At 53.2% G+C, this 122,413-nt stretch overlaps 9 protein-coding genes and 1 pseudogene across 10 annotated transcripts; 6 read left to right on the top strand and 4 right to left on the bottom strand.

The window, feature by feature from the left end:
- The first annotated feature begins 3,296 nt into the window (after positions 1 to 3,296).
- Positions 3,297 to 21,961, top strand: DNAJC17 (DnaJ heat shock protein family (Hsp40) member C17). Of its 2 annotated transcripts, XM_054275147.1 has the most exons (12): positions 3,297 to 3,382; positions 4,797 to 4,866; positions 5,741 to 5,799; positions 6,534 to 6,621; positions 6,917 to 6,999; positions 7,907 to 8,003; positions 8,365 to 8,414; positions 8,922 to 8,999; positions 9,910 to 9,990; positions 10,872 to 11,000; positions 17,221 to 17,353; positions 21,847 to 21,961. In XM_054275147.1, exons 1-11 carry the CDS (start codon positions 3,305 to 3,307, stop codon positions 17,344 to 17,346), a joined length of 939 nt encoding a protein of 312 aa, XP_054131122.1. In that variant the 5' UTR covers positions 3,297 to 3,304; the 3' UTR covers positions 17,347 to 17,353; positions 21,847 to 21,961. The 2 variants fall into 2 exon arrangements, with proteins under 2 accessions (XP_054131122.1, XP_054131121.1); XM_054275146.1 differs by lacking the exon at positions 21,847 to 21,961 and having other exon boundaries at positions 17,221 to 18,030.
- CUNH15orf62 (chromosome unknown C15orf62 homolog) lies at positions 13,410 to 15,589 on the bottom strand. Its single transcript, XM_054275152.1, has one exon. It carries the CDS (start codon positions 14,935 to 14,937, stop codon positions 14,116 to 14,118), a length of 822 nt encoding a protein of 273 aa, XP_054131127.1. The 5' UTR covers positions 14,938 to 15,589; the 3' UTR covers positions 13,410 to 14,115.
- GCHFR (GTP cyclohydrolase I feedback regulator) lies at positions 18,039 to 23,167 on the bottom strand. The gene is made up of 3 exons (XM_054275168.1): positions 23,075 to 23,167; positions 21,955 to 22,049; positions 18,039 to 18,497 (listed from the first exon to the last, which is right to left on the bottom strand). The coding sequence occupies exons 1-3, from the start codon at positions 23,108 to 23,110 to the stop codon at positions 18,374 to 18,376; spliced, it is 255 nt and encodes an 84-aa protein (XP_054131143.1). The 5' UTR covers positions 23,111 to 23,167; the 3' UTR covers positions 18,039 to 18,373.
- A 2,268-nt stretch (positions 23,168 to 25,435) lies between these two features.
- Positions 25,436 to 46,230, top strand: RMDN3 (regulator of microtubule dynamics 3). Its single transcript, XM_054275127.1, has 12 exons — positions 25,436 to 25,580; positions 26,826 to 27,048; positions 28,218 to 28,361; positions 31,463 to 31,889; positions 32,566 to 32,668; positions 33,458 to 33,518; positions 40,191 to 40,266; positions 41,003 to 41,080; positions 42,288 to 42,386; positions 43,262 to 43,315; positions 44,279 to 44,359; positions 44,880 to 46,230. The coding sequence occupies exons 1-12, from the start codon at positions 25,436 to 25,438 to the stop codon at positions 44,931 to 44,933; spliced, it is 1,545 nt and encodes a 514-aa protein (XP_054131102.1). The 3' UTR covers positions 44,934 to 46,230.
- Positions 46,231 to 51,544: 5,314 nt separating this feature from the next.
- LOC128936204 (collagen alpha-1(I) chain-like) lies at positions 51,545 to 57,747 on the top strand. Its single transcript, XM_054274950.1, has 4 exons — positions 51,545 to 52,343; positions 53,048 to 53,187; positions 54,464 to 55,112; positions 57,401 to 57,747. Exons 1-4 carry the CDS (start codon positions 51,545 to 51,547, stop codon positions 57,745 to 57,747), a joined length of 1,935 nt encoding a protein of 644 aa, XP_054130925.1.
- Positions 57,748 to 59,688: 1,941 nt separating this feature from the next.
- On the top strand, positions 59,689 to 61,670 carry LOC128936318 (cobalamin binding intrinsic factor-like). Its single transcript, XM_054275161.1, has 9 exons — positions 59,689 to 59,776; positions 59,857 to 60,039; positions 60,146 to 60,289; positions 60,363 to 60,506; positions 60,585 to 60,760; positions 60,847 to 61,078; positions 61,188 to 61,329; positions 61,407 to 61,525; positions 61,609 to 61,670. The coding sequence occupies exons 1-9, from the start codon at positions 59,707 to 59,709 to the stop codon at positions 61,668 to 61,670; spliced, it is 1,272 nt and encodes a 423-aa protein (XP_054131136.1). The 5' UTR covers positions 59,689 to 59,706.
- A 944-nt stretch (positions 61,671 to 62,614) lies between these two features.
- Positions 62,615 to 64,594, top strand: LOC128936201 (cobalamin binding intrinsic factor-like; annotated as a pseudogene).
- Positions 64,595 to 68,102: 3,508 nt separating this feature from the next.
- FEN1 (flap structure-specific endonuclease 1) lies at positions 68,103 to 70,947 on the bottom strand. Its single transcript, XM_054275138.1, has 2 exons — positions 70,904 to 70,947; positions 68,103 to 70,065 (listed from the first exon to the last, which is right to left on the bottom strand). The coding sequence occupies exon 2, from the start codon at positions 70,062 to 70,064 to the stop codon at positions 68,904 to 68,906; it is 1,161 nt and encodes a 386-aa protein (XP_054131113.1). The 5' UTR covers position 70,065; positions 70,904 to 70,947; the 3' UTR covers positions 68,103 to 68,903.
- On the top strand, positions 70,085 to 71,707 carry TMEM258 (transmembrane protein 258). Its single transcript, XM_054274946.1, has 4 exons — positions 70,085 to 70,104; positions 70,897 to 71,095; positions 71,188 to 71,297; positions 71,443 to 71,707. Exons 1-4 carry the CDS (start codon positions 70,085 to 70,087, stop codon positions 71,567 to 71,569), a joined length of 456 nt encoding a protein of 151 aa, XP_054130921.1. The 3' UTR covers positions 71,570 to 71,707.
- Positions 71,708 to 72,989: 1,282 nt separating this feature from the next.
- MYRF (myelin regulatory factor) lies at positions 72,990 to 117,510 on the bottom strand. The gene is made up of 28 exons (XM_054275171.1): positions 117,452 to 117,510; positions 99,618 to 99,705; positions 98,528 to 98,854; positions 95,956 to 96,017; positions 93,247 to 93,565; positions 92,723 to 92,895; positions 92,372 to 92,495; positions 87,192 to 87,387; positions 86,505 to 86,581; positions 85,927 to 86,037; positions 85,559 to 85,649; positions 84,495 to 84,695; positions 83,771 to 83,879; positions 83,245 to 83,354; positions 82,630 to 82,790; positions 82,129 to 82,201; positions 81,461 to 81,549; positions 81,067 to 81,135; positions 80,473 to 80,553; positions 79,249 to 79,334; positions 78,934 to 79,140; positions 78,178 to 78,283; positions 78,005 to 78,075; positions 77,831 to 77,918; positions 77,447 to 77,521; positions 77,222 to 77,324; positions 76,542 to 76,616; positions 72,990 to 76,331 (listed from the first exon to the last, which is right to left on the bottom strand). The coding sequence occupies exons 1-28, from the start codon at positions 117,495 to 117,497 to the stop codon at positions 76,245 to 76,247; spliced, it is 3,405 nt and encodes a 1,134-aa protein (XP_054131146.1). The 5' UTR covers positions 117,498 to 117,510; the 3' UTR covers positions 72,990 to 76,244.
- Positions 117,511 to 122,413: the final 4,903 nt, after the last annotated feature.

Below are 122,413 nucleotides of genomic sequence, written 5' to 3'. Positions count from 1 at the left end.
ATAAAACTGAAGGGAATGCAATGGCAAAAGTCAAGTCAGGTTCAACCATGGAAAAGCTGTGAGGGCATGGAGAGGGGAAGAGCCCCTCAGCTCATTCCTTGATCCACAGAGGCACTTAATGATGCTGGCAGAGCTCACAGAAGGAAACTCATGAGGACAACCCAAGGGTGTAGGATGCTCCAAAATATCTGTGGATATATATCTGAGGTGGCAAAAACACAAAAAATAGAAAGGGAGTGCTGGCTCAAGTGGCATTTGTTTATTTGCAGCAAGTCAAGCCCTGGATGTCCAGGATGGGGATCTGGTGGCTCCATCCTGGGAGGTCACCAAAGCCTGCCTTGACACCCTGGGCTGAGTCTGAGTGTGGGAATTCCCATTTTGGGAGGGTGGGCTATGTGTCCCTGCGCCCGGCATGGCGCTGGCTCCTCCCTGAGGAGCCTGGGTTGTCCCACTGGGACCTTGGAGCATGTCCCTGGTCGTCATTCCAGCTCCTCCGCTGCCTCTGACCTGTGGAGTGGTTGCGGGGCGCCCTTCCCTGGGAGGCTCTCCAGGAGTTCTGGCTTCTCCTGTAGGATCTGCCCCGGGTTTGGCTCCTTGTCCCGTGCTGTTGCCTGGAGGAACCCCAGTCTTCCCTCTGATGTCTGTCGCTCCTCCTCAAGGGGTTGTCATGGTTGGGCCTTGGACTGTGTCTGCCATCAGCATCCCAGCTCCTCCAGCGCCTCTGATTTCTGGAGTGCTCGTAGGGCACCGTTCTCCGGGAGCCTGCCGGGGAGTTCTGGTCTCTCCTGTGGGATCTGCCCCGGCTTTGCCTCCCTCTTGTGTGCTGTTGTTCGGAGGAATCAGAGTCTTCCGACTGGTGTGTCTCACTCCTGTCTGAGGGGACATCGTGCTGGGGCCCTGGGGGGTGTCTGTCATCACCATCCCAGCTCCTCCAGCGCCTGTGCCTCGCGGAGTGCTCGGGGGAGCCTGTCTGCGTGTCCTGCTCTCTCCTGGAGGACATGTCCCAGCCACGGGAACGCTCTCTGCCCCTGCTCCACCTGCGCCGGCCCCAGGACCGTTCCTGCTGGCTCCATGACCTGTGGGACCTGCGCCAGGATCGCCGTCCCTGCGAGGAGACCGGGATGGTCCATTCCACCCTCGGAGTCTGTCCCTCTTCAGGTGTGTCCTCCCAAGCCCTCCTCTGGTGCTGCCACCACCTCCTCCTTGGGGAATCGCTGCCTCGGCGGCGCCGGGACTGCCGGCGGCCATCGCGGGGCCACCTCCCGGACCTCCTGGGCCTCCTCTCCGAGGGCCCGAAGGACCAGCTCCGGGCGGACTGGCCGCGCCGTCTGCGCTTCCTGTCGTACACGCGGTCCTGCACCTCATGGTACAGGGCCACGTGCTGGGGGTAGGGGTGGCGCGTGGGCCGCTGGCAGCGCGGGCACGTGGCCTCGCTCAGGCTCCAGTCCCACAGGCACAGCTGGCAGAAGCAGTGCCGGCACGAGCTGGAGCAGGTGGTGTCGATGTGCCGGCACTCCGGGCACGAGGCCTCCTCCTCCTCACGGCTCTCCTCCGGCGGCACAGCCTCGGCGGCCTGGCTGGTGCTGGCGGCCTGGCTGGTGCTGGCAGCCTGGCTGGTGCTGGGCTCCGGAGTGTCCTCCCTCGATGACATCTCGCCCTGCAAGAGGCACAAAATCCATTTACAGGTAGCTCTCCCCGAAACCCCGCGGCTCCTTGGCCCTCCGGGGCTGTCCCACACCTCAACAGCGGGGCCGTGGTGGGGCTGGAATAGCGGTGTTTTCATCCCACAGCTCTCACCATGGGATTGCGGCTCTGGGCCCCCTCTGCTGCTTCTGTGACATGGCCTGTGTCCCGTGGCCGCTGTGACATCACTGATGGTGCTGTCACAAAGGGCCACTGTTGAGGCATGGGACAGCCCCAAAGGGCTGAGGTGCTGTGCTTGGGTTTAGAGACAGGTGTTGGGGGTAAATTTTGTGTCTCGTAGGGCAAGAAGGTGTCACAGGAGTGAGATCCTCAGGGGGAGGCCACAGGAGGTGCCCAAAGTGGCACCACGATGGCCACAGGTGGCCTCAGCATGGCCAGGGCTACAACTCATCAGGAACTGCAGGGTTAGGACAAGGGGAATGGTTCCAAAACGGAAAAGGGGAGATTTAGGTGGAATACTGGGAAGAAATCCTTCCCTGTTCAGTGGTGAGGCCCTGGCACAGGTTGTCCAGAGCAGCTGTGGCTGTCCCATCCCTGGAAACATTGCAGATCTGGCCAGACAGGGCTTGGAGCAGCCTGGGATAGTGGAAGGTGTCCCTGCCCATGGCAGGAGGTGGAACTGGATGATCTTTAAGGTCCCATTGAGCACAAACTACTCCAGGATTCTCATCAAAAAGAAGGAGGTGGCAGTAGAGCAGGGCTTGGAACAACACTGATGATGACTTGGGTCTGCACCCTGAGAGCTGAGGAGGCTCTGCTTGGGTGAGGATCCATGGAGACACACCAGGAACCTTTCAGTTTATTGCACTACTGGCTATGAACAGCTCTCTGAAACAATTCATTTTGCTGCAATCATGGGTACCCAGTTTTCTTCATGATCTCGGGTTGATATCAGGTTTGTTGATATTGTTGGTAAAGTAAGTTAAGTAACCTTCAGCCATGAGGACACAAATCCTATGAGAATAAAGGAGTAAGGGCTGAAAAATTCCGTCTCCTGTGTATGGAAATAATTGGATCGGCTTTCTTCTACAGTGTTCCCTTCTTGTGGGAGGGAAAGGGAGGTATCTTAGATCAATAAGAAAACAATAATTTCCCAAGGAGCTGTGCCTTGGGCTGAGATGGATGTTTTTTGGTGACAACAAAAACAAGTATGGTTTTGGGAACAGGGGGCAGCTGGGCTTGCACCAGCCACCACTGCCACAGGCTTTCAGAGGAAATGGTGGAATGCCATTCCAGGAGGGATTTAGCGCATGGGTGTGGATCCGTCTGTGGCACTTGGGGACACGGTCGGTGGTGACCTTGGGAGACAGCGGGACGCACGTGCTGAGTTTTCCCTCAGGACTCAGTGCCCGCGCACGGCCCCACGGGACTTGTAGTTTTTCTCTGGCTTATCCCCGCTGGCAGCTGCCGCTAAAGAACTACAACACCCAGCATGCCCAGCGTGGCGCTGCACACCCTGGTTGTTCCCGTCCTCTGGAGCCGCGCGATGCATCACGGTGCTTGTAGTCCAACTTTCCTGGACGGCGCGTGGCGCGGCGGAGTGAGGGGACTGCATTTCCCAGCCACCGCGGCGCCAGGAGCGGAACCGGGAAGTGCGAAGATGGCGGTGGATAAGGAGCTGCTGGAGCGGGACCTCTACGGGCTGCTGGGGATCGGCGAGAAGGCGTCCGAGAAGGAGGTGAGGGGCGCGGACAGCTCGGGACTGGCTCCTTCTCTCCCTCCATCCCTTTCCCGGTGTCCTCGGGGGCGGCGGTGCTGCTCTCCAGCGCTGAGCTGAGGGGCTGCTCTAAGCGCTGCTGTGGGACCGGGGCTGGCGAACGGAAAAATCCCGTTTGTGCTGATATTGGCGTTGTGATATCCCGGTTTTACTGGAATTGGCCTCGTTCCCCCAGTTCACCCCTCAGTCCTGCGGGGCGGAACCCGGCTTTGGAGGAGGAGAGAACTGCAGGGTTGGTCTGGGACTTGTTCTCGCTTTGTTTATGTGCTTCCTAACTAGGGAAATTTCCGTGGTGATCCAAAAATCCTATTGTCAGACGTTTGTCCGAGCGCCCAAAAGTCACGTAGTTAATTTTGTAGGGTTTTAATTACACGTTTGCGGTTTTTAATTGAGTTTATTTGGTTAGTCAGTGCTAAACACAGGAAGGAATCTCTGAGAGAGCTGCAGAGGGGCCCGGCCAAGGGCCGGGAATAGCAGGGTAAAAAGGGAATGGCTGCCCAGTGCCAGACAGCGGGGTTGGATGGGACACCGGGGAGGAATTCCTGGCTGAAATGGGAGGTTGGAGATTGGAGCCCGGCGAGGAGACTCCTCTCCCTCAGCTGGACTCTTGTACAGGAGGTGGGACCATCTGCAGGGCTTTTCCTGCGCATTCCCAATCCCGGGAGCTTTGTCCACCAGGTGGGGCCGGGACACAACTTTTCCCACTTGGAATAGCAGGGAATAGTGGGAAAAAGTGCCTTACTTTTTTCCTTCCCCCCATCCCTTTTTTTTTTTCATTTTCACTTTTTTCCCTCCATTTCCCCATTTCTCGTTCTCTTTACCTCTTTTTTTTTTTTTCCCCACTTCTCTTCCTTTCCCCGTTTGTTTTTCTTTCCCTTTTTTGGCTCCCTTTCCCTCTTTTGGGTTCTCTTTCTGGGTTTTTTCCCTTCCTCCATTTTTTTATCATCCTTCCCTTCCCTTCCCTTCCCTTCCCTTCCCTTCCCTTCCCTTCCCTTCCCTTCCCTTCCCTTCCCTTCCCTTCCCCTCTTCAGTTTCCTTCCTCCATATTTTTTTCCTCTCTCCCTTTTCCCCCTCTCCTTTCTTTTTTCTTCTCTCCATTCTTTCTCCTTCTCTCCTTTTTTTTCCTTCTCCCCTTTTTTCCCTCCCCCCCTTTTTTCCCCTCTCCCATTTTTTTAACCTGAAGTTTAACTCCTGCAACGCAAGACACCTGCAAGCCAAAACAACTTCTAAAAGCTCCAGCTCCTTCCAGACACACCCCATCTCCCGAGCCCAGCGGGTTTCCCTTGAGCACAGGGATTATTTTGGGTTTCCAGGTTGCTTTTTTTGGCAGAGCCAAAGCAGTTTCCCCCCAGTGACCCCAGTGTGGCCCCTGCAGGTGAAGACAGCGTTCCGGCAGAAGGCGCTCACCTGCCACCCGGACAAGAACCCCGACAACCCCCGGGCAGGTGAGTTCTTCCTGCTGCTCTTTTCCCTTCTCCAGGCTCCTGGAAGTGCCTCTGCTTCCCTAAGTGCTGAGGGGATGGCTGGGTGGGTGTCCCTGGGGATACACACAGGGCTGGGAGTTGCTCCTGTTGGTGTTAACTTTGCTTTTTAAGGCTGAACGATCCCTGCTGGGTTTAGAAACACCAGCAGTAAGTCAGTGCTGGAGTTACAGCTGCAGCCCTCCATCAAACATTCCCAATCTTTGCTTTGGTGTGTATCTCTCACAGCCCCAAACTTCACCAGCACTCCATAAATCCTTTTATCTGTGGGCAGGGCAAGGGGGAGTTTCAGCTGCCTGCAGCGAGGGATTGCTGTGGATGGAGGTTGTAGAATTAGCAATTACTTTGTATTTTGTGTGTCAAGACTGATAATTCATCTTTATAAAAATATATAAATATAATTTGCCAATGCTTGTAATGGGACAAGAGGAAAGACTTTTAAAGGATAGATGGCTGTAATGCAACAACTTCCAGTACAACATAAGCAGGACTTCTTGTTGAAGGAAAAGGACTGAGAGGGAGAAGGAAATTGTGAGCTCCAGCTAAATCTGACATGGAGATATTGCAGCCCAAAATAAAAATAATCAGTAAGAAAAATTAAGTTTGTTTGTTCCAAGATTTCTCTTAAAATGAAACAATCCCAGTTTTTTGTTTCTTTATTTACTCTTAAATTTGTGTAATACCTTTGAGTTGAGGCTGGAGGTTACCTTACAGAGTTCTTGCAGAGGTGATTTGTGTTCCTTGGAGAGACCTTCCTGCAGGAATTGTCTTTCCTGGTTCTTCCCCAGATCCCTCACCTGGTTTCCCTCATCTTGCCCTTCTTTCTTGTCATTCCCAGCGGAAATTTTCCACCAGCTGTCCCAGGCCTTGGCCGTGCTCACAGATGCAGCAGCCAGGGTAAGGATGCTCCCTGGGCAAGGGTGGGATTTTGGGATGGTGCTGGGAACTGTGATCCGGCCTGTCCTGCTCTCTGCTCTGACGGAGGCTCCATCAATACAAATCTCAGCAGTTATTCTGTTATTCCCCCTGCTTCTTCGTGAGATCAAATCTCAGGTGCCAGGTAGAAGCTTGGAGGAATGTGGTGTTTGGGATTTGCTGCTGGGAGCAGCTCTGCCCTGAGATTCTGCCTTTAATAATGTGCTGGACAGGGGCATATCCCATTTAATAACACCATCCCTGACTGAGGAACACCAAATTCCCATGGCAACATCTGCCATTCCTGTTGAGTCAGGGGCTGACAAATGAGTAATACCTGGATGCAATTCCTGAGGCTCCAAGCTCTGCTGTCTGAGGGACACAGGAGAGCTTGGATCCTTCTGGGGCTGTGGGGAAGTGGCTGAGAACCCACTTCCCAGGCCCTGAAAGAACCTGAAAATGTCCCTGGAAAGAATAAAACCAAAAAATGAGCAAGGAACTCTCTCCAGATTAGCTCAGGAGAGGGAAAAATGTTGATTCCAGGTGATAAAAGCTAAAAACATGAGCTCCTCTTTTCAGGCACTGGCAAAGCTTGTAATCCAAGATGCTTCAGCCCTGCTGACAGGGTTTCAGTCCCTGATGTCACTGCATTCCCTGTTTTCCAGTTTCTCTCCTGGTTTCTGTAGTTTCCCACTGTTGTGCTGCTTCCTTGGCAGGCAGCCTATGACAGGGTGAGGAGGGCAAAGAAGGAGGCTGCAGCAAGGACACAGAAACTCGATGAGAAGAGGAAGAAAGTAAAGCTTGGTGAGCAAATCAAACCCTCACAATCTCCTGAGGTCTCCCCTAGCTGCCTGTTTGCATTTCTCCTTCCACTGGGGTCAATCCATGGGGGATGACTCTGGTTTCTTCATCCCTAGTACAGACCAGTAGACCTGGAATCTCCTCCCACAGCCATAGCTGGGGTGGTCCTGCTGTGGGAATTAGGGGGTGGAGGACTGCTAAGGCTCCTTTGGTGTGTGATCTATCCATCTTCCTCTGGCCAGCAGGGAAAAATTCAAGTTCTCTTTGGATTGTTTGAATTTTGTTTCTTTCTCTGCAGATCTTGAAGCCAGAGAACGGGAAGCCCAGGCCCAGGAGAATGAAGAGGAGGAGATCAGGATAACCAGATCATTAGAAGAAGAAGTAAGGATAAATTCTTAGTTCTCTCTGCTGTTTTTGAGAAGAATTGCTGGAAGTATTTCCATTATGATGAAATCCATGGGATGAGGTTGTCAGGAAAATTAATCCACAAACATCAGAGGTTTATGTCCAAAAAGGAGAGATAGGAGTTTTTTGACTTTATTTGAATAAAGGGAAGAGGCCATGGGGCATTCCCCTGGGGTCTCTCAAATTTTTGGAGGACACAGCCTCCCTTTTAATCCTAATTTCCCAGCTGCATTTCCCTTCTCTCTTTCCCCATTGGCTGAGGTACTTGAGAGGTACAGACTCCCCAATACAACTGATACCAGAGATTTCCCTCTAATGTGCAACCCTCCCTTTCAATTTTTAATTCTTGTGGAATTTAGGGGTTTTTCTTCCCCACTGTTTCTTTCATCTCTCAATGTCTAATTTCATTTATCAGCAAAACTAAAGTTTATTTGTAAATGCAAATATCCTTTTCCATTCATCAATCAGTGGAATCCTTCCCATTGTTTCTTTTATCTCCCAGTGCTAGTTGTATCTACCAGCAGACCCACAGCTGGTTTGTAAAGACAAATCTGCTATTCCTCTCAAGGTGCAAAAAATCTCTGGAGAGCAGTGCATCAACCTTTGGGATTAAAAGGCTCTGTGCATCAGAGAATCCTGGAATGGTTTGAGTGGGAAGGGACCTTAAAGGGACCTTAAAGCCTATCCAGTTCCAGCCCCTGCCATGCTCAGGGGCCCCTTCCACCAAACCAGGCTGCTCCTTTTGGAGCTGCCCAGGGGAACTGGCAGGAGGGGTGTCCCAGGAGATGTGTGTGAGGCTCAGGCTGTCCTTGGAAGTGTCCAGGTGGCCTTGCAGCCCTGGCTGTGTGCCTCAGGTGCCCGTGCTGTGTTCCCTGTGCCGCAGATAATCCGCCTGCGGGAGGAGGGCTCCCGGCAGCTGGAGGAGCAGCAGAGGCTGGTCAGGGAGCAGATCCGCCGGGAGAGGGAGCAGCACAGCCGAGGTGAGCACGGGGAGCACCTGCACGTGGCCTTGGGCTCTTTGGCAGCTCTCCGCCCTGAATTTTTCCAACCTTCTTGCAGGGAAAAATGCCTCAGAACATGTCTCCGGCTTGTGTTTTTGCTGACCTGTTTCTAGCCTTGATCCTGGCAAGTCTGTGATTCCTAAAAGGGAAAAATGATGCCATGGAGTATTCAGTCTGTGCTGCAGTTCCTGTTGCACGAGATTTTTGGGACTGGAATGGTCCAGTGGAAATCCCAAAGTGTTTCATCATATGTATGTTCTCAGGGGAAAAAATGTGCAAAATGCTGAGGAATTTTCACCTATGTCCTTTCCATCTTTTCCATCTTTTTTCTTTTTTTTAGGCAAGCAGGAAAGAAATGGAGCAGAAGGCAAAATAACTCCTAAGCTCAAGGTAAGGCATCCTTAAAAAGCTGTGTTTTGGTGAAAACTGATAGAACATGGTGGATAACAGAAGGGACATTTCAACCCTACTAAGCTGGCACATCTTTTTTTATACTGGGATGTATAAATTCCACTCCATGAAATGTGCATCATCAGGTGAACAACCCCTGTCCTTGCTGTTAGAATTCCTTCCTCAGTCACCTTTTCTTTGTCTGCTCCAGATTTCTGAGCCTGGGATTGAGTTGTCTGTGCTTTAAGCACGGGGAACATCTGCTAATTACCCTGGCAGAGCCATTAGCATCCTTTCAAGTGCAATCTTTTTTTATTCCAGTGAGCAGCGTTTCTCCCTGTTCCCCAAACAGTTTGTTCCCTGTGCTCACTCCCATGCTGAGATCACTGTCTTGGCAGGCCTGGGAGTGTGGCTGGAAATAGCAGACGTGGTGAATGTGCAGGGGGGTGGGAGCTGCTGGCAGCACATCCAAACGGGAAAAATTAACTCCTGCTGTTAATTCCCCAGCTCAGGTGGAAATGCAGGAAGGAAGATGAGACTGGAGGGGGATACTCCAAAGATGTGCTGCTGCAGATCCTGCAAAAGGTCCTGTCTGACACTTCCCTGTGTGTTACTGGGTCTTCCCCTGATCTCAGTGCTGTAAGGATAGTGAATTCTGGGAAGCTACATATCACAGAATCATGGAATGGTTTGGGTGGGAAGGGACCTTAAAAATTATTCAGTTCCACCCCTTGCCACAGGCAGGGACACCTTCCACTATTCCAGGTTGCTCCAAGCCCTCTCCAACCTGGCCTTGGACACTTCCAGGGATGGGGCAGCCAGAGCTCCTCTGGGCACCCTCTGCCAGGGCCTCAGCACCCTCACAGGGAAGGATTTTATCCTAATCTAATCTAAACAGGTAATCTGAACTAAACAGCTGGTTTGAAGCCATTCCCTGTGTCCTGTCACTCCATGCCCGTGTAAGCTGGAGTGGTTAATTTCCTTCCCTGTTCAGCTTTCTTATGCAGTTTTCAGTGCTCATCAGCATGATCGTGGAGTCATTAAGGTTGGAAAAGATCTCTTAAATTATCAAATCCAACCTTTGAACCAAGTTGGATCCTTTGATCCCTGAGCTGGGACTTGTTTCCCAGCAGAACAACTGCAGGCTCTTCCCACTGAATGCCTCCTGCCCATTTATTCTGGCTCTGTGGTTGTGGTGCACTCATCCTTCACATCCCTGCTGTGGCAAGTGCAGAGACAGGCACAGACAGGCCTTTGATCTGATCAATCCCACCCTGGCCTCCTTTCCCTCTGAGCTCAGCAGCCCTCTTGCACTGGGAGCCAAGTGAGTAGCTCCATGCCTTCCCAGATTATTTCCTGGAGGGACAGAAATGGTGACAGCTCAAGCCTCATGTCTGTGAAAACACATGTTTTCTCTTTGTGTTCATTTGAGAACTGAACTTGACATCTCTCCTGGCTCTGTAATTAACTTCCCTTCCTTCCTTTCTTCCCACAGTATGGTGATGTGCTCAATTTGTTGATCTCCAGCAGGAAGACTGGCAGTGCAGTGGTGGAATTTGCCACGGTGAAGGCAGCTGTGAGTGTGCAGAGCCCCTGCTGGCTGTGCTGGGGGTGGCACAGGACAGGTGACAGCCAGGACACTGCCCTGTCATTAAGGCAGTGGAGAAGGGTAATGAGAGTCAAAAGGCACGGAGGGAGTGGCACAGCTGCAGGCACAAACCCAGAGATCAGGCACATAAACAGGTTGTGCATGGAACAGGCTGAGGGAGGAGGCACTGCCTTAAAAATCAGGCACTGAGCACTTACTCAGCTCTCTCTGAAGGTGAAATGCCTTGGAGTTGGGCTTATGTGTTTTGGAGGTGATATCAGGCAGTTGCAGTGAAAAACAACCCAAAATGTCTTGACTCACTGTGAGTTACAATAATTCATGTGGCTGTGGGAGCAGAAGTCATCAGTTATCCTAAATTTCAGTAGTTCCATGAGCTTGGGCTGTATGAGAGTTTCCTTGTTAGCTTTTCTTTCACTCATATCCAAATGATAAAAGCCCCCAGAACTGTGTGTGACCTGTATATCAAAAGTGCTGGCAGGGGTATGGACCAAGGGTAAGGTGCTTCTCATGTAGGGCAGCTGTGAAATCTGAGAGTCATGGAATGGTTTGGGTTGGAAAGATCCTTAAAATCTTACAGAGTGGAACCATAGAATGGTTTGGATTTAAAGGGACCTTAAAAGACCATCCATTTCAAGTCCCCAGTCATGGGCAGGGACACCATTCCACAATCCCAGGCTGCTCCAAGCCCCTTCCAGCTTGGCCTTGGACACTTCCAGAGACAGGTCTTGCTTGTGCCCTGCTTGGCCTTGAGGCCATTCTGAGATGGGAGCATGATTCTTAGGGACTTGTGAGGGGAGGGAGTGGGATCTGAAATTCAGGTGGTGATGGAAGGGTGTTTTCCCTGCCAGGAGATGGCTGTGAAGAATGAAGTTGGCCTGCTAAATAACCCCCTGAAGATTTCCTGGCTGGAGGGCCAGCCCCAGAGCCGCCCCAGCACCGTCCTCCCCGACAGCAGCAGCCAGCCCAGGAGCTCACAGGTAAGGAGATGGAAATCCTGGAACAACCTACATCTCAGAGTGCTGTCAGATAGCAGTTGTTGGGGCCAGCCCTGGCTTTCCCAGCAGCCCTTTCTGTGCTGGATCAGTGGCTTTCTAAAGGACCTCCTGCCTGGGCAGCAGCACACTGGGAGCTGTTTGCATCTTCACACATTCCCTTTCTCCCAAGTGAAGAACAAAGAATGTTCCTTGCTCAGCCCAAAGCCTCCAGTGCCATTCTGATGGGATTTTTGGAATCCTCTGAGTGAGAGCTGCTGAAAGTTCCTTTGGAGAGTCTTGGTTGCTCACTGCATTCCCAGGAGGAGGAAGTTTCAGTGCTGGAAGCAAACCTCTATTCTTAGGGTCTGCAGGAGCAATATCAAGCTAAATACCCTTTTGTGTGTTCACTCCCTAAATATTTTAAGCTTGTGAGATTGTTCAGTGCATTCACTCTCTTCATATTTCATTAAGTATTTTATTTATATTATTTGTAATTATGCATCAAACACCCTGATTGTTACCCTGTCCATGTAGGACCAGGGAGAGTCCTGCAGCCACAGGAGAATCTCCAGAGTGTTAGGAAGGGAACTGGGCCAAAAAGCAGAATCCAAAACATGTTATTTGAGAATTTCTCACTAGCTGAGAGTGAGAACTGGCCCATTCCTACCAAAGGGGGTTGCTGGTGCAGTTGGAGCTTTGGTAGTGGATTCCAGCCTCTGTGGGTTCAGATCCCTGAGTTTGCCTTGGCCTGTTTCCATGCCCAGAGCTTGTTAGTGTGGAAGTGCAGCGTCTGCCTGCGGTGCAGGATTAGTGTGGTGGGGCAGCAGGGAGAGCAGGAAAGCAGCACACACAGTGCTGGTGACTCACCTCTGCCCAGCACAGCTCCTCAATCCCACCTGGCTCTGGGAATGCTGAGGAGCTGCTGCCAGGGACCTGCATCCTGCCCAGGAGCTGCACAGCAGGTGCTTTGCTGTCCTTTCTGCTGCTTTCAGCTGTAAGAGGCTGCACTTTCTGGGACTGAACTGCAGCCTTGCATCTCCTAGCTGCTCTCTTTCCTGTTTTTCCTTGTTCCCACTCCAGACCCTCCCCAAATCCTCCTGCTGCATCCACTGGGATGCTCCTAAAACCTGCAATGTGTTTACAGCTCCTCCTGGCTGATCTGCTTCCAGCTGACTTAGCTTGTGCTCTCCAGTCCAGGAGTGTGCAGAGTGTGCTCCCAGATCCCTGTTCCCTCTGCCTCTTCCCCTCACACCCAGCCTGGCTTCCCAGGCACCAGGCTCCACGTTCTTGCTTCCAGGCTGCACTTACCTCATCCTGATTTAAGCTGCCCTTGCTTCCTATTCACTCCTCCCCTCTGTTTTTGTCTGAATCCACCCCCAGTTTGTTCCCACTCTGTGCAAAAGCAGCTCCTCTGCTGCTCTGCTTCAGGAAACAGCCCAAGCCTGCAGTGTTCTCATGGCAACACGCTCACTACTCATCCTCTGCTCCCTGTCTGGGACAGGCAGCCAGGACCTGAGAGCCAAAATCCACAGGTAAAGGACAGCCAGACCCCAGGCAGGGGGTTTGGGAGCAGTTCCCAGGTGGAAACTGCTCATTTTCCACAGCCTTGTTGTCTCCTACAGCAACAGGTGCACGTTGTGCAGCAGTTCCCGGAGAGCTGCTGCAGCCAAGCAGGCTCCAGTTCCCCTTGGAATTCAAAAGCTGTGGCTTGCACAGTATTACTCCAGGCTATGGAGAGCAGTGGCTGTGTGATGGTTCAAAGCACACAGTGGCTGCAGAGAGCTTGTTTTGCATTCCAACAGCATGCAGTGCACAGTTCTGGGAAGATTTTCCCTGCTCCTGCACTGGAATCTCCCTGCCAGGGCTCCTCAGCCATTCAGCTCCTGCCTGGTGTTCTTGTACCTGTTCTAAGCTCCTTCAGAGGTTTCAGAGGGTTTATTTCATATTATCTGACTTTGGGAGGTGAATCTCACACGGTAAGAGGCAGCTGTGCCTTCCTTGGAGTGTCCCTGCACTTTGCTGTGGCCACTTCCAAAGCTCCTGGTGATCTGGGGCATGGAGGTTTTTTAATTGTTTTTTTAAAAGAGCCCTAATAGTCAAAAAGCTACGAACTGGTAGTTTCTTTTAGCAGTTTGTCCTGGTGCTGCCCAAAATGTTCTCAGCCTGGCAGAGCCTTTCCCACTGTCCAGCTCAGGGTGGGCAACTGTTCCTGTCTTTCCCTGAGCTCTTCTCCAGGGGAAAATCAAGTCCCTGTTCCCTCTGTCCTTCCCTCAGAGCCACACAGGTGTCCCACCCCCATCATAAAACCCTGCAGTGCCAGGGAGGATGGGCCTGGGCCACTCCAGATAGCCTGTGCTCCTGGTGCCTGGGATTTCTGTGGCTTGTTCCCAAGGAAATGAGGCAACCAGACACTTCCAGTCACAGATACATTTATTCTTCTATGTCTGTACAGCTGGGAGCTCAGTGCATGCGTGAGGCAGCAGTGTCAGAGACACCTCTTCTCCTGCCAGGAGGATAAATCCACTGCTGGTGCTGTATCAGGAGCCTACTTGGATGCTTACCTGGCTGGGAGTGCCACCTGCACTGGAGTTAAGGGAAGAGAAACCCACAAAGAGGAAGAGAAAAAACGGAGGAACAGCTTTGAGCTTTCACATCCAAACATGGTGGGAGGAGAAGCCCCAGTTCCCGTCTCTCAGCCCTCAAAGCTTTGGCTTCGGGGTGCAGTGCTGCTGCCTCCTTGCAGGCTGCCTGCTGTTCCACAAGTGATCCATGCCAAATCCCTGTGTGTCCCTGCCCCACAGTGTCACATCCCCAAAATAAGTCTTTCCCAAAAAGTGCCAGTCTTCCCTGAGGATGGGACGCGCAGTCCGGAGTGGGAAATTCCCGGAGTGGAGAGCGGAAAGTTGGCCATGAGGCAGCAGACGGTGCTCTCACCTGAGCACAGAGCTCTGCTCCAGAGGATTCCTTGGCAAGGACAGGCATGCTCTGTGGTGGGTGAGGCGAGGACAACAAAACAGGCCACACACATCAGGCATGTTCCAGTATCCTTCCTCCTGCTGGAACGGGAGGAACTGGCAGCAGCAGTGAGTAACTGGGATGTGATGGACAAAGAATACCTTCAAATGGCGTAATCCCTCGGGTTCTGTTTCCTGAGGGTCTGCAGCACATCCTCAAGGAGAGATAGCCCCAAATCCACTTTGAAGGACAGGAAGGGGTCAGCCAGCTCAGGAAGAGTGATGCTGTTGGGGAGACCTGCCTCTGAGGTGCCGTGGTCCGTAGCCTGATCCTTGTGCGTGGGAGTGCCTTTGTGGTACGGAGCGGCGTCGGAAAAGGAGAGGTCGGAGTGGGAATCTGTGCGGTCAATGATGTTGGGGCAGCTGGAACTGTCCAGGTACAGCCGGGGAGGCTTGGGAGGGGCTTGTGCCTTGGCCAGGTTCTGCTCGCTCTGACAGGACAGGTACTCAGACTTGTCCTTCAGATCCCTCAAGCCTTCCCTCTTCTGGCCGTCCGTGTCCAGAGTGTGGCTGTTCTGGTTCAGGATGATGACTTGGTTGCCCAGCTTTTTGTGCCTCCTGAGGGAGAAGCGCCGGAAGAAGGTGGTGGACTTGAGGGACCCCCTGCGCCAAGTATCCATGGTGAGGAAAGGCAGCGAGGAGCAGGAATGCTGGCTCCTCACAGGCAGGAGCCCAGGGATCAGCAGAGAGCCACGCAACAGGATCGACCTCTTCCTGCCCCGTTCCTGGAGCTGCAAGGAGCACAGAGAGGCTGGTAGTGCAGGAAATGCAAACTCCACGCCGTGGCAAGGAGCACTTGGCTTGTCTGGGATCTGAAGGAGTCTCCCCCTGGAGTGGAGAGGAGCGGCAGGCGGTGTGTGAGCGAGCTCGTTAAACGTGTGCTGCGGCTCCGGGCTGGTGGGGAACAGCAGAGGCACAGTCACCATGAGAACAGATCTAATCTGGCATCTAGAACAGAAGGGCACTCGGGTGCCATGGTAACCAGGCACCTTCTGAGGAGGGGCACCGCCGGAAAAGCGCCGTGGGTGGCTGGGAACGAGACGGTGACTCAGTCCCACCGAAGGAACCCAGGGAATACGGGAGAAGGGGGATGAAGAAAGCGACAGTGCAGGAGACAACGCTGGGAGAACGGAGTGCAGGAGAGACTTACACTCTGTTGGAGCAGCCAGGAGTCCTGGAGCGGAGAGGAGAAGCTGCTGGAGCACTCAGAGACCAGGATGAGGAAGCAAGTCCAGGAAGAGCTCAGCCAGGAGTCCAGGATTTCAGCCAGGTTGGACCCAGAATGCCAAAACTCCCCAGCTCTGCCGCCGCCGTCCCTTCATGTGCCACCCATCGCTGCTTCCCGGGCTGCGGCTCCCTGCGTGGATGTGTTTGTTTTGAGCCAAGCCCTTGCTGAGTCAGCCACGTCAGAAACTGGGTTTCACTCCATTGGTAATTGCCAGGATTGCAGGAAATAGGTGTGTGGAGTGGTGGAGCCTCAGCCCACGCTCAGGCAGTCGGGAGCACGTGCTGGGAGCCCACCTGGATCAGGCTGTTCTTCCTCCCGCCGCTCCGAGGGCTCCTTGTGTCAGCAGAGCTCCCAAGCCAGGCTGCAAATAATTTCCTGGCTGTTTGAAATTATAATCCCAGCGTGAGGTGGGGCTTCAGGTTTGTGTGGGTGATTCATCTGCATAAGTCTCAGGCAGCCTCTTCCATCCAGCCCAGCAAATTCCTGGGGTTGGTGGATGGGACTTGGAAGGATCCTGGCTCAGGGCTGATACCATCGGTGCTTTCTCAGACACTGCTGCTGCCAGTACCCAAAGGTCATTTTGCTCAGGTGGCTCCTAAGACACCAATTAGACTCTTAATTTCCCTCTTGATGTTCCTTATCTGTTGTGGGCTTTCATTGTGTCCTTGCAGCCGGAGGAACCACTTTGCTGGCACAGGATAAGGAATTGCACTCGCCCATATTTCCATGCAGAGACTTATTTAGGCATTCTATTGCCTTTGTATCCCTTCTGCTTCCTAAGAAATCCTTCAATATCTGGAGAAGCTGTGGCTGCCCCATCCCTGGAAGTGTCCAAAACCAGGCTGGAGTAGCCTGGGCTAGTGGAAAGTGTCCCTGCCCATGGCACGAGGTTGGAACCAAATCATGTTTGGAATCCCTTCCCACCCAAACCATTCTGGGATTCCGTGATTCTCTGTGATCACCACTTAACCCACTTCCTAGAAAAAGGAATACTAAGGGTTTTTTTTCCCATTCACCTTCTGTCAAGAAACTCTTATTTCCACCTGAACTGTCAAGGAATGAGCTGGATGTTTCCAAGCCTTGCAGTGCTTTCATACCTCCAAAATAGCACGGCCACCTACTAGTGTGGAATGGCTTTGGAAGCAGCGCCAAAGCACCGGAGCAGCTGTCATCTGCTGCCCACGTTCATTAGGCAGAGTCTGCAATCAACTGCCTTGACGTGACAGTTGCTGCCACACGCAGCAGGGAGGCTCTGGGAGCTTTGGGAAACTCTTCCATTCCTGTGTCAGGTTTGGGAACATCCCTGGTGGTTTTCTTTGTGCAGCTGCTTAGAATCGGGGAATTGTTTGTGGTGGAAAAGACGTCCAAGGTTATTGATTGCAGCTGTTAGAATCATGGAATGGCTTGGGTGGGAAGGGACCTTCAAGTCCATCCCAGGGCAGGGACACCTTCCACTAGCCCAGGTTGTTCCAAGTCCTGTCCAACCTGGCTTGGAACACTTCCAGGGATCCAGGGGCAGCACAGCTTCCCAGCTTCTCTGGGCAACCTTTGCCAAGGCCTCAGCGCTGTCAGACAGTTGGAAGTTAGTCACTTCCATGACTCATCCACAAAGGTTTGATTTTTTTATGGCATTAGCCTTTGTAACAGGTGAAGTGTATGCTGGACTTCGGGCACCAACGTTGTAGGTGCAGAGTGATCTTGTAATCCAAAATAATTCCCCATTCAGCCTCATGGAATGCTGGCTCCATGTGTGTCCTGCTTTCCTTACCAACCACACTCATTGCTGGTTATTTTAAATAATCATTTTAATAACAATTCCTGGTTATTTCCTGTAGCCAGGCAGCTTTCACCCACCTCACCCAATTTCTGTGGGATCAAACCATTTCCTGCCTGGAACGCTGGTGTTGTGAGGGGGATTTGGGGAAGTCTGGGAGTCTGTCCTGCCCCTGATGGGCTGTGTGTCTCTCCTGCTCCCTTCCAGGCGTCGGTGGTGTCGGAGCGGGACTACGAGAGCCTGGTGATGATGAGGATGCGCCAGGCGGCCGAGAGGCAGCAGCTCATCGAGCAGCTCCAGCGGGAAGACGAGGAGGAAAAGTCTCACACTTAGCATGAGAGTATGGATTCTTCCCACCCCTCTGTCCCCTCAGAGCTGTTTCTTTATTTAAGTCAATAAACCTCCTTTTTTCTAAAGGTATTGTGGGAATAGAAACTCCCAGGGATTGCAGACCTTATCCCATTCCAGGTTTGGGGAAGGAATGGCTGCCTGAGGTTCACAGAGTGCAGGTGTTACCCTGTCAGTGTGTGTGCCCAGAGCAGCTGCCCCATCCCATGGGACAAGGTGTGAGAGGTGCCATCAGAACACCAAAGCCTGGAGATTTTAATTCCTGAAAGCTCATTCAGAGGGATTTGGCAACAGCTTTAAACAACCCACAGAAGGACATTGGTCTCTTTGGAGCAATGTTTTATTATGTTTTATTGGTGTTACTCCCATAGCAGGATCCATTCACAGTCCCAAACATTCCAGCAGTGTTGGGATTAGAGCCTGCACCTGGAATAGTCACACAACAACACTTTCTGTGTTATTTTGGGAATCCCATGTTAGGCTTGGATGGCAGTCTGGAATCTGGAATTTCAGTGGTGCTGCTGAGATGGAAGCGGGCCTTGCTGCCAAGGGGAGGGATTCTCAGAGCCCTGGGAGTAGGTTTAGTGGTTCCCTCTTGGATTTCAGGGATGAAATGGGATGGTGTCCATGCTTGCTGTCCCTCCCTAACCCCCTGGCCCAGGAGAAGGCAGGCAAACAGGGCTGTTACTGAGCTTCCTCCAGGGCATGCTGAATACATGATTAAAATGTAAAAAGCTGGAATTTGCCAGACTGCCATCCCACTGAAGGCAGAGCTGGAGCCATCTGTTCCCTCTGCCAGCTTCTGGGCATACCTTCCTCCCTCTGCTCTTGGGAAACGGAACAGGGATGCCAAAATTCCACTGGGTCCAGCTCTGCCTCTGCGCCGTTCCTCCCCTGCCCGAGCACCTGGAGTCTGGGACAGGAAGGAATTAAGGGGGAAAAGTTTGCTGCCAGTCCTATAAGATGATCTCCAGCAGGATGTGGTCCGGGTGGAAGGCAGGGTTCTCCCTGGCTATTCCCTGTGGAGGCACCAGACCAGGGTCTGGCCCACGCCGGTCATGCTGACCACGCGGTAGCCGAGGCTCTCCAGCTTGTCCAGCACCACGCGCGGAGCGTCGTTCACGTAGTACTCGCAGCTGCACCCAGGAGAGATGGGATTGAGGTGAGCTGGGGGGGGAAGAGATGGGGATTTCCTGCTGGAAGTGAGCCTGCCTTGCTCCTGATCCCTCTAAGACCAGCGGCCACACCTGGCACAGGCGTGTGTGACACAGGGCCTTGGTTAACCCCGGGGGAAGGCACAGCCCCAGGTGCCAAACCACAGGAATCCTGTCCAGGAGGGAAGGATCAGGTTGAATGGGAATGTGGCTCAGGGGCTGGTGTCCAGAGCCACATGCTGCTTGGTAACTGGGCTGACACTGTAGCAGAGGGTTCACAGGTAAACACAGTGAGCACGTTTTTAGCATACCTGGGAATTCATGGAGGAGGAGAGGAGAAATGATTCAGGTGTTTCTAAGGAAGGAAATCCCAGTGTTCTACCCATGGCAGAGTATGTCTGTGAGATGGGTGGGTTTGAGAGACTGTTAGAATTTGGGGATTGGAACAAAGTGATGCTTTCAGGCAGGTGGGAAACCTTTGGAAAGCCAGTAGTCATCCATCCTGCATGGATGTGCCAGGCAAGGTGGAGCCCAGGCTCCTCTGTTCCAGCAGTGCCTGGGAGCTGACACTGGGATCCTTGTCCAGCTCTGATTCCCCAGTGGTTTGTGCTGGCTCTGTGCTTGGAGCACATTCCCACATTCCTACCCCTCTATCCCAGAAGCTCCAGGGCTGTGACACTGCTCCCCAGTGAAGGGACCAGGCACAGACTGGGCTGAATTGGCTGGGCACAGCTGAGCTGAGCTGAGCTGGCCAGTGGGACCTTTGGCACTGGATGTGCCAGCCTCTCCTCTGCCATGACTTTGGGATAAGGCCCAGAGCAGCTCAGCTGTAGCTGACTCACAGTGCTGAGTAAGCAGATAATGATGGGCTGCAGGATCACTGGGGATCCTGTTTGGGCACCTGAACAAAGCTTCTCCTGCTTTTCCTACTAATAATGATAAAAAAAAGATCCAAAAGCCTTTCCAAAGCTTCTCCTGCTTGGATTTCAGACCTGTGCTGGAACTGGGAGTTCTTTAAAGCACGAAATAACCTGAGATGTGAGAGATTTTCCAGTTTCTCAAGACAGACTGTATACTTGGCTGTAATTATAGATGTGGTGTAAAGATAATGTGCATTATTATAAGTGTCTTTGAAGTCTGTTCTTTCTCCAGGAGGGTTGCCACATACCCTTCGGATTCGCAGTGGGAGCTAGTAAATATTATTCCCACTATTCAGAGGAAGTAGCAGAGGCAGGGATTTATAGAAACTTAAAAAACTGAGTAGCTGAGCTAAAAGCAGGAGGTAAGAGTTCCCAGGGCTTTATCCCAGCTGTGTGTTGAGGGAAATGAAGATTGCACACCGTGGGTATCAGATCTGCTGCTGTCTCCGTGTGCATCCAGTCGGGATGGAGGGGCTGGGATACCTGCAAAGCCTTTTCTTCCAGGTAAATCCCACCCCACCCCTTGCCCCACCTGGCTGCCCCAAGGGCTCTGACCCTGAGAGAGAGGGCAGGGACCACATCCCTGCTCCCCACACCTTGTGGGCCTTAATGAGGGGCCGTGTGTCTGTGCAGAGCTGTGGAACAGGATCCGTGCACTCCCTCATAACAGGGATTTCAGCTTCACCTGTATATCCCAGTTTCCCAGCAGCTCTGTGCTGCTTGAGGTTTTCCTTCAGGCTCCCTACAAGGTCATGGCTAAAGTTCTGGGGCCCAAGGTGCTGCAGGAAAGGAGTTTGCAGCATCCATAGCCAGGCTCTGCTCATGAAGAAATTGGGAATGGAAAATCCTGCTTGGCCACAGTGCAGATCCTGGAGCTCCCAGCTGTGGTTGGGATTCTGGAGGAGGCAGCTGGGCTGGCACGCGGCTGTGCTCCCGGGGGTGCCAGCAGCCACATTCCAGCCAGGGGACTTCCCCTGTGTGCCTGAGCGGTGGGGAGGGACGTGCTGTGCCGCAGGGATGCCCCGCAGGGATGTGCCGAAGGGACACTGGAGTTCCCAGCTGTGACACAGGCCATGCCAAGGAGCAGGTGGGGCAAGAGCAGCTCAAAACGCTCCGGGCCATGGGGAGGAGTGAAAGGTGGTGAATCCAGCAGGGAGATCCCATAGGAAGCTCACATCCCTTCCCCAAAACAGGCAGAATGTGGTGCTTCTGCTCCTTACAGTGCTGCGGCTCCCCCAGCTGCTGGGGCAGGCACCACAGAGGCTTTTATCTGTCTTTGCCTTCCTTTTCCACCTGAATCCCAGGGATCCTTGCCCAAATCTCTCAGGATCCAGTTCCTTCTGGGAGCCTGTTGTGTTTCTCTGTCTCCCATCCCGTTGCGAAACTCCGGGCTGCGCACGGCGGGTGGCAGCACGACTCTGGCGCTGCTGCCAATCTCTGCCCCACCCACGGGCTTGGGAATAGCAGCACGGAGAGGGATCAGCCCGGCAAACCCCCCAGGAATGCAGCTGGGATGGGGGGGCCCTTCAATAGTTATATTTTATCTCCTTCATATTAACTTTTCCCACCCCACTGAGATTTTTAACGCTGCAGCAGCCGAGGATCCAGCCCTTGGTGTTGACCAGGCTAGTGCTGAGTAGGAGGGTTTTCCCAGCTCCATGGATGGAAGGTGGAGAACATTTAGGACGAGATACACCTTTTGTTTTAATGCCTCCTCCTCCTTCTCCTATTCCTCCTATTCCTCCTCTCCTCCACAGCACATGGGACACAGCAGGAATTGAGCTGCTCCTCTCTGTCAAGTTCTTTTGCATTTGGGGGTTTGTTTTGCTTTGCCATTGTGGTTTTGGTTTTTTGGGGTTTTTTTCCCACCCCAGGGAAAACCAGGAAGTGAGATATCAAGTGAGGAAAAATAAAGAAAAAAAAAAGTGAGCCAAACCATGAGGAAGATGCTGGTCACATCTCCGAGTGGCACTTGGTGAAAGGCTGGGGTCAAACTCGGCGTGGCCAGAGGTGGGGACATGGAGAAGTGTCAGATATCCACAGCTTGGGAACATGCCAGTGGAGGGTTGGAGTCAGGGTGACACAATGGGGAACAGCTCCAACCCCAGGGCTCAGCTGCCCATGGAAAAGATTTGGCAGCTGTTGGGAAGGGCTGGCTCAGGTGAAGCCTTGAGCTGCACTAGAGAGTGGGATGGGATGGGATGGGGTGGATGGACAGACAGACTGCAGCTGGGAGGGATGGGATGGACAGAACTGGGTGAGCATTCTGGTGTCTCAGCACCAAGAAAGGCACAGGCAGAGCAAGGCAGAGATGGCACCAAGAGAGAGAAAGGGGGATCAGGTGCTAAAATAGGGTCAGGGAAAAGGAAGGTGAAGAACCAAGTGAAATGTGGCAGCATTTCCGTTAACAGGACACATGGAAGTCCTGGGATTAACTGGACAGCTGGAAGGTGCTGTGGGGGATTCCAGGAGTGAAAATGTTCTGCATTTCTTGGGAAAATAAGGAGAGGAGCACTTACAAGTTGTTGCCCAGCGTGCTCCTCTTTGTGGCCCCCAGGATGCTCATCAGGTGGGGATCCGAGTGCTCGTCACCCACCATGGTGGGCCCAGCCTCCTGTGGGACAGGCACAGAGTGGTGAGTGACACATGATGACACGGCCACCCCCTGTTCCCTCAGTCCCAGCCACTGGCAGGAAGGTGCAGCTGCTCACCCAGGAGGTTCCAGCCTCGGCTCAATGCCAAGTTTCACACTGGAAATGTTTGTTTTGCCCCTTTGGTAAAGAGCAGAGCTTCCAAAGTCTCTGAGGACAGACTGAGCCCTGCTGCTCCAGGCTGTTCCCTCCAGTGCCATAACTCGTGTGTCCCTTCCTGTACCTCATCCATAATCACTCAATCAACTTGTACAATCCCAAATGCCACTGCCAGCAGATGCTTTGGTGCTGCAGCATCTCCACACGTCCCCATTCCCAATCCACTGCAGTGTCCATCACAACTCCCTCCCTTTGCTCATTTGCTGTTTTCACTGCCCCACTTGTCTCACTGTTTCTCTGCTTCCTGCCTCAAACCACACCAGCAGATCCAGGCTTCTGGATGTCGGGAAAAGGGGAACCCCAGATAAACACAGAGCTGTGGGCTCCTACAGAGTCCTGCAGGATGTGGCTGCTGCTAGAGCAGTAACGTTTGCTTTGTGGCTTTATTCGGCAGGGACAGCAGCGATCCCAGCGGTGCTCCTGGACAGGGATCCCAGCCGCTGCCCCAGCCATGCCCACTCCCTTGGCCGCGTTTTCCACCCTGGAACGGCTCTTTGGGGACGAGGGAAAACCAACTGCGAGGACAAGAGGAGCCGTCTCTTTGGCGTTCCTGGGGTCCTGCCGCAAGTTTCCCAAGTGAGTCGCTGTTTGGGACAGGAGGCTTTGGGGCAGCAAAGCACCGGGGGCTCTCACCGGCTGCTGGGCACAGCCTGGCCGTGCTGGGCTCCCCCAAACCTGCATCACCCCCGACCCCCCAGCAGCAGCCGGGCCAGCCCCTGCCGGGATCGCACCGGTGGCACCGCGGGCTGAGCGGGTCTCACCGCTCGCCCCGGTCGGTCCCTGCTCGCCCCCCGGTATTCCCCACCCCCGGGGTCCCGGCGGGACTCACCAGGCGGATTTGGGTGCTGATGAGCAGGTACGGCATCTCCGCTCCGCCGCTCCCGCCGCCGCTCCGGGGGAACCTGCCCGGGGCCGCCCCCGGTCCCGCCCCGCCACCACCGCCCCCGGGCCCCGGGGGGAAAGGCACCGGAGGGCTCGGGGGGGCGGGAGGCACCCGGGGGGCTCCGGGGGATCCCGAGGGGTCTCGGCGCTGCCGTCCCAACAAAGGGTGGGCAGGAGGTGAAGGGCTGGAAGGGGATGGAGCAGAAGGGAACAGAAGGTGAGCAGGGAGAGGATGGAGCAGGAGATGATGGACTGGGAGACAAAGGACAGGAGATGATGAGCAGGAGATGAGATGCAGGGACGTGGAGGACAGGAGATGATGAGTGGGGAGGCAATGAACCAGGAGATGATGGACAGGGAGATGATGGATAAGGGAGACGAAGAAAACGGAAATTAATAGCAGAGAGATAAAGGACCAGGAAATAACAGAGGAAGGCGAGGACTGGGAATGGTGGAGCAGGAGCCAGGCAGGTGGGCCCTGCAGAGCATTCCCACTCCCACCCCACAGTCTGACCAAACATCCCCCTGAAGCAGAATGTTCAGCATTTCCAACATTTTTTGGGAAAAATCTCTTTTTCTACTGTTATTATCTGAGAACACAGGGGATTTAAATTCCTTCATAATTGGAGAAGTTCCATTTCCTGAGACTGGGACAGGCAGAGGTGCTGCACATCCGTTATTATTGCTGTGTTATTAATTATTAATTGTTGTTGTTGTTATAATTATTATTGCTGTTCATTGTTATTATTGACATTTTCAGTGACATGTTGGTTGGGTTTGGTGACATACAAGAAACCCCACAGGCTGTTGGTCTCCTGTTCCTAAAGCACATCCCACAGATCCAGTATGTCCATCAGGAGTTCCCTGTGGGATACCTCCCCCCACGGGTTAAACATCAGCTTGTTTTCATCATTCCCATCCTCTTCCCCAAGGCTTGGAACACCTGGAATGTTTGCTCATTGCTCTCCTGTCCCAGTGCAAACCTGTTGCCCAATGCACCAAGGGCACGTTTCACCCAGCTGGGTTGGATTTTGACAGAATTCCCATAATCCATGACCCCCCTGGACCTCTGCTGGGCATGTGTGCTCTGTGGTTATGCAGGGAATGATATGGATATAAAATCCAGACCTTTCCAGAAATTAAAAAACTAGCCAGGGTTCTGGCAGCCTGAGCCCAGCTCTGGCTCTGACTCTTATGTGGCTCTTTCCTGGGGGCAAAAGATAGGAAGGAAAAAAGAGGAAATGAGAGCAGAGCTATACATAACATTTTAATATTGAATTTATTGAGGAGATACTGAAATCTGGGAGGCAGCCAGATCTCATCCATCATCCCAAAGCACCTTATCACCCTCTGGCTCCCAGCTGGCTGCTCCCAGCTCTCCTTGCACTGGGCTGGCTCAGAATTGCTCCCAATAATTCAGATAAAGGGAAGCAGAAGGTTCTTTGGCTCTGCCCAAATCCTGCTGTCACCCAAACCCTCAGGAGCAGGGAACACACACAGAGGGGTTTCCCCTCTCCTGACTGGCACCTTTCCCTAAGGAATCCTTTGGCTCTTCCAGAAAAAGGTATTTCTAATTTCAGTGATTCTGGGGTAAAGAAGTTCTTCCTGGGGGATCCCACCAGGAATGGAACCACCCACCATATTTCCTGTAGAAGGGAGAATTCCAATCCCAAAGGCTTGGGATGATTAGTTTGGTCATTCCCATCACCTTGACCTAATCCTAAAATCTGTTATCTCATCCCAAACCCGCTGGCTCTGTGCCCACAATCCCACAGCCAGCCCCATGCCCAGCTCCCTCCCTACAATAACCCTGTCCCGCCCAGCTCCCCAGATTTGGGCACCCCAAATTCCTAATTTTTGGGGCACGTTTGTCCCTCATTGCTGCAAGAAACTGAACCCCAAACCCAGCGGGGTTTCCTGCCGCGTGTGGAAGCACCCGCAGAGCGTGGGGCTGTGTGGGGACACCCGCCCTGTCCCCTGCACCGCCGGGCCGAGGTGCTGTCACCACGGCGGGACAGCTGCCGCGGTGGCAGCAGGTGGCAGCCGGCGGCCTTGAGGGGTTTTTCCCGGGACACTCCGCGGACTGGGGGCCTATGTGAGGGCGGTGACCCCGCTGAGGGCGGCCCCGCTCCGGGGCCCGGTTCGTGCCCCCGCCATGTCCGCCTGTTCCCACACGCGCGCGCCGCCCTGGGCGTGGCCTCGCCGATGACGTCACGCGCCCATACTCCAGCCCTTTCCCTCCCCGCCGTCGCATCTCAGTGACGCCATCGCGGCGCGCCGCGGGCGGTGCCGCGCGGCCGGAGCGGCCATGGCGGTGCCGGTGGTGGAGCCGGCCCGGGCCGGGTCCCGGCTGGGGATGGCGCTGGGGCTGGCGGCGGGCGCCGGCTTCTGCCTCGGCGTGCTCTGGGTCATGCGCCGCCGCTCCAAGGAGGCGGCGGGGCAGCCGCGCCCCGGTACGAGCGGGATGGAGCGGCGGGGGAGCCGGGTCGGGATGCGGGGGAATGGGGTTGGAATAGGGAGGAGTGGGGCTGGAATGGGGTACATGGGATAGGGGGGCACGGAAATGGAATGGGGTTGGAGGAGAGAGGAATGGGGCACATGGGCTAGGAGGGCACGGAGCTGGAATGGAGGAAATGGAATGGGGTTGGAATAGAGAGGAATGGGACTAGAGCTGGGGTGGGAATGGAGGGAATGGGACACATGGGATAGGGAGGTCTGGAGGTGGAGTGGAGGAAATGGAATGGGGTTGGAATAGAGAGGAATGGGGCACATGGGATAGGGTTGGAATAGACAGGAATGGGGTTAGAGCTGGGGTGGGAATGGGGCTGCAATGGGGCACATGGGATAGGGAGGTCTGGAGGTGGAATGGAGGAAATGGAATAGGAAGAGTGGAAAACCCAATTGGAGTTGGAAGAATGGGGTTGAAATGGGGGAGTGGGGTTGTACTGCGGGAAATGGGGTTGGAAGAGGAAGCATGGGGCTGGAGTAGGGGAGAATTGGGATGGGATGGGATGGGATGGGGGAGCAGGGCTGGAATAGGGGGGAGTGGGGCTGGCATAGGAGGAAGTGAGGTTTGGGGTGTTGGGCTGTTAGAAGTGCTGGTTTGGAACCCTGAACTTGCTGGGTTTCATCCACACCTGTGCAAAATTTCAGGAACAGAAAATGAAACTGTGTTTTTACAGTGATCATAGAAAAATGGGATCCTGGAATGGTGTCGGTGGGAAGGGACCTTAAAGTTCATCCAGTCCTACCTCCTGCCTTGGGCAGGGACACCTTCCACTATCCCAGGCTGCTCCAAGCCCCACCCAGCCTGGCCTTGGACACTCCAGGGATGGGGCAGCCACAGCTGCTCTGGGCAACCTGTGCCAGGGCCTCAGCACCCTCACTGGGAAAGATTCCTTCCAATATACCATCTAAATCTCCTCTTTTCTAGTTTGGATTTATTCCCCTTTGTCCTATCACTCCTTTTCCATTTTTCCCTCAGCCTCCCTCAAGGGGCAGTTGGGTCAGCACAGAGCCTTCTCTTTTCCATGCTGAACAATCCCAGCTCTCCCAGCCTTTCCCAGCAGCAGAGCTGCTGATCCCCTTGGTGTCCCTCCCAACACCAAACCCTGTATCCCCTGCCAGCAGAGCTGTGCACATTTCCCTTCCCTGGAATCCTTTCCCTGGGATGTGACCCTGGTCGTGCTGTGCTGCAGGCGAGGCCGTGCCCGTTCCCGTGCCCGTTCCCGTGCCCGGGGCGCTGCTCCCGGTGGGGGATGCAGCCGATGGAGCCGTGCCCAGCCCCCTGCTGCTGAGGCAGGACGAGCTGCTGGAGCGCCTGGACTTCGTGGTGAGGAACGTGGCCGAGCTGAGGAAGGAGGTGGAGGAGCTGCGGAACAGCCTGCAGGACCTGGCGGTGGAGATCGTGGATGAAGTCAGGTACTGCCCCTCTGTGCTGGGAAACAGGCACAGCATGCCTGGGGCTGGGAATGCCTGGGATGGGAGGGACCTCAGAGCCCACCCACCCATGGCAGAGACGCCTTCCTCTAGCCCAGGCTGCTCCAAGCCTGTCCAGCATGGCCTGGATCACTTCCAGGGATGGAACAGCCACAGCTTCCCTGGGAAATCCATTGCAGTGCTGCACCACCCTCACAGGGAAAGATCCAGTCCCTAAATCCAACCTAAATTTCCCCCTCTTCCAATCTGAATCTGTTCTTTCACTCCCTGATGCAGGGGCTGGATGGACATCCCATCTATGGATTCTGTAAGGGTTGTCCATGCAGGAGGATTTGCTTTACCTGCTGATATATTGTATTAGATACATTATATTATATTGTATGTGTCATATAATTATACATTGTATGTATAATATATATTATATAACTATATATCTATTATACAAGATACATTATATAATATATATGTAATAGATACTATACTATATATTATAATACATAATAATATATAATATACTATGACATATAAAATATAATAACTAACATATAATATATAAAATATATAAAACATTGCAATATTTTATGTATTTTATATATAATATATATGATATATAATATATATTATTGTACAATGATACATTAATACATAACACAAAATACATTCTATTATATTATATATAATTTTAATTATATATGATGTGTTATATATGTTATATAATTGTATATTATATAATATATATTATAGAATGCATTATATTAGATACATTGTATACATTATATTAGATACATTGTATATTATAGTTATAATTATATAACTATATATGATATATTATACTATATATAATATATTTATACTATATTATATGGTATAATATGTTATATATAGTATAATATATCATATATAGTTATATAATGATATATAGTATAATATATAATATATATATTGTAAAATAAACAAATAAATATAATATTAATATATATTATACAGAACACACCATCAGCTCCATTTGAGTTTGTATAAACAGGAGTGAACCACCTCGTGAATTCTTTACCTGGAAAGGGAATTGGGTGGAGTCTGCTGGAGAGGAGAAGGGGAATAGCAGATATTTCACTACCAAATATTTATTTCTCTTCCTTTTTCTCTCCCTGCAGGGCCCACCTGGAAGAAACCCAGCGTGTGGGTCGCCGGAGGAAGTTCCCCTTCAGGGAGAGAAGTGACTCCACAGGCTCCAGCTCCATTTATTTCACCACCAGCTCAAGGAATCCCAACACAGATGATGGAGAGAGTGAAGGGGGGTAAGGAGAGCAGTGGGACAGATGTTTTAGGGGATTTGGTGCCACATCTGGGCAGTTTAGAACATAAAGAAGGGAATTTTCTTCTCCTACAGCCTGTTTCAGTTTGCTTTTGTTACAGTAAGTGTGTTACTGCCAGGGCCAGACTGAGAGATCTGAAATGATCCTTTAAGAGAAAGGAAAATAAAGTTTTGAGGGGTTTTAAAGAAACAATTTGATTAAGGAACCTTGCAGAAGGAAGGGAAGTATGAGTCCAGCCTGGATATGGAGTGAGAGAGTTTGGAAATCAAATTTCCAGACAATTTATATTATATTATATTAAAATGATCAAATCATTGGATCAATGAATCCTGAGGTGGAGGGGACCCAGGAGCACCATCCAAGTCCAACTCTTGGCCCTGCACACGACAGAAAATTCTGTGTGGTGTAAGAACGTCATTAAAAATGTCAGTATAGCTGCAGGTTATATACTAAGACAGGTAACAAGTTCTCCTGCACCTGTGACTGCTGATTTTCTGAGGAGTTGCTGCTCCTTTGTGCCTGAATCTGACCACTTCTGTAGCTTTTGGGGTATGGAAGTGTGTCCAGAAACAGCTGGTGCTGCTATATGCATTTTCCCAGAGTATTTGGGATGAAATGTCATTTAAAGAGGGATTTTAGAGCAGTGGAAGCATTTCATTTTTAGAGCAGTGGGGGAATTTGGGCACCCAAATGATCCAGGGGCTGGTGCCAGCTGGCATTTCAGCAGGGATTTTTCTTGCCAGGACAAAGAACAGGGATGTGGTTCTGCCCTAGGCTCATGTTTGTCTCTAATAACTGGAGCTGGTGAGGGTGATATCATTGGGGTTACAGAGCTTCATTCAGCTCAAGTGGGTGTTGGGATGGGAAGGAAATTAGGGAGGGAGTGATTCATGGTGGTGTAATAGGTAACAAGGCTGCAGAACAGATTTTGGAACTGTGGAGTTGGTTCTGAAGGCAGGGCTTGGGTGTTTGGGTAACAGCAGATGCACTGAGTCACCAGGGGAACAATGGTTTGTGTAAACCTGCTGGAAAAGGGGGTTTTGGACACACATCCTAGCCCTGGCTGTCCTCAAATCATAAAAAATTATAAGTTGTGATGGAGGCCAAGAATTTAGAGTTACAGAAAAGGCACCTCCTGAGGGGACAGGGGTGTATTTCACTGCAAAACCTCATTAATTTATTGGGAATCTAGAGGTGGTTGGTGGAGTCCTTATCTATTAATTATCATCTGTAATTAGCTGTAATGACCTGTGTGGGGATTGGTGGCTTAGCAGCTCTCACCTGATTTAAAACTGGAATCTTAGGTAATGCCTCACTTTGGTCCTACACAGGGAGGTGTAAAAATATCAGTCAACCCAGGACCAGCTGCTTGCAGTGTGCGGTGTTGTCTGCTAGGGATGTGAATGTGCTTGAAAAGTAGCATTTTCAAGGCTAGGAAATGTAAATTTTGGAAAAAACCTACTGAAGCTTTGGAGCAGGCAGTGGGAGGAGGAATGAGCCTGTTGCCAGCAGATGGATTTCAGCTGGGTGTTCCTTGCTGAATCCTTTCAGTGGAATTCAGAACAGACAACCCCCAATTTCAGCTTTATTTTGTGAACCACCTGGGCATGAGCAGCTTCTCCAGTTTCAGACACAATTCCCAAAAATCTACCAAGAGTTTTCAGGGAGGTTGCGCTGCCTTATTTCCTTGTGTGGCTTTGGGTTTTGGGCTTCTTCACCTCCTTTTCCCATGGGCTGTTTTCCTTCAGGATTGCCACATTAAAGCATTCCAGAGCTTTCCATCATTGTAAACTCAGGAAAATAGGCTGATAACACCAAAATCCCTTAATCTCCCTGAAAACTTTGGGTTTCCTTGTCTTTTTGAACTGGCAGAGTCTCATAGGGGCTGTCTGGCAGAAAACACGGTTGGTTTTTGAGCTGAAGGGCTGAAATCTTGGCAGCTGCCAGTAAAATGTTGGGGGTTAGGATGGGGAAATCAGGAAATTCAAGGAGTTTGTGTTTAATTAATGAAAATGAGGTGGTCTAGAGAACTAATAATGGCATTGATATTAAGAAATGTAAATAAATGAGGGTTTTAATCTGAGGCAGAGCTGTGCCAGTCACCTACCCTTGTGTTGGTTATCCATTAATTCAGTGTCATCTCCAGCATGGCATCCTTGCTTTGCTGCCTTTGCAGTGTGAGGCTGATGCTTTATTTCTTGCCTTAGAATGTTTCAGGACAACATGGTGGGGTTTTGAAAGTCTGGGTGAGGGTTTGAGGGAGCAGAGAGGGGAATTGCTGAGAATTAGGTTCTCAGGAAGCTTTGATAGCCAAACACGCCTTGTTATCTGTGTGTGGGCAAAGCCCTGTCACTGCCTCCTTCAGATAGGGGCTGTGGTCACTTATCTGTGTCCCCAGACAAAGGCAGGGCCACAGGGCTGTCCCTGGGAGGAGCAATCAGCCAGGACAGAGGGAAGCACAGCTGGAGGTACCCAGTGCCCCCAGAGTGCAGGGAACTCAGATCCTGCAGAACTGCTCAAGTTCTCTTGGGCAGTTACTGACTTAAATCAACAAAGCCCCTGTGTTCAAATGCACATTTAGAAATGACTGGCTGATTTGTGCTTTCAAACAAGACAGATAGTCTTGTTTGAAATGGAATCAGCTCTGTAAGTAGACTCCCTCCTGCTGTGGTACCACTGTGTGACCCTGGTTTAAATTTCAAATTTTAAATTCCCGACTGTAATGCTGGGGGAGCTTAATTTTCTCCATTTTCAGGAGCTCTGATCTGAGCTTTACAGGATCACTGAGGTTAGGAGGAGCTGACAGGCTGTGCAGGGGAGGTGGGGATAGTTAGAATCCTGGAATGGTTTGGGTGGGAAGGGACCTTGAAGCTCATCTAGTGCCACCCCTGCCCTGGGCAGGGACACCTTCCATAGACCAGGTTGCTCAGAACTGACTTGGGACATCCTTCAGCTTTCTGAGGGCGACACGAGAAATGAGGTTGTGTGAGACACTTGGGTTGTGCAGTTTTCTCTGGGATAAGCCAAGATACTCTTCCTCTCCTCTCCTCAAACCGCTTTGGTGATGTTTTCTTCCCCCAAAGTTACACCACGGCCAACGCCGAGTCCGACTACGACCGGGAGTCGGAGCGGGAGAGCGAGGACGAGGTGAGCTGTGACACCGTCAGGACCATGCGCAGGGACTCCCTGGAGCTGCCCCCCGAGGATGACAGCTGTGACATCGTGAAGAGCCTGCACAAGGACTCGCTGGAGCTGCCCCCTGAGCTTGAAAGCCGTGACATCGTGAAGAGGCTGCACAGGGACTCGCTGGAGCTGCCCCCTGGGAGTGACAGCTGTGACACCATCGGGGACTCGGTGGAGCTGCCCCTGGAGGATCAGAGCCCTGTGTCCCCAGAGATGTCGCTGGAGGAGGGGCTGGGGCAGCTCCTGGAGCAGGCTGACCGCCTGCACAGCGGGGATGAGAAGGACAGGAGAGAGGGCTTCCAGCTGCTCCTCAACAACAAGATGGCGGTATAGGTGCCTTGTTGTATTTTCCAGCACCGGGGGAGGGTCAGCTTGGATGGCAGGAGGGGTTTCTTCACTCAGAGTGCAACCTGGAAATGATGCCCACCTTGTCACCCAGCCCAGAACACTGAGTGCCATGTCCAGTCATTCCATAGAAACTTCCAGAGATGGGAACTACCACATTCCCTGGGCAGCCCCTTCCATTGCCTGACCACCCTTTCCAGGAAGAAATTCCTCCTGGTGTCCAACTTTAAATCTGCTCTGTCACAGCTTGAGGCCATTTCCTCTTGTCCTATCCTTTGTTCCTTGGGAGCAGAGCCCAGTTCCCCCTGACTGCCCCTTCCTGTCAGGGAGTTGTGGAGAGGGAAAAGGCCCCTCCTGAGCCTCCTTTTCTGCAGGCTGAGTCCCCCCAGCTCTGTTCCCTTCCCTGGACATGTCCCATCCCCTCCTTCACTGCCTTTCTGACGTGACAAGCCCAGAGCTGTGCACAGCACCAAAGGTGCCCCTGCCGTTCCCAGCACTCTGCAGCGCTGAGTTCTGTACTCACCTCCCTGAGGTTCCACTTCGCTTCCTTTGGAACTGGGGTGTTTTAAGGCTTAGAAGGATGCCTGCATGCCCTGAGCTGTGAGTGCCCTGCTCAGCCCTGGTGCTGACTGCTGTGGGGTGTTTGTGTTCCCTGCAGTACGCGGGGCAGCGCGAGTTCCTGTGGCGCCTGGCGCGGGCGCACTGCGACATGTGGGAGCTGACAGAGGACAAGGACGAGAGGAGGTCCTATGCCACAGGGGGTAAGGAGTTCCTGCTGCCCCAGAGGAGGGCAGGCACTCAGCTGCACAGCCCCTCCAGCTGCCAGCAGGGCTGTGGTTTTATTGGGTTTCCCTAGGATCTGGTGGGAAGCAGCGCTTTAATTTTGTGTTTAAAAATTGAGTTTCTGAAAGAGTTTAAATAGGCTGAGACCTGTTTAGAGCTGGGAAAATTGTTTCTGAAGCCTGTCATCCTTTTTTCTGTGATACTAAAATAAACCATGGATATAAAATAAACAAGCTTTGCTGTAGCACACTGGATTTTCTTGTTGCCAGCGCGTGCAGATATGAAAACAATCACTATTTTTAAATTCTCTTTAATTTCATTCCCTCTCTGTTCTTTACCACCTCAAAGGTGTCTGCAAGATTTTAGGTGAGTCAGAATGGAGAAAAAATAATCTTTATTACAGTTAAGATGTGCAATAAAAGATACTAATGTAAATAATTTTTATCTTATTTATTATGCACATAACTGAACAGAGTTACTTAATACTGTAGCTAATATAATTACTCTTTTCTGGGAATCAGTGGAGCCTTTTAAACATGGAATTTTAAGTTTTATATTGTCCTTTGAGCTATCAATAGGTGCTTAATTTTCAGCTTTTTGAACCTGCCAGGGGATAAAATTTTGTATGGGATGTTTCCAAGCCAAATGCATTATCAAATTGACAAGTATATGACTTATGCTGTTCTGTTACTCTGACAGGCTCAGAGAAAGAAACTGGGAGAGAAAGCAGCTGAATTTCTTACCTCTGACTCCTTTTTTTGTTCCAGGGAAGGAAGAGCTGGAACTTACCTTGCCGAATTGGGATGAAAGCGCTGAGTGCCACCAGTGGTAAGTCACTTTTTACTTCTTGCTTTTAAGAAGCATAGGAAAAGGACCTGGAGGTTTTTGTGAGCTGAGCTGCAGTTAAAAAAAAAAAGAAATACAACCCTCCCCATAAACTTCTTTGCTGTTACTTGCACTGTGCCACACTGGTGGTGTTTTTCCATAAAAAGCCATTTTTAACAGCTTTGCTTGCTTGGTGTAAGGAATGACTTGACAGACAGTAGGTTTGGTTGTGATGGTAGGAATAAATATGGGGTATCTTACAGCAACTTAATTATGAGTTCCTCTCTGAAGAGCTCTGGAGGAAAAGCTCCCAAGTGGAGCTGCTTTTGAGGCAGGAGGGGATGTGTTTGACTCCATCAGCCAGGCCTGGGAGTGTGGGCTTGGTGCTCTGCCAAATTCCCTATTTTCCACTTAATTCTGGAGGAAGGAGATCCATCACTCTCAGCAGACAGGCTTTTAGAGTCTCCTGGAAGTGTTTTCTGGCACTGCTGGCTCTGCTCTGATCTCCCTGCATGGCCCTTGGCTTGGACATGAAGGGACACAGCAGCACGTGGCTCTTTTTTATTTAAACAGAGATATTTAATGTATTTGTGCCATGCTAAGAGAAGAGATGATCTGCAGTTCAGCCAAGCAGTTGTGAACAACATTTCTGCACAGGAGAGGGGGAAGGACCTTGCTGCCTTCAGCAGCCTGGGTGAGCAGGCTGTGCTTCCAGCCCTTGTGGGGGATTTTTACATGTCCTTTATAAAAATTACTCCAAAAGGGAGTTTGAGGAGTGGCACAGGTATTTGGAGATAAGGGAACTGTTTCTGTTTCTTTTCTGGTGAATTCCTCTGTGAATGATGTTTGTCAGCAGTTGCACTGAAGGATTGACAGCACTTAAATTAGAATAAAAGGGATTTTTTTCTTCTTTAATGAAGATTATTGGTAAAAGAGGTTGCTGAGTGTCTTTGCCAAACAAGATCTGTGCTCTTGCTATGAGTAAATTTGCTTGAAGGGTTGTTTTGAACTACTGGCATCTGAATAAGTGCCTTTATCATCTTAAGCTGTATTTCATCTGTTGGTAATGAATTACTGCTCTCAATTAAAGCTTTGATTGGAAGGAGGAATTTGGGAGCAGGAAATTCTCCAGCAGGTCATGGTGCTGGGCTCTTATCTGCTGCCTTAACATCTTTGAATGTATGGGGTTTAGTTGCCGGGGTGAATCTTGAAATTTGTACTTTACAAAGCCAGGTTCTACTCCAGTGTCCAAATATTGACAGTTCTGCCTTGGAATTCCAAGTCTGGGACAATTCCTGGTCCCTCAGACTCCTTTCCCAAACAGGGATAAGGCTCCTTCCTGCACAGCTACATCTTGCTTCCAATTCTCCAGGGCAGCTGGAGGAAGGAAACAGCAGAGCAGCATGTGGGAGGTGTGGGATTTCTTGGGAGTGAATATGTAACTCCCTTCATCAGCACACAAATTACTATTTTCTGCCACGAATAGAACAGGAAATTATTCCCTTCCCAGCTCTGAAGTGGTCACAAGCTGGCTTAATTGCAGTCTTTCTTTATGCTAATTGAATTTACCCTGGGGAGAAAACGCAGCAGAGGTTTTAAAGCTGTTTTGGGGTGGATTTGATGCCCCAGCTCTTGGGGGAAGCGATCAGAGAACATTGTTCACATTTATTTAAATTACAGTTTTGTCCTGTCATGTTTCTCTCTAGTGACTAATTTCCTTGCTGAAGAATCCTTTATTATCTTCTGTCACAGGGGAATAATTTATTATCTCTCACCACCCATGTTGTCTTTCCAATATTCTCATCTCTCTTCCTTGTAGTTTTTCAGACAAGACTGGAGGGATTCAGTGCAGGACTCAAGCTGGGAGAGTGGCATGGCTTTGTGCTGGGGTGATGGTCCTTTGCATTCTTTCTTCTACACACAGCATCTTTCTCTTTCCCACTGCATCCCAAATGGCCACTTTAATGGAAATATTCCCAGTTATTTTGCTGCCTCTCCACACAGGCTGTGTGAAGCCTGATGGTGCAGGAATTCCTGGGCTGAGTTCTTTCTCTGTGTTTATCATTTCATGTTGATTTTCTTCTTTATCACTTGCCTCTTGGAAGTTTGTGGATTCGTTCAGATGAAATTGTGCTGGCTTTTGGTACTGATTCATTGTGTTTTGTGCTTGTTATTTCCTCCTGCTGCCCACACAATTCCCAGTTTCTTGAGGAGCTGAGGAAGACAAGAGGTACTTTGCTTACAGTTGCTATTGCAAGGAAACATTTCTCCTCTCAGTGCCTCGTTGTTGTTCAGTCATCATTGACATTTTAAAGAAACAAAGAAAGAAAATAACTGGGGAAGGGAAGGATTTCTGAAGGGAAGGATTTCTGGAGGGAAGGATTTCTGCTGGGATTCTACAGGATTCTGTACTGCTGGCTACAGCTCCTTTGGGGTTGGAAGGATTTGAGAGCAGGAGGAAAAGTGTTTTCTCAGGAGTGCCAGGGAGAGCAGTAAGTGTGTGGGGCTATGTCTGGCCTGCCTTTGGGACCTGCCCAAGCACAAAGGAGAGGCTTTCATGGCTCTGCCCTGGCCATGGAGTGTGGGACAAAGCTCTGCTTGTGGCTGGTGCTGTTGGCAGCTGGCCGGTGCCAAGGGAGCCATCTCCGGGCACAATGGAGCAGGAGTTTGGTCAGGGCTGCACAGACAAGCCAGCCTTGTCCAGGGGGGCTGATCCAGCCCATGCTGCCCTTGGGATGTTCCCTTGGGAAATGGGTTGGGCATTAAATGCATTTAGTGCCTTAGGAGTAGATCTGTGTGTGGGATTCACAGGGAATGATCTTAGAGCCTCTCTGCTCCTGACTTACCTTGGATTTGGACACCAGAGCCCTTCTCTGCTTTGGTTGTCAAACATCCCTGAGCAGGTGGAGCTTTTATCCATTTAAAGTGATTTCTCCAGGAGTTGATTTCAGCTCTTGAGTAGGACAGAGCAGGTTCCCAAGTCTATTCTTGCTTTTAGGGAGGGAGGGAGGGAGGGATGGATGGATGGATGGATGGATGGATGGATGGATGGATGGATGGATGGATGGAGCATCAGTGGCTGCACAGACCTTTCAGAAATGAATTGAGAAACAACTGTGACCTTTTAGATTTCCCAGCCCATTCCCTGTGGGTGTTTGCAGCACAACTGCAAGCACGGGGCAGCAGCTTTAGGGATCAGGAGAGGAGAGCGAGCTGTGGATTTGCCTTGGCTTCCATTCCTCGCTAAAGGGAATACTGGAAATGCAACCAGAGGGATTTCAGAGAAATCTGAGGAAAATGGTGCAGGTGCTGTGTCAGGAGCTGTAGTTTGTTATTCCAAGGACATCTTGCCCTGGAAATGAATCACTGCCTGCTGAAAGCCCTCGCTGTGGGAGGAATCATAAGCTCCAGCCCTCTTGGGGTTATCCTGTGTGTTATGGAGAAGTGGGATTGGCTTGGATGAGTCTCCAGAATGTGCCCTTTCTTCTGGAGAGTCTGGCAGTGTGGTGGAACATCCTGATCACCAGCCCTTCTCAGTTCTGTGGGTACATCTGGCTGTCCGTGGGCAGATCCTGGATTTTTGAAAAGTCCCAGCATTCCGGATATGCCTGGGGGATGCTTTCATTTAACACCTGGCACTGCTTCAGGATTTCACTCCTGCTGCCTCACTGCCCAGATCTGGCCACTTCTGAGCCAGATTCTGGGTTTATGAGCTGAGCATTTTCTGTTCTGCAGGCAGATGAAAAAGGGAATTTGCTGTCAGTGTGATATGGAGCAGGAGCAACTGTAGGAATAGGTGTTAGGAGATTGTTCAGAATGTGGTGGAGGGAAAGTACCATGGAATTAGAGCTGTCTGAATGCAGCCCCCTGACTTGTCTGTCCTGGAAGGTGAATTCAGCAATGTGAACATCCAGAATCCAGGAGCTCTCCCATATGGGTGTTTGTGGGCTGTAAGGAGAGGGAACATGAGCCTCTCTCAGTTTTTCCTTCCATCTTGTCTCCCCTTGGAAGAGCCAAAGCTTTTTTTCCCAACCTCTTCAGGATCAGCTGGTCATTAATTTCAGGTGGAGTCACTGGGAACTCTGCTGTCTCTCCCAGAGCACTAATTCCCACATAAATTCTTATTTTAATTTTTGGTTGTTGCAGTCTAAATGTCTGCCTGCTGATTCCCTGTCCCCTTACTCAAGTGCAGGGACTCAAATACATCTACCCAGTGCACAGGAAGGTAAAAAGTGGGAATGCTCACAAAATATTGGGAAAACTGTCTTGGAGGTGGTTAAAAGAGCTAAGAGCTGTGTTTGGGCTGGCTGACTGTGGAGGGGAGGTGCTGCTCTGTATTCCATGGCAGACTCCAGCTTCCAGGGAAGTCAGAGTGCAGAACCCAAAAAGTCCTTAAATCCTGGGGATTTAAGCTGGAAGATCAGGATCTCTCAGCTGGGGGTTCCTCCTTCCACAGAGTTTATTTTCTAATAAATGGGGAAATCCTGAGCTGAGATTCCTGTGTATCAGCAGCTTAATGAGGAGTCTGGCTACTAATTAATCAAGGCAAATCCTAAGGAAAGCTCTGGATGGATCTGAGCAGTAATGCATGGGGCACCCAGTGGTTACAGGGGATGAAAATTCCCATCATCATCATTATTTTTATTCTCTCCTGGTGCTGCTGCTCAGCCCCCTTGCACCTCCACAGTGCTCTGGTGATGCTCAGCCCGAGGCATCCCATGGAATGAGCTGGAATCAATGACTCCATCCTGCCAAGCTGAGCAAGCAGGGGAGGGAACAGCAGAAAGCAGAGCCTAAAATCCCACAAGTGCAGAGTTGTGGGTGTGAAAATCCCCCAATGGCCCTGAACCTGGGATCAGCAAAGCTGGGTTGGGAACAATCATCTTTCCTGGGAATACAGTGAAAATCAGATCAGATGTCTCTTCCCATATATATATATTTTAGTTTATTTCATGGCACTGAAATTTAATTTACTGCTGCTTTTATGGCTTTTTCATCAACATTTCACCAGGCTTTTAAAAAAAAACCCTGGAATTTATATTTGACTTGAGACAACTGTGTGATTTATTGTCTAGGAATATTTTATCTCCTGATCTTAGAAAATAAGCTTTTTATTGGCTTGTGTTTCTCAACCCCTGTCATGTTGTGGTTAGGGATGTTTAGTCCAGGCTGGGAAACAAATTGGAGAAGATCCTAAAAACACTTATTCCATGATCTGCACACAACAGAGTGGGGCTGTGGAGCCCCAGCAGCAGGAAAAGATTTTTGTCCCATAACCCACTGATCTGGTAATCCTTTCCATTACCATGAAAAATAAGAATTTGAGAGCTGATCTAGAGCTTTTCCACAAGAAAGTTAACAAATTAAAGGAAGAGATTTAAGGCAAAATGTTAAATTGTTCAGGCATCGTGACTGTGCTGTAAGTTACACACTGGAGATGGAGCAGTGATGTGTGAGGGGATTTGTGGGATTTTGTGACTCTGAGGAAAGTATAATTGGAGATTTAAAGGTCTCCTGGCAGATTCCTGCACATCTGCTGTGGTTAATCATCCCAAAGGATCCTTTGGGATGTCGCTATCTGTGGCAGCACTGGGGTGTGGGTGTAGGAAAGGGGATTTTTATTTGCATCTTTCTGCTTTTCAGCTTTATTTTTTGCAGGAATGAGCCATGTTATTGCTTTGTCTCTCTGTTCCACTTGGTATTTTTTGAACCAACCTCAGAGAAGGGATGGAAATGTTCTTCACTCCCAGAGCCCAGGCAGGGCAGGAGAGGCAAAACTTCCATCTGCAGGTTCTGTCCCACTTGAGAGCTCTCTGAGCTGTTGTTGTTTCTTGGGAAGTGCTGCAGGGAGGGAGGTTTTGAACCGCTGTGGTGCAGGGAGGTGAGGTGGGAGGGTGCAAATCCACAGGGAATGAATTTTGAATTTCACAGCTCATGAAATAACTGCTTTTGCCGGGGCCTTGCTTCTCAGGCTCGCAACTCAGGGTCTCTCACTGGACAAAACTAAATGGCTTTGCACTTTCAACACTGAGCATGTGTCATTCTGTTTCCCAGCTGCAGGATGAGGGTAGGTTTTCCAAGTGTTTCCCTGGAAGTAGAGCCCTGTGTGCTGCAGCTGGGCTGTGTGTAAGGAGGTTGCTGTGTCCTGTAGTTCATTCATTAGAGCTGCTCTTAGTCTGCCTCTTGCTGCAGTAACTTCACTCTGCCCTGCTCTGGGTCCTGGCACAGCTTTCCCTGCTCAGAGAAACAATTCCAGGTGTGGAAGTGTGCTGCTCCTGGTTTTCAGCCATAGAGCAGTGAGTTTGTGTCACACCCAACCCCTCTGGCTGCCTCATCCTTGCACCTCCTTCCTTCCTAGCTGCTACATTTTTGCTGCTTTTGTCTCTTCCCTGTGAGGGATGTGCTGTATTCCTTGTTTTCCCCACTAAGGTGTGAAGCTTCAATGCAGTTCACAAAATCCTGGGATGGTTTGGGCTGAAAGGAACCTTAAAGCTCATCCCATTCCACCCCTGCCATGGGCAGGGACACCTTCCACTATCCCAGGCTGCTCCAAGCTCTGTCCAGCCTGGCTTTGAGCACTTGTAGACCTTCCTTGTGCAGCCATGGACAGCAGGGAAATGTGGATTGAGGGTGGATTCAGCCCCAGCTGGCTCATGCAGGTGTCTCCCCATGCAGGTTTGCCATCCTCTGTGGGCAGGTGTCGGAGCAGGAGAGCATTTCCAAGCGCATCCAGGCTGGATATGTTTTCAAGGTGAGTGGCCAGGAGGTGCTGGGCTCTGTGTGAGTATCAAGCAACACTCATTTCTGCAGCAGGAAATTGGGAAAATTGGCTCCAGTTCTTCTGAGGGAAGCAGTAGATTTCAGGGGTGCCAGGGATGAGGAGGCTGATTCCAGCTATGCCTTTTGGGAGTGACTCTGCAGTTTTACACACTATAATTACAAAAAAAGAAAGTAAAAATCTTGCAAATGAATTTAGGTAAAGGATGAGACTTAGAGCTTGAAACATGTGAATTATTGTATTATTGTCTGCAGTGTGTGCCTGTGAGCAACCTGCACCCTCCCAGGGAGCAGTTGCTGCTCAAAGAGGATTTCATTTGCCTCAGATCCCCTTTTTTTTAATTCCTAGTATTATTACTAGGAATGATGTATGATGCCTTGTAGATATTCCAGGGGAAAAGGATGGACATGGAACAGGCCACAGGTTATTGTTTCCCCATCAGCCTTTGGCTTGATCAGTGAGGTTATGGCAAAGCTCTGGAGCAGGAATAAAATGCAGGGCAGCTTCTTTGTGTGTGTGTGTGCAGAAATTCCTGTCCCTGAGGCTGGAGAAATGCTGCTTTTCCTTGCTCACTGAATCCAGTCTAATTTTACTGTTTGTGACACTTAAATTATGGATTCCTTCCCTTCCTCTTTCTCCACTTGCTCTGGTGGGTATTTCACTTGCTTTTGACAAAAGTGTGACACGTGCTGGTGCTGTTTTCCCACAGGAACACATTGACAAAGCCATTGCCCTGAAGCCACAGGACCCACAGCTCTACTATCTGCTGGGAAGGTGGTGTTACCACGTAAGAGAATTTATTCTCACCCCCTGGGCAGCCTCTGAAGGGTTCAGAGCTCCAACTTGGGTTTTTAGTCACTGCTGGTGGCATGGGAGGGGAAATGGCAAAGGGTGGGTTAGGAAAAGCCCGAGCTGCAAACTCCTTTCCTGTTCCCAGTGCTTTGCTCAGTAAGAACAACCTTCCTTCCATCCTCTGAGCACACAGGGATGTGGTCAAGGCCATCTGAGGAGCTTCTGCTCCCAGTGTTGGTGTGTGAGGTGTTCCATGTGTCCCCCTGCCCCTGCCACACACAGAATTGGAGGCACTGGCAGCATGTGCCAGCTGCTTTATGTTCCTGACAGGGAAAAGCTTGGAGTCAAATGCCAAGCTCTCAATCAGATTTAGAGCCTAAAAAAGGGAATAAAAGTCTGCAGTGACTGTTGCTGTTCCATTTGTGCCATTGGAAAGCACTTTGTTGGGAATGGAGCCACAGTGCAGGGTTTGTAGCTGGGGTAATTGACAGTGGGAATTACAGAGCAGCCCTGAGCTGAACTGCTGGGAGCTCCTGCCTCTTTTCCTGGAAACAGATCCTTCCTTCTTGCTCAGCCTGGAGCTGCTGAAGCTGTGGAATAAAACCACAGGTGGAGAAGTATGGTAGTGCTTCATTTAGTCTACATTGTTGGAATTATGCAGGATTAAACAGGGTATTGTCGGAGGGAGCTGGTGGAGTCCCCGTCCCTGCAGGTGTTCAGGGAATGCCTGGAGGTGGCACTCAGTGCTCTGGGCTGGGTGACAAGGTGGGGATTGTCACAGGTTGGCCTCCATGGGCTGGGAGGGTTTTTCCAACCTAAATGATCCCATGAATATCTGGTGGGAAGGCTTCAGCCTGCCTCTCCCAGGGAATCACAGGGTGGAGGGGAGCAGGTTCCTGTGGAAGGTTTAGGCTGGGAGAAGGGAGAGCATAGGTGGGGACTGGTGTGGCTGCAGTGTGGCAGGCTGGAATTTGGGGCCATCCACGTCCCAGATGTGTGGAACTGCAAAAACTGACCTGGGACAAGGGAAAGCAAATCGGGTTAAATTCTGTGCCTGACTTGGATACTGCACGGGAATATTCCCACACTGCCGAGGGGTTTGGCTTCCTCCCTGCTGCAGGAGCAGCTCCCAGGGACTGGGCAGGCCCTTGTTCCTGTGCTGGTGTTGGGTGGACGGACCAGGTTGTCCTTTGTGTGTGCAGGTTGCCCACCTGGGCTGGCTGGAGAAGAGGACGGTGTCGGCGCTGTTTGAGGCTCCCCTGACAGCCACGGTGCAGGACGCGCTGCAGAACTTCCTGAGGGTAAGGAAAGGTGGCAATGGGCCAGGGAGGGGCAGCACTGACTGCACAGCTCACAGGAACAGCAGCACTGCCCTGCAGAGCTCACAGGAACAGCAGCACTGCCCTGCACAGCTCACAGGAACAGCAGCACTGACTGCACAGCTCACAGGAACAGCAGCACTGACTGCACAGCTCACAGGAACAGCAGCACTGCCCTGCAGAGCTCACAGGAACAGCAGCACTGACTGCACAGCTCACAGGAACAGCAGCACTGACTGCACAGCTCACAGGAACAGCAGCACTGCCCTGCAGAGCTCACAGGAACAGCAGCACTGCCCTGCAGAGCTCACAGGAACAGCAGCACTGACTGCACAGCTCACAGGAACAGCAGCACTGACTGCACAGCTCACAGGGATGGCACTGGGCTGCTTGGATCCCTCCTGATCCTTCCCCAAGCGTGGGATGTGGGTGAAGGAAAGCTGGTGAGAAGTATCCATTCCAGAACAGCCAGACAAAAGAATGGGATGTTGAATATGTCAGAATTGCAGCCCAAAGTGTTGGGAATTGGTTTAGGGGGGTTGGTTTTCCTTCCTAAGGCTGCACAGCAATTCCTTGCTCAGTACTGGATACATCTGGGCTGTGCTTCCAGGGTCTGGGAGCTGGCAGCTCCTCCCTCAGAATATTTTACTTAAAGCCTGGCTGACTTTTCCATTTCAGACTTTTCCAGACAACTGCTTGAAGGTTTCAGGGGCACAGTGCTTTATTAGGATTCTCCTTTCTGCCATCTATTTTTTTTTCCTTTAAAAGCTGCAATGAGCCTGATGTAAGAATTAATTGTGTCCTTGCATATCCTAATGTCTGCTCTTCCCTGTCACACCCTGCCTCTGTTTCTGTAGGTCGAGGAGCTGAGCCCAGGGTTTTCCAAATCAGGAAGAGTTTACATTGCCAAGGTAACCACTCACTTCTTGTTTGTTCAGAGAGTAAGAAATATTTGTATTAAAAATCACCTTTGGCTGTAAAGTGCTGACCAGGTAGAAAATACTCCATGCAGGAACAAAAATTTATAGGATGATAATATTTCCTTTTATCCTTTACATCTTTTTAGGCCAAATCACCTTTTACAGAGGCTTTAAAATTCAGGGGTTTTGCCTTTGAGTCAGCCAATAGAGCATCCTTGGTTTTTAACAGATGAAATTCTTTATAAATAGGAATGGTGACTTGGCAGCTGTGGGCTGGAGGTTTAATCCTTCCCCACCATGACTTCTGTGATGATAAAGCCAGAGAATCATGGGGAGAAGTAAAGGATAAAGGATTTCCCTTTCCCTGTCCAGCATGGGAGTCTTGAGCCCTCTTGCTGAGGGGTTTTTAGCACCCACTTCCTTTTCCTGGGTGAATTTCATGATCTCCGAACACCCCCCAAGACTTTATGGGCACACAAAATCTTCCTGTTCCCAGAGGGATCACTGTGCCTCAGCTGCTGGTCACATGGAGAATATTTCATGCCTATTTTGGGGCCTGAGACTCCTGTAGATAATATTTATTGCATTTTCAACAGGCTGGGGAATGATGTGCTCTCAGGAGAGAGGTTTTGTGGAGAAAATGGTGTGAGGACAAGGGGAAACAGCAGCTGAAAATCAAAGTAGAGCTTTGAAAAGGGTAAAAACCACAGGGGCACCTTAAAATGTCCAAACAAAACCCAATCTCCTTCCCCAAAAAGAAAGAGTGAAATATATTTAGTATTCCAAGATCTGGTGGTGTTTCTGAGGCCTGGTGGCTGAGGGATACTGCAGGAGATGCCAGTGCAAAGGGTGAAGAGGCAGTTTAGCAGTTTGCCACTTTTGAGCAGTTGCCCAGTTCCATTTGCTGTCAGTTTTCTCTATTTAACCCCTCTCCCATGGGAATTCCCTTCCCAGTGCTACAGGGACCTCGGGAACGACTCGGCGGCCGTGCTGTGGATGGACCTCGCCGCGGAGCTGCCAGGGTACACCAAAGAGGTAAAAATGGATTGTGCACCTCTGCTCCACCCTGTGACATCCCAGCTGGGCCACTGCAGCCACAGGGAGGGATGGAGCACCTCTGCCATGAGGGAAGGCTGGGAGAATTGGGCTGAGAGGTTTGTGGTGCTCTAATTGTGGCCTTCCAACAGGAAAGAGGGAGAGAGACAATTTACAAGGGTCTGGAATGACAGGAAAAGGGCGAATGGCCTCAAACTGAAAGAGATTGTGCTTGGATCAGGTATTAGGAGGAAATCCTTCCCTGTGAGGGTGCTGGCACAGGTTGCCCAGGGAAGCTGTGGCTGCCCCATCCCTGGAAGTGTCCAAGGCTTGGAGCAGCCTGGGCTGTGGAAGGTGTCCCTGCCCAGGATCTGGATGGGCTTTGAGGTCCTTTTCAACCCAAACCATTCCAGGACTCCACAATATGCTTAAAAGCTGGTTTGGAGGAAAATAATGGAAATAGTGTTTTGTATTTGTTTTAATTGACTGTACATTTATGAATTTCCTCTTGCATTTCCAGGATGCAGAAAGTGAGAAGGAACTTGAGGAGATGCGCTCAGTTTGTAAGGAATAATTGTGGAAAAACTCATCCCACTGGAGAGACAGTAAAATTCCAAATGGATTTCATCATCCTGACAATTCCAAGTACACTTCATGGATAAGCAACAAGAGCTTACAGGAAAACACCCAGCAGCACATCCAGGAAAACATCTTGGCATTAATGGGATAAAATAGTGATTTATTTTCCTTTGTATTTGTTTGATTTTAGGATCCCTAAAAATGTTACATTCCTGAAAAAAGGGGGGAATGTTTATAGGTAGAGTTTGTGATATAAAAACTTTTGTGATTATATATATGTGTGTCTATATATATATATATATATGGCAGATATATGTGAGATAGATACTTTGTGATATAAATATGTATTATATATTTTTATATGTGTGTGTATAAATATATATAAATATTTATTTATATATATAATATATATATTATATAAATGCACATATATCTTTTATATCACACTCTCTACCTGTCAGAAATCCTTGCTGGTGAGCTCCCAGTTAATTCCTGAGGAAAACTTGAGCCAAATTTTTTTCCAATATATTTGTATTGTCTTTTCCTTAGTAATGAATGGAATCAGTTGTAATAACTGTTTAATGGGTCTTGGGGAGATCAATTTCCAAGTGGGACCAAGGAACTTTTCTGCACAATCCAGACTGGATTTTAAGAGGTGCATTAGTCAAAGAAGTGAGGAATAGGATTTTAAACTTCAGGATTTCTCCCAGTGATGTTTCTGTCTTGTCTTCGTTCACACAAGGCTGAAAACTTCAGTCCCTCCAAACTGTGCTGCTGTGGTTTAAATGGAATGACTGAGTTTGGGAAGTAGTTCTTGAGCAGAGAACTGCCCACAGGGGTGGGAATATCCTGTGGCAAGGATCATGTTTTGCTGTGATGATCTTCTGTCACTGACCAGATGAATTCCCTTTGAATTAATTATCTCCTGGACTAATGAGGCATCGAGGAGGTGAAGCCAAGGACTGACATTCCTCTTGCAGCTCCTGGGGACCAAACAGCAGCAGGGAATTGTGCTGGATGCTGACACAGATGGGGAAGGAAAACCTGTTGTGAAATTCCCCACATATCTGTCAAGGCTTTGTTGGTATCCCTTAAAATTCCAATGGCAGCTACTGAACACTAATTCCTGAATGTCTGTTCCATGCTGGGGTGGTTGTGAGGGGTAAAGTGAGGAGCGTGTGAGTAAAACATTCCTTAAATCACCTTTTTTCCCCTTGCACTGTGGTGGGTTTGTTACTTCCTGGAAATAACGCTGAAGGGGAGAAGTGCAGCAGATCTCCAGCATTCAAACTTTCTGGATGCTGCAGGGCTGGGGGCAGGCACTGGCCAAAGCACAGATGGGGAGCTCTGGGAGGATTGGGAGTACCTGGATGGAGTGATGGGCCTGGATGCAGTTGTGGCCTTTGTCACCTTTGTCCCCGTGCCAGGAATGGTGGCAGCCCCGGGAGCAGCTGGGAGCTGGGGCAGTGTCTGGGGCTGATCCAGGGCAGGGCTGACCCTGGGGGGGTTGGCTCCCCACGCTGAGCTCAGGCAGGGTCAGGGGCACAGATGCTGCATTTTGTGCACCCTGAGAGTTTCTGTCCCCCCGGGCATTTCCTGCCGGGCTGGGGCAGGCAGGGAGCAGAATTAACCCTGCAGCTGCCGTGGCCATTGCTGGCCTTGGTCTCTCTGCTGTGCCATCCCACCGTGGCCATTTGCTGCTGTCACTGCCACTGCCGCCCCCCGGGGCTGTGTCCTCCTGGCAGCCCTTCCCAGCCCCAGCAGGAGCTCCAGTGGTGCCTCTGGGCCTGTTGGGAGGGTTTGCTGGGAATGGGCCTCACCCCTGGGAGGATCCTTTTGTTCCAGAGCAGACTCCAGAGCTTTCGGGCTTCTCAGCTTCAGGGTTGGATTGGAAAAGTCCTGAAAGGAAGAATAACAATGAGGTTTGTGCAAGTGGTGCTCTCAGACCCCACCTGCAGTCTGTGCTCTGTGCTGGAGGTTGTTGTGCACTGGCACTGCAGGGAATGAATGTCCCCTTCCCAGTTCAGCCCAGCAGATCCCAAAGGCTCTTACAGGAATATTTATCCTTTCCTTCCCTGGTGATAATTTAATCTGCACCTGCTGTGAGCCATCCCTTGAGTTCTCCTGGAGAAAACCTCACAGCAGAGGAGTTTGCAAAGAGCCCAGAGCTGTGTTTGGAGCAGAGAGAGCTGAGAGCTGCATCTGCCTGTGCTGCCCCAGCCTGGCAACATCCCCATGGAACAGCCTGGGCAGAGGGGATTGGATGGAGCCAAATCCCTTCATGCCAGAGCTTTTCTCCTGTGCAGATCAGGCATGGGGCAGGCAGCGAACTTTGGAAATCAGCTGATTTCCCCAGAAAGCATCACTCCCTTAGCATGAGTGACAGGACCTGTGCCCACTGCTCAGGAGTCACCCAGCCAAAATCAAGGGCAAAGGTTGGCTTGGGTCTGAGAACTTGAAATATCTTTGAAAGAGAAGAGATCACCTTTTTCTTCTTTTCTTTCTTTCAGATGCTGGAATTGCCCCTGTGGATGTGCACTGAGCTCTCATGCAGGGAACTGCCAGGCCTTAATGGTGGTGAGTTCATGTTCTTCTCACTGGGAATTGGGAATGATTATTAATTAGTAATTGCAGAAATGTTTTCTGAAACCTTTCCCCTTTGCTGGTAGATCTTCTCTCTCTGGCTTTGAATTTACAGAATTCCCTGCTGTCCTTTGCCCTGCCCGAATTCCTTGCAGCTCCTAACAGGGAAAACCTGGGGTAACTCAGAGGGGACAGAGGTGACATTTTTAGCTGAAAACCTGGGACAGTTGAGAGGGGACACAAGAACTGTTTGTGTAGGAAAATGTGAGGATGTCAAGGGGAGCAAGGTGACATTTCTGAGGGAAAAGCTGAGGTGATGTTTAGGGGAGAGAATGCAAATTTCAGAGTAGAAAAGAGCTAATCAATATTGTACAGAAAGGAAAATTTTGGGGGTAAAACTCGATGCAATCTGTAGGGGACAGAATGAATATATTGGAGTAAAAATGAGGTACTCAGTAGTAGACAAGGAAAATTTTGGAGGCAAAACTTGACAAAATATCAGGGATAGAGAATGAACACACTGAGGGAAAAATGAGGTGATGAGTACTGAGCATGTAGGGACAATTTGGGGGCTAAATCTGAGATAATTTCTAGGGGAGAGCATGAACATACTGAGGTAACATGAGGGAATCAGTTGTGGGCAGATAGGGAAATTTCGGGTTAAAAATTATATGGAATAATCTGTAGAGTGAACATTTTGAAGTAAAAATTAGGTACATATGGAAAATTTTGGTGGTAAATCTTGACAAAAGCTACATGATAGAAACTAAATAATACTGAAAGAAAAATGAGGGAATCAGTGGACTGGTAAGGGAATTTTGGGGGGCAAAACTTGAAATAATCTTAAGGTTGAGAATTACTATTTTCAGGTAAAAATGAGGTAAGTTATGGACAGGTAAGGAAAATTTTGGAAATAAAACTGGAGTAATCTCAAGGGAGAGAGTGAACACTGACATAAACTGAGGCAGTCACTGGTGGCAGGCAAGGAAATTTTGGGGGTAAAACTTGGGAAGATCTATAGGGCAGAGAATGAACATCTTGAGGTGGAAATGATCAGTGGTCAACATTAGGTAGAATTTGGGGGCAAACCCTGAGGTAATTATGTAGGAACAATAAATGGTTTTGGGAAAAAAAAAGTTCATTCTGTCCCCTATCTCATTTGGGGATAAGAGACATAACCTGTGTAGTGTTGGTTTTAAAATCCAGTTGGTAAATAGGGGACAAAATGGTTATTTTGTAATAAAATCTGAGTTAATCTGTAGAGGAAACAATGGATATTTTGAGGTGAAAAGGAGGTAATCAGTACTGGGCAGGTAGGGAAAACTGGGGGCTAAAATGTGAATTATCTCTAGGAGAGAGCAGGAACATCCTGAGGTAAACTGAGGGAATTGCTGTGGACAGGTGGGTACATCTGGGGATAAAACTTGAGGGAATCTCCATGGTAGAAAATGAGCATTTTGAGGTAAAAATGAGGTACTCAGTGGTGGAGAGGTAGGGGAAATTTCAGGGGTAAAATCTGAGGTGATCTGTAGCAGAGAGGATGCACTGGATGGGGTAAACTGAGGTAATAATTTATGGACAGGTAGGGAAATTACTGGGGGGTAAAAACTGAAAGCATCTGTAGGGCAAAGAATGAAAACATTGAGGTGGAAATGAGGAAATAGGGAGTGGACAGGTAGGGAAAATAATGGGAATAAAGCTTGTGGTAATCCCCAAATTAGAGAAAGAATGCTTTCCTGTAAAAAGTGAGGAAATCAGAAGGGGACAGATAGGGAAAATCTGGGGGGGAAATCTCAGGTAATCTCCAGGTGAGGGAAGGACTGTTTTGATGTAAACTCAGGACTTGCTGTGTCCTCCTATCCTGGCAGCAGCTGGTAGGGAAGGGAGAAGAGGCCTTGGGCTGGAGAGAGGGGCATGAGAAAGGCCCTGTGGGCAGAGGAACCCCCTGGTGTCACCAGGGCACCCGTGGGGAACAGAAGGGACACTCTGGGAGCAAATGGAGGTGACTGGATTGTCCCTTTGGGGGATGCTGGCGTTTAGATCATCCCACCCATTTGACTGCTGAAATATCCCAGCCCAGGGGCTTTGGCTGACAGGGAAACCCAGATTTGGGGTTCAGCTTTGCTGTTTAGATGAATTAGAGCTATAGCCCTGAATTCCCTGCTGGAATAACCTCCCAGTGCCTCCTGCAGCATGGATATCCATGGATATCCTCATGCAGCATGGATACTCCCACACAGAGCTGCCTATTGAACACCAGCTGTGCCAGGAGCCAGCAGAGGCTCCAGGGAAGCTCAGTGGGATCAGGACAAGGACAGGCTGATATTCCATAGCATTTGCTATTTATCACCCTTTGCTGTTTATTCATCCCCCAGCCCCACCCCTGTCCCCGGGGGCATTGACAGAGTTCCCTGGAATTCCATGGACTCCACCCCTGGGCTCGGGCTCCCGCTGATGTTTTACAGCAGCCCAGGGCAGGAGTGGCCTCTGGGAGTTCTTTTCCCTGAGGAAAGGGATGCACATCCCTGCCTTCAGGGCACCTGCAGCGTGACCCACCTGTGCAAGCTTCCCAGCAGTTCTGCAGTTCCAGCTGGCTCCCTAAAAACTCCAAACTTCATCCAAACAAAACTTCATCTAACTCTAACCTTTTGTTTTAGGGCACCTCCGCGGGCCTTGCTTGGGATGGAATTTCTGTGAGGGGAATTCCCTTGGCTTTCAGGCTGCTGCTGGAGGGTGTCCCCAGGCTGGAAGGGAAGGGACTGGAGTGGCCGGGACACCCCTGGTGGCTGTGTGGGAGGTCCAGGAGGTGGCACCGGGAATTGCTGTCTGAGCTCTCTGCAAACCCGGCGTGCAGCACTCCCGGGCAATGGCAGCTGTTCCTGGGGCTGTTTTTGGGGTGTCAGGGGGCTCTTCCCGGGCTGCAGCAGCTCCGGGGCCCGTTCAGAGCAGCCCCTGGCCCAGGAGCCGCGGGCAGCCCTTGGTCCGTGCCCATCCCAGCGCTGCCCGGGCATCCCAGTGCCCGCCCCGGGCGTGCCTGGCACGCTGCCCGCACGGGCGGGACGCTGAGGCGCAGCTCCCGCCCTGCCCGCACCCAGGACAGGAGGGGCCGGTTCCCTCCCGGGGCTCGGCCTCCTCCCGCCCCGCGTTCCCGGCCGGCCGGGACACACGGAGGGAGCGCCGAGGGACGTTCCTGGCAGGCAGCGGGAGTGCCCGAGGGCTCCGGGCCTGAGAAGCAGCGCCGGGCTCAGCCCCGCCGTGATCTGGGGCTGTGAGCGCTCACCTGCAGGAAACGCCCCTCGGCAGGCGGGAGCAGCCCTGACACTGCAGGAGAGCTTCGGCCTGGGACCAAGGGAGCCCTCAGGACTGGCCTTGCCCGTTTCTCCCTGGAAAGGAACACGGCATCAGCACCTTTACAGCCATCAGGGAAATGCTGGGAAGGGCAGGAAATCAGGATTACTTGGGAGAGTTTTGTGCTGTCACACAACAGTTCACCTGTGTTGTTCCATGATCAGGTGCTGGCTATGGAGCTGTGCCCTATGGACGCTCCAAGGGCTGGTGTGTAAAGCAGCACTGGCAAAGCAATTCCCCTGCTGGCATTTGGCATTCCTGTCTCAGGCAGGACATTGCCATTACCTGAGATTGGCTTGGTTGGAGCAGGGTGCTGAAAATGCCCAGATTGTGGATTCAATCCGCAGCTGAACCCTTCACTTAAGGGTTCAGCCTGGTGCTCCTGGTGTGTCCCTTCCCACTCAGGATGTCTGATGACCTGGAAATAAAGAATAAACAGTTTTCACTAGCTTTTTAAACCCAGAGGTTTTTTGTATTGGAGAGTGCGACCAATAGTGAAAGTGGGGGAAAGGAGGGAGAGCATCAGGTCTCACCTGGCAAGTGTCGGGTGAACGGCCCGAGCAGAACCGAGCCCGGGCAGGGCCCCGTCCCGCACCCGGCACAGTCGGAGCAGGAGCAGCAGTGCCGAGCTCGGCCCCAGTGCCCGGCTCGGAGCGGCTCCTCCGGCCCGCGGCGATGCAGCCCCGCTCGTTCCGCGGGGACGCGGCGGGCGAGAGTCCCGGGGGTGCGGGCACGGGGTCCGGGTCCCGCTCTACGCACGGTGGCCTTGGGGGTACCGGGGCTGAGGGGGCTCCGCATCCCCGCGGGGCCGGGCCGGGAGCGCCCCGGGGGCGCCGCGCTCGCAGCGCCGCTCCGGGCCCGCCAGGGGGCGCCCCGCGGGGCGGCGGCGCGGAGGGAGCAGCGGGGCCTGAGGGGTCCAGGGGCCGGCTCGGGCGGTCCCCGCGCCGCGCCCGATTCCAGCCGCGATCCAGCGCCTGCTCCGGGAATGCGCCGCCCTCCTGCCGGGCCCGGCACCGGCACAGCCCGGGCTCCCCACGGCAGCAGCGGGACCTGCCCGGAGCCGCAGCGAGAGCAGCCCCGCAGCTGCCGCGGTGCAAGCGGGAGCGACGGCACCGAGCTCGGTCCGTGCCTGTCCCGGAGCGGCTCTTCCCACCCACGGCGATCCCGGTCCCGCTCCCAGCCCCAATCCCGCCTCGGTTCTGCGGCCCCGCGACGGAGAAGCGGCTCAGCCCGGGACCCCCAGCAGACACCGGCAGGACCCGGACCCGAATCCCCAGGCCTGGGTCCCATTCCCGGCCCCACCTCAGCGCCTCGAGCCCCACGGAGCACCGGGAGCAGCCTCCGGTCCGGGGCTCCGCATGGCGCTCCAGCGACGGCCCCGCCGCATCCCGCGATGAGCATCCACCGCCCAAAGCGGAGCGGGCGCGGATCCGCCGGGATTTACGGGCGCGGACGGGGCGGGGCCGGCTCAGGTGTGAGGGGCGGGGCCGGCTCAGGTGCGCGGGGCCCCAGCGCGGCTGCGCGGGGCGGGGCCGAGAGGATTTAAACCCCGGGAATCACCACTGGCTCCATTCGCCCCCTCGACGCTCGGAGGGGAAGGTTGCGTCCGCGCGGGCTCCATATCTTTTTATTTGTTTCTTTTCTTTTACGCTAATTTTTACCTCTTTTTCTCAATACCTTCCCTCTCTCCCTCCCTTCCTCCCCTACCCCCTCCCCCCCCCCCCCCCCACGCCTCCCTTCCTCTCCCGCCCTAGCCCTCCCCTCCCTCCCCCCCAAACCGCTCCCTCCCGGGCCGGTCCCCCCTACCCTTCCTATCCCCTGCACACCCCAACCCTGCCCTACCCCTCCTTCCTCCGCGCTTCCTTCCCTCCCCAGCCCGGCTCCCGCCTGTCCCCTCATCCTCCTTCCCTTCCTCCCAATTCCTCCTTCCCCTCTTCCTTCACCCATCCTCCTCCTCCACCTCCCCCTGTTTTCCTTCTTCACCTTGATCCCTCCCGCCTGTGCTCCATCCTCGTCCTCCATCCTGCGCCCGTCCTGTCCCTGCCACCCCACTGCCCCCCTCCCTGCTCCCCTGCACACCCCGAGCCCCCACCTGCCCTCCATCCTTGACCCACCCCGACCACCCCCTCTGTCCCGCTGTTCCCGTCCTCTGTCCCCCTCTCCCTCTTTCCCCCGCAGCCGCGGGGCTCAGGGCGCTGCACAATAAAGCCCAGAGGGCCGGAGCGGCGCCCCCGCTGTCCCTGGAGCCCCCACACGGGGCCGGACCCGCTCGGCGGGACCCCCCATTGCAGTGCAATGCACGGCCCGACAGCGCCGGGGTTCCGGCTGTCCCTACAGCACACTGGGGGGCCCCGGGGGGGGGCTGTTGGGGGGGGGGGGCTGTTGGGGGGTGGGGGGGGTGTTAGGAAGGGCCCCTCCTCCGGAGGGGGTCCGCGGGGGGCGGGGGTAGGGGGGGGTAGGGCCCCCTCCGGAGGAGGGGCCCCGGGGGAGGGGGCGGGGCCGAGGGGGCACTCCCCCTTCAGGCCCCGCCTCCTCTCCCAGGACCCCCTCCTCCGGACGGGGCTCGGCCCGGCCCCCTCCCCGGGACCCCCTCCTGCGGACCGGGGCCCGGGGGGAGGGAGGGGGCGGGTGGGGCTGAACGGGAGGCGCGGTTTGTCTGTCCGGTGATCTCTATTTGTGTTCAGGCTGCAGAGTGGCGTGACTCCCTCTGCTTCCCCCCCCCCGGGGCCCCCCAGTGTGCTGTAGGGACAGCCGGAACCCCGGCGCTGTCGGGCCGTGCACTGCACTGCAATGGGGGGTCCCGCCGAGCGGGTCCGGCCCCGTGTGGGGGCTCCAGGGACAGCGGGGGCGCCGCTCCGGCCCTCTGGGCTTTATTGTGCGGCGCCCCGAGCCCCGCGGCTGCGGGGGAAAGAGGGAGAGGGGGACAGAGGACGGGAACAGGGAGACAGAGGAGGGGAATAGAGGGACAGAGGAGGGGAATAGGAGAAAAGAGGACGGGAATAGGGAGGGATGAGGTGGGGAACGGAGAGGGGCTGGGGAGAAGTGGGGGGAAGGGAAAGGCCGGGTCCGGAGAGAGATGATGGACAGAGGAGCGGTACAGGGGGAAGGGAGGGGGGTCGGGCTGGGCAGAGAGTAGGGAGAGGGGTGAAAGGAACGGGGGGTCGGGGATGGGCAGGGGAACAGCGAGAGAGGGCAGGGGAGGCTGGGGAGCGGGGAGAGGGCAGGGGGGGCTGGGTGGGAGAGGGGGGATGGCGGGGGAAGTAGAAAGAAGCTGGAGAGGTAGAAAAGAGGAGATAAGGGGGAGGAAGAAGGAGGAGGATAAGGGCAGGAGAAAGAGGGGGAAGAAAGGGAGGAATCGCCACCGGGAGAGCCCAGCGCGGCCGCAGCCTCACCGAGCTCCGAGTGAGCAAATGGCGGCGGCGGCGATTTCCGGGCATTAAATCACCTCGGCCCCGCCCCGCGCAGCCGCACTGGGGCCCCGCACACCTGAGCTGGGCTCGTCCCGCACACCTGAGCCGGGCCCGGCCCCGCCCGGGACCGCCCGGGACCGCCCCTGAGCCCGGGACCGCCCCTGAGCCCGGGACCGCCCCTCAGCCCCGGCACCGCCCCTCAGCCCCGGGACCGCCCCTCAGCCCCGGGACCGCCCCTGAGCCCGGGATCGCCCCTGAGCCCCGGGGCCCCGCCCTGCCCGCGATGGCGGCGGTACCGTCGCTGCTGGCCCCTCCCCTCTCACCTGGGCCGGGCCGGGGCTGCGAGCGGCACCGGGACCGGGGCCTCGGCTCCGGGTCCCGCCGGTGTCTCTGGGGCTCCGGGCGGTGCCGCCTCTCCCCCGCCGGGCGGGCTGCGGGTCCCGGCCTCGCAGCACTGAGGGCGCTTGGGGCCGCCGCCGGCACCGGCAGGAGCCGCTCCGGGACGGGCGCTGGGGCCGGGCCCGGTTGGTCCCGGGATGCCGCGCTCAGCCCGACGCGCCGGGCCGGCCCCGCTCGGAGCCCCGAACCCCTCCCGGCCGCCCGCGCCGAGCCCCGAACGCGGCCCCGGGGCTCCGCCGCCAGCCCCGCCCGCGGCGCTCGGCCCCTGCCCCGGAGCTCCGCCGCGGCCGCGGCAGCCCGGCTTTGGGCCGTGCCCGGGGCTCGGAGCCCGGAGACACGGACTGGCCCTGGCCGAAAGAGCCGCCCGGAGCACCAAAACGCGGCCTTTGGCCTTTCGCTCGAGCCCCCGAAATGCAGCACTTCAATCTCTCTTGGTGAAGCCCAAACACTGAGTGACCCCGGTTTCAGGACCTCCCACACACAGGCCATGGTCTCTGCTCCACACCTCTAAAATGCAGAACTTGGTATCGCTGAGATCCCAAATGCTGTCTGATGCACCTTGGCTTCAAGCCCCTCAAACCAGTCCTCAGTGTCTCTTTCTGTACCTGGCCAAATGAGCCCAGTTTTGAGCCCCCAAATCACAGCAGTGGGTGTCTCTCTGTGAGCCCCAAAACTGCCCCAGTCCCTCTGTTTGCACCCCCAGAAGTGCCCCGGGCCAGGGGCAGACCCAGCTGGGCCCCAGCAGCAGCTCCCTCACCCCCAGTGCGATGGGGAAGAGACCAGAGACAAAAATCCAGCTCAGAACAGTTTATTAATGGAAACCAAGACAAATGTAATAATTTAATAGTCATGACAGCACATAACAGTGATAGCAACAAGAGCAGTGATAACAATAGCAATAAAAAGGAGAGAAGCCATTCCACAGCCCCCCTTTAACATTATAAATCCAAAATGTAATCCAGAGCACCACAAACTCCCAGTGTGGGAGATTTCCATATTCCTGTTATTTTCTCTGTGGTCTATCCTGGGGATTTGAGGCACTGGCTGCTCTTCTAGGCAAGGGAACAGCTCCTGTGCTATTCCCAAAAACAGAACCCCTGGAATTAGTGCCCTGGGAGCCCAGTCTGGTCCTTCCAGTCACTGGGGGTCACCCAGAGCGTCTTTACCAGCATCAAATGAAATGACATCCTGGTCCAGTGCATTTCCAGCAGGATTGGACAATCCTGGCCACGGTGACCAGTCCATGGAAGTTGGACCGGTGACAATCCAGGGGGATTTGAAGTTGGATTCTTGCAGATTTCATTGTGCAGAAGCTCCAATTCTTTTTGGCACCTCTTGTTCAAATGTTTTCCTGCTCGAAGAGGTGAATTAGTCTTTTGAATGGCCAGACTGCCAGAGGCAGGGAAAACCAAGCAGCATTCCCTGCACATCTCCATCACTTCCACGTCCACCTGCAGCGAGTGGCTGAAGGACAGGAGCCAGCCCAGGACAGGCTCAGGGATGAGGCTTCCAGCCCACACCATTCCAGTATGATTCCACCATCTCTCCCTGCTTTCATTTTGTGTTGTTTCCTCTCAAATTTAAATTCCCAAATTCAGGTGATTTATTAAATGAACCATTTCAAAATTATTCAGATATATAAGAGGGAGCATCCAACATACAAGAATCATTCTTAAGCATTAATAAAATCATTATTAAATTAGAAGCTTATTCCCTCATCTCTGTCCTTGTTTAGCTTTCCTGCAAATCCTTATGATCCCACAGTTTCTCAGAGATATCAGCTGGGATTACTGGAAGGTTTGCTCTGCTGGAGAGCCAAGGGGAGTTTACAGCATTTGTTCCTCTGCATCTTTGTCCCCTAACCAGATTTCCCCCAGAATGGTGATGTGGGAGAAGTTTGGAATTACTAGAAATGGATCAGCTTCACAGTTTTCCCCCTCTGTTTTTCAACTATTTCAAAATTCTTGGGATTACTCTCAAATATGTCCAGGTAAATTCCTGTGAAAGGATCAATCAGAGGAAAATCGTAATAGAGATTCTCTACCGTAAATATATAATTCTCTCTCTCTATATATAATACATAATATATAATATAGCATATAGCATATAGCATATATAATATAGCATATAGCATATATTATCTAATTCTCGTAAATATATAATTCTCTATTGTAAATAGAGAAAACCACCTCCAGCAGCAGCTGGAATGATCCCATTGCTGCTCTCACCTGGTCTCCAGGTGCTCCTGCCAGAGCTCCCAACAGCTACTGCCATTCCCAAACGGGAGCCATGGAAGACATTCCTGCTGTCCATGAGGGTGAGGAGGCCCTTTGGGATGTTCTTGGCTGTGCAATCAGACCAGAGAGTGTCAATGACCTCGTGCTCCCTCCCAAGCCAAAGCAGCGCCGGATTCCATGGGATGATCAGCACCTTTCCCAATTCCATTCCAGAAACATTCTCCCACTAACCCGGGACTTTCCTTTTTCTGCACCACATCAGGGATGTGTGGCCCAGTGCCCCGGGAAAGGGATGCCTCGGCATTCCCTGGAACACTTCAGCACTCCCTGGGACGCCTCAACATTCCTGAGGTACCCCAGCATTTCCAGGGGTGCCCCGGCATTCCCGAGGTGTCTCAGCATTCCCGGGGTGCCCCAGCATTCCAGGGATGCCCCAGCACTCCCGGGGTGCCCCGGCATTCCCAGGGTGCCCCGGCATTCCCAAGGACGCCGCTCCCCGCGGCTCCCGCGGTGCGGCGCCGTCCCGGGCTGCAGTTCCGGCGCTGCCCACGGGGCGGCAGCACCGGGCGCTCCCGGGGCGGCCGCGCCTCTGACCCGCCCGGAGCCGGCGGGGCCGCGAACGCCGCGGGCAGAACCCCCCGATCCCCTGTGCCACCCTCCAGGGCACAGGATCGCGGCGTTCCTGAGCCAAAAGGGACCCGCGGGGAGCATCGAGACAAATCCTGGCCCCGCACAGGACCCCAAGGATTCCTCGCTGTGCCCAGGAGCCTTGTCCGGAGCCCGGCTCTTCCCCCAGGATCCTGAAAACACAGCGGGGCTGGGACAAGGATGACGATGGGGGAGTTTTATTTATATGTCATTGAAGGATCGTTCCATAGCTCCGTTATGTATCGTTATCGGTAACCCTACAATCTATTCGTCCTTACACCTCGCTTTCACGGCGGCGGCTCCAGTGACCGACGAGGCCCCGCCTGACCCCCGCTCCCCTTCCCGCGGTCACACCAGGTTTCCTTCCCGGCTCCAGCCCTGGATTCCCGTGGCAGTCTCAGGTGTCTCGTTCCATAAAGCAAATTATTCACAGCAACACAGAGCCAGCCCGAGCTGGTCCCTCCGGAGAGCACCGACCACCTCATCCTTACCCCAAACTGTGCGTTCTGGCCCCTGCACATTAATTCAGATTTCACTCCAAAATGTTCATGTTGGCCCCTACAGAATCCGCCCTGGGCCCCGCTCGGCCGAGGCAGCTCCGGTGTCCCCTGCCCGCAGCTCCCGCTGCTGCTGCCGCTGTCCCGCTCCGTGTCCCGGGACGGGGCAGCGATCCCCGCACCGGGAACGCGATCCCTGCACCGGGACAGCGATCCCTACACCAGGACACCCATCCCCGTGCCGGGACAGCGACCCCCCGTTCCTCGCTCGGGGCTGTCTCCGCTCCCCGCTCACTTCCGATCCCGCCGCCCCCGGTGCCCCGGGCCGGCGCCGCCGCTCCCTGGGCTCCGCCATTGCCGCTCCCGGCTCCGCGCCTGCGCTCCCGGGGCTGCCGCGTTTCCTTCCGGGAGCAGCCCCGGCCTCAGCCCCGGATGGAGAAATGCGTTTGTGTTTTCAAACCCTCTAGCTCCGTAACCAGAATTCCTTACCGTCTATATCCTGGCTATAACACAGCAGGCACAGGCTTTTATTTCGGAATCAGTTTTTAAATGCATTAAATTTCTCAGAATATACAAAAATGGGAATATTTGCGGTTTTCAGTATTTTACACACAAACCCTCCATGAATTTTCAGGCCTTTTGGGGCTGTAACCTCCCTTTTTTGGAGGGATCTCACTCGGGCCCCCTCATCCCTCACTCACCCGCTGGAGTCCTCCACCACAATGGGCTGTGCCAAGTGACACCATCAGCCTCCAGACTCCCCCATCCCATAGAAGGCACAGGGAATGTCCCTGAGGATGGTGCCTTGTCCTGGATTGTCCCAGGGGACACTGCAAAGTGCTTGAGGAGGGCAAGCCCCGCTCAGCAACCACCAAACCTCCCATGTGTTATCCGCACCATTACCATTCTGAATCCAAATGCAGTAAACAAAAAGTTCCCTATCCCAGTTACATCCAGCACAGCAGCCAGCACACCCTGTCCCTACTCGTCTCACAGCTGGACACCTCCAGAAGGGTTCTGTGAGGGACAGGGCCAAAACTCCTACTACAATCCCAAAAAAGAACAGGCTCTGCCTTCCCATCACCTCTGAGCCAGGAGACCTAATGGCAGCAGGATAAAAAACCAGTTAGACGGGAATTTCTCTTGTTCTCCTGAGCTACCTGTGCCTGAGGCAGGCACTGTCCTTGAATTGCTTTCCCAGCAGGGCCCAGTATGACCTTCTCCACCAGTTTTCCTGGCACTGAAGTTACATTACCCAGGCTGGAGTTTCCTGGAAAAGTCCAAGCGGGACACAGCTGGAGAATGTCCAGCCAGCAATGGAGCTCCTCAGGCTTCCAGGACCTTGGGTGGAAGATTGAGGTGGTTCCTTCTGGGACGTAGTGGGATGAATCCCATACAACATCGCAGCCTCAGGGATATTGAAGTGGTCCAAGTGGTCCCCAGTGATCGCAAATGGAAAATCACCGCCCTTCCTCCCCCGCTGGACACACAGATAAGCCAGCAGAGCTTGGCAGAGCCAGGGCAGCTGGGGGAGGGCAGGTGACGGGACAAGGACACTGGGAACAGCTAAAAGCGGAGAGGACGCCCAGAGAGCCGAATTCCCGCAGAACTCTGCCACCCTGAGTGGGTCAGCTGGCTCCAGAAGGATGCTTGGCGTGGCTTTGGGCATCGGGGTCCTGCTGGCCCTGCTGGGCTGCACAGCCACCGAGGACTGTGGTGAGTGTCAGCCACCCATGGAGAACCAGGAGACACCACGGATGGGACACGGGATCCCACTGACCTCCCCCTCTTTCCAGTGGCCCCGCAGGATAAGGTCTCCCAGCTGCTCCAGCACATGGAGGAATCTGTAAATTTCGAGGAGCCGGCGAATCCCAGTGTCCTGCTGGCCATGAACCTGGCTGGGGGGGACAGCGACGGCCCCATCCACAAGTGGCTGCTCGAGGAGATCAAGGAGGAGGCAGTGAAGAGAGCCCAGAAAGGTAGGGAGGGAAAGGAGGGAAGGCACCAGCTCCCGGGGGACCAGGTTTCCGCCAGTTCTTGGGGTGCCCAGCCCAGCACAGCCTGGCTGCCCCCTTGTCCCCACAGACATGACCTCGGGACAGGTGGCTCTGCACGTCCTCGCCCTCCAGTCCTCCTGCCAGGATCCCCAGCATGTCCATGCCCTGGAGCAGACCGTCGACCTGATCAGTGTCCTGCAGCAGAAAACAGATGAGGAGACGACCAAACTGGGTTTGTTGGGGCTTGGGGGTCTGGGGCTGTCACTGTCCCCACACCCTGTCATCTTGCCACTCTTTGCTTTCAGAGGCTGAGGGGATTCCCAAAACCACCCTGTACAGCATGGGCCTGGACACCCTGGCCCTGTGCCTGGCTGAGGCGGACGGTGCTCAAAGGCCATCGGTGGCCCTGGCCAAGCAGGTGCTGAACCCCGAGAGACCCATCTCCGTGGGTAAGGAACTCCTCTGCTCCCACATTCCCACTGCTGCGGTCTATCCCGAGCCTTGGCGGTGACTCCAGGACCCCACAGACACCCAGGCCATGGTGGCACTGGCACTGGCCTGCGTCTATGACCACGTGGAGCTCCAAGACGTGCAGGATCTGCTCTGGGAGGCACTTCAGACAGTGAGCAACAGCTTCCTGGATGAGCAGGAGGAGAGGGACGGCATGATCGGGAATATCTACAGCATGGGGCTGGCCCTGCAGGTAGGGGAGGTGCCAGGGGAGTGTGGAATCGCGGCCACCTGGTCCCATTCCCAGATGTGCCATTCCCCATCCCACCCGCTCCACAGGCACTGGAGGCCACAAGGAAGTTCTATGAACCACGGGAGTGGGACTGTGCCCAGGCCTTCTCCAGGGTGTACGCCCACGACTACCAGCAGCCCATGGCCATCGCCCAGGTGCTGCCAGCCCTGGTGGGCAGGTCCTACCTGGATGTGGCTGGCCTGGACTGTGCTGCCACCATGTCCCCAGGCCGACAGCTGCCCCTGCCCCCAGTGCTGGGGACACACGGCATTCCCAGAGGTACGCCGATCCCACCTGGAGTCGCCCAGACTCCGCAGGGATGATGTTCCCACCCTGTGCCCACTGAGGGTGTGCCAGGGGCCCACCCTGCCGCTCTCTCCCTGCACAGCCCTCATCCAGGTGCATTACTGCATCACCAACGAGCTCCAGGGAAAACACTTCCACAACTGCACCTCAGTGGAAGTCCCAAGTGGCTCCACTCTGCTCCTGGTGATGGAGGAGGCAGCAAAGAAGGACCCCCAAACCTTTAGGTGAGAGCCAGGGTGGCTTTGGAGGTGGGGTTTGCCATTTCCCCACCCAGGCCTGAGCCTCCTCAACTCTCCCACAGCTTCCAGACGGAGCAGACATCCTGGGGTCCCTATGTGACCTCCATCCACGGGCTGGCTGGCAGCACGGAGGACAGGACCTACTGGATGTTCCTCAGTGCTGGGAACGCCCTCGAGGAAGGTGGGGAAGGGGGCGAGGGATGGTGCAGGGGAGTTTGTGGTGAGGATCTCCATGTCCCAGCCTCACACATCCCTCTGCTGCAGGGGTTGGCACCTACAAACCACACAATGAGGAGCACATCCAGGCCATCTTCAGCAAATACTGATGCCACCAAGACACCCTGGACCCCTCCATGGAGCAATAAAGTGACATTCCAGCATGTCCCTGTGTGTGTGTGTGTCTCTGGGAGATAACACAGCTCACATCCCTTCTGTCTTCCTTCCTGCTTAATTCCATGAGCTCAGCTCCTTTCCTTCTCCTCCCCAGCACCACACACAAGCACAGCCTCACCCAAACTCCATGGAGTCAATTCCCTCTTGGACATCCATAAAGCCTTTCCCCAGCAGCCACAAGCTTGTTGCTCCAGGCACATTGCTGTGCTTCAGTTCAACCTATTCTGATCCCCACATAAGCTCTCATGGCATGAACCAGATGCAATTATCTCCATTTGATTATTACACCACCAATTAGCACCAGCCTCAGGCCAGCAGTTGCATTTCCCCCCCGGAAATCCGCAGGTGGTGGCCTGGGGTTGCAGCTGATTGTAATCTCGATTCTGTGACTCCATCTCTGGGCAGGAGTCACCAGCACCTCCCAGCTGGGTCCCATTCCCTACTCCCACTGGGCCTTGTCCAGCCAGACCTTCAGCCTGGTCACCTGCTCCCAGCTGGACCCTTCCCACCCAAACCATTGTGTGGTTCCACAGACACTGTCTCCAGAAGAGCTGGGAGGGACGGGATCCAAGTTCTTCCCAACAGCCCAAGAACCAGCATCCACCATCTTCCACAATCTCCAGTACACGTGGTCTTATCCCAGACATCAAACCAGTCAGACTCAACCCATGGTGATGGTGCCACCCTCCATGTCCTTCCGTGACCACACAGATAAGGTGGCATCATGTGGAAGTGCCTCAGGAAGTGAGGGTGGGCAGTGACCACAGGATGGCACCAGGAGCAGATAAAAGCAGAGGGCACAGCTGGAGAGAAGAGTGCCTGCAGGACTCTGCTGCCCTGAGTGGATCAGCTCTCCTGAGGACAGAGGATGCCCAGCATGGCTTACAGCATGGCAGCCCTGTTGGCCCTGGCAAGTGCCACGGTCACGCAGGGCTGCGGTGAGTGTCAGTCCTCATGCAGCGGCACCGCAGACAGACCGGTGACACTGCAGGGGGACGAGTGGATGCTGCACAGGGCTCCTGGTGACCTGCCCTCAGTGGCAGAGGGGTGCAATCACCACCTGGTCCAGAAGCTGCTGCAGCGCATGGAGAAATCTGTCAAGTTTGACGAGGCACCGAACCCCAGCATCCTGCTGGCCATGAACCTGGCTGGAGCCACCGACGGCCATGTCCACAACTGGCTGCTCCAGGAGATAAAGGAGGATGCAGTGGAGAGAGCCCAGACAGGTGGGGAAGGGACAGGAGAACCCAGAGCAGGGGAGGGGGTGCGCCTGATCCCAGCAGATCCCGTACTGCAGGCTCAGCACCGCCAGCTCCCAGGACACCACATCCCATCCCACCACTCTGTCCTCTTGTCCCCACAGACCTGACCTCGGGACAAGTGGCTCTGTACGTCCTCGCCCTCCTCTCCTCCTGCCAGGACCCCCGAAGTGTCCATGCCACGGGGAAGACCATCAACCTGATCCCCATCCTGAAGCAGAAAATGAATGAGGAGATAAGCAAAAACGGTACACAGGGATGTGAGGGAAGGACTGGAGGGACTGGGGGGTGTCACCCTCACTGCACCCCATCAGCTCACCCCTCTTTGCCTTGCAGTGATCACCTGGTACAACGAGAGCCTGGACATCCTGGCCCTGTGCCTGGTGAAGGAATATGACTACAAAGATGCAGTCAAGGCTGTGGCCGAGGAGTTGCTGAACCCTAAGAGCTCCCTTGAAGTGGGTAAGGGAATCCTCCAGCCCCACTGTGCCCCCTCCACTCCCAGAGGTGTCTCTGGGGCGCTGACAGTGACGCTGGCATCCCACAGACACGCGGGCCGTGGCGGTACTGGCGCTGGTGTGCGCCTACAACCACACAGACGAGCAGCACCTGAACCTGATCCATGATGCACTAAAGGCAGTGACCAACCATTTTCTGGATGAGCAAGAAAAGCACAGTGGCATGATTGGGAATATCAGCAGCATGGGTCTGGCCCTGCAGGTATGGACAGGGGCTCTGGGGTCACAGTTCCGCTCCTAGGCTGCTTGTGCTACATTCCACCTCTTCCACAGGCTCTGGAGACCTCGAGTGAGTTTTACGCCCCTCGGAAGTGGGACCGTGCCCAGGCCTTCAGCGTGGTCTGCAACCATGACTACCAACGGCCCATGGCCATAGCCCAGGTGCTGCCTGCCCTGGTGGGCAAGTCGTACCTGAACGCAGGTAGGTGGGGCTGTGCTGCCACCAACGGAATGTCCCCAGCCCAACAGCTGCCCCTGTCTCCAGTGCTGGGGACAACTGCAATTCCAGCCTGGAGCTGACCTCCTGTGGGTGACACTCCTGCCCTGTGCCAGGCGGGGTGTGCCAGGTGCCCACCCTGCCCCTCTCCCCACCCGCAGCTTCCATCACGGTGCAGTTCTCCATCACCAACATGCTGAAGAATTACTTCCACTACTCCACCTCGGTGTGTGTCCCAGGCAACTCCACGCTGCTCCAGGTGATGCAGGTGGCAAGGAATGAGAAACCCGACATCTTTTGGTGAGAGCCAGAGGGTGGGAGAGAAGGGGAGGTGTTTGCATCCCCCCACCCAGCTCTGAGCTCACTCCCTTTGCCAGCAGCTTCAAGACAAAGAAGACATCTTTGGGTCCCTTTGTGACCTCCATCCACGGGCTGGCTGGCAATGAAAACGAAAGGACCTACTGGCAGTTCTTCAGCTGCTGGAGTCCCCTCCAGGAAGGTGAGCACCCAGGGGGGTGTGGGGCACAAGGGGCTGTGCTTGGGGATCTCCATGTCCCAGCCTCACACATCCCTCTGCTGCAGGGGTTGGCACCTACAAACCCAAAAACTGGGAGCACATCCAGGCCACCTTCAGCACCTACTGATGCCACCAAGACACCCTGGACCCCTCCATGGAGCAATAAAGTGACATTCCAGCATGTCCCTGTGTGTGTGTGTGTCTCTGGGAGATAACACAGCTCACATCCCTTCTGTCTTCCTTCCTGCTTAATTCCATGAGCTCAGCTCCTCTCCTTCTCCTCCCCAGCACCACACACAAGCACAGCCTCACCCAAACTCCATGGAGTCAATTCCCTCTTGGACATCCACAAAGCCTTTCCCCAGCAGCCACAGGCTTGTTGCTCCAGGCACATTGCTGTGCTTCAGTTCAACCTATTCTGATCCCCACATAAGCTCTCATGGCATGAACCAGTGGCAATTATCTCCATTTGATTATTACACCACCAATTAGCACCAGCCTCAGGCCAGCAGTTGCATTTCCCCCCCGGAAATCCGCAGGTGGTGGCCTGGGGTTGCAGCTGATTGTAATCTCGATTCTGTGACTCCATCTCTGGGCAGGAGTCACCAGCACCTCCCAGCTGGGTCCCATTCCCTACTCCCACTGGGCCTTGTCCAGCCAGACCTTCAGCCTGGTCACCTGCTCCCAGCTGGACCCTTCCCACCCAAACCATTGTGTGGTTCCACAGACACTGTCTCCAGAAGGAGCTGGGAGGGACGGGATCCAAATTCTTCCCAACAGCCCAAGAACCAGCATCCACCATCTTCCACAATCTCCAGTACACGTGGTCTTATCCCAGACATCAAACCAGTCAGACTCAACCCATGGTGATGGTGCCACCCTCCATGTCCTTCCGTGACCACACAGATAAGCTGGCACCATGTGGCAGTGCCACAGCTGGTGTAGGATATCAGGTGTTCCACTGGAGATGACATTCCTGCCCTGTGCCGCCTGGGATGTCCTGGGTACCCAGTCTGCCCCTCTCTCTCCTGCTAAGTCCCATCTTGATGAAGTTCTCCATCACCAACACGCTTGACAGAAAACACTTACACTGCTCCACCTCAGTGCTTTGGTTGTTTGCTTTTAGTAGGATTCACAGGGATCATTTTCTTTGCAGTGTGTGTCACAGCCCTGCCCTTGGATTGAGGATAGGAATGCTGTGGATAACACAGACATGTTTTGTGGTCACTGAGCTTTTCCTCCTGCAGCACCCTGCAGTGTCCCATGGGACAATCCATGTCCCCAGCTCTGTCAGCCAGGAGGTGAGACCATCATCCTCCTTCTCATCACTGTGTCCTACTTGCCTGAGAATCTTTCCATCTGTTCTGCTCCAGAGGGCCACCAGTGCCCACATGGAGCCCTTGGAAGCACTGGGGTGCCCTGGGGCCGTGAGCGGTGGGGCGAGGCGTGGCTGTGATGTCACACAGGTGTCCCCCCCCCGCAGCACTGTGACATCAGCACGGTGTCTCTACAGGACAAGTGCCACCACCCCTGGCTCCCAGTGCGGCCACGATGGGACACGGATGAAGCCATGAGTTTCCTGCTCCCCTCGCTCGTCCTGCTGGTGGCCGGTACGGCCGTCCTGCTGGCCGCCCGCATTTGGAAGGCGCGGAAGCGCCTCGGGAGCCGGGCCGGGGCGTCGCGGTGCTGCCGAGCGGCCCCGGGGGCTCCCGGTGCCCCCCGGGCTGAGGAGCCCCCTGCGCACGGCCCGGCTGCCCCGCAGAGCCCCCTGTACATCCCCTGCGGCTGCGGCCCCTGCTGCACCCCCTGCGCGACAGCGGCGCGGGAGCTGCAGGACCTGGTGACGCCGCTGTGGCCCGAGGTGTCCTTCCCGCGGGACGCGGAGATGTGGCAGCTGTCGTGGGAGGATCTGGAGCAGCTGCTGGAGCAAGGCCGCCTGCCCTGCTGCGCCTCCTGCAGCTCCTCCAGCTCCTCTGAGAGCCCCCAGGCCTCCAGCAGCCCAACAAGAGCCCAGATCTGCAGGAAAACATCTGCCGCTGGAAAAGGCCCAGTCCTCCGCAGAACCCGACGCTGGCTGAGATCCTCCTCCGTTCCAAGAATGTCCATCCCTCGGAAAGGCTCCTCCATTTCCATGCAGACCCTCTGTGACCTGGGTTGTGCTCCAACTGGAACCTGGCCTGTTCCTGCCAAGCAGCAAGTGGAAGTGTCCTGGAGCCGCCGGTGCCCAATCCATGACTCCCAGGATCCTGCGGCGGAGCCATCGGGGCAGACGCTCCGCACGCTGCTGGACAAGAGGCTCCGGCAGCAAAGGCAGCTGTTCCCATGTCAGGAACAGGACCTGGAGCTGGCTGTGGAGGACGAGGCCAAGGAAGATCTCCTCACCTGGGATATTTATAGCAGAGGTCTCCATCCCTGCCAGAGCCTCCATGAGATCTGCTGGACTCCAGATGGAGGAGCCCACATGGACAGGTCTCCCCGCTGCTTCAGAGCCATGGCTGTCCACAGAACTCGCCAGATACCCACAGCCAGGAAAAGCCTGGAAATACAAGTGGGAGCCCGAGCCATTCCAGCAAAGCATTCCCAGCAGCAAGTGTCCCTGAGCCGCCGGTGCCCGATGCACGGCTCCCAGGGTGCAGCAGTGCCCCAGGAGAGAACCCTGCGGGCAGTGCTGCACAAGAGGCTCCAGCGGGAATGGAAGCGCAAGGGAGTTCTGAGGAGATGGCTGTCACGGATCCAGGATGCAGCTCGTGGCAGCAGCTGGCAAACTCTGTAGCATTCTTCCTGCTGGATAAACTCAGGGTTTCCCAAAAAGCTGTCTGGGAGTTCCCACTGCTCTGCTTTCTACTGGGACAGGGCTCCTTTCTTCCCAGGAGCTGGCACATATTGGGCTTGGAATGAGGGTGGGAATGCTGTGGGTAACACATGGGGCATGGTCCAGCCAGCTGGAAAACTGGGATGAAGAAGTTGAAAATTCATTTAATTAGAACTAAGAGGTGGAAAAGGGGGAAAGGTGGAAAAGTATTCCAGTTTTCCCACGGGGAGACTGCCCACACCTGAGAGCCCCAAATTCCCCGTGCCCTCTTTAATTGGCTCTGCTGGGTCCCTAGCTTCCCACAGCACAGCGTGGAACTGGAATTCATTAATAATAATGTCAGTGTCAGAAGCAGTGGGAATCTTTGTTTGGAATGAGAAATGGAGGAAAAATGGAGTGAAATACCACGAAACACCAGAGAGTGTAGAGAGTGGGTGGTGGAAAAGCAGCTGTTAGAATTGGTAAATTTCCCAGACTTATTTCCAGATATTATTATTTTAAAGTAATTTTTTATCCCTCCACCACAAAACCAGTACTGTACCTATGAAAATATGTGGAGATAAAAAAGAAATACTTAATTTAAAAACTTCCGGGAAAAAAACAATTGTAGATTGAAACATGTAAGAGAATCCACAGCAAGGAAACATAAACCCCAATTTTAGCAAGATTAATGCATAATAAATATTAAAAATTAATTTCCCCAAGAAACAAGCCAGCTTCTTATTGTCCAAACTGGCAAAGAGCAGATTCACGGATTTTGATGTCTATGAAGCACCCAGAGAGCTCAAAACTGGAATTCTTTGTTTGTCTTCAAATGGTTTTTCAGCTGTTACAGAATTCCCTCTAAAACTGGGATTTTCATTTAAAAACATGGCTTAAGCCACTTCTCTGGAGAAAGAGAAACAGTATTTTTGAGTTCAAATTTTATTCTGAAAACAAAACCCATCCCATGGCTCTGACAAGCAAACACTACAGCAAATACAGAATAAAATAAGAAATAAAAGGTTTTAATTCCCATCCGGGGACCTGTAAGTTGTGTACAACATGGAAAAATGCCTCTGGAATTCAGGGACTAAGAGGCTGCAATTCTAGGCTTATGGATATTTTTATTTTTAAGCATTTCTAAGCAAATTTCAGGCTGGGAGAGCTGCAGTCTGGGCTCAGCTTTCCCTGGATTACGCACTAAAAGAGGGCCAGGACCTTGCTGGAATTGAGACCACAACTGGGTTTTGAATAAGGAGAGTGACCATGAAAAGGGAAGGAAAAACCTTAATGAATTCTCTTTAAAGGGAGAATTTTACCTCATTGCTTGAAGCCTCCTTCCCAATTCCAGCTTGCCTTCCACTCCTATCACTCAAGCAAGTTTCTGCTTGCATCTACCTTTTCTGGGATGGATGGGATCAGGCTGAAATCTAACTTCGCCTGGGTCTGCTCTGGAGCTGTTCAGCTTTGGAATTCTGAAATCTGGGAGTGTTTGTGCCCAGAAGCCGTTCCACTCTGCCGGCCTCACCCATCCCTTCCCAGCACTAACACGCAGCACTGACACACAATTGCCCTTACTCTAAAATTTCTCATTAAGCCCTCCAGAAACCCAATCCCAGAGGTCTGTGGGCGCCTGATCCGGTTATTTTGCCTTTTTAGTCTTTGTGGCCGGGGTGCCGTTGGGCTTGGAGTTGCCCTTGGCTTTCTTCTTGGCCCCTCCCTTGGGCTCCGGCTCCTTGCGCTTGGCCGAGGTGATGGAGCCGGTGACCTTGAAGAAGTCGTCGAGCCGGCCCTGGGTGCTCCCCTGGCGGCTCTTGCTCAGCCTCTTGACGCCGTTGCGGACGCGCTCCTCGTTGAACTGCTTCTCCCCGCACATGAACTGCACCAGCTGCTCCTCGTCCGGCTCGCTCCACTTCAGCTCCACGGCCTCGGGATCGATCACGTCGGGCTCCAGGAAGAGCTTCTGTGCCTCCTTGTGCAGCCAGTTCTCGGGCAGGGGGTACTTCTTGGTGTCGAGCTGCTGCACGATCCTCTCGATGGATTTGTGCTCCCGGATGAGCTCCACGGCGCGCTTCGGCCCGATGCCGCGGATGCTGCCGCAGTAGTCGCAGCCCAGCAGGATGCACAGGTCCACAAACTGCTCCCAGGTCAGCTGCAGGTCCTGCAGGATCCGGTTCAGGTGGAACTCCTGGATGGGCAGCTTCTTGGCCTCGCTGGCCGTGAGGTGCCGCATCAGCACGGGGCTGCCGAAGGTGAGGCAATCCATGTCCTCCGTGGCGGCGGCGTACACCTTCCCGGCCTTCACCAGGGCGGCGCAGCTGGCCTCCGCCTCGCCGGGTGCCTCCACGTAGGGGATTCCCATCAGCGTCAGCAGCTTCTTGCACTCCTGCGTGTGCTGCGGGGTCACCTTGACCAGCCTCTTGCTGTACTTCTCGATGTTCTCCTCCTCCCCGGCCTCCTGCGCTTCCTGCAGGTGCTTCTCCGCCTCGGCGCGGCGCTCCGTGCGCTTGGCCAGCTCCCCGGATTTCAGCTGCGGGGGCTTCCCGTCGAACACGTACACGGGCTTGATGCCGTTCTCCACCATGCGGATGGTGCGGTAGAACATTCCCATCAGGTGGCTGGTGGTCTCCCCGTCCTCGTTCTGGAGCACGTCGGCTCCCTGCCGCACGGCGATCAGGAACTGGTAGATGCTCATGGAGGCGTCGATGGCCACTTTCCGGCCAAAGTAGGACTTGATGTCGTTCTCCCGGATGGCCCCGGGAGCCACGTCGGCAATAAGCTTGGCCAAGCCATGAATTCCCATCCTGGGGAAGGGAAAAGGGGATGTTGAGAGCGGGCTCTGCGTGAGGAATGCTGGGCCACCCAAGGAGGGGGAAGCAAAGAGGGCACTGCTTCCCCTGCAAACCATCACTCCAAGGGCTGTGGCCTCTACTGGCAGCTCTTATCCCGAGTCCTGCCTCAGGCCACCCTTATCCCTCACCACTCCCTCTCGGCCCGTCATTACTCCCCTTTCACCCTCTATCCCTCCCATCCCAATCCCCTTCCCCAAAATTCGATTAGCTCTACCATTACAACCATCTAGACCCCATCACCTCCCCATTCTTATCTCCTTATTTCCCAGCTCCCCAGGTCTGCCATCAATCCCTCTTCAATCCGCCTCAGATCTTCCCTTTCCCTCAGCCACCATTACCTCCTCATATCCCCGTTCTCCCTCAGACACTATTCCCCCTCAGAGTTCCCTTTTCCCCTCCGGGCCCCAATTATCCCTCAGCCATTACCCCTCAAAGCCCCCGTTTCCCCTCACATCCCCGTTATCCCTCAGTCATTCCCCCTCAGAGCTCCCGTTTCCCCTCACATCCCTGTTCCCCCTCAGCCATTACCCCTCAGAACCCCCGTTTCCCCTCACATCCCCGTTATCTCTCAGCCATTCCCCCTCAGAGCTCCCGTTTCCCCTCAGATCCCCGTTGTCCCTCAGACGCCATTACCCGTCGGAGCTCCCGTTTCCGCTCAGATCCCCGTTATCCCTCAGCTATTCCCCCTCAGAGCCCCCGTTTCCCCTCAGATCCCCCCGTTATCCCTCAGCCATTCCCCCTCAGAGCCCCCATTTCCCCTCAGATCCCCCCGTTATCTCTCAGCCATTACCCGGCCGCTCGCGCGCCGTTGCTCCCGCGCTCCGCCGCCGAGCCCGCTGGGAGCCGCCGCGGACCAATAGGGAAGCGGCTCGCGCTCGCCGCGCCTCGTTCCCACCCTCACTTCCACTTCCGGCGGCGGAGGGGGGCGGACGTGCGGCGGCGGGAGCGGAGCCGACGTGTCGCAGCAGGGACCGGCGACATGGTGAGGGCGGGGATGGGGAGAACCGGGGGTTGCCACAGGGGGCCCGGCCCGGTGGCGGCTCGGCCCCGCTGAACACCGCCGTGTCCCCGCAGGAGCTGGAGGCGATGAGCAGATACACGAGCCCGGTGAACCCGGCCGTGTTCCCGCACCTCACCGTGGTGCTGCTGGCCATCGGCATGTTCTTCACCGCCTGGTTCTTCGTGTATCCCCGCGGCTGAGCGCAGGGTCCCCTTGCTGTGCCTCCCAATCCCGGATTATCTCCGTGATTCCCGGGGGCAGGGGAGCGGGTGGGGGTCCCCTCGCCTTGCTGTGCCTCTGTTTTATCACCTTAACCCCCGGCCTGGCAGCTACGAGGTGACATCCACCAAGTACACCCGGGACATCTACAAGGAGCTGCTGATCTCGCTGGTGGCATCGCTCTTCATGGGCTTCGGCGTCCTGTTCCTGCTACTCTGGGTCGGGATCTACGTCTGAACCCCCCGGGGGGCGTGGATGGGGGATTCGGGAAAGCTCTTTTTATATTTGTTTTGTATTTCAAGGAGAAAACGCCTGTAGCAGGTGTGGTCTGCGACAGGCAGTGACCCACAGGTGAATAAAGGTGGCTCTGACACACCTGACTGGCGACTGCTGGTTTGTCTATTTTTTTTGTCTTTTTTTTTTTTTTTTTTTTTTTTTTAACCTGGCTTTTCCAAAGGGCTTGGGTAGAATTAGGGGAAGTCTAAGGCTGGAAAAGCCCTCTAGGATCACCCAGTCCAACCACACCTCCAGCACTGCCAAGGCCACCACTAACCCATGTCCCCAAGTGCCACACCCACACAGCATTTAAATCCCTCCAGAGATGGAGACTCCACCTCTGCAGCCTGTTCCAGTGCTCTAAAACCTTTTCCATGAAGGAATTTTTCCTAATGCCCAACCTAAACCTCTCCTGGTGCAGCTTGAGGCTGTTTCCTCTTGTCCTGTCACTTTCTCTGGGAGAAGAGACCAATCCTACCTGGCTGCACACTCCTGGCATGGAGTTGAGCAGAGTGGAAAGGTCCCTCCTGAGCCTCCCTTTCTCCACATTGGCACAAGATCTTTGGGATCTTGGGTACTTTGGGACGTGGCCAGTGTTATCCCGGGTTTCTGTGCTGTGTGTGGTCACAGGTGTTCCACTGCCACCTTGTGTCCTGGCTGTGCAAAATAAACCCTAAATCTGCTTCTAATCCCTCAGCCTTCTTTGCTGTCACATCTCTTCACCCTTTTTTTGGGTGTTCTCATCCCTAACCAGGAGTTTTGTGGTGCTGGATGTGTCCTTCATTAATTCCTGAATTAACTGCCTGGCCTAGAAACAAGGAATTGATTTATATGTCCACAAGAGGCAGGTTGGAATTTTAGCCCAGCTTTCAAACCATTCCACTTCCAAATCACAAATCCAAGCCCTGATTTCCCATTTGGGAAGGAAGATTTCCTTCTGTGGACTTTTGGATGCTTTTGGATCTGAGTCTGCCCTCTGAAGTGAGCAATGTGATGTCAGAGGCAGGTTTCCCTTTTCTTTTTCCTTCCTTTCTTCCTTTTCCCCTCCTTTTTTCTTTTTCCTCCTTTCTTTGTCCTTCTGCTTTCTTTTTCCTTTTCCCTTTGTCCATTTAACCTTTGTTTTCCCTCTTTATTTTCTTCATTTTTCTCCTACTTCCTTCGTTTTCCCTTCCTAATTTCTTTCCCTTTATTCTTTTCTTTTTCCTCCTTCCTTTCTCCTTTTTATTCCCATTCCAAAGAACCTTGACTGGCATATCCAGAAACTTCCACTGATTAAAAACTTGGCATTTTCTCCATCCCGTGGGCAGTTTTACAGCCATTCACCTGAGTTATTCCATCAGAAAGGGAGGAAAACACCAGGAGCCATCCTTGGATACAAAGCAGTATTTATATATTTTATTCATATGGGCACATTTACCTCCAGCATAAAACAAAGTCTAAATAAGCAAAACAAAACAAACAAACAAACAAAAAAATCCGGGGAATCCGGAAACTCAGCCCTCAAATTCAGCAAAATATAAATATAAATCAGGAAGAAAAGAGGGAAACCACGCTTGTTCCCCACAAATAAAAACCAGGAATCAATAATAACCTGCTACAAATGCAACTCTACAAACTGGCTGGCAAAATACAGTGATTAAAGCTGTGGCAGCAACATTAAAACCAACAAAATTAGTGCTTTACGTGGTGTTTTTTTCCTTAATTCTTCCAGTGGTGCCATAGTCTCTATTTACAGGCTTTAAGCTCCAACAGTAGGACAGAAGAGTTGGGAATTTGCTTTTGAAACAACTCCCAAACAGCCTCATTCTCCACCCTCTTGTCTTCCTTCCCGCCAGGAATGTCTCTTTGCCGCTGGATGGGGAGGGATTTCCCCAGGCTGGAGAGGAAAGGCCTGATTGTGAACTCTCTTGGTACTGATTGGGGACAGGGGAGGGGCAGAGATGCATTTTGGGGGGGGAAATCCATGCAGACAGCTGTTTCCAGGGGCCTGGAAGCAATTCCATGACTCCTTCATTTTACAATTCTGAGCCCCTTTGGAGCTCATTGCTGCCTCGCAGGGCAGCAGCTGATGGATGATTTTTACCATGGAATCCTGGAATGGTTCGGGTGGGAAGGGACCTTAAAGCCCATTCAGTCCCACTCCCTGCCGTGGGCAGGGACACCTTCCACTGGTCCAGGCAGCTCCAAACCCATCCAACCTGTCCTGGAACACTTCCAGGGATGGGACATCGAAAACTTCTCTGGGCAACCTGTGCCACTTTTAAGACATAAGGTACTATTGGCACTAAAATCTTCATCCTGAATCCCTGTCCTCTCCTGATGCCAGGGATTGCTGCCAGCTCCATGTGGGTAGGGCTGGCTTTGGCACTCCAGGAATTGCCACATCCCAGTTAAACCACCCGGGCACCATGTCTGAGGCAGCATTTGGGAATATATGTGGGAAAACACTGTTCCTTGGGGCTGTTCCACAAGGAAAAAGGCACTAGAGATGTTTCCAGGCACTTGGTTTGTTGGGAATCTCCTCAAATCCCATGGCTGAGCATCCTGGGGACACCTGAGAGATCCCAACTTCCTCCTGGGCCACCACTGATTGATTCCTTCCCTCAGGAGTGGGGTGGAATGTACTGGAGTGTCTTGGCTGAGGGGGGTGGTGATTGCAGGCTCTGGCCCCCCAAAATTCCCTGTTTCCTCTTCCAGGAGCTTTTATCCCAGCTCAGCATCACTCACCTGAGGGAGGACGTGCCAGCCTGGGCCACTGATTGCCAAGGGAACAACAAACCTGCCAAGGAAGTCACTTCCCAGTTTAAAACCAGGAAAAATCACTCAGGGCAGGTGGAGGGAAAAGCACTCAGCTACATCCAGGTGTTTCCTCCCCAGTTTTAGGGAAAAACAGAGAATCCTGCTGAGCATGGAGCCTCCCTGCTTGTGCATAGGTATTCCCAGGCCTTGGGGTGCCCTGCTGTCCCACTGAGTGTCCCAAAACTGGGTTTTCCAACTGCTTGGGTGCTCGGAATGCCCTGCTCACCCACTATTCCCTGCTTCCCAGGACTCAGTGGATTTTAGTAACTATAATTCAGTGTTTCCAGGCCTTGAAACCTCTCTACAAACAGTTCTTGGGGGCAGGTGCCAAATCCAAGTGACATCACCAGGAATTTCAGGGCTGCTTCGCTGGGATAAGCTCAGGAGGGGGATGATGGGAGACAAAACCAGATGTGCCCAGGAATCACCACTTTACCTGGATAAAACCCATCTTTGTTTTTCCAGAGCAGCTTTAGAGTGTCCCTAGGATCAGCATGTGGCATTCCCCCCTCACTTGTTTCCTCAGGGAAATCCATCTTGGAATACCCTGGAGGTGGCTGAGCCTCCAGGAACACGGACAACTCCTCTGTAGCACGAGGAGCAGGACGGGGAGGGGGAAGCACAGGGAGCCACTTGGCTTTCCCACAGGACACACCTGGCTCAATGGGGCCAGAAGGAAATTCCTGGTTTTTTTACAGCTTAAACCCCACAAGAATTCAGTAGTTTAGCAATTTAAAGACTTGTAACAGTAAAATATCCCAAATCCCCCCAGCACAGCTCTGTGAGGGCAGGGACAGGCTGCAGCTGCTGCCATCCCAACTTTTGGGAGAACACCACCCCTCTCCTGAGGCAGAGATCCTGCCTGGACACAGATCCTGGTGCTCCCAGGGACTTGGCCTTGCTCTGCAGGGCACTCCAGGCTTTGCCAGTGCTGCACATCTGGGCAGAGGTTGGCACTGGCTCCAGAGCCGACCAGGCAGCTCCGCACATGCCGCTTCCAAGCAGACAAAAACGGATCCTACCACACTGAATGTGGGTAAGTCCTGGTCATTTGTCACCCCATCCTGGGGACAAGTGTCCCTAGGTGTGGCATGGCCTCAGCAACAGCTTGAGTGGGGGTTTTATCCATCCAGACCTGGATATCCCACATGGATATGGGATTTAAGAGCACAAAGAAGAGGGGGGATGACGTTGAAGCTGCTCCTTCTCCGGTTGTTCCTAGAGGAACGTGTCCATTGGCAGGTCCGCGAGTCTCTGGGAAGTCCGTGGGAAGTGGCCCTGGGCCAAGCAGAAGGAACAGCAACTCCAGTGTAGAACTTCCAGTAGGTCCAGGCACAGCCATCCTTTCCAGGCCAAACTCCAGCGTTTGGCCCTTGGAAAGGGCTCCAGTGTTGAAGCAATTCCAGTGTTGTGAAGAACTGATGTGGGACATCTGGGAGCACCGGGTGGGGCTCCTGTCCACGGAAGGAGCACCCCTCTGAGATGTGGCAGAGCTGTCCACGCTCAGTCCGGTGTGATGCTTCCAAATCCAGTGTTGGAAGGGGAGGGGGAAGCGATGGAGGACACAAACATCCCCCTAAGGGAAGGACAGGGGTGTGGGATGCTGGGAATCGGTGCGAGGTCCCCCCAGGAGCCACCACAGGGCTGGTGGTGGCTTTTAGGTCCTGTGTGTCCTGAGCTTCAGTGTCTCCAGCCACCACCATTCCAGCTCCGGAGCTTCCGCAGGACACAGGGATGAGGCGGGGCTGGGGGCCAGCGGAGCAGGGAATTCGGGAGGCTCCCAGTGGCACCAGTTCCCCTCCTGTCTCCGAGCAGAGGGCACTGGTGCTGCCGGGACTCACTCACAGAGCCAGTAGAACTGGAAGTAATAGTCAGTGAAGAGGTGCCCCAGCTGCTCCAGGGAAGTGCTGCAGTCGGCTCGGCCCTAGGAACGGGAAAAGCAGCTTAGAGAGAGAGGGGTGCCACTCCAAGGGTGGAATTCTGCCTGGATTATGGGCTGGGGTAGGGACAGATCATCCTCCTACCACCCACAGGACTGTGGGAAACTCCTGGTGCTAAACCTGCATTTCCCACATTCCATAAATCCCCCATTTCTCTCCGTCCACGTGGCCCTGGACAAGCTGCGGGTACTCACCGGCTGCGCCACTCGGAAGTGGTAGGAAAACTCTCGGAAGGACAGCATCACCAGGGGCCAGCGGTGCGAGGTGTCCTGGGGAGGCAAGGGGGACACCTGGTCAGGGATCAGCTTGGGGGATGGCCTCCAGGCTGCATCTGGGAGGAAATCCACAGCCTCCTGCTGTCAAGTGACCCCATGGATGATTCCTGGAGCACAAGTTTCCTGGAGGATCCTTCCTGGGATGAGGAAGGGCTCTGGGAGCTGGAGGGGCTCAGCTGGGAGGAAAGGAGGCTCCAGATGGACCTTCTGGCTCTACTGGAAGTAGGGATGGTCCAGGTGGACCTACTGGAAGTTCTGCATAACTCCCTGACAGGAGAGGGCAGCCAGGTGGGATCAGGCTCTGCTCCCAGGGAACAAAGGACAAGATGAGAGGAAATGGCCTCAAGCTGTGCCAGGAGAGGTTTAAGTTGGGTATTAGGGAAAATTCCTTCATGGGAAGGGCTGCCTTATTCCTTGTGGGAATAAGTTGAGGGGTGGAAGGGGAGCAGCAGTAGAGTCCCCACTCCTGGAGGGATTTAAAAGCCGTGTGGATGTGGCGCCTGGGGACATGGTGGCCTTGGCAGTGCTGAGGGAATGGTTTGACTTTTCCAAGCTCAACGATTCCATGTGTATTTAGTGAGCTGTCCCCTTCTCCCTACCTGTGCATCTCTGGAGTCAGTGGAGCTGTTCCTGCTCACAGCATCCTGGCAGGGATCACTGGAGACAAGGTCACAAAGGGAGATGGACACAGTGGAGGAGGAGCTGGGAAGAGAGAACACCGTGAGAGCCCAGAAGGGGGAACAAGTGTCCCTTTCCCATGGAGACACCGTGGCCACATCAGCCCCTCCAGGGGCTCCCAAAGGACATGATCCATGGGCACTCACTTCATCTCCAGGGTCAGGTTGGTGTTCACGGCTGTCTGCTGGCTCACAGGGATGCGGTAGCTGAAATTCCCACTCCTGGGAACACAAAAAGAACATTAGATGTCACCAGGCTGTGGGAAAGGCAGGACAGGACTCAAAATCCCTGCCAGGCTGAGAACTCAGAGGGGAGAACTTCCCAATGTCCCAAGGACAAGCCCACCACCAAACACAACCCCTGAAGGAAAGCTGGGAGCACCAGCTCCTCTTCCCATGGAGCAGCAAGAAGTGATGGCAGGAAACACCCAAGAAAATCTTGGAAAAACTCCCAGATTTTCCTATTTGCTAAATAGGAATAAATTTCCTAAAGTGCCACCAAGGTGCCACCAGCCAGCCCTTCTGGCTCACCTGCAGGCATCGGCAGCGGCGCAGTACTGGGAATGGATGGCCAGGTTGATCTCCAGGATCCGGATGGACTGCAGCACCGGGCTCGGCCCTGTCAGGGAGAGAACAGGGCGTTTAGGAACAGCAAAGGGTGGAAAATCCTGAGGCTGGAAGGGAAAGAAGGTGGGATCCACGTACCATCCATGCCGGGCTGCTCCGTGCGGGGCCGCTCGCTCACCGGCTGCCGGAGGCTGCGCTGCTGCCGGGAGCTGCTGCGGGAGAGCGAGAGGTTGGAGATGTACTTGGATTTGCCCTGGATGTGGGAGAAGGGGGAGGAGGGGCTGGCATTGGGGCTGCTGAAGCTCTGAGACCTGTCAGGAGTCTTTGGCCACTTGGTGTAGGAGGTGGATTTCCCGGTGATGCCCCTGGATTTGGCTTTGATATTTGTCACCGGCAGGAGGGAGGGCTGGCTTTGGTCTGCGGAAAAACGGGAGAGAAGGTTGTGCTGAGAGGCAGAGAAAGGCTGGGAGCACTGGGATCACCCTGTCCCCATGTCACCTCCTGTTGCTCCCCAAGTTGCCCAGAGAGGCTGTGGCTGCCCCTGGATCCCTGGAAGTGTTCCAAGCCAGGCTGGATAGGACTTGGAGCTACCTGGGATAGTGGGAGGTTCCCTGCCCATGGCAGGGGTGGAACCAGATGGGCTTTAAGGTCCCTTCTGACCCAAAGCATACCAGGAGTCTGTGCTTCCACTCCCTTTGTGCCTGATGGAGCTGATGATGGAGTGAGGAGGGAATGAGGTCAGACCTCAAGGCAGGGCTGCTCAGGTGAGCTGTGCCTGGTGTTGCTTCCCATGACTTTTTGCTGGCAACATGGGAAGCTCCAAATCCTTTTTACTCACACACCCCTGGCAACAGGATCCAAACTGCATCACATGAGCAGAGAAGGACATAAAGGATACATTCAAGGATAAGGATAGAAAGGGTATCAGCTATTAAAGAGCTTCCAAAGGAGTGGAATGAGGATGACAAAAGATCTGGAGGGGAGAAGGAGCTGGAATTGTTCATCCTGGAGGAGACTGAGCAGACCTTCTCACAAGGAACACGAGGAGGACACGAGGTGACACAAACCTTGGAGATGTCCCAGCATTCCTGGGAATCTGGGCTGGCCCTCACCTGTCCGGTTGGTGGCGTGGGCAGGGCTGGTCTCCGAGGGGACAGTGGAGGAGATGGCAGTGGGAGCAATGGAGCAGCACGTGGAAAAACAGGGAGGGCTGAAACAGGCCAGCACACCGCGACCGGGAACACCAAGGGCTACTCCATGTGTCTCATCCAGGACTGCAGGGACAACACAGGGAATAAATAAGTCAAGGGATGGAACAGGAGCAGCACCTGGTGTCCTGCAGCCCTTCCATGAAACCAGAGCCATCCCAATCCATCACCCACCGTGCTCTGGGGGGATCCTGCTGCTGGCCCCATGGGATGTGGCCGTGGATCGCACGATCTGCGTCTTGTCAATGTTCTGGCTTGACCTGGAATGCAGGAAAAGATGCTGGAAACCTCCTGGGTGTGGACAATGGGGTCACTTGTAGGTGGGGAGAACAGCGGCTGCAGCTGGAGGATGGGAAGAGGGACATGGAGTAAGTGGAGATGTGGAAGAGAACAGAGTGATGTGGGAAAGGCAGGAGAAAGGCACACAAGCCACACAAGCCATGAAAATAGCAAGGAGAGCTCAGAAATTCCACAGGGAATGGTGTGGCAGTTCCATGTCTGGCAGGGAAAAACCTCAGCTGATTCAGAGGACACCAGCAACCCTCCTGGAACACGGTGTACGTGGTGGATTTGACTCCCATCAGGAATCTCCTGGGTGGATTTAGGTGCTTGGGAATCAACAGCTTCAAGCTCTCACCACTCCCTAAGCAATGTGCCCCTTATCCCTTGAAGACACACTGTTCCTCACCTTGTTCCTCAGAAACACACACAATCCCCCCACCCCCAAATTCATCCCATGGAATTCCAGGTGTTTCACTGCAGCTAGCCAAGACCTGAGCTGAGGACACCACAGCCATCTCCAGAGGGTAAGGGAGATGGGAAAGGGAGGGAATCTTTCTCCCAGGTCAGCAGAACAAGGAGCACTTCTAGATACCTGTGTCCATGTCTTACCTGTCCCTGAGCATGGTTCCAGGTTTGTGTGGTATTAACAGAGCTTCACTCATTTAGAGGAATTAAAAAAACACTTTGTCATCTCTGAGATTTGTCTAAATAGAGGGATTTTTTTTTCCAGGTGAAAGGAGACTCAATGCCAGTCTTCAAAGAGAATATGGGCACAAGCCTCTGGAGCTTCACCTTCATCCCAGTCTAAGTCTAAGCCTTACCCCTGCAGTTCCTCCAATGCCTTTTCCCTTCTCTTTACACAGCTTTATCTTGCTCCTGCTCTCCCTGCAGGATGCAATTTCTTTATTTAACCTTTAATTAATTGATTTTTCCATCTCCTACTCCTAATTTCCCTTCCCTGACAAGACCCATAACCCTTCCTCCTGCAATCCCACTGGAAGTCTCACATCCCTTTCTCTGTTTCCAGTTTCTCGGCCTTTCATGGTGCAGGAAAAAAAGAGGAATTAAGAGAAGGACAAAGGAATTAAATAATGAAATAATGAAACAGTCACATACCGTGGACACAGAGCGACCGGAATTCCGGGACCCCCTTGCCGAAAGAGGGCCAGGAGACAGGCAGTGGGTACAGCAAAGGAGCTACAGGACAGTGCAGGGAGACAAGGAGAACAGGAAAGTGGGAAGATGACCAGGAGGACAGGGAATGATAGAGGATATGGAAGATCATGGGAAGGAAAAGACAAAAATGGGGAAATCAAAGACGAAGTGGCAGGAAAATGGGTTGGATGAGAGATGTGAGGAGGACAGGAGGGAGAAAAATGGGAGAGGGAAAAGAGAGGGAGAAAAAGAGACTCATTATCAGGTTACACGAGCTCCCAAAGCTGATCCAGCCCTGATGCACCAGGGGGATGAGGCTGTTTTAGCCCAGCTGGAGGCATCCAAGGAACATTCAGCACATCCTAAGAAGAGATTCCCTTTTCCTTCTCTATTCCTCACTTCTTGCTCCAGATAATTCAACCACCATCAGACTGGGGTGTGTGGCTGTGCTTGGCAGGGTCTGTAGCTCTGGAACTGTGCTCAGCAATCCCAGTTTCTGTGCTCCAGCCTCTCCCAGGTGTCCTCATCCCTCCCAGCAATTCCCAAAATACCCACCCATCGATGTCCACGAGATCCTCTTCGCTGCGCAGGCTCAGCACGTAGAGCGTGGACATGGACACCACGCTGGAAAAGAGACAAGGGCAGGGTGAGGAGGAGCAGGGAGCAAGGACAGGGCATGGGATCAATCCACTTCCATGGGATTCCAGGAGAGACGGATGCCCCATCCCTGGAAGTTTTCGCAGCCAGGCTGGAGCAACTTGGGATAGTGTAAGTTCCCAACTCATGGCAGGGGGTTGGAACCAGATAAACTTTAAGGTCTCTTCTGACACAAAGCATTCCAGGATTGTCTGGAAGAGGCCATAGACCCACAGCCCCTCACTGCACACCCCATGGACAGCACAGTCCCAATGGATGAGCTGGATGCAGAAGGCCAGGAGGGGGATCTCACCTGAATGCCATGATGATGACGAGGGCAATGATGGTGCCCTGAAGGAAGCGCTGGCTGATGCAGGCCTGCTCCGGGACAACCGATGGAGACTGCGATGGAAAAAATCCTGGATCAGCTCATTCAGGGTCCCCTGGATCAGCTCAGCTCCCTCACTGCTCTGGTCCTTGCACAGATCTCCCCCAGCCCACCCTGAGCTCTCCTCCTGCCTCCTTGGAAATCCTCAACTCCCCAAGTTTAGAAGTCATTCAATGTCTCCATTAGGAGATAGAAAGGAAGATCATGGGAAAACTGAGGCTGGAAAAGCCCTCTAGGATCATGGAGTCCAGCACCTCCCTCAGCACTGCCAAGGCCACCACTAATCCATGTCCCCAAGTGCCACATCCACATGGTTTTTAAATCCCACCAGCAATGGGGACTCCACCACTGGAGCCCACTCCAGTGCCTGACAGCTCTTTCCATGAAGAAATTTTCCATAATATCCAGCCTAGCCCTCCCCTGGCACAACCTGAGGCTGTTTCCTCTTGGATAAGGCAGGGAGCAGAGCCCAGTCTCCTGGCTCCAAAGTCCTTCCAGGCATTTTTGGACAGTGAGGTTCCCCCTGATCCTCCTTTTCTCCAGGCTGAGCCTTCTCTGCTCCTGGCACTGCTCCTTTGGGATCCACCCCTTACCTTGCTGGCGACTTTGTGGGGTCTCTTTTTGTGGGGCACGCTTCCTGCCCGGCTGAACTGGCTCCCAGTTTGGCTGCAAGGAAAAGGAGGAATGGAGCTGAGCTGGGCAGGGATAGGTTTCCAAACTATTACCAGGAAAAAATGGGATTTTCTGGGAGGGAAAAGATGTTTTTGTGGTGTGACAGTCACAAACCCTTTTGGTGCTTTGCCCCAAAACTGGCATAAGCAGGGTCAGGATGGAGACTTTGGAAGCATGGGAAACTCTTTGCCATGAGAAAGCCACTGACTTTAGGGAAACATGGAGACCATTTCATCCTGGGTGTTGTTGGGCTGGTCCTGTGGGAATTCCAAACCTCCTCAAGCTCAACTCTTTAAATCCACTCCAGGCCAGACAACATCAGCCAACATCCCAGTCCTTCCTCATCTCCCTGTTCCCAATCCGAGCTGCCCCTTGAAACTCCCTGGGATGAAAGGGGACATTCCCTGTGGCTCCATGGGTACCTGAAGGCTCCAGAGCTCACAGTTGACTTCATGCTGTCCAGCCTCTTGAGCTTGGCCAGCTTGTGGCTCCACCTTTCCAGCTCATCGATGCGCGTCTCCAGGTTATCCGTGAGCTTGCACAGCTCCTTCACGGCTCCCACGTTCTCCATGAAGATCCGCTCCTGCCAGGGAATCAGGCCAGCAGGCTGAGGCACACCTGGACCTGGATGATCCATGCCCTCCATGTGTGCTATGGGAGACTGTCCCCTCAATTCCCAGAGCAGCAACCAGGCTGCCACAGGTTGGGAAAGGTCGGGAAACCAGGTGCTCCAGGTTATCCTGACATAAGCACCTTATCTTATCTAGGAAGGGGAGATTAGGACTGGGAGCCTCCCAGCAGGAAGCTGCCAACAAGGAGCCCTTCCCCAGGGAGATGCTGCCAAATTTCACCAGCATCAGGCTGGTTCCTCCCTGCCGGTGTCTGATATCCACCCAGGGCTGCTCCCGACTTCTGGAAGACCAGCCAGGTCTGAAACTCATCTGGGAGCATTTCCCAGGCATCCCACCTTCCCTCTCCCATATCCAGCTCCACCATTCCTTCGAGCCAGCTTCCCCAGCCTCCTGGCTGCCACCAACCTTGTTCACCACCAGGAAGTTCTCCAGGGTTTTCCCATTGGAAAAGACCAGGTCCCCAGTGTCCTTCACAGCTTCGGGCAGAATCTCCTTCACCTCCTGAGCGATGACACCTGTGTGGAGATGGAACAGTGGGGTGGGATGGGATCACCCTGCATCCCCTGGATCCTCATTCCAAGCTGTGCACAGCTCCTTGGAGACCCTCAAGGGCAGAGGATGGTCAGACAAAGCTGCTCCCAAAATTCTATGGATAGGGATCATCATCCCACCATAGTGTACTTGGAGAAATCTTCTCCCTGTGGGAAGTGCCACTTTCTCTCCCACTCACCAAAGAGGGAATTTCATTAGATTCCTTAATTTGGGAGGTTAGAAGGCGCCTCTTGCCCACCCCACACCTGGGGGGCTGCCCTGGCACAGAGCTGGGTCCAGCTCTTGGGAAAGGCAGGGAATTCCTGTGGGACATTCCTGTGTCAGAGGCGTATTCCCATGGGACATTGCCATCTCACAGATGTATTCCCATGGGATGTACCTGTCTCAGAGGTGCTGTCAATGCCCACTGTGGCTGCAAACTCAGGTTTGTAGTTGTAGTGCACCAGCCTCATCCTGGAGATCCGCTTCAGCTGCTCCGTGGTGTCCACCTGGGACAAAACAGGCACATGGAATTCCCAACGGGACATTGCTTCTCAAATCTCCACCACTCTGCCTCCAAGCAGGACAACCCATTATGGCCCATGGGAATTCCTTTGGGAGATAGCCCTGAACCCTGCTCTGAGCAGCCATGAGGACAAACACTGGAGTTAATGTCCAAGACAGGACAAGATCCTTGGATAGGGAAATCTGAGTCTCCTTGCAGAACCAGACACAGGGAAGAGAAGTTCCCAAAAACAGGTGACGGGGTTATATCCAGCTTTTCTGGACAGGCAAATCCAGCTGAGAGGAATTCAGAGCAGAGCCAAACCTCTCACCCAGGCTCTGGCAAGGCCCAGTGTGGTACCTGCCACACTGACCTTTTTTCCACTAATTTTCCACCTTTTTCCCACTGTTCGCTACTTCTGGTTAACACTGGAAGAGTCAATATTCCCTAAGACACTGGACTGGCTGTGCTTGTGACAGAAAAAATCCTAAGGCACTTCCCATTTGCTCTGCAGCCATAGGATCATGGAATATCTCTAGCTGGGAGGGACCCACAAGAATCACTGGAGTTCCTCAGCCTCCTGGTGACCCCAAGCCCACCCTGCTTCCCAGGTTCCCACCTCCTGGATGTCCTCCTTCACTCGGACATCCGAAGGGTGCATCAGGGACCCCATGACCTTCACGTTGCCGTGGACCACCAGGGCCTCATCCGGGCGGTCCGTGTTGATCCCCACGCGGCCGTGGTGGAACACGGTGTCCGGGAGCTGCGCCCGCTGCCACAGCACGTCACTGTCACTCTCAAACTGCCCCGGGTTGGAGGCCTGCGGAGACATGGGACAACAGGGACTGACTGAAAAGCTGGGAGGGGAACGCTGAGAAGCAGAGACGGGGAAGGTTGACTTCTCCTTCTTCTCCTCCTTCTCCTTCTCCTTCTCCTTCTCCTCTCCCTAAAGGAATATCCTTGCTTCCTTCAGCTGTTATCGCAGCTATCAGTGTTCCAGCCACTCAGAACAGCAGGAAACCAAGTGACATGGATGATACTCCTGGGTCCCAAACTCAGAGCATTCCAGGCTGCCTGCAATTCCTTGAAATTCTGCACCGGGCATCCTGGAAGCTGCCTAATCCATCGTGGACTTTTTGTCTGAGGTCCCTGTTTGGGTTTTACTACCTGCTTTCATGTTTTGGAGCTGAGTGCTCCAGCAAAACCCTGGGAGAGCCTGGGAATGGTGCCTTTCTTTTCCTGCTCCCCTGCCTTAGGATATGAAAAAGTGGTGTTCTGGGAGAGTGCCCAATCTTTCTGCATCTTCTTGTTCCTGCTGCAGAGAGTTCCAACAACACTCTTTCCTCATTCAAAATAATTCTATTGCACACTGATCCCATTTGGAGAATGGGATTCCTTCCTGTAACAGGCTCTTGAAACAAGTTTGGAAAGTCTGAAGCCAGAATTCAAGTGTGGACAGGGAAAGCCACAAGCAAGGCAGGAAGAGTTTGGAGGAGGTGGGAAAGGTGGGATATCAAGTTTGGAAAAGACCTCTGATAACATTGAAGCCAACCCAGCACCTCCACCACATTCACCACTAAAGCACAACCCACAACCACACATTTTGCGGATGTGGAATGTGGGAAACAGCCAGGATGATGCAACAAAGGAGTGTGGGGACAGAAAGAGAAAACAGGGATTTACCCGGACGATGATCCGCTCGGAGATGTGGGCTGCCAGCGTGTAGTTCTGGTTCTGGGCGTGTGCCTGCAGGGCCACCACCAGCATGAAGTACCTGCAGAGGGACACTCAGAGCTCAGGGACACATCCTGTGCTGGGAAGAGCCAGATCTCTGTCCCCTCTGGAGCACTGGGCACCACGGTAGGCTCACAGCATCCCCTCTCCTTGTGCTGGGTGTCCCCAACCCCTCCCAGACCAGGGACACCCTTCTGGTGTCCACAATCCAAGCCCTATTCCCACATCCCACTCCAGCCACTCTGCCCAGCCCAGGGACAGGCAGATCCACAGGATTCCCAGGATGTTATGAAGGAGGCCCCTGTGTTCTCCCTCACCTCTGGTCCGGGTTGGGTTTGCCTTTTTTCCTCATGTTGTTGGCCGTGGTCTCGCTGAAGTGCAGCCGCCCCACAGTGACCTTGGTGACCTGCTCTGGGGGGAGGTTCACCCTGGAGGGAAAGGAAAACAAAGCAATGAGTGAGGATGGTGGCTATCTGGGAATGGTGCCTAACTATTCCCACTTCCTTCCTTAGGTGGAGAGTACACAGTTTTCCTGCACCTGGAGGCCTTGAACCCAACAGCACTCTTCCCTCATTCCCAGCTGCACACTGGTCCTATCTTGGGACCTGCCACACATACTTCATGCCCTGAGGAACCAGGTATGGAGAGGCTGGAGCCACAACCTGGAGAGGAGAGCTTTTTTGGGAATGGCCATCTCCTGGCCTGCTCCACAGTCCGTGACGTGGGCACAGAGCAGGGTTGGGAATGCAAAGAGAGGAAATCAGGAGAAAACTGGAGAGTGTGGCACTCACACAGTGGAGTGGGAGACCTCCAACTCCACCATTTCCCCACCTTCTCCTGCTGTTGTTTATTCCCTGGAAGCAGAGGATGCTCATTCCCACAAGGACACACTCACGTGACGGGGTTGAAGGGCCGTTTGCTGCGGTCCGACTGCGACTGCTCGATGTTGATGGACTGGTTCAAGGCCTCGAGCTGGAGAGAAGGATTTGGGAATGTGGCACAGAGCACAGAGACTTTCCCCTTTCCACCTCCTCCCTCCCAGCTCTCTGCCCACCCTTCCATGACAGGGTACATCTGATGCTGAACACCCAGCCTGAGTGTGGGCATTGTCCAAGTGTCAAAAAAGTTGAGGGTGGAAAGATCTTCCCAACGTGCCCACTGGAGTCAAAGGTGAGTGGGAAGCAATCCTGAAGATAGCCAGACTGAGCCCATCTTAGGACTTGTATTTCAATGGCCTCAGGGGATGTTTAAATTGGATATCAGGGAAAACTCCTTCATGGAAAGGGTGGTCAGACATTGAAACAAGCTGCCCAGGGCAGTGGTAGAGTCACCATTCCTAGAGGGATTTAAAAGCTGTGTGGATGTGGCACTTGGGGACATGGATTAGTGGTGGCCTTAGCAGTGCTGGGAGAAGGGCTGGACTCCATGATCCTAGAGGGCTTTTCCAACCTATCCCATTCCATGATTGTGTGACTCCACACATTCCTCTACTACATGAAGAGGTGCTGTTACCTGTCTCCAGCCACCTCCCAATCCCTCTGCTCCCAGCTGGATCCACCATGGTCCCTCAGCTCCCTCTCACCTTCACTCCATGCAGCTTCAGGTAGAAGCACTCCAAGGGTTTCAGGCCCTCAGGGGTCTTCACGTACTTGGGGTCGCCGAGCATTCCGATGTACACGGTGACCTGGAAGTGGTTCTTCTTCTGGCACACGAAGGCGTCGTCCCCCACGGAGAAGTTGAAGCCCTTGTCAGCATCCACGCGGTACGTGAGCATCGGGCTGGGGAGAGGGAGTGGCTGAGAACAGCAATTCCCCACAGAAACTGTGGATATCCCATCCCTGGAAGGGTTCCATGCCAGGATGGATGGGGCTTGGAGCAAGCTGGGCTAGCGGGAGGTGTCCCTGCCCGTGGATCGTCACTGGGTGATCCATAAGGTCCCTTCCAACCCACATCATTCCACAGCTCTTTCCATTCAACTGGGAAGGAATATGGAGATCCCAAGTTCCAAAATCTGGAGCATCCCTTTAACATGGGAGTAGCAGCTCAGACTGACCCACACCTCGTGGCATTCCCAATGTTACCTTCTACCAGCTGTACCCTCCCAAATTCCAGCTGAAATCACAACCACCTGCCCTGGCTGCTGTGGAAAAGCTTCCAGCTCTCCCAGTGGACAGGTCTGGAGGAGGAGAGGGAGGGAGGAGGAGGAGGGGTCCTGGCTGCTCCATGAACACACACCAGCTGGAAAGGTTTAATCTACATCTCCTTAATGGGCTGGTTTCCATGGGAATCAGGGAAATATGTGGCCTTTGCAGTGAGTCCGTTTTCCTCACCATCCACAAAGCCCAGTCCTGGGCTGGTGGGCCCTCGGAAGGGGGGGAAGGAGCTGGCTTCTCATCCCACAGAACACCCAAATCCCATTGTTTTTAATTAAGGAACAGGGGATGAGGTAAAGGGGAGGCTCAGCCCAGCCTTGGATCTCAGGCTTAAAAATTATGGAGTACTTTTCCCCCAAACCAAACCACTTCTGACTTCCACCTCCAGAAGGACTGGAGCAACGGGAGGGGAGGTGGACAGACTGACAGTAAGAAATGTGGCAAAACTCAGGAGACAGGGATTCTTCACTGGTATGCCTCCTTTTTTTATGGAATAAAACCATTCTTCCCATGCAACCACCTGAGGAGTTAATGTGGATGAGAGCTGGGGGTGATTCCAGGTTGCCATGAGTAATTCTGGGATAGCCACGAGGAACCACTCACTCCTTACGCCCCAGGGACTCGGGAATGCTGTGCCCTGCTCCAGACACAAACCAGGCGGTGGGAGCAGAGCACTACCTTAGCCCAGAGGCATGAGAGGAATTCCCCACCCTCCTCCCAGCCTCAGCCCTGGATTCTCCATCTGGATATTCCTGACTGGGACACGCAGCTGAAGCTGACCCAAGCACCCTCATCCCAATGGGACCCAAGTGAAGCCATTACCGTTTTTTTTAATAGCTCCCAAATGTTCACCACTCTTCCCAGTGTTTTTTAACTGGCAAAGCCAAGGAAAGGAAGGGTCTATCTGAACTTCCAAACCATGGATGCTTCCCAAACTGGAAAACTGACAGCTGCTAAATGTGTGCTGACAGAGGTGAGACAGGCAAGCCCCCCCTGCTTGGCCTTCTGGAAATTCCAGGTCTTCCATTATCCCCTTTCAGAGGTTCCTTTTCACTGATTTTTCCCATTTCCCCAATGGCTGTGCTGCTGCATTCCCCAGATTGGGATCCCTGCACTGGATTGATCAGAGGGAAGAAGCTGCTCTCCATGCTGGCTTTTCCAGGACAGGGCAGGGGCCAAAGGGCAAAGTGTCAGGAATAAAAGGTCTGGGGTCAAATGGATTATTTGATCCCGAACATCCCCACTGACAGGGGGGGATTAAGGCAGGACAGAAGGGCAGGATCAGAGGAGGTTTTTCCCAATCCCAGTGAGGGTAAGGGGTTACAAACTCTCCACAGGGAATTGTACTGGGATTTGGCCAAGAGCAGGACGGCAGAGGGATGCTCATGTTCCCCCATTCCTTCCTTCCTTCTGTCCATCCAGGTTTCCCCATATTTAAACCACTCCTAAAACATAATATTGGGAGATCCGTAATCCAAAGAGATTCCCTGATTCCATGCATTCCTTGATTTCTTTTGCTTCCAGGATACAAACTCCAGCTGAGCAGCAGGACACTGTCATCCCTCCCACACAATCCCACCTGTGTGTCCATACTATGTATTCCCTTCAGCTTCCCAGGACACATCCATGATCCATCACCAGCACCACATATCACATATCCCAAAACACATCCAGCAGGTCTGGACCATGACTGGTCTCCATTCCCTTGGTGAGATCCAGGATGTGCAGCACAGCCAGGTTTGGAGCTGTTTATCCTGACACTTCTACCAGCCAAGGGGTGCAACCCCAAAAGCCCAGGATTAGCCCCCAGAGAGCACCAGTTTGCTGGATGGGAAAAGAACAGCACCTTCCCATTTTCCCAGTTGCAAGGCTCTGGCCTCAGCATGGAGCTGTTTCCATGAAGGGCAGCACTATTCCCAGCTGCCTTCCCTCAAACTGGGAGAGGGAGGAGGGAGCTGGAATTTATCTGAGCCCGCTGTCAGGAAGATGAATGGCTCCTTCTCCCAGGAGTAAATTAGGGAATTGCCCGGTTCCAGGCCTCTTTGGCTCTGCTGCTGGAAACCAGCTCATCCCTGGAAATGTTCACTGAGCCTAAAACCACAAAATCAGAGCAAAAGGCCAAAAACATTGTATGCCATCCATAAAATTAATCCAGGGATTTCTGTCTCCTTCAACAACACAGATTCCTTGGCAAAACCTGAGACACGGGCCTGGAATGGAACCTAATCCCTACCCCATCCCCTTATGGAACCTCATTTTTTGTGTGCAAAGGGAGGAAAACGTGGAATAGCATTAATTGTGCTTTTTGCCCTGTAATCACTCCCAAAAATCTGGTAAGAACCTGGACAGCTTCCCATGCTCTCCCTCCTTCACCTCCTCTCTGGACTCTTTTCTTAGGATCAAGAGTAGGAAAAATCAGATAATTCAGATGATTCACATTCCTGAGGCTGTGAAAAGGTTTTGGGCACCTGGATCACAGGGAACTCAAGCAGCACATCGAGACTGGGGACAGCTTCCAGCAGAAACCAGACTGGGAATGGCTGCTCCTTGGAAGCTAAACTGGGGGAATAGTTGTGGATCCTGATGTGGATGCTGCTCGTTTGCTGAGGACACTCAAAAGCAGAAAAGAAGGAGACAATTCCCACCTGTCAAATTTGAGTTAACCAACCTAAAAAATGCCATTATAGGAGCAAGAAAAGATGGACTTTTTTTGTGTGTTTCTCATAGCTTATCCCAAGAAAGTGCTGCACCAGGAGAATGAAGGGATGCTCCATTTAAAAAGAGATGAAGGTCCAGCTTAGACAGGAGCAGGAAGAGTCCCCTGAGGTAACGTGGAGCTAAAAATTAATCAATCAACCTTTAACCCTTAATTCTGCTCAAATCCAGCACCACAACAAAGCCCACGTGGCTTCCTCAAATCCCCATGGAGTCACCTCAGTGGAATTTATTCCTTACACAACAGGATGACGACCTCAATGCCCCAGGAGTGGGTTTGCTCTGGCTTTTACCCTAAATCCTGAAAGCAGGCATTAGGGAAGTGATCCCAAGATCCAGAGGGCAGGGCTGGTTTTGTAGATGTTCTCCAGCAACTCCTCTGTGTCCAGCATAAAATAACGTGGAGTTTGTCTCTGCCAATCCACCTGGGGACAGCAGGGTGCATGGAAAATCTCTGGAACTGGGATAGAAATGCCTGGAAATGGCATGGGATAGGCTGTGATGTGTTTGGGATGGAAAAACATCTTCCCAGAGCAGGAAGCAGTGAGAAGGAAAAGGGAGGCTGAAAAACCAAAGGATAAGAGGTGACGTGTCCAGACAGAGATCAGAGGAGGTGGCAGTGGAATTCCTGCACATGGAACAGGGATTTGGGGACAGGATCCATGGGAGATGCTCGGCTTTCCCCATCCCACCATCCAGAGGGAGCAAACTGGTGCTGGAGAGCAGGGAAAGGTGCAGGATGGCTTTGGAGCTGCTGATACTCTTTTATGGGAATGGCTTGGTAAACCAGAAGGAGTTGTCTTTCCAAATCATCCCTCTCCTGCTGTGGGGTGGGAAAACAGCCACAGAGTCCAAAAGAGACAAACAGCTCCAACAGAGAATTCCCTGCCCTGGCACCACCATGAAAGATGGGATAAAATTCCCCGCCCATTCCCACCATGAAAGATGGGATAAAGACTGGATGAGCAGATTTTGTGGGAAAGCTGGGACTCTGCCCCCACTCTTGGAGTCCTTGGCTCCCATTCCCAGGCAAAGTGTGATCATAGTCCAGGGTTATCCACAGGTACCAGAGCATTCCCTGCTCCATGTCCCCCACAGGACCCCAGCTGGCTGTGTGGAAAGAGGAGGGAGGGAATTGGGAGGGAAGAGAGGGTCCTGGGAGGTTCCTGGAAGCCATCCCACTGCTTGCCAACTCTTTGTCACCTCCCAGGAATGCAGGGAGGATCCAGAGTGGTTTCCTCCTGAGCACTCCTCCTTCCCTGTGTGCTGTCTCCACCCTCTGCTGCCTCAATTCCCAGTCCACCTTCCCACTTCTCTCTTCCCTGTCTTGATCATCCCAGCCTTCCTCTCTGGCCTGTCTGCCACTTCCTAGATCTCCTAAATCCCTTCCCCTCTTTTTCCTTCCTCCTCTGCCCCCTCCACCACTCCCACTCCTCCTCCTCCTCCAGGTCCTTTCCACACTGCTCAAGCTGCCCTGAAGTGGCTCTGGATGACCTCCAGCCTCCCACACTAGGACTTCTCAATCCTAAATTTAAAATCCAGGACCCTGGTAAAGCTAGGGAGGGGGAAAAGATGCTGCTCATCCCAACTTTCCTCAGGACAAGGCCAGATTTGCCAATAAAGCCCTCCATTGTGAGCAAGGTCTGAGTGGCTCTGGAATTGTTACCAAAGCTGCTGAAATGCCTTCTGCTATTCCTTAATTATCCATAAAAGGTGTGAAGGAGCAACATTCCCAGTAGGGAAGGGGCAATGGGGAGCATTGCCTCCACCACAAAGCCCAGCCCAGGCAGATCCTTATCCCATATTTCAAATGGGATGCTGCCAACCCCAATGGCTCACCACTTGCACAAGAAATGTGAATCCCACTTTCCCCAGCGCCGAGGGAATTACTCACAGCTCCTTGTAGTTGGCATCATACAGAGTTGCCCACTTGTTCTGCTGGTGTGGCTGCCACTTGATGGACTGGAAGTTGGGATCCAGGTAGGAGCCGTTCAGGCTGTCATTATCCTGAATCAGGCCTGTGGGGAACAATTAAAATGGATTAAATCCCGATTTTACTCACCGGGCTGAGTATCCAGAGGGGTGGGAGCCCAAGGAAGCGATGGGCACTGCCTCAAGCTTCCCTCCTTCTGCTGGGGCAGCACCAGATCCAGGGAGGATCCCACAGGCTGGCAAACTCTGGCAACCATCCTCCCTCCTCCCACGGCCCTGGCCCAGGGCTGGAATTCAGGGGATAACGGGGTACCTGGAGAGAGCGCTCCCGGCTGGTGCCACGGCGGGGTCTGGACGCGGTCGGGGTTGAGCGGCACCGATCCCATTCCCGGCTCCTGCTTGATCAGCCCGTTGAGCATCTGGGCATTGAGGGTGTTGGGGGGCGACTCAGAGTGTTTCCGCTTCTTGGCGGGATGCACCGGGAGGCTGTGGATACCACGGGAACAATCAGCAGGGAACGGAGGGTCGGGAGGTGACAACCCCACAGCCAGGACAAGTGGGATCTCACATGGAAAACTCAACATTCCCACAGCGCCGTCCCACCTTATCCCACACTCCTGAGTCTGGGTCACCACTTGTGCTGAGCCACATCTTTAATTCCACAGAATCCCAGAATGGTTTGGGTTGGATGAGACCTTAAAGCTCATCCGGTTCCTAACCCTAACCCTAACCTTCCACAGATTTCCCATGTCTGTTCCCACCACCCAACCCCACACTTCAGGCAACACACACACCTCCAGCTCCCGTTCCCTCACCCCCACCATTCCCAGGCCTTACTCGGCTCCATGCTGCTGGAGGAGCTGGTGCAGCATCTGGGATTGCTGGGCATGGTGCAGCTCGGCAGGCGCCATTCCCGGCCCGACGCTGTACGGAGGCATCAGGGGTTCGGCCTTCAGGAACATATCCCGCTGCAGGCCGGGAAAGTGGGAATTGTGCTGCGGCTGGAGGGGGTGAGGGGGCGGCGGGGGCGGCGGAGGGGGACCCTGGAGGTGAGGGGGGGGAGGAGGAGGTGGAGGAGGAGGAGGATGCTCCAGGCGGGAAGGGGGAGTCATGTGACACATATTTTCGGGAGTCATGGTCCGGAGGAGGTGAGGATCTGGAAAGGGAGAAAGAGCCAAAGTCAGGAGTGTCCTTATCCCACTGACCCAGTTATCTTGGATTCTCAGGCTGGATGAGGCTTGGAACAACCTGGGCTAGGGAAAGTGTCCCTGCCCGTGGCAGGGGGTTGGAATGGGATGAGCCTTAAGGCCCTTTTCCACCCAAACCATTCCAAGATTCTATCATTCCATGAGACAGTGAGGGAGAAGAGTCAATGGAATTACCTGAACACCCCCAGCACTTCCAGGGAGGATTTCTGAGGGGGCACTTTAAACATTTTAACTGAAACCAAGAGGAGACTTTGATCCCAGAATTTAAATAGATAAAAAGGGACATTCAAATGCGATTCCACCTTTCTCCTCCTCCATTTGGAATGGGATATTAAAGCCATTCTATAATTAGGGTGGATTTGACTACACCAGCACAAATAGAAATGTTTTGGGTGTGGAGGGACATGCAAATCCATGTCCCTTCCTGCTCTGCTCCTCAAGACCTCAACATTCCAGATCCACTCCCCTCCAGGGGCTGGGACACCTTCCACTATCCCAGGTTGCTCCAACCTATGTCCAATCTGGCCTGGAACACTTCCAGGGATGAGGCAGCCACAGCTTCTCTGGGAAATCCATTCCAGTGCCTCACTGCCCTCACAGGGAAGAATTCCTTCCCAATGTCCCTCTGGTAGTGGGAAGCCATTCTCTCCTGTCCTGACATTCCATGCCCTTGTCCCAAGTCCCTCTCCAGCCTCCTTTTTCTTCACCAGGACAAAGCCCATCTGTTTTTCCAGCCTTTCCCTGATATTTGGATCAACCCGTGCCTTCAGGTGTCCCCACAAAACACCGCAATCCAGGCAGGAATGAGGGACTGACTCCTGGGATGTGAGGAAACCGCGGGGTAGGAAGAGACAGTGACTTTGTTTTAAATGCAAGACAAAGCTTCTTCATGCTCCAATGCGGAAAACCGGCCGGAAAACGCATCCAGGGACTGGCCAAGCCAGGCACAGCCTCTGGGAACACCGAGAGGGACGGCAGGGAAGGATCTGTTGGATCTTTCCAGGCTGAGCTGGATGGACTTTGGCCTCAGAACACCCAGGCAGGGGTTGAGTAATGAGGCCAAAGCGCTTGACCAGGAATGGGAAAACTCCTCCCGTCAGAAGGTTTGGAAAATTGGAATGTGTTTGCACTGGGTCCTCCTGCTGAAGGCTGCCAGGACAGGGCTGCTTTCACCCATCCTGCTCCCTCTAAGGTGTTCTGCTTCCCCCTGGGACCTCCTAGTGCCTTTTCCACACACATGGAACCGGATTCCTCCTTCCAGGCTCATTCCTGGGCCAGACTTTTTTTGGAAGCTGCCTCAGGGACAGCCTAGCCAAGGATAGGCAAGTGATGTGCTTGCCCAAGGCATTCCCAAACCCAGGGAAAATCATCTCCAGGAATGTGATCCCAGCTTTGTGGGTGCCCTCTGGAGCCTCCTCTCCGTCCCAAGTGAGCTCCGAGCACTCCAAAGCTGCCTTCCCCATGGTGAGCAGCCCGGCCTCTTTGTTATATTTAAGGAAGGGCCAGGAGGAATTCCAGGGATTTTTTTTAGCAAGATAAACAGAACTCTTGACCTCTTCCATCAAAAAAAAAAAAAAAAAAAGAGGAGCAGGCGCTGTTCCCGGTGGGGACTGGGCTGGAGCCTGGGGAAGAGGAGGGTGCTCCTGCCGAGGGGGAAGGGAGACCAGGACAACCTTCCCTCCTTCCTTCCCAAGGAGTTTTGCCATGGTAGAACAGTGAAGGTCACCAGAGGGACCAAACAACCCTGGGTGGCTCTCCTGGGGGAGGCCAGGAGTACCCTGCAGACACCCTGGAGGGGTCCCAGCTCCCTGTGCCATTTCAGCGGGAGCGGGAGATCCTCGGGATCAGCTGGAGGGGAGGGAAAGGCTGGGAAGGAACTTACTGGAGAATGGCGGGTTCATGGCTGCCTCCCAGAGCCAGGTTCCATGTCAGGGACGCGCTCCCGCTCCGTGTTCCCGAGGCAGAGGGCAGGACGAGGGGGACGGCGGGCTCCACATCCCACCCTGCCACGCTGTGCCCGAGCCCACGGATCCCCACCACGGATTCAGTGCCCGTGGATTCTGGATTCCCACCACGGAGTCCGTGTCCGTGGACTCCCAGCTCTCCTTCTGTGCCAGTCCCTCTCCCCCTTTCCAGAGCCGGGAGCGGAACAATGGGCGAAAGCTGAGGGATATTTACTAACTGATAATCTCCCCACGTAGTGCAGCCGCCTGTTTTCTCCCAGCTGATAAAGATTGCAGAGCCAACCACTTTCACGGAATAAAAAGGGGGTGGATGCTGGATTTGGGGTTTGGATTAGGATATTTTCCCCCTCCTTTTCCCTTTTTGAAGCACTTACCATTCACCTGCTGAGGGGAGTAGGCTTCCGATCCGGAATCCGGGGGAGAGTCCGGCAAAGTGCTGTGGAGCAATGGGAAAAGAGAAGGGGAAGTCATTTTAATCCAGCTTCCAGCACAACCAAGAGGTCCAGGTGGATTCAAGCACCCTCCAGGATCTGGCAGGGGAATCCCAGGTGTGCCTGCAGCAGATCCCAGACACCCTGAGCGTGTCCATCACTGTCACAGGTTCCACTGGAGCTCGGGAACAGGGACATTCTGTTGAGCTGACAGTGAGAATTCGAGGGAAAAGAAGCCAAACAAATGTATCTGCTTCCCAGGGAAAGGTGTGCTTCCCGTGGAAATGTCAGTCAGTGATCAAGTGGAATGCACAGAGGTCTCTCCCCATCCCGGGAAGCTGTTCCAGGCCAGGATAGAAAAGTCTTGGACCAGCCTAGGATGGTGGAACATGTCCCTGCCCATGGCAAGTGCTGGGACTGAATGGGCTTTACAGTCCCTTCACATCCAAACAATTCCATGATTCTATGAAATGAGAGGCTCTGGGAAGCCCATGGAATGGATTTTGCCTGTACAAACCTGAGCAACACCACAGCTCCTGCTGTATTCCCCTGGATATATTCCAACATCACCAGGAGCAGGATTTGGCCCTGATTGTGAAATACAATCAAAAAAAAAAGTGGGAGCTCTCAGCTGCCTTTTCCAGCACATCCATGGCTAGGGATGGCAGGATCAGGTCATGTGTGGTGGCACGGCAGGGACAGGGAGGAGGACCATGGCACATTCCCATTCTCCATGGGAATTCTTTTCCATTCACCCATCCTATCCCATCAGCTTTATGGATGTGAAATAACCTCAGAGAAATCCCAGAGTTCCTTGGATGAAAGCCAGCTGAAAGGCAAATGAATTTTGGGAAAGGGAGAAAAAGCACAGGACACACTGCTCCAACTCTGCTCCTGACAGCACCCACAATTCCAGCTGGGAACCAGGATGCAGGATCTTCCAGGAGCAGAGAAGCTCAAGGCCCATTGATTGGATTTTCCACGGGAAGTTGCACACAGCAGGGGCTGAAGAGGGCTGAGGTAAGGTGATCCCAAAAAACCCCTTGCCATGCTTCCCTCATCCTCCACCTTCCCTTGGAGCACCTTTCCATCACTCCCTTCCCAGCCTTATTTCCAGGCTCCTTGCCATGTGGGATCTGAGTTCATTCTGTATTTCCTATGGATTTATCAGGATTTATGCACCAGCAGGCCAAGTCTTGGCCAGTAACAAAAGGGAACAGCACAATTCAAGGAATCCAGGAGGCTGGAAAAAGCGGACACTGCAGAATTCCCACTGGGAGGTAGTGGCTGTGCCCAGTCCAAGGGAAGGGTTTGTTGGTATCCACCACATTGTCCCTGAGCACAGGATGGGATGCTTGGGCCAGGAAGTGGGCTCCATTATCCTTATGTGTCCCTTCCAGGATATTCCATGATTCTTCACTGGGAAAAGCCTGGCACAAGGGGGAAGAGTCATTCTGGGATGCTGAGGGAATGCTGCCATCAAAGCTGATCCAGTTCAGCTACATCCAAACGAGGTCTCCACCTCTGACAGCAAGGTGTGATCCTTACTCATGACATCCTGCAGAATTCCAGATGCATCCAGAAGAAAAGGACATAACAAGGCAGCACTTCATGCTGTTGATTCCCCCTAAGCTCCAGATATTCTTTTGGAATCACTGCAAGGGAAAACCCCCTGGTCTGGGAATAAAAGAAAGGCAGATTTTTTTCTTTCAGCTTCTGGGGATCTCTTTCCAAGTTCATCCAAAGGGTGAAAGTTGTTGACTGAATGCTCCCAAATTTGGGAATCCCCATGTTGTGCTTGCTGGCAACACTAGAGGGCACAAGGCAGAGGGAGAAGAGCCATCCTGGCCTCACTGTCCTTACATCCACAATCCATCCTATGGGAGAAGGCTGTCCAGAGCCATTACCACCTAAAGATCCAGGCTGGAGCACAGCACAGCACCTTGGGATGTTACTGATCCCCTCCTTCCATCCTGGAGAGCAGGAACCACATCCTTTCTCCTCTTGGGAATAACTCTCCAGCTGGGTCCATCAGCAATCTCAGAACCCGCCCTTCATCTTCCCCAGAGCTTGTTGAACAGGACACATCCACTCAGATCCATCTTCTCCTCTGGAGCAGAGCATCTACAACATCAGGCCTTGAGAAGAACATCTCCCTGCCCAGTGTAGTGAATTATCCTCTGGAATAGTCATGGCAACATCCCAGAGGCTGAGTTCCATCCCAGAGACTGAATTTTGTCTTGTTACAGTTTATTCTGTGTCTCTTCTTCCTTAAAAATGCTCCAATGTTCTCCCACCTGCAGATGTCCAGCAGAGGTATCCAGTACTCTACAATGGCATGGGGGATGGTCCCAAAAAACCTTCTGGGAAGCTCCAGGAGCTCCACTCGCCCAAAACCAAGCACTTACCACAGAGCCACGCTGCCACAGCTCCATGGGACCCTGCAGGTGCCACCAGCCTGGAGGATCCTCCATCCCAGCGCCCACCCTTATCCCGCCACCCCATTCCCACTCACCCAGGTGCGTAGGAGGCCTTGGGCTCTGACTTGATGGGAGGCACCACGCTGCTCAGGCAGTGGCCAGGCAGGAAGCCCTTGGGCACCACCATGCCGTTGTTGTTGTTGCAGTTGAGGTGCGCTCCGTAGGCGGCTCCGCAGGGAGCGGCCAGGAGGGGCCCATGGCGGATGGGGAGCTGGCTGCCGGCCGCAGGGAGGTGGAGGGCAGCGCTGGGAGAGGGATTGCTCACGCTGCCGATGGAGCTGCCGGGAGGTGCCGGGATGCCGGCGGAGCTGGAGGGCTGGGGGTGCGTGTAGCTGGCGGGAGCAGGGATCTCAGGGAAGCAGCTGAGGGAGAAAACGGGACAATGTCAGGGCAACAAGACAGTGAGACTGATGGAAGAGTCCAAAATCCACCCAGGAAGTTCTGAAGTGCCCAGGACAGCAGCCTCAAGGTTTGTGTAGCCAGCAGGATGTGCTCACTGTGCTCCAGCTTTGCAGACCAGCCATGCCAAAGATTCCCACTCTGCTCCCAGATTCCCTTGGTCTCCAGGTCTGCTCCATCCTCCTTCCCAAAGTTGGGGTACACAGGGAGATCCTTCCCTTCTGCAAACTCGCACAGTCCTGGGGATTTAATCTGAGCTCCCAGTGCTCTGATTAAGGAAAAGTGTTTATGGTGCCCTTGTAGGGGATAAAGAGAGGGGAAAAAAAAAAGACTGGGAAAACTTGAAGGTTAGAAGCCAGGAAGAGACAGGAGAAAGAGATGTGAATGATAAAGGAGCAAAGAGAAATCCAGGAAGACTATGGAGAGGCAGAGGTGATTCCCAAATGATTCCTCAAATTTCAGGGCTGGAAACTGCTCAACAGGTTTCCAGAGAAGCTGTGGCTGCCCCATCCCTGAGAGTGTTCCACAACAGGGTGGGCAGGGCTTGGAGTAACCTGGAATATTGGAAGGTGTCCTGTCCATGGCAGGGGTGGAACGGGATGGGCTTCAAGGTCCCCTCTGACCCAAAGGTTCCTTCCCACCCAAACCATTCCAGGCTTCTGTGATTTCTCCATGGAAAAATCACAAGGAACACTGTTCCTGCTGCAGAGCAAGGGAAGCACTTACATCTCTGGAGAGTCTTCCTTGCTGATGTACTCTTCCAGGATGCTGGTGTCGATGTTGGATGGTTCCAGAGCTCCATTAATGTCGTGGCCTGGAGGGGAGAGGAGGTGGAAACGTGAGCCAGGAGAAGGACAGGAAAGGGCCTTGGAAACACCACCAGACCCTTACACAGTCAAGGAACTGATCTGAGAATTGTGGAATAATGGAATGGGTTGGAAGGGACCTTAAAGATCATCTCATCCCAACCCCCTGCCATGGGCAGGGATGACTCACTAGATCAGCAGATCCCTGGGGACTGCCAGCTGTCCATACCCACTGCATCCCAGTGTAAAGCCTCATCCCAGGAGATAGGGCACGTGGGACAAGCCAGGGCAGGGACACGGACACATGCTGGGAACCAGATCCTTTGGGATCCCTTCCAACTCAGGACATTCTATGATTCCCTTTGAACCCTTTGCAGAACACTGGAATTCTCCACCACAACCTGGATCAACCCCTGACCTTCCTCCCTCTCCTCTACCCCATGGGCAGGCTGTGGATTTCCCTGTCCTTTCTCCAGAGGGCTCCTCCTCCCCTCCCTGCCCTGTTCCAGGGAAGCTGGGCAGGGTTTGTTGACAGAAAATCCTTCCTTTATCTGTCTCTCCCAGGTGGGAGTCCGGAGGCCGCTGGGGCCAGAGCCAGACTGCTGTGCCAAAGGCACTGCCAAGAAAGTGGAAGAGAAGATCCAACTCCCCCTGCTCTGATAAGGAACTCAGTGAAAGACCATCCTGAAAGACCCCACGTGAAAGCCCAGGAGAAGCCCCTGCCCGCCCGGATCCCCCAGCTTCCCGGGAAAGGTCACTTGCTGATCCACAAAGGCCAGCCCAGGGGGCTCCAGCCCACCCCGGCCAATTGCAGCTCTCCCTCTGCAAATCCCTTTCATACCAAGACAGGCAAATCGGCAGAAATAAATCCAGCTAGGAATTCTGCCAAGCGGACAGGGTGTGTGTGGATACAGGGAGCTCTGCCTTAGAAACCTTGGCTGGAGGGGGGGAAAATCCCGGGGAACCGTTCGTTTTTGGGACATTTCTGTGGCAGAGCCCAGGGACCTGGGGACAGGGTGAGGGTGTTGCATGTGAACACAGGAGCAGGATGTGAACATCTGGAGCAGGGACACATGATGCTGCTTCCAGGTGAGCACTGAGGCGAGGAAAGAGCAGGCAGAGCCTCCGGGAACTCCATCATATCCCATATGGAGTTGCAGATCCCAAGGGAGCACAGGGTTTGCTTCTGTCCCTCCACTGTGGCAGCCACATCCTATCCTGAAGTTCCTGGGATGTGGTAGCTCCACCCTCTTGTCCTCAGAGTTATGGGAGATCACTGATGGCCATCCATGTGTCCCTTGCTCATCCCTAAGGATCTCTGCCATAGCCCACCCCCAACACTTCACCACAAACACATCTCCCAAGGCGCCTCTTCAAGCCCTCACTCTCATCCCGTAACATCCCCAAAATCTCCTGCCAGGGATGAGCACTCCAGGAGGGTGGGAATCCTCCCTGTGCTCAGCTGCCTCCCTCTTAGCCAAAAAACCCCCAGGCTATAAATCACAGCATGCCTGTGGCAAACACCCACCCCAAAGGCCATCAGGAAACTTGTCCTCATCCCAAGTTTCGACACTGGGATCCACGATCAAAGCAGCAAAAAGAGCACTTGGCCAATTTTTGTGACTCAGCCTGTCCAAGAAAAGTTCAACAGGTTTCCCTCATACCTCCAAACTCCAGGGGCTCCTCTGTGGTGGAAGAGGAGACCAGGAACCCTCCAGGATGTGAGGGATGAGAAGCCCTCTATAGACAGCAGGATGCTGCGCTTCCCAATTTTCTGAGGGTGCTGAGGCCCTGGAACAGGGTGCCCAGAGAAGCTGTGGCTGCCCCATCCCTGGAAGTGCTCCAGGCCAGGCTGGATGGGACTTGGAGCAGCCTGGGACACTGGCAGGTGTCCCTGCCCATGCCAAGAGGGTACTGGACGAGCTTCACAGTCCTTCCAACTCAAACCATTCCAGGATTCCTTTGCTTCCTCAAAGTCACCTTGGGGAGGTGAGATAAGCCCGCTGACGTGAGAGGTGCGTCAGGGCTGGGGGGCAGATGGGGCTGCCCACCAGAAATCAAGGACCTTCCTCTGCTCCAGGACAGTGGGATTTGCACAAATCCAGGGACATCAGGGCAGGGACGAGGAATGTCCCACCGCCCAGAGCTTCCATGCAGTCGGGCTCTGACCAAAGCCAGCTTAGGTGATTAATTAAAAGCTAATACTGCTCCATAGTCACGAGATCCCAAGGGGACAGGCATTCCCTCCCCCTCCCAAGTGGGGATTAGAGGGAAGCCACCGAGGAGGGAAGCTCAACACCCACATGGCTCTGCACGGGACAGGCTCCCACATCTCATTCCAGCAAAGAAAGATGGAGAAGCAAAGGAAAGCACTGAACCCACCCATCCCAAACCTGCCAGGTCCCTACATCCCATCCTCCTCCTGTCCCTGGCATTGCCACCCTGCTCTCCCACCATGTCACCGCTCCACTTTCCAACCCTTCTCTGGGACAAAAGCCATGGCAATCCCCAAAAACGCCAACCTCTGCCTGAAGAACAAGAAATTAAACCCTCAGCACCCTCCTCGTGAGCGGAGCCGGGCAGGCTGAGGCCCCCGGACGTGTGAGAATGTCAGGAATCCCAATGTTTGGACTGGTTTTCTCTGCCTTCCCCAAACCTCCAAACACGCTCCACATCCCAACAGAGGTGCTTCCCACCCCCCTGCCACCTCCTCCCTGCCCCAACCGGCTCGTCCCTCCTGGTGGCACCTTCCCAGCTCCTTGTCCCAGTTTTGGGTGCTCCCAGAGATGGGCACGGGGCCATAGGGCTTGGAAAGAGTTAACAGAGCCTGGCCTCTGTGAACTGTCATATTTACAGGTCTGAGGGATTTAACTCGGAATTTTCCTGGAGTGATAGGCTGAGAAGTTTATGGAATTTCTATTTATAACAGTCCCCCCCTCCCTCTTCAATTCCTCCTCTGTTGCCTGTCTTCAAATCACCCCTAATCCTGCCTGGGTCACCTGGGGGTGGGAGGAAGGGAGAGAGCTGGAGAACTTCATCCCAGGATGCGCTAACATGAACCAGATGTGGGAAGCTGGAGATGACGACGAGGTCAGCACTCTGCAGGGGCTGGGGAACATCAGCCAGGGGTGGGGAGACACTGGGGAGGAGGAGGAGGAGAAGGAATAGGAGAAGAGGCTCTGCCAAGCCCAGCGCTTCCCAGTGCCATTGTACCAGAGAATTTTCAGGGATAACTGAGGTGCGGAACAGCCTGGGAGGTGATAAAATACCCAAAATGGTGCATGGTGGAATAGGATCTGGAAACCCCAGGAGCTTCTGGTTCCATGTGGTCCCTCTCCCAATGGAGCATCTAGATAGGTGGGAGAGATGGATGGGCAGGACACAGAGCACAAAGCTCCAGCAGGAATGACCTGGGATGCCACAGCAGTGCCGGAGCTTGGCGAGGCACAGAGCCCCGGCACACCCCGGGCTCATCACGCCTGTGTCGGCGCACCAGGGCTGGGTTGTGCAATCCTGGGGCCAGGCTGCAGCATCGGCACATTCCCGGGGCCCCGCGCCGCTCCTCACCCCCTTCTCCCTCCTGCCGTGTTTATCCTTCGGCCCGGGAGGATTGGCTGCTGGCCTGGCCCCGAGCACCAGGAATCTGCGCCGTGGCAAACAAACCAAACACCGCCTAAGCCCGGGCAGCCGCGCGGCCAGCGCTTGGCTTCGGAGCTTCTTCCCATCCTGGACGGCTCTGCCACGCAGGGAGGAGCTGCTCCAGCTGGGAATAGCATCCCTCCCACACCTGCCACCTCAGCAAACCCAGAGACTTGGGATGCATGCCTGGACTAAGCTGCTTCCATAAGGAACAGCAGGATGACGTCCCTATTGCCACACGTGCCCAACCCTGGGCTGCTTTCATCCCTTCTGGTGACCCTGGAGGAGCCCCTGGCTCCCTCTGGATCCCAGCCCAGCATTCCTGCTTAAGTAATGCTCTTTATTACCTGACTGGGATGATAACCAGCCCCCAAAGGGGGCTCCTGTAACCGGAGCAGGACACGGAGCCAGTGCTCCCACAGCTCCCCAAAGACCACCCCAGAGCAAAGTCCTGGCTGTCCAAGGCATTTCCAGGGGATCCCAGGCCTTATCTCTGATCCACAGCCCCTCCTCATCCCATTACTGTCATCCTTTGCTCCCCCCAGGAATATCATCCTTCAGCAGTTTCCTTTGGATTAGGATACCTTTGGGATGTATCCCTACACATCCCAACCCAGCCCATGTCTCTTTCCATCACAGAAGGTGGGACTGTCCCAGGCAATGCTGAGGATCATCCACCCTCCATGTCCCATACTGGGGACATTCCCCAGCCAGCCCATTCCCAAGGACAGCCCTGCCCTTCCACAGCAAAGGGGCAGCTCCTGCATCCCCTGCTCACACCAGACCAAAAAACACAAGGTCCAAATTCCAACTAATTCCACACCAAAAACACAGCCAAGGATGAGCTCTGGGATCTGTGGGATAAGATCCCAAGGAAAACACCAAACTGAGAGATAAGGATTTGGGGGTTTGTGAGAATTTGGTTGTCATGGAATTTAAATGAACTAATCAACAGAGCAATGGATACGAGCTGGGAACAAACACATCCCACCAAACCTTCTGCATAGAGAGGCCAGGATTGTTCCCAGTACCTGACTCCCTCCTTCCTGTGAACTTTTGGTGAGCTCCCAGCCAATATCCCAAATTCAACCCCTCTGCATTCCTAGAGAAACTATCCCATGCCAGACAGGGCAGGGTGCAGGGAAAGCAGTGATCAGGGATAGGGATACAGGACAGTGGGATTTAGCCAAATCCGCAGGCTGAGGGAGAAAAGAGATTTACAGGAAAGACTCAGGAGCAACAAGCTGGGTAACAGTGAGCCAGCTCCAGAGGCAAGAATAATTAACTGGCCTGGTGGGAAGTATAAGCAAATCCATGGCAGGGGGTTGGAACTGGATGATCTTTCAGCTGCTTTCCAACCCAAACCATTCCAGGATTCCCCGAATACCCAGTGTCCAGAGGCAGCAGCATCTCCCTGTTCCCTGGAAAGCTCTCTCTGCTCCTACATAACCCCATAACTCCTTAGCTTACATCCACAGATTAATATACTTGAAAAAAAGCACTTTTGGATGAGGTGGACATGGCCCTGGGAAACACCCCAGACTCAGGGATAAGGAGTTTACACCCTCCATTCCCCATTCCCAAGAGGAGAAAGTGCTGGTAAGAGACATCCCAAGGCACAGGAAGCGTGAGGAGCCAGAGGAAATGATCCTGCAGGCCATGGGCACGTTCCTTGGGAAACTGCAGGAAGAGGAGGCAGAAAGGATGATCCTCCCTCCCAAACTTCCCTGAACCCTCCTTCTGAGCACCTTCTCTCCTCCAACCCTCCTGGAATTTCCCCTCATCTCCCCACACCAAAGCTGTCCTCCCTCCTGCATCCCTTTCTCCTGGCAGCTCCCCACCCTTGTCCTGGCCTTTCCCCCGCCCTTGCCAGCTGTGAACCTTGGCATGGATGGAGCCATTGTCCTGGGAGAACGGGGGCCGAGGAGGAGGAGGGGAAGGTGTGAGGAGGGACACAGAGGCGCGTTTGTCCCTGTCCCCGCGGCCGTCAATGCCGCGCTTGTCCATTCATGCTCTCCGAGGGCAGGAACAGCGGCTCCATTTGGGAGGCTCCAAGGTGCCTGCCCAGGGGGGCACATTGCCCTGTTTGTTTGGAGACAACGCCTTTATCTCCCTTCCCAGGATGAGGGTGTTGGAGCAGGGACAACAGGACTGCAGGAGGACACTTCATCTGGCTCTGCGAGGCTGGGGCCTCATCCCTGGGGACAACAGGGATGGGGAACAGCTCCTGAGGATCCCTGCTGCTGAGGTGCCTCACCTGACCTTGTTTTATCCAGACTGCAGCTTTGGGGGACAGGAGGGACATTTTCCATAGGATAACATGATGTGGATGAGCTCCTGGACACTGCCGTGGTGGTGAAGGTCCATATCCCACACCATGCCCTCAGAGAGAATTATTGCCAGAATGGATAAAAAATTAAAAATATAATTAGAAGCTACGTACCAGTACCAAGGAGAGACTTGATCCACCTGCCCAGAGCTTTCCCATGTTGGCAATGACCAGGAGAGGGAACACTCAGGGAACCACAAGGAGCTGACAAAGTTGATGGCAGATTCTGAGCTGTGATCCTGCTGCTCTCCTAGCTCCAAGCAAAGAACCCAGGGATGCAGTCCCTGGACACTGACCTTGCTGCAGGGCAACACTGTGGCTCTGGAAAGGCTCTCAGGGAATCTGCAGAGCCAGAATGAGCCATGATCAGCCCAACTCTAAGACATCCACACCACACACAGAGGGAACTCGGGATAACTCAGGATTTGGAGAGGTGCTGCCTCTCCTGGAAACCCCTGCAGCACAAAACAATCCTTAGGGAGGGAGATTAAGAACAGAACAGCACCAGGATACAGGAGCAGAGGCAGCCAAGCATCGCTGGGAACACCGTGTCCAGATCAAACACATCATTCCCTCCCTTCCAACTGGGAGGCACCAAGGTCTGTCCAGGCTGGACAATCTCCAGAGGAGGCTGGGAGGAAAAAGCAGACCCATTTATCTAGATGGGACGTTTTCCAGGGCTTGGGAAGGGCCACCCCAAGATTTGTGCAACCACCACGGATCTTTCACAAGAAGGAGCGTTGGGTCACCAGGGTTTTCCTGCTGCTGACACAGCTGGGACGTCTGCTCCGGAATTGTCTCCCAAGAAAATCATCACAAGGGCTGTCAAAACCCTTCCCCAGCCACGTGGCACAAAGCTCCCAAGGAGGATCCCCCCTTTTCCCAGGATCTAGCATGACCAATAGAAGTGAGACAGGTCCAGGGCTGTCATTTCTGTCTCCATGGTCCCATGGCAGGGGGTGGAATTGGATGGTCTTTAAGGTCCCTTCCAAACCAAACCATTCCAGGATTCTACACAAGTGAACTCACTACTGAAACCCCAAAATTCCCTAGGGATTACTGCCATGCTGGCTATTCCCACACCCACTTTTCACAGGGAACTGAGGTTTCTTTTTTTTTTAAAAAAAACCCCTTGTTTGCCTTTTCTGACCAACTCTGAGCCATTCCTGGAACATATTTCCTGCTCCAGGGATTTAGCAAACACTTCCCAGACAATACAGCCGAGATACCAAACATGCTGCTTGGATCCCGTCCATCCCATGAGCTCCCTGGGTGTTCCCAGGATCACTTCAAAGTGCTGGGCTGGCTGGAGAGCCCCAAATCCAGAGGGAAGGCTCCTGGCATGATGCTTGAAGATGTTCCATGGGGAGGAGAGGACCAGGAGGTCACTTGGGAATGGGTGGGAATGAGCTGTGTCCAAATTAAATACCAGGCACAAGGATTTCCCAGGCAGAGACCCCCAGGAAGGGACCGGGGTCAAAAACATTCCAGAGGGACCTTCTTGGTCTCCACAACTCCCTGAGAGGAGCCAGGTGGGGGTCAGGCTCTGCTCCCAAGGAACGTGCGACAGGACAAAAGGAAATGGCTTCAAATGGCACCAGGGGAGGTTTAGGTTAGATATTAGGGAAAATTCCCTCATGGAAAGGGTTGTAAAGCATTGGAACAGGCTCCAGTGGTGGAGTTCCCATCCCTGGAGGGATTTAAAATCTGTGTGGATGTGGCACTTGGGGATGTGGGATAGTGGTGGCCTTGGTAGTGCACCACCAGGGGAATGGTTGGACTGAATGATCCTAGAAGGCTTTTCCAACCTAAATGGCTCCACGATTCCATGATCTCTGCTCACATGGGCTGAAAGAAACTCCCAAGATTCCAGGCCTCTTGTTTCTGTTCAATTACGTCTGCAAGGAATTATATGGATACAAGAAAGGAAGAGGAGGCAAAGTCCTTTTCTCCTGGCAAAACAGGGATGGTGACCTCAATCTCATGGATAAACTCTCTGTGGCAGTGGGGAAAAACCTCCAGAGCTAATCCCTGCTGCAACACAACTGGCACTGAGGGAAAAACACCTTAACGACATGAGAATGGGGAATGGTTCGACTCCGTGATCCTGCAGGGTTTTCCAACTTAAGCCTGACCGTTTACGGGTTGGAAATCCTGTAAAAATCCCTCTCAGTGATCATTCTTGACCTGTTGCATCCACAGCTGCCCACTGGATGTCCAGAGCCACATTAGGTGTGCTTAAAAACCAGGAAGTAGGAAAGGTCCCTACCTTGACATTCCACAGCCCATCCTGCTCGACTGGGTTGAGTTTGTCCAGCTCCTCTTTCCGAGAACACCAGCACAACTTCCAGCATCCAAACTCCTCATCCCGGGCTGTGACAGCTGTTCCCAGCCTGCAGGCCCTCACAGGGCTGTTCCCTGTATCCCTCCAGCTCCTCAACACCATGAGGTGAATTTTGGAATATTTATCAGCCAGTATGTGTTGGGTTGGAAGGGACCTTAAGGATCATCCAGTGCCACCTTTTCCATGGACAGGGACGCTTCCCACTCATCCAGGTTACTCCAAGCCCTGTCCAATCCAGGCTTGGCCTTCCCTACAGATCAACCTCTCCATTCCAATACCCCTTCCCAAAACCTGAATTAAAACAAGACAGAACAGAGGGGACATGGACAGGTAGGATTTCCCCTTGCCCAGAACTCCTGGGATTTTGGGATAGATGGGATCTCATCTGGGAAAACCCCATGTCTGTTCAGGAGAGGGGCACTGACCGCATTATCAGCAAGCAGCCAACTGTAAAAAGGTTTGATGGCCCTTATAAAACTCCAATTTCCAACTTTTCCTTTACTTAAGCAGGTGTTTCATTCCCAATAAAGTCAAAGCATCCTTTTTAATGCTTCCACGAATCAATGTCCATAAACCCTGGCTAGTCATAACACAGGAGATAAGCCAAGATCCAGCAGGCTGATAAGATGTTTGCTTTCCTGTTTATGTGGATTTTGAGAAATCGGCATTCAGGATTAAAAGTCATAAATTATGCAGATGCCCCAACCTCTGGAAGTGTTCAAGGCCAGGTTAGATGAGGCTTGGAGCAACCTGGGATAGTGGAAGGTGTCCCTGCCCATGAAACAAGATGGGATTGAAGGTCCCTTCCAAACTAAACCATTCCAGGATTCTATAAATCAATGAATGAAACATCCAGTTCTTTGGATATCACACCTGAGTCTTCCAAAAATCCTGTTCCATGTGCACCCCACAACCTCTGCACTGTCTCCTTCCCTAAACTACTTGGGCAGGAAAACCAGAACAATTGTCACTCCATAGCAAAGTTTGGGTGATACCGAAGACTCCATGGAAAAAAAAAAAACCAGGGAAAATCAAATCAACCCCAGCAAAAATCCCTTTAATGCCTGGCTTTTACACCCAGGCTGGATCCAAGCACTCCAAGGCTGCTTAAAACTCTATCCTTGGCTTTTCCAGCCAGTTCTCCTCCCCACCACCACAAAACCCAGGGAAATATACAAGTGTTCACACTTGGGAACATTTGTGGACAGGGAATTCCCCAAGAATTCTGTCCACTCCATTTGCAGCCAGGCCTGGCCACTCTCCCCAACTTTCCCTCTCTCTGTTTGGAGTAGAGGGAAAGCTCTAAAAGCAGCCAAAGTTCAGTGAGATAAGTGGTGGATCCTGAGTGTCATGTTACATTTTCCCTTGGGAAGGGAAGGAGGCCTTTCCTTCAAATGTGCCTTGAACACACCCCAGGTGCCACTGGAAGCCAGCCTGGAGTGTGGGATCCTGGGCTGGCCACATCATCCACCAAATCAGGGAGAAAATGCCATGGATGGGGGTGGAACTGGATGATCTTTAATGCCCCTTCAAACCCAAAGCATTCCACGATTACATGTCCTGCTGTGCAGGAAGAACAGGGAGAAGGAACGGTCTGTTGGATAAGCAAGGGCATGCCAAGCATGGCAGTCAGTTGGAATAAAAGGATATATCCATGAAAATAAAAGTGAGAGCCACCGGATAGCCAAGTGTGGTACTCAACCATAGAATCCTGGAGTAGTTTGGGTTGGATGGGACCTTTATCTTATCCAAGTTCCATTCCCTGCCATGGGCAGGGACACCTTGCACTGGCCCAGGGTGCTCCAAGCCCTGTCCAACCTGGCCTTGGGCACTTCCAGGGATCAATCCACCCTCCACTTCTCAGAGTTCCCACGTACCCTCCACAGAAGCAGAACACCTCTCTGGCTCTCTGCCACTCTCTGTCCATCCCTAGTCCTGGTATCCCTCTGAAATGCCCCATGTTGATGGCTGTCCCTCCTGAATGACGCTGGAGCACAGGATGGGCACCCAGAACGTGCCGGCTCAGCCCCAAAAGCCACGAGACTGTTCCTGTTTGTGTCTCCAGCCACAGCTGCTCCCTTGTCCTCTGGCACGGCACACGCTGGTTAATCATTCCTCAGGCACATTCAGTGTCCCGGGATTCTTATCGGAGAGTGCAAAGTCCAGTCAGCAACAGCACTGGGAAGAGGCAGGAGGGTTCCCCGGCAAGGGCGGCAAAGCTGTGCCAGAGCAACGCCATCCTCAGGCTGGGATACACCAGAGGGACCCAAGGCATGGGATGGGAAGTGCCCATGGGTTCACCTGCACCTTCCCAGCACAGCTCCCAGCTCCAGATCATGGAGTCCTGGCATGGCTTGAGTTGGAAGCAACTGTAAGGATAATCCACTCTCTGCCATGGGCAGGGAACCTTCCACTACCTCAGGTTGCTCCAAGCCCCATCCAACCTGGCCTTGGATACTTCCAGGGATGGGGCAGCCAAAGCTTCTCTGGGCATCCTGTTCCACCACCCTCACCACCAGATCACTCCAGCCATTTCCACCAGGAGGAATCCACAAGGCCCTTATCCAGAAGAAGGAAAGCAGAGCAGGATCCCATCTCTCTTCCTTGAAATAACCATGCCCGGGAGCCATGTAATTCCCTCTTTCTGGCAGCTGGGATGACTTTGACTCTGGGATGACTCCTGACTGTCCTGGAAGGGCTCTCCCTGATAAGGGTGAGGAAGCAGAGGGAAACCTGTCCGTCTGGCATCCCACAGCTCCTCCTTGACCAGGATTCCTTTCCCATCTCCCTGCACGCAGCAGCCCTTCCACGCCCCATCCCACGCACGGGCTCAGCCAGATCTCTGTGTCACCGTTTCCATGCTGGTCACACCTCCAGCATGACTCCTTCCAACCTGCCCCAAGTGCCACCTCTTCCTGAAGCTTCTCCCTGTCTGTGCCCGGGCATTGCTCCCAGGGCAGCAGCCTATGGAAGGGGCATTACCCAGGACACGGGCAAAGTTCCTCCTCATGGAGCCTCGTGCTGACATCACCTTTCCAAACGCCAGCCTGCACTTTATCAGGCTTTACAGATCCACCCTCTCATGAACAGCTCTCTGGCCTTACTCCATCTGGATGTCTCTTACCCATTTCCCAGGATTAAGGAGTTTTGAAGGCCAGGAAAAAGGAGGTTTGGGGAAATGGGAGGGAGAAACACCAACAAAACCATCACAAGACCATGCCAGCAGTGGTGGCGTTTGGCACCAGCCTTCCCTGAGGAGTGGACGAGGACAAGTCCTTTGGCTGAAGAGACTCCAGGAATCTCCTATTGGGATGGACGTGTCAGCTTTCCCCCAGTGTCCAGGAATGCCACCTGGGTGTGGTGATGAGCTCAAGGGAATGTTTTTGTCTCTTCCCTGCTCTGCTCAGACCCTGGGATGAGCAGCATCCTCATGTCAACCTGCTCCTGTTGAGGGCTGACCAAGCAGGGCAGGCAGGGAAGCTTCAAACCGAGGGAAGAGAGAGGAGAACCAGGGAACAATCCCATTGGGAAGAGAGATAGAGAGGCAGAGGGGAGAGCAAGGCAAGCCACAGACGGGCTGGGGGGTCCATGCTGTTACCTGCTCGGATCCAGCGCATCCTGAGCATGCTGAGAGCCGACGTCAAGCTCCCGCCGTATCCCTGCTCTGTCCCTGTGTCATTATTCCCTGAGCTCAGCTCCTCCAGCTCCCGGGGCTGCTGCTGCCTGCTGGTTTTTCTATTCCCTCCGGGAAGAGTGGGAGGGCCGGGGAGGCAGCCGGGCGGCCGCTGCTCCGCGCTGGGATTTGGGACGGCCAGGGGATTACCCGCAGGGACGGTCATGTGTTAGTGCTGTACCAGCTGCCCCGCGCCCACTCCGGCACGGGCTGGCTCCCGGCTCCCAAAGAACTCCGGGCAAAGCCTCTTACCTTCCCCAGCGCCAGCCAGGCCCCGCAGTGACTGTCACCTCATCCCCCACCGCTCCTCCCGCAGCCAGGAGCTGCCCCCGGGCTGGGATCACGCTGGGCTTTTCCAAGGTGTTCTCCCCCTGCCACAGCAGCTCCGTGTGGGAAATGCTCTCTCCAGCATCAAGCCTCGGGGATGGATTTGGGGGCAGGCAGAGAGTGACAAGCAGGAAGCCCCAAAAGAGCCATTTTTTTAAGGCATTCCATGAAAAGGGATGTTCTGATCCGTGCAGTTAAATTTCTATGTCAATCCCAGGAAACTAAAACACAGGACACCAGGACAGATCCCCCAGGTTCCACTGTCCTCCTGCCCTTTCTGCTCCTAATTTTCCTCAAAGCAACAGGAAGACTTGGAAGCAGTCCCTGAATTCTCATGGATGTGCTGGTTTACACCAGCAGGAGTCTGACCAGCGAATTCCTTCTCCACTCATTCCCACCACCACCAAATCCCCCTTATAGCCCAACATGGGCGGACAAGGGGCAATCCCAGCTGTCCTGGGGTCACCTCACTGCCTCAGCTCCAGTATTCTGTATTCCTTTATCCAAGGAAAACAGGGAAATGTTCCAGACCGCTTTCTGCAGGGCGACACTTCCTCCTCACAGGCACCAAGTGCTCCACAATCAAAATCACCAGGAGTGTCACCAACACCGGGAACATGGGAACAGGCTGTCCAGAGAAGTTGTGAATGACAGAGGGAGGGTTTAGATGGGATATTGGGAATAAATCCTTCCCTGGGAGGGTGGTGAGGCCCTGGAATGGATTTCCCAGAGAAGTTGTGGTTGCCCTATCCTTGGAATGTCCAAGACCAGGTAGGCTGGGGCTTGGAGCAACCTGGAATAGTGGAAGGTGTCCCTGCCCTGTGGGATCCTTAAGGTCTCTTCCCACCCAAACCATTACAGAATTCCATGATCACACATATCCAAACATTCCCACAGGCAAAACCATCCACTCCTGGTCACTCCGAGCTCAGAGATTCCTGTGCACACACAGCCCAGCAACCCCTGCACGGACACACGGCTGCTCCACAGACAACATTCCCAGTGTTCCAGCCACTTGTGCTCCATGAATACCCATGGAGCTGCTGGACAACCTTCATGGAAACCTTCCCCTTCTGCAGAACCAGCTCTTGTCTTTCCCAGCTCCACCTTGACCCCAAACCTGCTCAACCCTCAGTGCTCACTCTCCTTTCTCTGCTCCTTTCCCAAATTCCCGCTTCCCAGCCCCCGCCGGCCCCGCTGCTCCGAACATCCTTCCCGCTGTACATTCTTCCCTGAGCCCTTATCTCATAAATTAGCCGGGAGAGGGATCCCAAATAGCTGAGCCGTGGTGTAAGCGTTTCCCTGAGGCAGGGGCGGGCGGGAGCAAGGGAAAGGTTGGGAGCAGGATGCCAGCCAAGGGTCAGACGCTGTCAACTCCCTCCTTCTCCTTTGAATCCAAACACAAACGCTCCAGGAACACTCCCAAACCCATGGAAATCTCCTTTCCCTCCCCTGCCAGAACCCCCCAGCATCCCACGCTCGCTGCTCCAGGATTTTTGCCTGCAGGATGGTCCTGGGCACCTCCAAACACATGGATCAGCTGTGCTAACACAGACCACGGAGTTTGGGAAGATTCCTGAGTGGGAAGGGATGATCCATGAGGATCATCCAAGTCCAACTCCTGGCCCTGCATAGGACAACCTCAAAAATTCCACCATGCGCCTGAGGACAACAACAATCTTCCCAACACAGGAGAAGCCCACCTTGAGGACACCCAATATGGAAAGTCAGGATTGCATTCCCAGCACCTTCATCCCAGGAAAGCCTGAAGTTATTCCCAATGCATCTTTTCCCTCAGGAACTTTTCCCTAGTCCATCTCAAATACCAGAGCAAAGCCTGGGATCCTTCCCATCACTTTTCTGCTTTTCCATCCTCACCCGCCTGAGATCTCACCCTCAAAGAGCAGACAGCCACATTCCAGGGAAATGAGGATATCTGGGAAAACAAGGATACCCAGGGAAACATGGATATCCATGGAAGTAAATATATCCAATGCATCTTTTCCCTCAGGAACTTTTCCCTAGTCCATCTCAAATACCAGAGCAAAGCCTGGGATCCTTCCCATCACTTTTCTGCTTTTCACCTCACCCGCCTGAGATCTCACCCTCAAAGAGCAGACAGCCACATTCCAGGGAAATGAGGATATCTGGGAAAACAAGGATACCCAGGGAAACATGGATATCCATGGAAGTAAATATATCCAATGCATCTTTTCCCTCAGGAACTTTTCCCTAGTCCATCTCAAATACCAGAGCAAAGCCTGGGATCCTTCCCATCACTTTTCTGCTTTTCCATCCTCACCCGCCTGAGATCTCACCCTCAAAGAGCAGACAGCCACATTCCAGGAAAACAAGGATATCTAGGGACACAAGGATACCCAGGAAAACAAAGGGTACCCAGGAAAACAAAGACATCCATGGAAATAAATATATCCAGGAAAACAAGGATGCCTAGGAAACAAAAGTACACAAGGAAATAAGGATATCTAGGAAAACAAGGATACCCAGGAAAACAAAGGATACCCAGGAAAACAAAGGATACCCAGGAAAGCAAAGGATACCCAGGGAAACTAGAATAGCCAAGGAAATAAGGAAATCCTGCCCGAGCAAACACCAAGGAAAACTTAGGAAAATCCAGGTCCATCTCTCACAGCCAAGAAAACCAGAGGCACCATCCAAACCTGAGATTTTGGGAACATTTGCTTTCCAAAACAAGCCTCGCTCTGCAGATGGGACCAGGCAAATTCCAGGATTTGGAATGACCACAGGCACCAGTTCTTCCCCAGCTCCACCAGCACAGCCCCCACTCCCAAACATCTCCATGAGGAGCCTGGTTAATCCTTGTCTGACACTGGGAAATACCAAGAGCTCAGGGATTCTGCCCTAATTTTCTGGGATTGCTTACAGCAGGCTCAGATCCTGGGAAAATCAGAGTCAAGAAGAGCAATGAGAATTCCCAAGTTATTCCAGGTTTCTCAGCCTGCAGGAAGAAATCTCCTCAGGGGTGAGATGACCCATAAGAAGAAGAAAATATTTCACTTCAAGCAAAAAATGGGTTGGAAAATGATTTCCTGATGATGGGAATTCAGTGATAAATTTTAAAGGAGTGATGGGATAATTAATTTATTCCTGTAAATTATTAAATTCTAACACATCTATTGTTTACCACATCCAAAAACCATTAATTCCTCAGGAGGGCCAGATTCCAGAGTAAATCCAACTCCATGATTTAGGGCCCTGACCTTCACTCCCAAAAAACCAGAGGATCACTCTGGCCTCAGAATTCCTCGGAGCACAACAATTAAACCTGGCACAAGAGGGAAAAACTGAGCAGCAATTCCTGGTGGCAAAACTTTCTTCTCTTCCCTTCTCTCCCTCCAGCTCCGTGTCGGAACAGATGCTCTGGAATAACAGCGGGAAAGGGATCAAGCTGCCCAAACAAAGTCGTGCTCCATGGAATATTTGGCTCAGAAAGGTTTTAAGAAGGATTTTATAGCTGAGGGTAAGAAATATCCTTCAGGCACAGTTCCCTTGATCCTGGATTCTTACAGGGACAGGATGGTTTTGATTGAAGAAAAAAAGAAAGAAGGAGAAGGAGATTAAAAAAGGGAAGGAGGAGGAAAATGGGAGAAAGTAGGAGGGAAAAGGGGGAGAAAAGGAAGAAAAAAGAAAGGAGGAAAATAGAGAGGAAGAATCCCAGGATGGCTGAGGTTATCAGGGATCTCTTGGAGTCATCTTGCTCGAGCAGGATCACCCCCAGCATCCAGAAAGAACAGGAAAACAAAAGAAAGAAATCTCTGTGTTGTAATAAAGATGCTCTGGGGAAAGGGAGAAATTCCATGTCTCCAGCTGAAGAGACAGAGAGCTGGTCCATAAATAACATTGGGATGCTGAGCCAGAGCTCTGCAGGATTCCCAGGAGCTGCTCAGCACCCCCAGGATGGGAAGTGGGAGAGGAGGATTTAGGAGTTTGGCCCAAGTGAAATCCTAAAACCAAAGGAAGCCCCAGAAGGCTGCAGGGAACGTGGGCTGGGAGCGGCCGGTAAGAGCCCTCATGGTGAGGCTTCCCATTCTTGGTAATCCTGGGGCTCCTGGGAATCTGGGATCATGGCTGGAACTACCAGGGGGGTGCTTCTTCCTTTGAAGAAGAGATGCCTTACGGAGAGGTCACATGGATGCCAGGAGAGGGGGAAGCAAGGAGGAAGCAGCTTGAGCTTCCACTCGCTCCCAAGAGCATCTTCTGTTCCCACTTTCCAGGATAAATCCTTCTACCAGCCAAAGAATCCACAGGGACACCACTGTCCTGCCCCAGCTGCCTCTGGAGGCTCACTGCACAACCCCACTGCTCCAAAGGGGATCCCAGCTCCAGAGCTGACCCATGGATCGGGATACACCCCAGGACCTGCTGGGGCAATGGAGCCTCGCCAGGATGGGCACATTATTCCCTCCATGTGCCAGGGGCTCATCCCAAAGGACACAGCCCGTGGCAACCAAACCTGGGCCTGGCAAGCGACCCACTGGAAAACAAGGGAGGGAAACAAAGCAGCGAGGGGGAAAGAGAAGGAACCAGCCAGTCCACAAGGAAGAGCGGAGCGTGCCAACAAGAGCAGAGCAGGGAAGGGAACACGGAGCCGAGGCAGGAACAACAATGGGATCAGGCTCCCAACACATCCCAGTTCAGCCATGAGCAACCACATTTCATCCAACAGAGGCCAAGTTCTCTTCCCAACCACTTTTCCACCCTGGTGGGAAGGAGAGCGATCCACAGCCATGCGGTGGCCACAAGGATCCAGAAAAGGTCTGGGATCCATAGGCCAGAGCCACTGCCACAAGACTGCTCCAAGGATAGTGAGAGACATTCCAAGGTCCTTGCTGGGCTGGCAGTGGGAATCTAAGGCATGGCACAACACAATTCCCAGAATATCCAGCTTGGCACCCACAGTGTGCACCGGAGGATGCACAGCTGCCCCTGGATAGGGATCTGTGCCATTCCAGGATGGTGTGGAGCCAGGCTGGGAGAGCTGGGATTGTTTAACCTGGAGAAGGGAAAGCTCCAGAGAGACCTCATAGCCCCTTCCAGCGCCTAAAGGGACTTCAGGAGAGCTGCAGAGGGACTTTGACAGAGGGTCTGGAGTGACAGGACAAGGGGGAATGGCTTCCCACCGCCAGAGAACAGGGTTAGACGAGATGTTGGGAAGGAATTCCTCCCTGTGAGGGTGCCGAGGCCCCTGGACGGGTTTCCCAGGGAAGCCGTGGCTGCCCCATCCCTGGCAGTGCCCAAGGCCAGGCTGGACAAGGCTGGGAGCACCCTGGGCTAGGGAAGGTGTCCGTGCCCAGGGCAGGGGCTGGCACTGGATGAGCCTGAGGCTCCCTTCCCTCCCAGCCCATTCCACGGCCGATCCCGGGCCGGGCCGGCCCTGTGGGGCGGCGCTGCCCCCGTTACCTTCAAAGAAGCGCTGCAGAGCCTCCGTCTCGTCCACCACCTCCATGGCTGGGCCATGCACGGGCCGGCCCCGGCTCAGTCCCTGCGGCTGCAGGGGGGCATCGCCCCGGCCCGGGCGGCCCCGCCGCGACCCCCGAGCCCCGTGCGGGCCCCGCTCTCAGCGCCGGGCTCCCGCTGCCCAGCGCGGCCGCCCGATGCCCATCGGCGTCCGCCGAGCGCTGCCCCGGACTCCTCGGGCTGCCGCGGCCGCTCCTCCCTCCTTGCCCGCTTCCCTCCCTCCCTCTCTCCCCCCGTGCCGGCCCTTCCCCGCCCGCTGCTCCTCCTCCGCCCCGCGCCGCGATCGGGGCACCCCCGCCGAGAGGCTCCGGCGACGCCGCCGAGTCGGGAGGTTGCCGAAAGTCACCTAAAAACGCTCGCCAGGCACCGGGAGGGACCTGCGGACTGAAAAATCCGCTCAGAATGCGCTAAAAAGCGGCCACGAGCCGCCAAGAAACAGCCCCAAGTCACAAGGCACTAAAGTCCCAAGAGCAGCCATCGAAACTCAGCCACTAAAGCCCCCCAAATCGGCTACTACAGCCCCCAAACCCAGTCACTTAAGCCCCAAAACCCAGCTACTAAAGCCCCGAAACCCAGCCACGAAAGCCCCAAAAACCAGCCACTAAAGCCCACCAAAACCAGCCACTAAAGCCCTAAAACCTGGCCACCAAAGCCCCCCAAGCCCAGCCACTAAAACCCCCCAAAATTGGCTACTAAAGCCCACAAACCAGTTACTGAAACCACAAAACCAGCCACTAAGGCCCCCCAAAATCAGCTACTAACTCCCCAAAACCCCAGCCACTAAAGCCCCCCCAAAAAAGCCACTAAACCCCCAAAAACCAGCCACTAAAGCTCCCAAAAATTGGCTACTAAAGCCCCAAAAACTGGCTACTAAAGCCCCCAAAACCAGCCACTAAAGCCCCCAAAACTCAGCCACTAAAGCCCAAAAACCCAACCACTAAACCCCCAAAAACAGCCACTAAAGACCCCCAAAATTGGCTACGAAATCCCCCAAACCCGGCTACTAAAGCCCCAAAAACCCAGCCACTAAAGCCCCCCAAAACAGGCTACTAAAGCCCCAAAAACCAGCCACTAAAGCCCCCAAAAACAGCCACTAAAGCCCCTCAAAACCAGCCACTAAAGCCCCCCAAAACAGGCTACTAAACCCCCAAAAACTAGCCACTAAAGCCCCCCAAAATCGGCTACAAAATCCCCCAAAATCGGCTACTAAAGCCTCAAAACTCAGCCACTAAAGCCCCCAATACCCAGCCCTAAAACTCCCCAAAACTGGCCACTAAAGCCCCCCAAAACTGGCTATTACAGCCCCAAAAACTAGCCACTAAAGCCGAAAAAAACTGGCTAATAAAGCCCCAAAACCCAGCCACTGATGTCCCCAAAACTCAGCCACTAAAGCCCCCCCAAAACTCAGCCACTAAAGCCCCCAAAAATCGGCCACTAAAGCCCCCAAAAAACAGCCACTAAAGCCCCCCAAAAACAGCTACTAAAGCCCCAAAAACAGCCACTAAAGGCCCCAAAACCCAGCCACTAAAGCCCCCCAAAACAGCCACTAAAGCCCCCCAGAACTGGCTGCTAAAGCATCAAAACTCTGTGCAAAAAGCACAAAAAAGAGAGGCAAAAATCACTAGAAAACAAAACAAAAAAGCAGGCACAAACTACCAAAATCTGTCTAGCAAACTACAAAAACAGCCACAAAGCACTAAAATTTGCCCACAAGGCACCAAAACCCCTCACAAAACAGTAAAGTTTGTGCACTAAGCGCTAAAATCCCTCACAAAGCACTAAAATTTGTGCACAAAGCACCAAAATCCCTCTCAAAACACCAAAATCTTCCACAAAGCAAATCCACAAGACACCAGAAAATCAGTCAAAAGCTGCCAAAATCCAGCCACAAACCACCGGGAAAAAGCATTGACAAAGCACCAAAATCCAGCCAGAAAGCACTAAGAAAAAAAGAACCCCAAGCCACCAAAAATACAGCCACAAAGTATCAAAATCTGTCCATAAACCACAAAAAAAAAGTTACAGAAAACTAAAACATGGCCACAAGCCACCAAATGTCATAAGCTACCAAAATCCATCCAGAAACTACCAAAAAATCCCAATGTACCAAATCCCAAGCCGCAATGTACCAAAATCTGTTCACAGAGCACAAAAAACACTCACAAAGCACCAAAATTTGTGCACGAAGCACCAAAATCTCTCACAAAGCAAAGTCCCAAGGCACCAAAAAAAAAAAAGACAGCCACAAGCCACCAAAATCTGGCCAGAAATCACTGAAAAACACCCTCAAAGCACCCAAATCTGTCCCCAGTCATAAGGTGCCAAAAAAGAGCCCTAAACCATCAAAAATCCAGCCACAAATGGCCAAAATCTATCCAGAAACTACGAAAACCCGGCCACAAAACACTGAACTTGCCACAAATTACAAAAATGCAGCCACAAACCAGCAAACCTGTTCATAAAACCAGCCCTGAGGCACAAAATCCAACCACAAACCACCAAAATCCTCCCAGAAATTCCAAAACCAGCCACAAATCACTGGAACCCTGTTTTTTAAAAAAGACACAAATCACTGAAATGCAGGCACAAATTACCAAACCAGGAAATCCCCAAAATCCAGCCTCACATTCCAGTCACAGGTCACAAAACCAACTGCAAATCACCAAAATCCAGGTGCAGATCACCCTAAAACAGCCCGAAATCATTGAAATCCAACCTCAAATCACCAAAATCCAGCTCCAAATCACCCTAAACACCAAATCCAGCCCTAAATCATCAAAATCCAGGTGCAAACCACCAAAATCCAGTCAGAAATCCAACCCAAAATCACTAGAATCCACCCCTAAATCCACCAAAAATTAGCCCTCAAATCACAAAAATCCAGCTCCAAATCACCCTAAACACCAAATCCAGCCCTAAATCATCAAAATCCAGGTGCAAACCACCAAAATCCAGTCAGAAATCCAACCCAAAATCACTAGAATCCAGCCCTAAATCCACCAAAACTTAGCCCTCAAATCACAAAAATCCAGCTCCAAAACACCCTAAACCAGTCCCAAATTACCCTAAACCAGCCCTAAACACCAAATCCAGCCCCACATCACCCAAATCCAGCCCCAAGTCACCCTAAACCAGCCTCAAGCACAAATTCAGCCCTACATCATCAAAATCCAGCTGCACACCACCAAAATGCAACCTCAAATCACCAAATCCAGCCCCAAATCACCCAAATCCAGCCCCAAATCTGCCTAAAACAGCCCCAAGCACCAAATCCAGCCCTAACCTCAAAACCTCAACCTCAACCACAACCTCAAAGTCCAGCTGCACACCACCAAAATCCAACCTCAAATCACACTAAATCAGCCCTAACCAGCAAATCCAGCCCTAAATCAACCAAATCCAGCCTCAAATCATCCAAATCCAGCCGGAAATCACCCAAAACCATCCCCAAATCTCCCTAAACCAGCCCCAAGCACGAAATCCAGCCCTAAATCATCCAAAACCAGCCCTACATCATCGAAATCCAGCTGCACACCACCAAAATCCAACCTCAAATCACTCTAAATCAGCCCTAACCAGAAAATCCATCCCTAAATCATCCAAATCCAGCCCTAAATCACCCTAAGCCAGCCCCAACCAGCAAATCCAGCCCCAAATCATCCAAATCCAGCCCTAAATTATCAGAATCCAGCTGGAAATCACCCAAATCCAGCCCTAAATCACACAAATCCAGCCCCAAATCATCCAAAACCAGCCCTAAATCATCCAAATCCAGCCCCAAATCATCCAAATCCAGCCCTAAATTATGAGAATCCAGCTGGAAATCACCCCAAACCAGCCCCAAATCACCCCAAACCAGCCTCAAATCACCCTAAATCAGCCCCCCAACCAGCAAACCCAGCTCCAAATCACCCAAATCCAGCCCCAAACCACCCAAACCCAGCCCCAAATCCCACCGCAGAGCCCAACCCCTGCCCCCTCAGGGGAAGGCCCAGCTGGGGTTTGTTCTCCCCAGATGTTCCCACAACCCCCAATAACCCCCCCCCAACACACACTCACCCCTCCCACCCCATAATGACTCCAATCAAATAAATAAGGGCCCGCTGGGAATAATGTCCATGAAGTTCCGAGTTCTCGGAGCGCCGGGGCCCTGCCAGCCCCAAACTGTGGGGCCTTTCTGCTGCGGGCCAGCCAGGGCACAATGAGGGATTGTCCAGCCCCACATCCCAATTGAGAAGGGCAGATTCTCCGGGATATATAAATATATTTATCCCGCTCCCACAGCTGTGCAGTGACCAATTCTTCTCCCGGGAGAGGAGGGGGATTGAGGATTGGGGACAGTAATGGGTCTATTATTTCGGGATGGAGAGAACGAGCCCTTTTTTCTCCTCTCTCTCTACATTAAGACAATTGTTATTCCTTGCTCCCCTTGTTCCTGCTCTCAGCCCCCTGATTCGGGCACAAGCTGCGTGGGAAGGAAAGGAAATTAAGGGAAAATGGATTTTTCCTGGGAAGCTGAGCGCCAGCCCAGCCTAAACCCTGTTAGATGTTGGTCTGTAATATTTTACTTAAATAAAGATTAAACCCAGCACTAAAGTCAGAATTGGATTGGATGATCCTTAGAGGCCTTTTCCAACTCAGGATATTGAATCCTAGAATGCATGATTCTGTCATTTAGAATCCTGGAATCCACGGAAACATATCCCATAATCTTGTGGATTCATAAAATCATCATTTGATTTGTAGAAACACATTCCATCGCTCTGTGATTTAGAATCCCAGAATCCTGGAATGGTTTGCCTTGGGAGTGAACTTAAAGCTCATCCATGGAATTCTTCAGCTGGGAATAGCCCCAGGCCATGAACCTGCTTTCCAGAGCCATGTCCCTGTGGTCTTCACCGTGTA

This window comes from Melozone crissalis, unplaced genomic scaffold (genome assembly GCF_028551555.1).
Source record: "Melozone crissalis strain CALT ecotype California unplaced genomic scaffold, PUWL_Pcris_2 ptg000018l_1, whole genome shotgun sequence".
Lineage (NCBI taxonomy): Eukaryota > Metazoa > Chordata > Aves > Passeriformes > Passerellidae > Melozone > Melozone crissalis.
Note: the sequence above shows the minus strand (reverse complement) of the source record. Positions and strands in the feature narration are given on the sequence as shown.

Bases quoted from the DNA above. Each gene is read 5' to 3' on its own strand.
- DNAJC17 (XM_054275147.1), top strand. From the start codon at position 3,305: ATGGCGGTGGATAAGGAGCTGCTGGAGCGGGACCTCTACGGGCTGCTG. The intron at 3,383-4,796 runs GTGAGGGGCGCG...TGGCCCCTGCAG, and splicing joins AGAAGGCGTCCGAGAAGGAG to GTGAAGACAGCGTTCCGGCA. The intron at 9,000-9,909 runs GTCCTGTCTGAC...TTCTTCCCACAG, and splicing joins TGCTGCAGATCCTGCAAAAG to TATGGTGATGTGCTCAATTT.
- CUNH15orf62 (XM_054275152.1), bottom strand. From the start codon at position 14,937: ATGGTGACTGTGCCTCTGCTGTTCCCCACCAGCCCGGAGCCGCAGCAC.
- GCHFR (XM_054275168.1), bottom strand. From the start codon at position 23,110: ATGCCGTACCTGCTCATCAGCACCCAAATCCGCCTG. The intron at 22,050-23,074 runs GTGAGTCCCGCC...CCTGTCCCACAG, and splicing joins TCAGCACCCAAATCCGCCTG to GAGGCTGGGCCCACCATGGT. The intron at 18,498-21,954 runs GTAAGTGCTCCT...TCCTGGGTGCAG, and splicing joins AGCACGCTGGGCAACAACTT to CTGCGAGTACTACGTGAACG.
- RMDN3 (XM_054275127.1), top strand. From the start codon at position 25,436: ATGGCGGTGCCGGTGGTGGAGCCGGCCCGGGCCGGGTCCCGGCTGGGG. The intron at 27,049-28,217 runs GTACTGCCCCTC...CTCTCCCTGCAG, and splicing joins GAGATCGTGGATGAAGTCAG to GGCCCACCTGGAAGAAACCC. The intron at 40,267-41,002 runs GTGAGTGGCCAG...GTTTTCCCACAG, and splicing joins AGGCTGGATATGTTTTCAAG to GAACACATTGACAAAGCCAT.
- LOC128936204 (XM_054274950.1), top strand. From the start codon at position 51,545: ATGCAGCCCCGCTCGTTCCGCGGGGACGCGGCGGGCGAGAGTCCCGGG. The intron at 53,188-54,463 runs GTTCCGGCTGTC...ACCGCCCCTCAG, and splicing joins CACGGCCCGACAGCGCCGGG to CCCCGGCACCGCCCCTCAGC. The intron at 55,113-57,400 runs GTGAAGCCCAAA...GGCATTCCCAAG, and splicing joins CAGCACTTCAATCTCTCTTG to GACGCCGCTCCCCGCGGCTC.
- LOC128936318 (XM_054275161.1), top strand. From the start codon at position 59,707: ATGCTTGGCGTGGCTTTGGGCATCGGGGTCCTGCTGGCCCTGCTGGGC. The intron at 60,290-60,362 runs GTTTGTTGGGGC...CTTTGCTTTCAG, and splicing joins TGAGGAGACGACCAAACTGG to AGGCTGAGGGGATTCCCAAA. The intron at 61,526-61,608 runs GTGGGGAAGGGG...CCTCTGCTGCAG, and splicing joins TGGGAACGCCCTCGAGGAAG to GGGTTGGCACCTACAAACCA.
- FEN1 (XM_054275138.1), bottom strand. From the start codon at position 70,064: ATGGGAATTCATGGCTTGGCCAAGCTTATTGCCGACGTGGCTCCCGGG.
- TMEM258 (XM_054274946.1), top strand. From the start codon at position 70,085: ATGTTGAGAGCGGGCTCTGC. The intron at 70,105-70,896 runs GTGAGGAATGCT...GTTATCTCTCAG, and splicing joins ATGTTGAGAGCGGGCTCTGC to CCATTACCCGGCCGCTCGCG. The intron at 71,298-71,442 runs GTATCCCCGCGG...CCGGCCTGGCAG, and splicing joins TTCACCGCCTGGTTCTTCGT to CTACGAGGTGACATCCACCA.
- MYRF (XM_054275171.1), bottom strand. From the start codon at position 117,497: ATGGAGGTGGTGGACGAGACGGAGGCTCTGCAGCGCTTCTTTGAAG. The intron at 84,696-85,558 runs GTAAATCCCTGT...ATGTCTCCGCAG, and splicing joins CCGAGCGGATCATCGTCCGG to GCCTCCAACCCGGGGCAGTT. The intron at 83,355-83,770 runs GTACATCCCATG...ATCTCCACACAG, and splicing joins TGACAGCACCTCTGAGACAG to GTGTCATCGCTCAGGAGGTG.